The following is a 144,179-nucleotide window of genomic DNA, read 5'->3' on the forward strand; positions in this document are numbered from 1 at the left end:
AAAATCATTTTCCAAAATGTCCTTAGAATCGATTAGCATCTAAATAAAACTGAAACACATGCTGTATTAATGGGACAGAAGGCTAAATATGGAGATTACTCCAATTCCCAAATGAATCTCAAATTTAATGTGAGTCCTACTAAAATCTCAGCTGAATCTTTCACAGATTTGACAGCTGCTCATACACTGAGAGGTTAAGTATCAGTGATCCAAAGGCAGCCTAGAGGGTTTTCAATCTTGAATTATGAGAATGAAGAAACGAATAAATTATTTGGTAAATATTACTGTTAAAAATTTACTAATCAGATTTCCCAACCTGGATTACAAAATAATAATACAAAAGCAAGGCCAAGTGCACTTAACAGGCGACATTTATTATTTTCTGTGGTATCTCAAAAGGAGAATATATGACAATAGTCTTTTAGAAATGAACCTTCCTGCAGTATTGGATGTCTATTGCTTACCGGTCCTTACAAGTAACAGCAAAATGATTTTTTAAAATCAATGCATTGTCTTCATGGGGTTTATGGAAGCAAGTTGTGATTCAGTTTTAGTACCTGTAGCAATTGAGGCATTCTCAGGACCTGGAAAGCTGAGAAGCTGAGGTAACACACAAGCTGTAACTAGGTCACCAGTCATCCCCTCATGCCTCTATTGTATCAATCACATGACGGAGTGAGGAGTGAAAGAAAAATAATTTTATAGAAACCGTCCCTCCAAAACCAAACCAAACCAACAATAAAACAACAGGCTCTGAAATTACATTTACTTAGATATCTTCCAAGGCAGGTTGGTAAAGTTATTCAGTTTCTGAGGAGCAGAAGTCAATTACAGGAGTTAAGGCTCAAGAGCATGCATTCATTACAAAATATAATCTCCAAGACATAATGGTATCAAGTGTCACAAAACACACTTAAAGCTTGTTATTTAAGTCAACAGAATATATATATATATTTTTTTTTCTTTTTAATTCTGGAAGACTTCATAGGCACAGTAAAATTAGTTTTTATACAAGTGGAGAAAATATCAGATTATCAAACTATATCATAGGAAGTACACAATTTTATGAATGAATGAATCAAAATCAACTATTCATATTAATAAAAATAATACCAGTAGTGAAAACTAATGTCTGTTATTTTACAGATTCTCAAATATAAAACATTTAAGAGAGTACTTATATGTATGACAAAATATAAAACAAATAAGAAGGGAAAATATAAATTGTCACCTAAATTAATTTGTATACAATGATGTTATAAAATACCAACTTAATTTTTGTCTGTTAACTCACAGTCCTTATTGTTTGAAGAGTTGCTTTCCAGTTGAAGCTATGAGAAATACAAGGTGCGATGAAAAGAACTTTCAGCTGACCAGTTTCCTAAATAAGAGTTAGAACACTGAAAATCCCTATATATGCTGGTTGCCCTCAATTATTCTAATTTGTATGGTATCATGCATCTGCTATGGATAACTGTAAAAAATACATCAGTATTTACAATAAGGTAAAGTTTAGGCCATTAACATTTATATCTATTATACCCTTTTAGTAAATGTGTACTTTTGAAAAGGAATAAATGTGAAGAAAATACAAAACATGTACTTAGAGTGTATTTCTTTTGTGCTTCTTGCCCTGTAAACCTCATCTGTTGCTGAGGTGGAGCTCCTCTATTGCTTGCCAGAGCCACGAAACAACATCAGTAACCAATGTCCAAAATGAAAGAGTAGCAGCAGCAGCAGCAACAACAACAACAACAACCAGACAAAAAACAAGCAAACAGACAAAAAGTTAAGAAGAAAGAAAAGAAAAAGGGTGTTTAGCCAAACCTTTTAAGAAATATATGTCATAAATTAGCCAAAACTTCTTTATGACTGAACTGAAAGGCACTTTCTGAAGAACTGCACTTTCCCTTCCAGCGAGCAACATTTATTTATGAATGTTTGTGATTTAATTCAGTATTTCCCTATGTCTGAAGCACAATCTCACTTCAAGGAACTAAACACCAGGCAGGCCATGTAGAAAAAAAAAAAAATAGCCAAAACACAACAGTAACCTACATTAATCCTGAAGTGCTGCTGTCCTTCCTGATGCATCGGCAGACTGAATATAAAACTCAGTTTGCCATGAAGACATGCGGGCACAGAGGTGTGATCAGCATCTCTGCTCTCTGATTGGTGCTCGCGCTTAGTTAAGCTTTCCGTGTTTGGGGATATCTGAAGAAAGTAGAAGTGTGCAGTGCAACTAGATTGGGGTTTGAAAAGATGTTTTTCCCTCGACTTTGTCAGAGTGAGCCCCTTTGGAAGCAGAATTATCTCTGTCGTCATCTATTATAGGGATATCTGATACGTTTTTGTCATTTTGCCTCAAGCGGTAACTTTTATATGCTCGCTGGATGATGGTCGCTGAAACGGCCTCCTGTTTGCGTTTCAAAGTAGTTGTGATTGGTTCATATGTGATTTTGAAAGGGTTCGCTAACATAAAGCCAGCTTCTATCTCTGAAAGCATTTTCTCTACCCTCTCATCTTTTCCCATGACTCTATTTGTAAAGGCGAGTAAGATGTCCAGACAATGGATCCTGTCCCCTGCAGCCATGGGGAGATCCATAGCTACAAGCTGGCCCTTGTTCGGTTTTGCCATGAAAAGGGGAGGATCGAGAGCAGCTGCAAAATCCGAAAGCTTGCTGGAGTCTATGTACTGGGTCCTATCAGGGTCAAACCTGTTCCATACCTGGAAAAATTTCTTAAAGTCATCTTCGCTCAAGGTCCTGGCTTTTTTCTTATTAGGGATACTTAAAAACTCCATGATCAAAGCAATGTACATATTAACAATGACCAGCCATGCTATGAGGATGTAACTGACAAAATAAAAAATCCCAACAGAAGGGCTCCCACAGTCTCCTCTGACCTGAGTCCCAGGGTTAATTTTGTCAGGGTCACAGTCAGACCACTGGCTGTTGAAAATGGCACTCAGCATCCCATCCCAACCAGAAAATATTGTAACCTGAAAGACACAGAGCATACTGCTTCCAAAGGTCTCAAAGTTGGACACATCGTTGATTCCATCTTCTTTTTTAACATAGGCAAAACTGTACATTCCAAAGACGGCATAGATGAACATGACCAGGAAGATGAGCAGACTAATATTGAGCAATGCCGGGAGGGACAGCATCAAAGGAAGCATCAGGTCGTAGAAAACCTTTGGTCCTTCCCCAGGAAGCAGGATGTGGATGACCCGAGAGAGAAGTATCAGTTGTACAAGCGACGAAGGCACCAAGTGTTGTCCTATTGTCATAGGCAGCAGTAATCCTTAGTATGAGAAAAGATACAAGGAGGCAGCAAAATTATCCAAATGCAACTGAATATAGAAAATATTCTTTTTTGCAAGTAATCTAGTTTTTTTTTTCATTCACGAATCTACTATGACTCCATCATTTAACCTATCTCATGGAACAGCATATTGGACATTGGGTTAGGTAAATATTAATTTTATCAATGACCAAAATCTGTACCAAAATTTAGAGGAGAATTCCTCTGCGCTGTCATCTTAAGATGCTTTTGAATTCACAGATGACTAGATCCACACTCTAGGTCAATACTCAAAACTTTTCTAACATTGTTGGATTAAGAAAATTTGCCCAATCTCACTGATTCTAATGCCTTAAAAGGTATCAGGTCAATATGGAAAGATGAGTAACATAATTTCTCTTAAAGATGTACTTATTATTTACTTATAATCCATTAGTTTATGGCAGTTAATAAGAATGAATAGAACGCAAGGCAGGGAGACATTGCTCATAGCCATGACTATAGAAAATGTACAACATGCAGCGATTCATAGATTGCCTGATAATTTGTTTCTTTTATATGTAGTAGTTGCGCCCAAAGAACTTCAAAGATGAGTAGACTATGAGCCTCTCCTTACAACTTCATGTTGGTTTTGGGCTGAGAGGGTCCTTGGTGGACAGTGCCATGAGGATGTGGTATGTTTGCTGAGAGGAGGCATCACGTCTCACACTTTTTTTTTAACATGCCCACTCTCTAAGATGACACACCCATGGGGTTTTGTCATATCTATGTCCCCTCTAGTGCACGTTAGTGATGCTTCTGCACCACCAAGATTCCCATCTCTCTCTGCTCTTCCACTATTCACAAGGCATTCTTATTTAACTGTGTCCAAGTTTATCCACATCCTCACTACCAGGATATTAAATCCTTTATCTAAAATATGACTCTACTGGTGACATTATTTTCCATGAGACACTTTCAAGCTCAGAAGGCATATTGTCTTCACTCTATATTTCTTAGGCAAAGGGACAGAATATGAGTCTTTGTCCCTTTTGATTGAGATTCCCAGGCACATTTTGCCCAATAAATCTCAGTAAGAGATAAACTCTTTGTGGATTATGGTGTTCTACTCAATCCTCTCTTATCGTGTCCTCACTCTGTGAGCCACACAGCCCTCCTCACTTCCACTCAGCTGAACGCCTTAATATCTGGCAAACAGCATCCTTGTTCACCTCAACATCACCCTCGTTAAACCACCCAAGGGCTCTCCCCTCAGCATCTCAGTTTATTTATACCTAGTATTTTACTTCAGTTGGCCATGTCTGTGCCTCGGCCAGATGACTGACTGGCCTGAACATTGGAGACTCAAGTTTAAGCAGCTGTCTTTACGGCAGCCTTTCCTACTCCTGCTCACTCTTAAATGCTACTTCAGTCACTGTGCTTCTTGCATTTGCTCGTTTCCTAACTGTTGCCTCTCTTGATCACCATATCCTGTTCTATCATGCTGCTGAAATTTTTCTCTCAGTAGCCAATGTCATAAATTCACTATTATACTGAAAGTGTGAAATTTCTGAAGGCAAATTTGGCAGGCAATTTACATATGTTTTCTGTTATGAAAATTCCTAGTTGATATTACCATTAAAATGTTTTTCTTTTCTTTTTGGAGACTCTAATGTAATCACACCAGATTCCTTTCCCTTCATCTGAAACCTTCCCATATAGCCTTTTTCCTCTCCAAAATTCATGGCCCCTTTTTGCATTAATTGTTGTTACACACACACACACACTCACTCACTCACTCACTCACAGACTTGCACATGTACACACACATGCATACACACACACACACACATATATTCACACACACACATAAATACATTTATCATCCTAAATACATAAGTCCAACCTTCTAAGTCTATATAATGTTAATTGTACATATATTTTCAGGCTGACCTCCTTGTATTTGATAACCTGTTGGTATGCTCTTCCCTGAGAATACTGATCCTCTCACTGTCAGAATCCCTTGTTCCCTGTCATTCTTTGTATATGATAGAGATATCCTGGGCTCCGCCTTGTAGCATGACTTTCTTCCCTGTGCAGCTAATGTTTAGGCAGTCACATTGGTGAGATTTTACCAGTGTAGCTTCTCATGTTCTAAAGAGACACAATCTCCCCACAAACTCCCTGGTCCTCCAGCTATTACAAGCTTCCTACCCATCTTCTGCAATGATAATTGAGCCTTAGTGCAGGCCTTGACATCATTAATTCTGAAGTGCTACCTGCTCTCATGGAGATCACACACTGGTAATGGAGAAGCAAACACTAAAGAAACTTCTCTATTTCTGATATAAATTTGTCCTAAAATCCAATGCCTGGCTATGCCTTTACCCAGTAGGCTTTTGTTTAAATTTGCTTCTTAAGTGACATTTTCTGTGTTAACCAGTTACAGACGAGGTGCCCTTTCCTCTGCCATGGCAACTGTACCCTCTGCAAATGCCTGCTCTGATGGTCTGTAATCTGTGTGAATACAGAAATTATCCCTAACCTTGATATGCAGAGTCCCATCTATTTAGAAAGAGGATAATGAAGTGTATTTGTCAACAGAGTAAGAGTACACAAGTAATAGAAAACCAAAGACACATTCATTAAACCCTAAAACTTTGACACTAGGGAAAAATCTTTTAAATACTAACATTCTAATTGTGGGAAGGTTGGAAACATTTAAAAAATCTTAAAGTAAGGAATCTTAGTGAGATTAAAAGCCATTTCATTTTAACACACAGAGTTCCTTCTCCTGGCAGCCTAGAGTGATATAGATTACAGATAACTAAGCATGTACCACGTGTTTGTGACAGATACTTAAGGTTTTTGTTGTTGTTGTTGTTTTTCAAGAAAGGGTTTTTATGTGTAACCTTGCCTGTCCTAGAACTCATTCTGTAGACCAGGGTAGCCTCGAACTCATAGAGATCCACTTGCCTCTACCTCCCAATTGCTGGGATTAAAGGCGTGCGGCCACCATGCCCTGTTACGATATTTTTAACACATAAAAAATATTTTTTCTCACCAAGAAAATAGTGATTGTACATATATATTGCAAATAATGATCTATTCTTTTGGGGAAGTGAATGGTCTTATCGTTTTGCTTCTAAGAGGTCACTATCTCAGTAGACATTGCGATAGCCTGAACTAACACTGTAACGGAAAACTTGACAAGAGCAAACCTTACCTGTAATGGAGAAAATGACCACCATAAAATCATGAACATTCCATGCACTGGTGAAGTAGTGGCAGTGGAAGGCAGTGAGCTTCAGTATGCATTCCAGAGTGAACAGAATGACAAAAATGGAGTTCATCCAGTAGACGGCAGTTTCCATTTGTGGACTCTGCTCATCAGTCTGTATCATAATGGTTGTTGCTTGGAAACAGATAAGAAGTATGATGACAACATTAAAGACACGATGTGTTACTAGGTCAAAGATGAAGCCTTGGACCTTGTTCTGTAGGTGAAGAAAAGGGCAATTTCTATTAAAAAGCTACATACAAACTTGTATGCATAGTTTCTGGATCCTACAAGTTCCCTCCCAACATAATACAAAAAAACAACACTTGAATCTTTTGTCAAAGAATGTATTTTATAATTGTTTTCAAGAAGCATTTGATATATATATATATATATATATCATTATGTATACAATGATATAGAAATATAAATATAAATGCATATATATTGTTGCGTTGCATTTGACTTTGTTTTGAGACAGAATAATGTCACCCAAGCTGGTCTCAAACTTGCTGTGTTGATGAGACCAGCCCTGATCTCCTGCTAATCCTCCCTCTACCTCCCAAATTCTGGGAGTACAGGCATTATACCTAACACATTTGTTAATAATTTTTAGAAGCCATGTTTTAAACTTATAAGTGATAAATAAATATTTTTAAATTTTGGCAGAGAAGTTTAGGTACCTTTGATTCTAGTGATTGAAACCAGGATCTTGGATTTGTTACACAAGTACTCTGCCTCTAAGCTACGTTCCCAGCCTGAATGAAAATGAATATTTTTTTAAGACTCAAGATATTTTCTTACTATGGGACGGGGTGCTGGTCTCTGAAAGTCTTCATACAGGAGCTTCTTCAGTGCCCGGTACTGTTTTTTCTGTTTTACAGTTATAAAGATGTTTGATCCCCCCTGGTAAAAGATAAATAAAAAAATATGAAAATCGCATCTAAACTCTTCCCTTTACTGATGTGTACTTTAGAAAACTAGACTTCATTCTCTACACCATCACACTTTGGCATTTTTATATGAAAACCCATAGAAAATGCAAAGGGTATATGATGTCCAATGATCTTTACTGCACTTTTCTCCTTTTAGTTGGCGAGACAGGGAGATGCATAAAAGATCCAGAAAAGCCCACCATGAAATATTGAATTTAATAGATAACATCTGAGTCTTTTAACAAGCAAAAGTAATTAAACTTAGAATTGGATAAATTTCCATTTTTATAAATTCAAGTATGGCCATATTTTACAAATGCAACCAAAAGGGTTTTAAAAATAATTTTGAAAAGTGTAGAGGACTTACTGAACATTAGCTCCTATATATGATTCATTTTTGTGTTTCTTGTGCTAATTTCAAAATCTTATACAAAATATTTAAACTGAAGAGTGTCTTTAATCTGGGAACTAGTCATTGTTAATCTACCTAGTCATAATCTGGCCAGGACATGCATCATCATCAGAAGCCTGAAAACAAAGCCTAATTGTGCTATCACTTGGGAAGACAGTCCTAGGATGCTGCAGCATCAGATCAGATGAGACCTACTTGCTGAACTTTCTGCTCCCTCTAAGTAGCAGCTCTGCCCTGTTTAACATCCATATGGCTTAGGTTTTAGACCTAAGTCTTTCTCCACTTGAAAAAGAGCTCTCTAATACAGACCATGTCTATGCTGGTTATGACTCTGGAGCCTTAGAACACATTGACTGATGTAACAGAACTCTTATGGGACTAGGGAGCTGCCTGACGGTAACCTGCTTTCTTTGCAAGCAAGAGGACCTGAATTTGATCTTCAGGACCCAGGTTAAAAGTTTTGCATGATGACCTCACAGGCAATCCCCAGGCTGGGGAGGTAGAAACAGGCAGATCCCTGGTACGCACTGGCTCGCCAGGCTAGCTACTTAGTGAACTCTGGAATAAGAGAACCTGTCTCAAGCAGGCAAGGAAACAAACCAACTGTGGATGTCACACCTCTGGGATGGAACCTTAAGTAGATCTTTGATTCCTTTATGGATACCCACATATGTGCACATACATCTAAACACACACACACACAAACACACATACACACACGAGAGAGAGAGAGAGAGAGAGAGAGAGAGAGAGAGAGAGAGAGAGACAGACAGACAGACAGACAGACAGACAGACAGACAGACAGACAGAGACAGAGAGACAGAGAGACAGAGAGACAGAGACAGAGAGACAGAGACAGAGATACAGAGACAGAGAGAGATAGAGAGAAAGAGAGAGGGACAGGCAGAGAGCGAGGGGGAGGGAGAGACAGAGACAGAGAGGGAGGGAGGGAAGGAAGGAGGCGGGGAAGGAGGAAAGGAAATGTATTCTGTGGACAGGGCTGATGATGCCTATAGTTGGTGACAGAAGTTTCTGAAATTTGAGATCTCAACAATTTGATGTATTTCTGGAAATACTTGATTGTCTGTGCAATATTAACTCCAAAGTACACTTAATTTCTATATGTCATCATTTATGTCCTGTGCTTGAGAGCAAAAATTACTTTACTTGTTCTTTAATAATACCTTGAAATTACCATGTGCTTACTCCAAAGAATTATGGGACTCTATTTCAAAAACAAAACTTTTTTCTGTGTATATGCATTTATTTGTGTAAAGACACAGTAAGGTTTTGTTATTTGATTTTCATTACACTATTATTGACAAACACACACATAAACATGGGAACTTTTAAACTTTAACCCTTGTACGAATGTATTTTGGATAGTATAGATATAATAAAGCTGGGCATTTTGTAAAGTTTACAATTGATAGTAACACTAATTACTATTCTATTATATTTATACTATGTAAAAATGACACCAAACGAATAAGACAAATCTAGAATTTTTGGAAAGTTGTCTGATTTTAAGCATGTAACAAGAATATTTAAAGTTTACTGCCTATATTGTCCTTGGATGGTGCCTTAGTTTGAGCGGGACCCTGGGCCCAGTTGATACTCTTATTTTTTCCCCTTTATTAATTTATTCTTGTTACATCTCAATGGTTATCCCATCCCTTGTATCCTCCCCTTCTTCCCTCCCTCCCATTTTCCCCTTATTCCCCTCCCCTATGACTGTTCCTGAGGGGGATTACCTCCCCCTGTATATGTTCATAGGGTATCAAGTCTCTTCTTGGTAACCTGCTGTCCTTCCTCTGAGTGCCACCAGGTCTCGCCCTCCAAGGGACATGGTCAAAGGTGAGGCACCAGAGTATGTGAGAAAGTAATATCCCACTCTCCACTCTACTGTAGAGAGTGTTCTGTCCATTGTCTAGATCTGGGTAGGGGTTTACCAGATCTAGCCAATGGTCAGAACATTCTCCACAGTTGAATGGAGAGTGAGATAAGACTTTCGCACGTACTCTGGTGCCTCACATTTGACTATGTCCCCTGAAGGGGGAGACCAGGTGGCACTCAGAGGAAGGACAGCAGGTTACCAAGAAGAGACTTGATACCCTATGAGCATATACAGGGGGAGGAAATCCCCCTCAGGAACAGTCATAGGGGAGGGGAATAAGGGGAAAATGGGAGGATGGAAGAATGGGAAGATACAAGGGATGGGATAACCATTGAGATGTAACAAGAATAAATTAATAAAAATATGAAAAAAACAAGAATATTTATACTTATCTTAACTTTTTGCTTGTTGAAGTTACTAATAATAACACCGATCAGCATACACAGAGGAAGAAATAATCCAAAGACAATAAAGATGATAAAATAAATATACATGTAGAGGTTGTGTTCAAAACTAGGCTGCATATTTACCTGAAATCGAATGGGAAAAATTAGTACAATATGGATACTAACCCTTTAAAACAAGAAATTCATAAGACAAATTTATGACAAAAAAAAAAAAAAAAACCCAACCCTGACAAATAAAGCAAATGCTTTCCTGGCTTTGTTCATTTGGGATTTTAAATGTTTATTTGTTCTAGTTATTGTTTTAAAAAGTGATAACTCTTCAGGTGGGATAACTTGGCCACAATATTTTCACATGTTATTGTAATTATATTCAGTGCTCATAAAAAAATCTGAAATATATTTGAACTTTACAATTCACCATTGTTACCTGTGCTTAAGTCACTACCTTGACAATGATACTAGGAATGTCAGATACTTACGTCAACAGAATCAACTGCTGAATACATAATATCGATCCATCCATTAAAAGTTGCCTGTTGAAAGAAAGACATACATAAGTCTTATACAGAACTTTTCACAGTAGATAAAAAGCAAACCTTAATTCATTTTTTGCTTGGCTCTCTAACAGTAGATGGTGAGGCTTGCCACACTTCAATATACTGTGTAACTAAGACATTTAACAAGTTCGTTGTCACATTATGTCACTTTTACCTAATTCATTGGAAATGAATAAACTGTTTAACATTGTTTCAATAGGACAAGAGAAGCAAAAGGAGATGAATTCTAACTACATGATAATAAACATCTAAATTTTGTTTGTGGTCTCATGGGATATTTGAGTGGTGGACCCTACATGTTTGCTGCATATCAGACCACTAAGTAGCATCACTCAGCGTGTTAAGCAGTGTAAAGACTGCAGCAATCCAAGCTAGACTGAAGGGCTGTAGGCCTGTTACCAAGGAGCAATGGTGGAGATCATGACATCCTGCCATTTTCTCTCCTTGGTCTGTAATGTCATTCCCATTTGTTTCTCTCACAAGAGCAGGGACTATATTTTATTGGATCCTCAAAGAAGCCTAGAACAGCATGTATCTCATAATTGTTTTCTATGTCATAATAATTGCTCGCCATTTTATAACTAAGTCTGTTCATTACCCATACTCTGTTCAAAACGCAAGCTTGCTAAAACTTTAACATAAATTTGATTTTAAATAGATCAGAAAGTATACTCACCACTTGGAGCAGAGAAAGAAAACCATTTCCAACATTATCAAAGTTCAGTTTTGCATTCTCCCATGGCATTGATTCATTAAATACTAGGCTTTCACATTGATTCTTATCCATAACTTCAAATGCAGAGAATCTTTCTCCACTGGTTGGGTCAATGCATTCATAGAACTTGCCAGCAAATAAGTATACTCCAATAATACTGAAAAGTAGCCAAGTCATTAGACAGACCAGAAACACACTCAGGGTGGGTAAAGTTGTTTTTATCAGGGCTCTCAGAACCACCTGGAGTATAAGAAAATGAACATTTTAAGCAAAATGTGGGAAAACATTTAAATTCTGTTAAGATTAAAAGTACTTATTAATACAGGATCATATTGAGTCAGACGAACTGCATATTTAGAGTTTGAATACTTTTTCTGCAAATATTGGAATTAATTAAACAGCTATTCAGTTTTGATAAAATTATGTTAAAAGTCAATATACTTTCAAGATTTCGGCTCAACATTAACAGGCAACAGAACTGATTAGTTCAAATGTTAAACTAAATCTGCATTTGAGTGAATTCTACACTGCATTAGAATGGCTAAGATAATTTAAACTCAGTGCCTGAATTAGACTATCTATAAAATACATAGAAGAGGGTACAGAGTGGGCTGAGAACTAACTTGAGGCGTATGACCTTTAGAGGCATGGCTCTTCATTGCAAAAGAGCCAATGAAGGAAAGGCATAGAAGATATGAAGTATTAGTGTAGTCAGAGCAATCCGTTGGCTCAGGAGCACAGCAGCTCTAACGTAGACCCTACCCACCTCACTGAATATGCTACTGAAAAGCCCGCGGAGTGAGAGGCTGAAGAGTCCACACCTTCAAGGTGAACACTAGTCTGAAGTCACTGCCATCCTTTTCCTACCTCCCTCTCACAATCTGATAGAACCTACTTCTTGTGACTGCACCGAAACTGATGGCTCAAAATTGAACTGCTTGCAATATCCAACAGGATCCCTTCCAACCTTGGCAGTCTGTTTCACTTTCTTTAGGAATTTATATTTTTATTTCTTTTCCACTACAGAAGTACCATCAATTCTGTTTTCCATCATCAGTCTAAACATTTCATTTTTTCCTTCTTTAGCCATTAATATATTTAAATCTTTTCCTTATTCCTTTGCTTATATTCCATGTATTTATGTCCTAGGATTAATGTTTTTCATTAAGATATGTTTTCAACTGCTTTATTATAACTCTAACATGAAGCCATGGGACTTTTGTTGATATTGTAGATATTTTTGGCATTTATATAGTTGAATCCATTGGATTTGTTCATATTGTTCAAAGAAGCCTTTTAGTATCAGAATGAGGGAGAAAGGACTTTTATCTTGTTTTTACTTTTTTTTTTTTTTTTTTTTTTTTTTTTAGTTTTCATGTCTAATGAGCCAGGTTTCTAAAATCTTTAAAAGTGTGACTAACGGAGTTTTTCTATTTGTATGCAGTGGAAGATGTGCTATTTGTTTGTTAAAAGCATCAATAAAGCTTGGAATTCATGGAAATGTAGTGGTCCTAACTTAAAAACTCAGAGCTGAGTTTTCAACCTTCTCTCTTACCTTCATTCTTTCAAACTGAGAGAGAACCCTGAGCGCTCGCAGGAACTTTATGGAAGTAAGTGGGTTCAGGTCTTCTCGAGTTTTTCCTATTAAACTCAGACAAAACACCTGCATGTATGTAAAAATAAGAGTTAATATGATCACAAAAGTTTTGTTTATAATAGAAAGGCACAATGTTTAAACCCACCATTCAACCTTTAAAACACTTCAATATATAATTCATAATGTCTTAGTAATGCAAATTGTAAGGAAATGGCATTTGTTAAATTATTTCCTAAAAGATAAAACAGTAATCATTTCCAGAAATAAATAACATTATGTATAAATATTTATAAACCTGATGTTCTCTATGACCAAGACTAACAATTCCACTGTTTTAATTTGAAGTAAGATCATTTGCAATACAGCAGTGAAAGTGTATTCATTAAAACAAGGCACAGAATATAATTATATATCACCCCCATATAATTATAGGTAAGACAACATACAATAGAAGAATTTAATAGCCAGATATGAAGATATTAAATGAACTTTAAAAGCATAGATTATAAAAATAAAGTTTTGTACTTGTATGATTTGTAAAATAAATATATATTCATATAAATTCAGGGATTAATATGTTACTTAGAATTGAACAAAGTACATACAGATATGATTAAATCTTTATTATATCTTCTAATTGAGTTATTTTGTTTGTTGGTGTTTAATTTTTTTTGAGTTCTCTGTATACTTTGGATATTAGCCCATTGTTGGATGTAGGATTTTTGAAGATCTTTTCCCAATATGTAGACTGCCATTTTTTTCTATTGACAATTTCCTTTGCCATACAGAAACTTTTCAGTTTCTTAGGGACTGAGATGTTGATGCTTTGTTCAGGAAGTTATCTCCTGTGCCAATGAGTTCAAGGCTCTTCCTCAATTTCTCTTAGCATATCTGGCTTTATATTGAGGTATTTGATCAACTTGGACATGCATTTTGTGCTGGATGATAAAAATGTACCTATTTGCATTTTCTACATGTAGACATCTAATTAGACCACAACCATTTATTGAAGATGCGATCTTTTTTCCATTGTGTGGTTTTTGGCTCCTTTGTCAAAAAATCAAGTTTCTGTGGGTGTATGGATTCATTTCTGGGTCTTTGATTAGATTCCATTTATTAACCAGTCTATTTCTATGCCAGTACCGTGCAGTTTTATTACTATTGCTCTGTAGTATAGCCTGAAGTCAGGGATGGAAATACCTTCATAATTTCTAGTATTACATAGGATTGTCTTAGCTATTCTGGTTTTTGTTTTGTTTTGTTTTTCCATATAGTAGAATGATAAAAAAGACCTAGAGGTGACAAAGGGCTCCACAAACAGACCAATAGAGACAACTAACCAAGGGCCAGAGCGGCCTGTGGAATTTGAAGCACTAACAAAGGCCCATGCATGTACTAGACCTAGCTCCTCTACATAGGTGTAGCCATGGGCATCTCAGGCTTCGTGTAGGTCCACTAGGAATGGGAGTGAGGCTGTCTTTAAAATGGACTCTGTTGCCTGTTTTTTGATGACTTCCTCCTGACAAGACTCCTTTGCCAGACCACAGGAGAAGAGAACAAACTGAGTCCTGATGTGACTTGATGAGCCAGGATGAGTGGGTAGACAGGATCCCCTTTTCTGAGGAATAGGGGAGGATGGATGGGGAGGAAAAATGAGACTGGAGGAGAGGAGGGAGATGTTTATGACCAGGATATAAAGTTAATCAATTTAAAAACTTTTATTATATCTCTCTGCTTCGTATTTTTAACATAAACACAGAAAAACTATCTTTTTTCTTAATTCTCTACTTTAAAGATGGTGTTGAGGTAGCCTTGGAATCACAGGATTGTCTACATAAGCATACAGGGGTATAGATGCACAAAGCCTTGAGTAGAGGTGCAGTGTCCTCTTGGGAATCTTTATAGCATAGAATTCTAATGGTAAAAACTGAGTCATAAGACAGAGGTCAGCTATAGAAAGTCATTAGGTATATGCAGAAAAGACTCCATAGTTGCCCATAGCATAGTCAGTCATGCACTCTTTGGGTAAACGTTATTAGCTATATAATATGCCTAGAAGGCATAAAGCATAAAGGAGAGGAAAAGAATATTCAGAAAATTTCTGCCTTAATAGAACTTATCTTTAAGTATAGAGAGACAAATCAAAAAGAAACAAGTGAATAAATTATATAATATACATAGGCACTATGGAGGTGAAGAGAAATGACAAAGAAAATACTGTGGTGGTTGTCATTTTAATTAGGTAGCAAAAGATGATGGAACTTCAAAGGCTTCATTTCAGCTGTAACATAAACATTTGCAAAGTGTCAGAAGGAGGAATGATTACCAAGGCAACAAGATGGAAGTCATATTGGCTAATTTGAAGTGCATCAAAGCCAGTGCATCTCTACTGAGATGGCAGGTGTGGAGAATAGGGGTGGGTGGAAAGTTAGGGGAGCAGGCAATCTCCTCACATTATGTAGTGTCTTTTTTTTTATGAGACAGGATTTGTGTAGCCCTTGATGTCCCAGAACCAGCTCTGTAGACCAGTGTTTCCTTGAACTCACAGAGATTCTCCTGCTTCCATCTCCCAGAGGCTGAGACTAGAGGCTTGCACCACCACCACCCCACCAAGAAAGACTTTTAATTCTAAAGAGCTACCTTGTGGCCTGCGAAGGATAGACTGTTTTGTATAGGGTTTCACAAAGGGAAGTTCATTAGCTGACGTCCACTTTTTATTTTTTAACTTTGGTGTCTGTGCAGAAAATAACAGAATCTGCACCTTGGCCAGAGCTGGAATGTCAGCATGAAGTCTACCCAATGACCCATAGGAGAACTCTGATATTGTGAAGGCTGGTTATGATGACAATAAATATTCAAATTGTGTATGCATTGTTTAAATGTCAAGCAAATAGAAATTAATGTCTTTTTGTGATATTTTCATGATATGATTTAATAAACTGTTCTGTTATCAGTAATTTTGTTGGCAAATTATTGAAATAATCTAGGATTGTGATGTTGAATGTTTCAAGTTGTGGAGTGACAGAATATGAATAGACATTAAATGTTACAGATGTGGAACTATAAACAAATGAAATGTTGGTGTGGAGGTTGTATGGAGGGAAAAGGAAGGTAGGAGAAGGTGAAAGGGTGAGAGCAAAAAATAAAAAGTAAAAATAAAAAAGGTTCTCTTGAAAATACGTACGATAACAACCATGAAGTCCAGCTTGTACCAGTTGTTAGAGAAATAAGCTTTAAAGCCATAAGCCACCCACTTGAGAAGCATCTCCAGAATGAAGATGTAAGCAAATATCATGTCCGCATATTCCAGTAAGATTTTAATGGTTTTTCGCTGATCGATATATATATCTTCAAGAGCCTGAAATTAAAATTTTATATGGTAATATACCAAATATTCTAGGAATTATGATTTATATGGAATTAAATTCAACTTCAGATTTGATGAGACATAAAACTGAAAATAAAGAAGGACATTTCATAATGAAAAGTGAGTGAATTTCACAAGTCTCTAAGCTTAGGTAATAGCAGGATGTACAAACCTATTTTGAAAACAGGAACTGAAATACCTAGAAAAATGAATAGCAGCAGGGCAATTTTACACTTGGCTTTTATACTTGGTACTTCAAAAGAGTTGGATGTGCTCATCCGAGTACTAACCTGGACTGACTCTGCTTAGTGTCTGAGATCAATTAAGGTGGCTATGCTCAATTTGGCAAGGCCATGAGATTAAAAAAAAATCTACTTTTTTTCCCTCTGCAAGGATATAACAGATGGAGCCAAAAGAAGTAATGACTGAAATAATTGCACCCAACATACCATATGGCATCTATGTTTTAGGTACATGTTGAATTGTGAAGTTCATTTTACAATTATTATTGAAAAATCTAGATTGAAGCAATGAGTGTGGCTAGATAACATATGATTGAAATGTGCTGGTGAATAACTTAGCAAAACGGAAATCCCCTCATTTGAGAGACAGTTTTTTTTTTCTACCACAGGGATGTGTCTCAGTAAGATGCCACCAAGCATGCACATACAGAAAACAATCCCTTTTCCATTCTAGGTGGAATTCTGGGGTATTTTTAAATATTCCTGTAATATCCTCTACATTTGGTCTTGCTTAAGGACCATGACAAAATTTCCAGTAAGCAAGGCGTTTTGAAAACCATGTTTAAAAGATCTAATTTTACCTACTTCCCTAGCTCCCATCAATATAAGCAGAGTCAACTTTATGAAGTGTCTAGGGGCCTCCTAAAGAAAGGAACTTGTTACACTCTGAAAGCATGGGCCATATTTTAGATATTGTAAGATATATTGAGAGGAATAGAGATAACAGGATGGAGACCCGATTGCAAGGGTATATTTATTGCATGCACATAGTTTCTATAAAGATCACTGTAATTTGCTGTCTGAGAAGCAATAAATGTACATTGTTACAATTCTTGAAGTGTGACAGCCATAATTATTTTCACTGTGTGAAAATCAGTATCTGGAGAGTAAATTTTTTTTTATTTTTCTTTCTGGGCCTTGTGATATGGACACAATTAGGGGATGAGTGAAAGGACAGATGCTCTGCTGTAGAGTCACTTTCCAGTGATACAGAAATGCACACCAAGTTAATGTGCTACATTATGATGCCCTGTATATTGGACCTGAGAATAAACAAGGAATGTAAAGTTCACTAGATGTTCTGGGAAAAAAATGAACTTTCTACTACTAAGAAAGAAAGACAATGCTCAGTGGACCACATCAAGCCCAAAGACAAAAATTCCATGCTTGAGAACACTAGTCCAACCCTATTTATTTATTTAATTTTAATTCTAAAAAGAAATTTATTTTAATGATGCATTAAACACATAAAATTTGCACATGATTTTGTCACTTCATATGATGTTTGTATACCTGTATGTACTGTGAAGGTCTTACACCAAGCTCAGAACCTTAATTTCCTCAAATACTTACAATTCCTTTTCAGTCTGAATACAAAAGGTGACCCGGATTACATATTTATTTTCAGCTGGACCTAGTGAAAGAGAGATGCCCTGGCACTTTAGCTACATTCATTGTAGCCTGTCCACTTGAGCCATTACGAACATATGATTCAAGGGAAACTTGTGATGGAGAAAGATCTGGTACCATCCTTTTGATTGTATCCCAGACTATATTCCCTCACCTTGTAAGGTATGTGGCTGTGGAGGTGTTTGCTCCTGGGCAGAATAGAACACATAGAAGGTGTTCACCACAAGCTAAGATGTCATATGATCAATTTATGGAGTGCTTGTTCCATGAAATTATTTAAAATAAAAAAAAAATATTTATCAGGTGACCAGGGATGACTGACACCTATATCATCATGGCAAAGTGATATGCAATGCAACAAAAAGAATGGAGGAAGAAAAATATAATGCAATCCTACTGGAACAAACTTTTATGAAATTCAAAGATGTATAAGGTGAGCAACAAGGAGCAACATGGAAGACTAGCCATGAAGAGAGTTATGCGTGGAGTCAGAATATGGTTCTAGACTGTGCTAGTTCACTAGCAATCAAGTCACAGCTACCTAGAGTCATTCATGTATTTCTTCTCAGACAGCAATTTTAAGTAACCTTTACCCCAAATTTAGGAAACTACAATTTACCATTTAGGGGAGTTAATTTATTAAATTTATTAGTGAATAAGACTTCACTGAAACCAGTTACATCGAGTACTTACTTTTCCCTTTACAACGTGTACATTTTGAAATTATTGTTTATTTAACTTTGATACTTAAAATTAACATCTATCTATCTATAATTTATCACAGATACATCACCGTACAAATTCACATATCTTAAAATATTATTGATAATAAATTTAGTACGGAATCTGTCCACAGTGTTTCTAATAGAGTGTGACCCAGATTCTAATACTAACAGATTGCAGAAAATGAAACCTGGTGGTCTATTAAGTGTTGTGGGCAAGGTCCTCCAGCATAGAGATGCACAGAACTGCTGGTCCTACAGCGGATGTTCACATGACAGTTCCTGAGGCTGAGCTCTCACCAGAGTGCCGGTGCTGAGCAGAGTGACCAGGCCAATGAAACACTGGAACCAGCTGTTCTCCACTATCCTGCAGCAAGTCTTCCGTATGTTCTTCCAAATCTTTCCATTCCTAGATTCTCTACTGACTTGACCAGGTGAAGATTTTCGTTCATAACCTGCCAAGAATAAAAACTGTTAGAGGGAAACCATCTAGGAAACTCACAAAGGATAAACATCTCAGTTTTAGATGCTTTCCCTGATTCTGATACAGATGCTCTGTGATTTACACACATTTGACTTTTTTACCACTGTTCAGTGGTCCTGTGCTCAGTGAGAAGATGAGAAGAAACTGACCTTGTGGGTTTGGAAGAGGAAGACGTGAGCCACAGAAGGGAGTTATAACAGAATATCCTTCTACCCTAGAGAAATGATAACTAACAAGAATGAAACCAGAGGAAGGACAGCAGGTTACCAAGAAGAGACTTGATACCCTATGAGCATATATAGGGGGAGGAGGTCCCCCTCAGGAACAGTCATAGGGGAGGGGAATAAGGGGAAAATGGGAGGTAGGGAAGAATAGGAGAGATACAAGGGATAGGATAACCATTGAGATGTAACAAGAAGAAATTAATTTTAAAAAATGGAAAAAAACACAAAGCAAAAAAAAAAAAAAAAAAGAAACCAGTTCATCAGTGCTAGCCTCAAATGTGTACACAAATGTGATAGCTCGTGAATCACAATTTGAATAAATGGTATAACATTTTAAGACACAATTGCTTAGGTTAACACATACAATATTAAGTCAACTAAATTCCCTTGAACCTGATTCTTAGACAGCGGGGAAATAGGAAAATTGGGTGAGATGATTTAAAGGGATAATCAGGAATCCAAGTACTTCGTGGATTGAGTATATGCACCTGTAAAGCCTGCTTTCTTGTCAGGGAGAGTTAGCGCAAACATCTGTAGCTTGATAAGTGAATGATTGTTGGGATGTGTTAAAAAAAATGGATGTGAGTGTAGTATAATGTTAAAAATCCTTTTAATATTTTAGTGCAATAAATAGTATACATTTCTACCTTTGTCTTAGATGCTTAATACCCTTGAATTTTCCTTTTTGAAATATTCCCACCCCTCTGTATGTGTGTGTGTGTGTGTGTGCGCGCGCGCGCGTGAGTGTGTGGGTGTGCATGTGTGTGGGTGTGGGTGCACGCTTGTGAAGTTGATGTGGGCATGTCTTCCTCAATTGCTTCTACATCAATGTTTTGACGCAGGTCTCTCACTGAACTCGGAACTTACCATTTCAACTAGACTAGCTGGAAGGCTTCTGGATCCACCTGTATCTGCTTCACCAACATGAGGATTACAGACATGCACTGCCAGACCTGGCCTTTATGTGGATGCTTTGGATCCAAATTGTGATTTTCCTGGACTATATATAGCAAGTACTTTATCCTCTGAGCCACTTTTTCAGCCAAAAATATTCTTATTTTAAAACTATCAATTGAGCATTTTTGGTAGTTAATAATTTGATGACGTTTAATTGATTTCAAAAGTCCAAATATGTAGTGATAATTACTCTTTCTCGGAAATCAAACTGTATAAGGACAATACAGGCGGTAAACCTTAAACCCTTACCCAGATCTAGACAATGGACAGAACACTCTCCACAGTAGAGTGGAGAATGGGATATTACTTTCTCACATACTCTGGTGCCTCAACTTTGACCATGTCCCCTGGAGGGGGAGACCTGGTGGCACACAGAGGAAGGACAGTAGGTTACCAAGAAGAGACTTGATACCCTATGAACATATACAGGGGGAGGTAATCCCCCTCAGGAATAGTCATAGGGGAGGGGAATAAGGGGAAAATGGGAGGGAGGGAAGAATGGGAGGATACAAGGGATGGGATAACCATTGAGATGTAACAAGAATAAATTAATAAAGTAAAAAAAAAGAAACAAACTGTATTATAAATCAATGAGAAGTATAGGTTATATATTAAGTGTGCTAAACAGATCACTGATGCTGTATATTTACTGCTGTTTATATAAATATATAAACATATAAATAAGCTTTATTTTCCTATGAATTATATAGGGAATTAAATTGACTCAATTCTTGAAGTCAAAATTATTTTACTTGTAATATATATATACATACATATATACTACAAATATACTATTAAATAAGAACTTTAGATATGTTCTTAATATCATTGTTACCATGGAACGTGCATTGGAGTAGAGAGTATGAATATTACTCCACTAATCACAAGCTCTCAGAAAGCCTTTCTGTATCAACTATGTCAGTCCTCATAACCATTGGCTTAGCCAATGAGTTAGGGTGATGATGATGTTGATGACATTACTAAGTGTTGCTATTCTTAGGAAAATATTATGTTCTGGAATTGCACACACAAATGCATACTTGCTCACATAAACATATACTCTCATCTTTTAAACTAACTTATGATGTTTATCACTGTTTAGATTAGAAGGCAATGGGGGAATGAGTAAATGCACAATAGACGGAAAGAAGAAATCAATTTGTTGGTGCCAGAGACAGCTTTGTAACTACCTCATTAGACTGTTTCCCCATAGATGACTTTTCTCTTTGTTAAGTTATAGGTGAGTGGATGTGTATGCATTTCAACATGTTTACATCCTTGTTACAACTAAGGTTAAAAGTAAATACTGCATCATTATTTAGATTCAGAGAAATTTAATCTAACTTTGAATAAAATGACTGAAAAAATGTTTACTTACCATTCTTATGGGGCTTTGGCTTTTCATGTTCATAGACCATTTCTTCTTCTTCAGAGATAGCAATGTCAACCGTGCTGCATTCAGATGAGCTAGATTGCTTCATTTTCTAGAAAAGACACAGCCCCCTCCAAAGTCATAGCCAAAGTATAACTTAATTATTATAGTTTTGTTTCACTTTCATAAGTATATATGATATACATGAAGATTCTTATCAAAGTTAAATGACTTCAAGGTAGTTGGGGGCTGATACTGAAATGAAATGAATTGTGCATAGATTTGCTTTTTCTAATTAGTTTGAAATACTTAAATGAAAATAACATTAGATAAAAATCAAACTTTAGCTTAAAAGTATTTTACACATAGTTTATAAAATAACTGGGTTTAGAATTTTACGGCATCTCACAGGAGCCATATATGCGTTGTTTCAACTAGACAGAAACCACAATAATTCATTATAATGTTGAGTAGACAACAAATTTCCATATAATTGTTTAATCCAGTCCAGATTGTTTTGTGCTTTTCAGCTTTGGATGTGAGGTTATCAGGATGTGAAAAGAGACAAGCACACAGAAAAGTGCCCAAGAGAGAATGCGGCTAATGGACAAGCCATATAGGAAGGTGCTGGGCATAGAGTGGGTTCCTCCTTTCCATGTGCCCATGACTGAAGCTCAAGGCTGCTGAGTCGAGGTGTTGATTGCTTTACACATGTGGCAAATGCTTCAGTTTACTTTATTTTGAGATGGACAGAAACATACCATCCTTTAAATTTACCAGGATCCTTTAAGTCAGTAATACCAAAAATTTTCCTAAATAAAACGAGTATATAGAATTTTTAGTAATACAGGATCATTTAGGTAGAGCTTGGAAAAAGGATCTTATCAATATTTGGTCATTTCTTTTGATCTTGGTACAATCAGTACCAAAAGCTTCCTTTGATTTAGTTTTTACATGGCCAGTTGTCATTTCCGTAAAATGGTGTTGCTTGTGCAACGAAACAAAGTGAGCAGAAAAATATTATTTAGATAAACACTTGTGCATATGCTATAGATAAGATCTTTCAACAACTTTACTATATTACAACTAGCTCAAAATATAAATAACAATTTAATTTTATTTTGGTAGATTACTAAATGTCGTGAAAAACTGATTGTGATATTGTACTATATTTAAAGCAGTGTTTCACAATCTGATATGTAGTTTGCACAGTCTTATGCAAATACATAAATGCTTTAATGTAAGGATAAATGTGTGCAAATAAAAAATATATTTCTTAATTTAGTGTGTTTTCCATGCTTCTATGCTATTTTGGTATTAATTTTAGATCAATGTACATTAAATCTTCTTGAACTACATAATTGACAGAATGCCTCTTTAAATACGTAACTTAGCATATGTATAATGCAATAAATCCTTGAGAAGTTATTTACCCAAATAAAGACCTACATATGCACACAATATTACTGACAGATTCTGAAATTCAATGTTTACAGTTATTTTACAAGTGCTGTTTTATACCGTATTTTGTTTTCTAGACTTTCTAATGATATTATCAAGACTTTCCCAAGGAATACCTGGTTCAATTTAGTATTGTACACAGAAGATTCATTAAGAGATGCATGGAAGTGAAGTCTTCAGAGAAGAAAATGTGTGGACATGTGAGGAATAGGAATTTCCATTAGGTCGTCATTAACTAAGGGTAAATAGAGCCAAGAATATTATCAATACTGAGGGAGGCTGAGGGGCTACTGGTTACTGATCCTCCGCTTATGTCAGAAGATACATTTGAGACATTATAGTAGACAGCATGTGCCAAATCAGCAGAGGTGTGAGGAAAGGGATGTCAGGCACAATTGAAACATGGGAAAGGCCTAACTGTTCCTTCCCTGGGGCCTTTGAGTGATGTGAGATGATATCCAATTGCCCAATGAGACTAAGAGCAAAAAGCTGATATAGCATATGGTGCTCTCTGTGAGCATGGCTTTTACTCAATGGTACCTTCTGATAACTCATTAAATTGTTTGAAAATTGAAAGGATACAGCATTAAGAATTTCAGAAGCTAAGTGATCAGCAATATCTAGTCTATTTAATGTGTTTGTTATTTTTAAGTCAGAAGTGTATAAAGTTACCAACTATTCACAATTAAAACTATTGATTTTTTTCTTGGTTTTGTAAGTCTAAATTCATTATATTTTTATATATGGTCAACATTAATGGACTAGACTTTCAGTCTTAGCTATTCAGTCTGAGCTATTCCCACATTTTGAAGATGATAATGCACAAGGAATTTGAATCTACAAATTATACACATTTATTTTGTATACTTATGTGCCCTAAAATGTTTTTTTATCACTACAAGTTTTCTTGCTCATTCATTTATAGAATTTCACAATTATACCATCTAATATCTATAGAATATCACTTTATTTCTGGACAAATTCTCTGTGATATTAGGATAAATTTTCTTACTTCTCCCTCTAAAATAAATAATTCTTCATTTTCAGATGAGGAAACAGAAGCTTGGACATTTACGTAGTTTGGTCAAAAACAAGAAATCCTGTAGCAGTAACTTTTATTCACCTGATGTAATTGTTGTCTCTGAAGCTTGCCATTGAATATGCTCATCCTTTCTAGCTCTTTCTGAGTTCTGATTGCCTGGTTCAACTCAGCTCTTCTAGGTAAACCTCCTCTCCGAGCTGACTAATTCAAACTGGTTTCTTTCATCTCCTGACCATTTGCTCTGCTTGGTCTTAAACTAACCATTAATCTAGCAATATGTTCTAATCTTCTGGCTCCTTACTCTCTGGCCTCAGCTTCCTCTGATGACCTGCACTGGACTGCCTGAACTCTACTCCACTGCACTGACTCACTGAACTCAACTGCTTCAACTGACTGAACTGAACTCAGTTCCCCTGCCTGATCTCAACTGCCCTGACTCCCAACTGATACACTCTCTGTTTCTCCTTGTGCTGCTCGTAGATGGTTTCTCTTTCCTGTACTGCTCTCATGAGAGCTGGCTGCATCCTGTCTCTGACTTATTCTGTCAAATCTTTCTCTGATTCATCACTTTGTCTGCCCCCCTCAGTTAGACATCAGTTTCAAACATAGCTACTTCCTTCTACAAACTAATTTTACCTTAAAGATGTGTACTAAGGGTGTGTCTGTATACCAGCCAAAGGGATTAAAGGTGTGAGGCATGCTTGCATTCCAGCTGGATCACACAGACCTAGAAATTCTTGGGAATGTGATCCCTTGCAGAGCAGCTATGTTGCTGGATTAAAATTCTGCTACAAGGAAGGATAGCAGGCTACCAAGAAGAGACTTGATACCCTATGAACATATACAGGGGGAGGAGGTTCCCCTTAGTCACAGTAATGTGGGAGGGGAGTAAGGGGAACACGGGAGGGAGGGAGGAATGGGAGGATACAAGGGATGGGCTAACAATTGAGATGTAATATGAATAAAATATATTTTAAAAATTCCTCTACAAAATCGAGTAGTGAGGGGAGGTGGAACTAGGATCAAAATTACAGATTAGCTCTATAATGTCGATATGGATGTAATTTTGGGAACAACCCCCCAAATCCATACTGAATAATGACTATAATAGGACACCTTACCTCTTTACTGTCTCCATTCCTAGACTTGCACTGAGTCTCCTTGTTATCCAGATTTTCTATATCAGATTCTCCTGAAGCAATTGGCACAGTTCCTGAGACACTGGGACTGACATTCAGCGACTGGCTCTCAGATTCAGTCATTGGCGTTTTCTCTGTGCCACTGCTCTTTTCATTATATTTGAGGAATGTTGGGGTGTCACTCAGCTCAGAAAGAGTGTGTCCAGAAACATTCTCTTTAACACTGGGATCACATATTTGGCCCGCTGCTTCCGAAGGAACAGTTTCCTTTTTGCACAATATTTTAAGAAGCACACAGTTCATTCCTCTCTTTATCCTGGCCATGGCTAGCTGAAAGTTTTTTGCTTCTTTGCTCACTTCCGTTTTAGCATCATATGAACTGAATGAGCTCACCAGTGCCACAAAGAGGTAAAGTATCTTTTAAAAAGAAAAGAAAAAGAAAGAAAAGAAAAAATGGCACTTAGTGTATCTTGTTTGTTTCATTTTGTGTAAGAACAAACCTCTAAGACTGCCAGTCTGAGACATGGAAACTTAACAACTGCACCACAGTGCTCATTGTCAGGTGCCATGCTGGAAGATTTGTGAACAGACTTCTCTTCTGCTGTTTTGTAGGCTGCTGTTGGTGCTGTTGTAGTTGTAGTTGTTTTGTTTTGATGCTTAGAGATTGAACTTGAGGACTTGAGGACTTGTGACTCCTGGCAGGAATTTTTGCGACTTTACCAAACAACTAATTTCAAGTTCACAACACCCTCCTGTGCAGTTTGATTTGTTCCTGTATCCCAGGTGAAAAAGATAACAAGGCAACAGTAGCATATACTTTGACTTTTCTATCACTATATTATATAGTCATAATTTGGGGTGGTAGTAATGTTTGCCTTAGAGCAGCTAATGAATGATGAGGTGACGGAATCTAATAAGCCAACCGGCAAGGCCATGAATAGTGGTTGTGAGTTTTACCCAAGAGGAACAAATAGCCATCATTCTCCAAAGCATTCAAGCAGGGCATTATTCAATAACTTATATGCGGAGGCTAAGGTCTGAAATAAGTGATGGTGTGAGAGAGAGGTTGGACCACTATTGTCTAAGAGAGGTGAAGTTAGGAATGTAAGGACCTTTGAGGAACACTAGGTCACTTCCTTTACTGTGTCAATACCTGGGGGCTGAGAGAGTAAGGTGTCCCTGAGTAATTTGGAGAGAGTGTGTATTGAGCACAGGTGATATATTTGGTGGGATTCTGTAATTGAAAAATGAGAGGAGGATGGTGCTCGGCTATGGAAGGGTTTTGGGTGTCCCCACCTGGGATCTATCTAAGAATCTCGTAAAAGAAAAGATATGTCAGGTTGTTTGGTTTGGAGAAGAAGGAAAGAAATGGCTGGTGAGGCTGGAGCCAATCGGATGCAGGGAGCAAAGGAAATAATGACTCCTGTTTTGGCTAAAAGGTCCCTTCCCAAAAAGGGAAGAGCCAGGTTGACATAACTAGGAAGGGGTGAGTAAAATGAACACCCTTTTAAATGCATCCAAGTGGTGGGGTAATAAAAGTCAATAAGGCTGACCCCTTACTCTGACAATAGGGGAACAAGACAAGTATAGTAGTAATGCCAAAATATATGCTGACTTATTTTATTGATAGTAATAAGAAATATGATAAAGGCCTGTTTAATGTATAGAGAACTACTTTTAATTTTTGTATATGTATAATAGTTTTAGATTATTGTTTTTCCTTTTTAAAAAAATCTCTTTTGGGAAACAATTGATTTCCAAGACATATAAGGCAAAGAAAATGGCAAGTCCTTTTTTTGTTCTGTGACAAATTATATATATAATTTTAATGCCATATCACTAGACCACAAGAAGGTTCCTTATTCAATTCATTGATAGTAGTTCAGTGGTAAATAAATTGAAAAGTAAAAGCTTTCTTCCTTATACAATGCAAAATACTTATACACCCATTGGTATATAATCATTGCTGTGATGTTTGGTCAAGTGAGAATAAAAAAATTATTGTTTAATAACAAGTACATATATCAATAACATCAGAATTTCTGGGTTTGGATCCAAGGCATGAGTACACCATTAACAATTCCCCAGGCCCTAGCACAGGCCCCCTGGAGCTCCACCTAATGCTTGGCTGTGAGTCTCAGCATCTGATTTGATAAGCAGTTGGGTGGGCCTTCTCAGAGAACTGGTAAGTTATGCTCCTGTCTGTAAACATAACAAAGTATCATTAGTGGTGTCAGGGGTTTATTCTGTCCCATGGAATGGGTCTCAGGTTGGGCCAGGCATTGGTTGGACATTCCCTCAGCCTCTACTCTATCTTTACCTCTGCACATCTTGAAGGACCTGAAGGGGACAAGACTGCTGCCAGAAGACCATCAGAGTCAATCAACAGACACATAGGGGCTTACAGCGACAGAGGCACCAACCAAAGAACATGCATGGGCTGGACTTAGGCCACCTACACATATGTAACTGATGGGATGTTTGATCTTCACTTGGGTCCTCTAGAAAGTTGAGTGGGTACTGTCTATGACATGGACTCTATTGCCTGCTTTTGACCACTTCACCCTAACAGGGCTGCCTTGCTTGACCTCAATGGATGAGGATGAGCTCATTCCTGATGCGACTTGATGTGCTGGGCTTGGTTGGCTGGAGGGCTCCAATCTTCTAAGGAGAAGTAGAGGAGGAGTGTGGGAGGAAGGGGACTATGGTTGGAATGTAAAGTGAATGTAAAAATTAAAAAGAAAAATAAAACAAATCCCCCAAATAATGCCAATGTGCAGGTAGGTTGACAGCCAGTGTTGCATTTAAAATTTAATGGATAAACGAATCTTTTGGGAATAGATTTAAAAGGTGAATTATGCTTCCATATACCTTTATGGGATTGGAATCTGCAGGTCTAATGATTTCCACATGATGTCAAAACTACTTTGACTACAATATTATGACCTAGTGCTAGCCAAGAGAAATCTTATAGAAATCACACATAAAGAGAGGAAATATTACTGCATTTAATTAAACTATATGTACTTTAATATTATTGTAATATAATATAAATCTATTAATAACACACATTCTTTTAAGACTTCAAGTCCAGTACACATTTCTCAATTACCACATGGCCCAAATTGAACCAATTATATTTCAACTGATAATCACCAAGTACCCACTATTTTGGACAATTAAGCTATAGATGGCTGGATCCCACCAACAAACGAATATACACAGTATACCAGATGTTTTGTTAAGAAAAATATAAGGGCAATCAATACTTACCAATAAATTTCCAATTAAAATGACCACTATGTAAAAAGGAATACACCAAAACTGGCCAACAACCTCCATACAGTCCCATAATGTCTCTATCCACTCTCCACAGAGAATTCGGAACACAGTCATGTAGGCATGGAGGAAGTCACTCATGTGCCAGCGCGGGAGTACACAGTCTTGGTCTATGCGGCATACACAATCTTTGTAACTTTGACCGAAGAGCTTCATCCCAAACACAGTAGAGAAGTAAACAAATATGAACAGCAACAGGACCAAGTCTTTCAGGGCCACCAAAGTGTTGCCAAGGATATGCATCAAATTCTTAAATGGTGGCACATATTTCCCCAATTTAATAAATATCAACTAATAGACACATGTAAAATAAAAGGAAAGAAAACAACAAAGGATAAGTGTTGATTATAGTACATAGTTAAACGTTTCATCAATATTATGTAGTTATGTATTTATGGCCTTTAAAGTCATAGCAATCAACATTATTAATAAAACAAGTGACTATTTTACATTCATAATACATCCTACACACTTTATAGCTTTGTACACTATTTCTATAATATGATCTTAACATACTTGTTAATATTGTACTTTTGCTATTGTGATAAATTTGAATTTTAATATCTGGTGGGGCATAATATCCACTCTGTTTTTGTTTTTATTTGTAACATATTTGTTTTTTCATAATATTAAAATTCTCCCACATTTATATTCACAGAAAATGTTAAATACAATTAGATTGACTGAACGAATTTCACAGAGGATCCTAATATTTTCCTTATATGTTTCAATAGTGTTCTTTCATGTTCAAGAAAATAAAGATTAGGAAATAAAAATACTTACCGGGAATAACATAAAAATATCTATTCCTTCAATATTTATTAATAAAATTCCTGTTAATCCAACAAAGACAATTATAGTGTCAACAATATTCCAGCTTATTTGGAAATACACATATGGATGCACAGCGACTATCTTCAAAATCATTTCTATTATATAAATTCCAAGAAGAACCTAAAAGAAAATGAAGCAAATGGCTAAAAACGATTCTACAGTTGAACCTATTATACACTGACCAGTGACATGGTAGGACCTCCACACTCCTGCCTGCTACACAGCTTTTTTTCAGATCCTAATTGGTTTAGGGTATGTAATATGATAATTTCATACATTTTGTTTAATTTTCTATTTCAGGCCATAATGTGTAGAATATGATAATTTAAGAAAGCTATTATTGAAGTAAAGTTATATTTGGATAAACATTCTTATATTTTAAATACTTCTTATATATATATATATAACATATTAATACACTTAACAATTCAACTCATAAAAGAATAAGAGAAGTACATATATATGCATATACATATATACATGCAACGAAACTTAGTGAAAGAAGAAGCCATGAATTTGATGGACAATGAGGAGGGCACATGGGAGGGTGTGGAGGGGGGATAGGGGAAACGCTGTAATTATATTTATAATCTTTAAAAAGTATACACATGATCCAGAAAAATGCCAGAATAAACCTATGGAAACAGTATTTCAAAAGTTATAACGGCAGTCATTGCTACACTTTTGTTTTAACGATTTTATGTATTTACTAAAAATATGTGTGGCATGGAGGTGGCAGTGTATGGCTTTAATCCCAGCAGTTAGGAGGCAGAGGCAGGAGCATGTCTGAATTCCAGGCCAGCCTGGTCTACAGTGTGAGTTTCAGGACAGCCAAGGCTACATCAAGAAACCCTACACACAAAACAAAAGAAAACTAAAACAAAACAAAAAAAATAGCAAGGAAAGAAGAAGAAAGGAAGGAAGAAAAAGAAAGGCAGACAAGAAGGAAGGAAGGACGGAAGGAAGGAAGGAAGGAAGGAAGGAAGGAAGGAAGGAAGGAAGAAAAAGAAAGAAAAAGTCTCTATGTGTGGTTGGTGCAGGGAGGGTGAAGTGTGGTTACATTCAGAAGCCAGAAAGGTCAAACCCAGGCTCAAGCTGGAGTCACAGGCAGTTGAGAGCTGCCAGCTGTGGGTGCCTGGAGCTCCAGGAGCTAACTTAGGCACTCTACAAAAAGCAGTATGAACTTTAATTACTGAGCCATCTCTTCAGCATCCTGTTATTGTAGCATCAAGTAAAAATGTATATTTTGAATGCACTGCTATTTTCTTTTGTGTATAGTACTTAGCAACTACATAACAGAGTTAAGAAACTTAAGCAACATACATTTTCTTGAGTGTTAACATGTTCATAAATCCCTAGAAATCCATTTGACTTTTTGCCTTGCCACATGAAAACCTATACATGAATCTCAAAATACCTCGTTACAGTGTTAAACACCAATCTAACATAAAGAGAGACAATTGGAACAAATGGGTCCGGGTATGGCTGTAGTCAGGATTCAGAATTCCAAAAGGAGCTACCAGTGTTATTAGCACACTCCTGCTCTATGTTCATTATAGGACAGCCATACCTAGGATGTATGTTTGGGAAGGGTTAAACAGTAAATCATCTCCATCTGATTTCATTGCCAGGAGGCAGTATAGGATTCCAAATCTAAATGGTCGAATTTGAATTCCAATTGTAAAACTGCCCATGATGACACTATTTGAGCATAACGTCTTACTCAATGCAAATACAATCCAGGCCTACAGCAACATAGTGAGTTATAAGACAAAACAATAAAGACAGCAATTACAAAATAAAATATCTGAAACTGTGAATGAAAACAATGACTGATGCGCTCTTACCAAGTGTCCAATGGTGAGGAGATCCAGTAGCTCCTCACTCATTGGAAAATGATATAGGGCCAGGAAACATATGTTTAAAATGATGCATATGACAATGAAAAGATCAGCAAATGGGTGTGTTACAATTCTGTCAGCAAATTTGCTCAGTTTTACCCAACAGGGGCAGCATTTCCAGATGAAGCAGGTTTTAGTAAACTTATACCAACACAGTGGGCATTTCTTCCTAGATATTTCTGGTTCTGAAATAAAAGATGAGAAATGTTGGGTATTGAAGAATTGTTTAAATTCTTGACAGACAAATTTAACGTTTTCATGCAAAGGACACTACAGATGTTGATTTTGTATCTAGAGTTAGAAAATACAAATAGTCTATAGTAATACATAGCAAAGTGAAATCTTGGTCTCTCATTTTGTTTATGATTATTGATCTAGATAAATGTAATGTTAAGGAAGCAAACAATGTATTAACAGGAAAGCATACATTTATCATAAACCACATATGGGTGAGAATAACATGCTTTTCAATTTCTAGATTTAATGATATATCATCTAGAAATATATGCTCTTGAAGTCATCTATGATAAAGAAATGCTGGTTATATATAAAAACAAAAATGTAGGTGAATCTAAAGTACTTGAGATACTATGATTATACAGGCAATCTTTGAGCAACATGAGATTAGGGCAAAGACCTCTGCATCCAAAGGGGCAAATATAACCTCCCTCCAACAGCAAGGATAATACCCTGACGTTGTCCAGAAGACTTACTAATACATAATACAAGCAGTCACCTAACATGTTCTTCCTGTTTTATATGCTCTAATTGTGGTGGAAATCTGTGAACCATGGGAAACTGCAATGTACAATTAATTGAAAAGACAAGCTGCTCCTGTGGAGGGGACTAGCACTGTAAGGACTTTCAGAAGGTAATCGAACTAAGCCTATTGCAAAAGCCACAGGAGGCGGTTACAAAATGGTCATGGTTAAATACTGAAATTAATACCATACAGCTGTGATTTAATTCTACCTCTTTACATTCGTGCAAATTTCTCTCAACTGCAACTGCTACAATTTGTAGTCTGTGATTACTCCTTGATTACAGGTATGTGCCACCGTGCCCGGCATAGCGACACAGTCTAATGTTGAAGACACCTTATTCTTTAGTTTCATATATTGATCATCCTAATATACTCGTTTTGTTACTTACATTTTGCATGTTCTCATATTCTAAAGGAACTGCTTAATTATTTAAGAACGAGTTTTGTAGACAGTTCCTTCATTCCTGAATAGAGTACAAGTAGGTTTTTCACTTTACCTTCTTTGTGTCCAAGCGTAGTTTCTTCCAGTACATCCAATGTAGTGTTTATAGAAGTTGGTGATCTTTTCCTCATTTCTATTTGTGTAGTTTTTATCTAAAAGACATTTAATGGGCTTAGTAGTGGCTAGATCCAACCTCCACACCTTTACACCATGACTTTAACTAAATATGGGATTTGACCTTTCTGCAGCTTCTTGCTTCCAGGGCTTTTTCTGTTCTATCACTGCCCACTTCCTATGGTGCTGGCTGTACGCGAATTATTTAGAGTTAGCTTAAAAATAAGTGCTAAAACTTGAAGGCAATCAAAATTTCCACTCTGAGCTGAACAATAAATAGAGCAGAGTAGTAAATGCTATCAGTGCTATTTATAGCCCAAAGGCAATTGACAACGATTACGGGATTATTATGGGATATCTATTTGCCAAGTATGTTACCGAGCAATAAGAACATTTCCTGAAAACCACAGTGTTTTTGCCCAAGAATATACTAATGTTAAAACACAGTCAATTGGCTCAATAAAATTAAACTTATTGGGACAGATGATTAAATAGATCTAGAAGAATCTAAGGCAGTGGAATGGATTGAAAGGATTGTTTGGACAGAAAACATTAAGGCAGTTAATAAGTAGAAGTGCTCTAACTCCATAACGCATTCATTTTTTCCAGTGCCTCACGTCCCCTCAGCAAAGTTTTCATTATATGCTCTGCTTGGTTTGTTTTACAGTATGTGTGTGTGTCTATGTGTGTGTGCATGTCTGTGTATGTGTGTGTACCTTTTGACAATGATTTTTCTTTTAGGAAATCATCTTCATATAAGTCGCTACCTTTGGGTGTAGGTCATAATATGCCAAGTGACCCCTTCTACCAGAGGAGTTGGCCCTCCTGGGGCTGTTTCAGACAGCAACAGTTTGGTGGAGTCACATCAGTTATGATGATTACCTCTGTGGGAGAGGGAAGAGTCCTCAAACATGGCCTCAACAATTCCTAACCACAACAGATTCTGGTTTTCACTCTCTTTCAATTTTCCAAAGATATTTAAGTGAAACAAATATGAAATTATTTTTAGATATGTTTAAAGGATTATATCACAATTTCCAATGGTCACAGCCAGTATCAGTAATTTCTTACTATCATCCAACGCCATATCCAATTCTTATATTCAACTTTCAATTCTTATATTCAACTTATATTGAACTTTGTTCAATAACATTCTACTACAGTTGATATGGTACAAGCAAAATACAAATAAGTTTCACACATTGTACCTAACTGGTAAGTATTTTAATTATCTTATTATTTTAATTTATTTTTCACATGATTTATGTTTAAAATATTGGATCACTTATACTATAGAATTTTTCACAATTTTGATTTAGCTATTTTTGTTTTAATTTAATCTTTGTCTCTCTCTCTCATATGGTTATTTTATGATAGGTTATTAGATTACAGGCACATTAGATGTAGCTCAGTTTTCCACAAGAAGATAATGTGTGTAGCTCTATGGGGTTTCCTAGTAGTAATATCAGAAAATAATTTCATTTTGTTCTGGAGATAACTCTGGATTTCTGACAGTGTCATAGTTTTTCTCCTTATTAGACCTAGAGTTTTGTGCACATATTGTACTGTGGTTATCTTTATCACAGTATCCACAATATTTAGAAAACTGTCAATACTGTTTAGATACATGTTATAAGGATGTCAGCATAGAGGTAGCCTCCACGTTCAAATTACTTGCATTATTCTGGTTTTAAGTTTTTTAATTTTTGTGGATATAAATTCCTGTTCCCACTTTATTTGCTTTTTCTTTTTTATTATTTTAAATTATTTTTTTCTTTTTTACATGTACATTTATATTATTACACATATACACAATAAACTACATACAGCAAAAAGAACCGTGAAACAATCAGTAATTATATAAAAGTTACATTCATAGTGTTTTGGCTATTTGTACTTTGCAACCTTGAAGAAAACATCTTTCCTATCTTGGTGCATCTAAATTCTGAATGTAAATGCACATCTATCATATCTCATCTTTATTAACTTGAAACATCTCTGTAGACCTAAAAACATCTTAACCCCTAAACAACAAAGCTTAATTGAAAACCTAAACTATCTGTTCTGCAACCCCATCAGAGACTTGAGAAAAAAATACAATTAATTACTTGATTAGACAGGAAGTATCAGTTAGCAGCTTTCAAAATGAGAAAATGACAGAGACGCTTTGCTGCCTGAACAGTTACCCAAAACTCTCTATAACTTTGGAGCATCATCTTCAGCCTTCTGTCTCAGTGTGTGTGACAGCACATTTGTGAAGTGGCTAATGGTGTATAGGAAAATTACCAATGTAATCGGGTCACTTTACAATCATACTATTTTGGCGCTGGACCATAAGAAATGTTACTTAGTTAAAGAGAGTCCATGAGATTATAACCCACTTATGTATGATTAGCTACTTCATCGTGGTGAGCTTTGGACCACACCCCCATTTACTCTAGTAACATTAGAAAGGGAAGCCTCGCAAAGCTCCTGTAAGTATTTAAAATACCACATGCAAACATGGATCAGAGCTTCTTTGAGACCCATCAATGGAACCTACTTCCACCTGGTCAAAAGAATGGACTATGTGTTCTACCTCTGCCCCTAGATGGATAAACAACACTCTGATTGACCTCCAATATTAGAACATATCAAGCCATTGTCTTCTACCTTAAGAGTTAATCAATCTGGGTCTCTTAATAGCCAACCTTTAGAAAGGGCTGGTTCTTGGTAGCCTGCTATCCTTCCTCTGAGTGCCACTAGGTCTCCCCATCTAGGGGACGTGGTCAAATATGGGGCACCAGAGTACATGTGAAAGTCATTTCCTACTCTCCACTCAACTGTGGAGAATGCCCTGTCCATTGGCTAGATCTGGGTAGGAATTTGAAGTTTCCGGCCTGTATTGTCGAGACTTGATACCCTATGAGCATATAAAGGGGGAGGAAGTCCCCCTCAATCACAGTCATAGGGGACAGGAGTAAGGGGAAAATGGGAAGGAGGGAGGAATGGGAGGATATAAGGGATGGGATAACCATTAAGATGTAATAAGAAAAAAAAAAAAAAAGGGCTGGTTCATCTGAATAGTGACCAGCAGTAATTGTTCCCTTAAAGAGACAGTCTACTTGTACTTCTAAGAATCTCCAGTTCAAATGCAAATTTTCACTGTATATCCTTCCCACTTTTCTGAGTTTGAATTTAAAAAAATAATATTTCCCTTTCCTTTTTGTATCTAACTTTTGGAGCCCAGTCCTTGGCTAAAGTAAAAGGCATGACTCTTCGTCGATGCAAATGTCCTCTCCTTCCAGCAGGCAATGAGATTTACAGCTTGCCTTGCCTGTTAGCTTATTCTCAATAAAACTGGTCCAGAGCATCTTTGTGGATCTTTTTAAGGTTTCTGTTTTTATCAAAATAATATTGGTTTTGATTGTGTCTGTATATGTATGTGATGTGGTGTGTGTGTATGTGAATGTATATTTGTGTGACATGGTGTGTGTGTGTGATATATGTATGTGTGTATGTGTGTGAGTATGAATGTGCCATGGTGTGTTTTTATCTGTGTGCTTTGGTGTGTGTATATGTGTGTGATGTATTGTGTATGTATATGTGTGTATATGTATGTAAGTGTGTTATGTGATATGTGAGCATCATAGTGTGTGTTTATCTGTGTGATATGTTATGTGTATTGTCTGATGTGGTGTTTGTGTATGTGTGTGATATGATGTATGTATATGTATGTGATGGGTATGTGTGAGAGTGCATGTGTACGTGTGTGTTTGTATGCATCTATGTGTATGTATGTGATGTGGTGTGTGTGCATGTGTGTGTGTGTCTGATGTGTGTGTGTGTGCATAAGTATCTCTGAATGCAGAAGAGGACAGCTTTGAGAATTTGATTCTCTGTATCCACTTTTACAGGGTGTTATAAGGCTCAAACTTGGACCATCATCAGGTTTGTATGACAAGCATTGTTATGTGTTGAGTCATTTCATTGTCCTTATCTTTAAATATTTATTAATAAGATTAAGAACACATAAGGGAAAGTAGTGAACCAAGGCTTCTCCCAACTGGTAAAAAAAAAACAAAACTAGTACCAGTGTGTATTAATGAATGTTTGCAGCTGTCAGTCCTCAACAAGAAATACACAGTGGAATTCAACAGTAACTTTCAAGTGACGGGCATAGTGGAAACTGACTTTATATGTTGCCATTAATGTTTCTATTACTGTTTAAATTAATGCAAAAATACAGCCAAATACGTAAAACTTTTGCATTAATATACTTTCCTCCAATCAGAATACTCCATGTTATTATATATTCTTTCATTTGTTCTATAAAGTGCATCTTTATAGTCTCTGATCCTCTATAATCATTATTATATGTGAACCAAATTTAATTAGGAGCCACTGTGAACATTTATGACATCTGGTATTGGCACAAATATATGTGGCATAATATATGTTAAGCATTTTACAAAGAGGATGGCATAAACTAAATAATATATGTTTCATCAAAGTAATATTATATTCTTATGAACTAGTTTACATATAACATGAGGATTTTTCCATAAAAATGTCCTATGTTGTATCTGGGCATGGAGGTGCATGCCTATACTTCTTTCAGGATGCAGCCTGAGGAAAGGGGATGAGTTAAGCACCATCTTGGGCTACATGGTTGAATTCTAGGTCTGTCTCAACTGTATTATGAAACCATAAGTCAACAAGGAATCCAAAAACCAAAGTCCAAATATCCTTGGTCTGCATTGCTGCTGCTGATAAATCAAAGTTATCTTTTGTCTGCTCTGTGACACTGATGATGGCCTTAGTGACATTTCTTCTTTATCACTACACATTGTTCTGAGTGTGTTTCATTTAGACTTCACACCATCTTATGGCAGATAGTATAAATGGCACACATTTTATTGATAAAGAAGAAGCTGATGTCTCCCAAGACTGACAGTGTTGCTGAACATCATGCATCTATTATGTGGCTAAAGTGAACTAAAGTCCACATTTGTCTAATTGGATCACTCTGCTTTTAGCCCACAAAATTCTCAGATTCCCAACAGTATGATAATCTGTTAATAAGCCATCTCTTTGTAAGTCCATCTTTAGAATTTGGAACTTGACCCGATTTCAAAAGGACATTCAGTAATTGAATTCTTCTCTCCTGACATATATAAATACAGAAAGAAAAGAAAATAAATCTTATAAAAATGGATCTTATTCTCAATTTCCAGAAATCTCTACACGGGAAATGTTTAGGATTCTTCCAGGAAGCAAAGTATTCATGACTGAAAGATTTTAATAAATCAAGGAAACCATTATTAAATCCAAATTTTACCAAAGTGACAGAAGATATCAGGAAATGCCAAAGCTCTTTCATAATTAAAGCCAATAGAAAACACCATTTAGGAATAAGGGAAGTATTGTTAAGCTGTTGGGTACACTGAGATATAGGGACAAGCCCCTGAGACTCCAAAATGCCACTTTAAAACAAAGTCCACATCCAACATTTCCTTCAGACACTTCGAGTTCAGTCTGAAGGACTCAGGACTCCGAGACAGAAATCTTTTGTAATTTCCTTTCTTATGACTTAATTATGAGTGACAATGGCCTCTTTTGTACATGTTTTGTTCATACAGTCCACAATTGCTTCCTGTTCAAAGGCATGCATTTATGGACACAAGAATCTATGAAGTCATCGAGTATATATCGATATCCTGTTATTTAAGTTCCTCTTGGGGTACAGTTATTTTCCAGAACTTGTTCAGCAATGATTGCTACATGGATGGAGGGGCTAGGATTCATCTACTTGGAACTTAGAAGGAACTTCTTGTAATAATTAATCTCTCAGCCAGCCTTCCTCCAATTTTTAATTAGTGTCAGATTTCTTATTGCACTTTTATAATCCACCCACTTATATTACCATCTTTCCATAGAAGAATTCTCTAATGTACTACCTCTCTAACTTTTGTTTTCTGTATCAACTTTGACTATCTCCCAGACTTCCTGAAAAGTATTTCAAGGAAGATGTGCTATCACTTGCAATGCCCAATGCTACTCTGTGTTGCATTCCTGTTGTATTGGCATTTCAATTTAAAAATGTTTTGGCATGGTTACATAAAGCTGTTTAAAGTTAGAATTCATTACACTTCAATTTCTACAAAGTACATGCGTGTCTAAACATGTTATCTTATGGCTGCATTCTCCAGATTGCAATGGTGGGCTTTTGAGAACACCAGATATAAAGGCTGGAGAGGTGCCTCAGAGGTTAAGAGCTCTTGCTGCTCTTCCAAGGGCCTTGAGGTCAGTCACCAGCAACCACATGATGGCTCACAACCATCTATGAGATCTGGTCCTGTCTTCTGGTATACAGGCTTGCATGCAGGCAGAATACTGTATACATAATAAATTAAGTAGCACTTTAAAAATGATGTGATACAGTCTCCTGACCATCATTTCTGCTTATAATTTCAGATTCACAGACTGAATTCTTGTAGGAGGTTAACAATCTGGAAATTATTTATGTAGTGTAGGGGATTTAAAATCATAGTAAAATATTATTAGTTTTTATTATCATGGGCTTAATCATCCATGGATAAAATAACTACATATATTATAATGTCCATTGTTTCTTAAGCAGACCAGAAGATTTATTTATTTATGTTTGCTTTTCTATGTTTAGCATTGTACCTATAAACCTATAATCTTAGTAATTTATAGGAAAAATTGAGAAAGCCATAATTTACAACTGAGCACACTGTTCAAGGCTAATTCTGATATGTTCTATGAAGCACTTTGGAAGTAATAAACTAATTCTCTATTATAAAATGTCAAGTTAGAAGAACACAGCATATCAAGACTTTCTTAATAGTAGTAAGGCAAATTTGGGTCAACAATTATACATATGAAATATTTAAATACATTGGTATTTAAGAAGAGATAAATACAGGAGAGTAAAATAAGACAGCAAAAGGGAGTCCATTCTAGTGAAAACACATTATTTATTTTAATTATTTATTTTTTATTTTAATTATTTAATTTATTTTATTTTATTAAGTGTTTATCTCTTCTCTCTCTCTCTCTCTCTCTCTCTCTCTCTCTCTCTCTCTCTGTGTGTGTGTACATTATTTGTGTTTATTGTATGTGTGCTTGTAGAGTCTGAAGAGGATGTCAGAGTGCCTTGGAGCTGTAATTACAGGAGGCTGTGCTGACTGATATGAACACTGGGCATCATAGTCACATCTGCAAGAACATACTTTTAAATGAATAGCCATCTTATTAGCACCAAAGCACTTCTTTTTCGGTTAGTATACCATGCACAGGTATGACATCTATAAGAAGGACATATGTTCCAAGACTTTGAGAAGTTCTTCTATTTTTGTGGATCATAAAAGCACAAATGTATACCTCAATTGTTTCATTTTCTTCTTCTTGTTCTTTCACAGTTGATTGAAATTTAGGTTCTGTGTCTGTGGATTTCTCAGAAGCTCTCTGCTTTTCCTTTTCATAGGTCATAGTGAGTACGCCTAAGAACAAACTTGCCATATAAAAGGCAAACCAGAAACTGATCATAACAAAAAATATCATGTAGACCTTTCCTGAAGCATAAAGGATCTGCAGAAAGAGAAGGAGGGAGGCGCAAAGTACAAAGAGAAACATCATTACCTTCTTATGTTTTCCCCATTTAAAATAAAAAATAAAATTTTATAAATGTTATTCAGTCATAAATTTTATATAATCAAAGCACCATCTACATCTTTAGGCACTTCCCCAAGAAGTAAATAAAAAACTTCCTTCGATTTTCGATATATATGTGAGGTATAAAGTACATGATAGCAAAGGAAGAGATGAAATTAGGAATTCCTTTAACTTAGTGTGAGCATTTGAGTCACATCTTCATTACCAGAGTAAACATTCCAAGGGAAAACTCAATTCCATGCAGTAAAGAAGCTGGAAAATACCAATATAGAAAACACTTTCTTTCTTTTAAGTACAGGAAGACTTGAAAGTATGTTGGAAAAAATCTTTTTTCCCATGATTAATTTATGGAAAAGTCACAATGTTCAATGCCAGGCTGGAAATGACAAAGCTGAAGGTGTTTCTCAGCATCTAAGTGCACTTGCTCTGAAGTCTTTAGAGAAAACCAATTAGTGAGAATACATGAGATTTATATGACATAATTACTGAGAGAAATATTTAAGTGTGGCTGAATATAGAGTTTTTTTATTTCTGAACTGATCATGTCTAGCTTTGATTTCATAATAATTACATATGCTAAATCAACAAGACTCTAGAAAAATGTAAGTAGAAAATGTAATTGATTTATGGTCCACGTCTAAATGTATATGAGTAGGACTAAAGAAAACAAATTTTTAAACAAACATGAATAATAAAAAGGTTATCTACAGGAAATGTTTTATAGCTACAGACAATTAAAGATGGTTTTAGAATAGTAGGAAGAAGAAATAGCAACACTCTTCCATTACTGGTGAGAGTGCAAACATGTACAACCACTTTGGAAATCAATCTGGTGCTCTCTCAAAAAAAAAATTGGGAATAGCTCTACTTCAAGATCCAGCTATACCACTCCTGGGTATATACCCAAAAGATGCTCCACAAAACAACAAGGACACTTGCTCAACTATGTTCATAGCAGCCTTATTCATAATAACTAGATGGGAAACAACCTAGATATCACTCAACAGAAAAATGGATAAAGAAACTGGTACATTTACACAATGAAGTACTACTCAGCTATCAAAGACAAGGACATCTTGAAACTTACAGGCAAATGGATGGAACTAGAAATGATCATCCTGAGTGAGGTAACCCAGACCCAGAAAGACACCCATGACAGGACCCAAATTTATTCTCAAACAATGTCTTATTTACTTAGAGTATGTTAGCCTTCATGATTTTACTAACATGTTAGTGCATTCAGACAGCTATTCATAATTTGATTAAATGCTTTTGTCACTTAAGTAGTTGCTATTAACACTGACATATCCAGTGTCTAGGAATGAATAGTCCTGGATTTCCCACAAGAAATGTGCAATAGTAAGGATCATATGTATTTTATCTTATTCATTAACATATGTATGTGATACCCAATAATATTTTCAATAAGCATATAATATACTGTGGAAATATTACTCCCAATCTTAGATCTGGGATAGATTGGATTCTTAACATATGATTATAATATAGGCTAAAATAACTAGGAGATACCATCTTTTTAAGACAGGGTCTGTGATAAAACTCAGGTCAGCTAGCATCAAACATACAATCCCCTTGCCTCAGTGGCTGACATTACAGGTGTGCACCTTCCCAGATTAAAAAGTACATCCTTGTTAGCATATAATAATGTGGAAATTCTTGTTTTATTAGGTCTTAGTATAAAATTGGCTAATTCTAGAACCAATTTCATAGGGTCTGTATGAAGATAAAATGAAGCAATGCATAAAAAAAATTTTAGCACACGGCAGATCCAAAATAAAATTTAATTATACTGTTAAACTCAACTTTGCTTGTGAATTTTATTAGTGTGTCACAAGAAATATTGTAAATGGAAATGAATACATTATGAACTTTGTCTCTGCCAATTATATTATTTAATCACTTTTAAAATACTTATTTTAGTTCCCTCCCATGTGTGTGTGTGTGTGTGTGTGTGTGTGTGTGTGTGTGTGTGTCTTTGCACACATGCTTAGAGGTATGTACAGAGCTAAGACGAGGGCATCAACTCTCCTGAAGCTGAAAATACAGGCGCTTTTAGCTACTTGAAACTTGTGGTGGGAAGCAATTTGAAGCTATTTAGGATAGCCAGAAATGCTCTAAACCACCAAGCAATATCCAGTTTGTTTCCTACCATCTTCAAATGATCACAAACGCACACATACTCACATATCACATCTTGCTCATAATACAGGTAAATATATTAGGTATGTGACTTGCTATGGAATCCCATTCTCTACGCACAGCTATTGTCACTTTCACCAAAGCAGACGGAGGCAGTGCGAACTGCTGACATGCCCTTCTAAAAGCAACAGGTAAGAACGGCCATTAAAACCTCAGCTGAGACTGTAGCCGTTCTCTATTGTACTCTGTATATGCAAGCTGTGTGCAACTGTGCCGCGGTGGCATGTGGCCTAGTGTGTACCTGAAGTGTGGGGGATAAGTAGGTATGATGGTGTATGAAGTGTGGAGGATAAATACGGGTGATGGGGGACATCTGTGACACTACAAGGCTGTCATTGTCCATGTTGGGGTGAGACTTTTAGTGGCACAAATTCTTTAGGTCATTTATGCCCCAGTGGTTAACTTACAACCAGGCTGCATAAACACCCCGGTGGAGGATTTTTGGCCTCTCATTGGCACCTTATCTTAGGGGTATCAGACATGTATTTATATATTGATCCAGTGAAACAGGGCACTCAACACAACATATGTTTTCAAAAAGATTACTCTCAACTCTAGAAATTTTTAGAATTTAAAGCGGCAACCCTTTGCTCTAGTATCTTTTGATATTAACTATTCTTATTTGCTCATAACATTACATATTTCACGGTAATGGAGATGGTCTTTAACGGAACTCTAAGTCTCTATTGTAACCAGTACTGTCCCTTTTTGGGAGACCGCTATTCAAAAGTTGCTATGAAGGCAAATTCTCAAAATTTAGATATTGTGTTCATAAAAATAAGTCATCACTCATTACAACTGGAACATTATTTAATATTTAAGTAGAAAGCATAAAATATAATAAAAGGAGACAGAAAATTTCACTTAATAAAGTATTACTTATTGTGTACCAAACTTATAGGCTCAAAATATTTTTGCTCAGTAATTAAACACATTGTATGTGTCACACATATCAAACAGGTCATCATCACACTTGTTGGAGCAAGAAGGTGAGGTCCAGTGGGCATACTTGAAATTTGGGACATGTCATTCAACCCACTCAAATCTTATATAAAAGATAAGTAAACAAATGTTCTTCAACTTAATATGGTATTATGTCTCAATAAATTCCTGTGGCGCTGAAAGTGTGTAAGTTGCACATGCACTTAGTGTGGCTGACCTGGCAAATAGCATAGCTTAGCACGACTGCACACACCACAGTGCATGGCTGCTCCACTGGGACTGTGTGGCTGCTGGTGTTGGGGCTGCTGCCACTGTCCAGTGTGAAGAAAACATATTAGAATGCAATGGGTATGATCAGAATTAAAACCTGAGTGTCTCTATGACTGAGTGCTATTGCTTGGCACCATTGTAAACCGCAATGTCTTAAATGAAACCCTTGTAAACAAGGGTCTGTGCATTAACCACGGAGCACTGTTGTAAAGCTAAGATATCAGAGGCCAAACACTCATGGCACAGGAGTTGATAGAGTTTCACCCTCAACAGCTGTGAGTCTTTGCTTCTCTCCTTGAATTCTTCTTCACACAATCCCTCCCTTCAAACAAACTGTGAGTGTGTGTGTAGTCACAATATCATTTTAACATCTTAAGTTTTGGCCTGTGTTGTACAGCGGTGGGGAAAATACTTCTAACATATGCAGGGCAGATAATCTCAGATGATCTTTTTACCTGGTGATAAAGTAATTCAGGGTAATCCTGGGTCATCAGTCGAAACATAGCAAGTAAGGCCCAGCCAAAATTGTCAAAACTCGTGAAGCCATTATCAGGATTTGTGCCCTCTTTTACACACACATAACCTTCGGGACACTGGCTAAAGAAGACAAAGAAAGGAACGTGTGTGATATTAAGCATCTTTCTGGCAATGGACCAATTATAAATGCTACCCTCTGCCTAAGTGCATAGAGATAGCTCCTTGCATAAAGGTAATCAATTTTGCTTTTTACATAAAACACTAAAATTCACTTATATTTCAAGTTGATGCACATGAAAGTTGAAAGAGAATTATAAATACTCTCAAATTGGCTTTCAAAAAACGATTCTTTAAAGATTGATATAAATTGATGAAAATGTATATGTTCATCACATCTATTCCTTAAACATTTATATATCATTGAATGACTAAATTAGGCTAATATATGCATAGTTGAACATGACAAGAATACTTACCATTTTCAAGAATATAATGTAGTCTTATTATTCATATTTTTGCTGTTAAAATCAAATTAGAGCAGCTGAAAGTGTAATGCTGTGATAAACTATTACGTCTAGTTTTTTTTGAGTCCTCGTGTTCAAGCCATAACACACGAAAAATAAAAAAAAGAGAGAGTGAAGGGACAGGGAGGGGTACTGGAAAATCTCTCAATGTCATAGTGAAAGTATAAATGTTAGAAAATAGCCCTGATAAAAATAAACTACAGCATTTGAAGGCTTAATTCTTCAAGTGATCTCACCTCAGACTCTCAGTCCCTATTATTTAAGGGTGAGAAAACATTTGTCACATTAATAATTGAAAAGTAGGGCTAGCACTTGGGAAAAGAGCACATTAAATATTTATGTCCTTCCCTTTCAGGGAGTTCTCAAACTTTTATCTATGTAAGGTTGGAATAATGTGGCTCGTTATTATGGTGTTGGCTCAATAAATCCTATTTTCTTCTGTCCAGGGCTTTGTCTAGTCTCTCCCCTGGCATTATTTTCAGCTTGGCCAAGCCACACGCCTTGGACATATAATGGAAGAAGTGGTTTACAAAGTCCTGTGCATGGAGCCTTGCTCTACTACAATCCTAAGAGTCAGAGCAAAGGAATGCTGGTTGTTATGCTCATCTACTAATTTGGGATAGTTTATCCTGCTGATAACTACAGTGTTAGAGGTAAAATATCATATGCCTTTTTTTTTCTTGACTTGGAATATAACACCATGCTCTTAATATTCATATGCCACTGCCTTCGCGAGGCAAACAGGATATATTTTAAAGTGGAGGGCTACTGAATACAATATTATAAAGAGAATGGCCCAAAAGCTGCATTTGAAGATAGAATAGAAACTATGGTATCAAACTCTGGAATCACCCAAAGTTATATAAACTATGCAAGTATGCTTTCTCTTCTCTGGTCCTTTAATCATTTCCCAGAATGGAAGGGTTCAAAATGAAAAAGAAAGGACATTGTGAACAGATGGCACATTAACTCTACAGAAAGCAAAGCATCGAAGACCACTTCTAAGTCAATGTGGCTAGGTAGAAACTTGTTGCTATTTTCTTATTCGTTCCATTATGCTCTACAGGACACAACCAGTGGGATGGCTGCGAGGGTTGAATCAATCTGTCACCAGCCTGATCACCTAAGTTCAATTCTCTGGACTCACATGATGAGGAGAGCTTCAACTCCCATAAGTAGTCTTCTGATTTCCATGTGTGCAATGGCACATACCCGCATATATATGTAATAAAAACAGACTGTAGTAGTTACACATGAGAATGTTACCTTGTTGAATGATCATTTACAAATATTTTAAAATAAATTTATTAATGTAAAATACATATATATGATATATACATATATAGACACAAAATAAGTAAAATAACAGTATATTGTTAATATTTCTCTTTTTTAAAGCTCCCAACCAAAAATCTGATTTACATTCTCATTTATTAATTTCTGATCCACTAAAAATAAATCAGATCTCTGCTGGAATTCCAGCTATACAATTTTATAGCTTCTTAAACTAGAATAAGTCACTTTATTAATCTTCCTATTGCTTTTCTGGAAATAGGATAATGGTATTTCATACTGTTCATTTCTGCTTTTGCTCAAAGCTGATATTTTGGAATTCTACCTCAAGGTTACAGTAGTGGAAAGTGGGGCTCTTAATGACAGAGCAGATAGAAATGGGGTCTCACGTGTTTGGTTAATGCTTTTACAGAAGGAATCTGAAAGACTTTGTCTCACTTCTGCTATGAGGACACAGCAAATAGGCACCATCTATGAGCCAATAGAGCAAGCCTCATAGATAGCAAATATGGGGTACCTGGAGCTGAAGATTTAATGAAGGAATGCATGTCTGTTGTTTCTGAGATGTGAGATGTATGGAATTTTGTGAGAAACTTCTCACGAAGAAAAAAACAGCTCTTCTGCATAGCTTTTATCACAAAGTGAGAAAATGTAGGCAACTGAGAACAGCAGTAAAGCAAATACCCCTTCAGTGAGTACATGGTAATAGCGCGCTAAAAGAGAGCATTTACCCTACCTACCCAGCATCTGTCCTGTTGCCACAAAGGAGAGCATATTTCTCGCCTTGCAAATAGTAGAAGTTTTCTCTTTCTGAAAAAAAGAAAGAAAGAAATGAGGTTCTAATTGTGAATCAGCCACATGAAGACCATCTTGCTTTCCAAAGGAGACACATATCTTCATATGTCTGTCGATGCCGCTCCCGGCCAGCAAGAAAGACACCAACACTGAGAACTCTTCTTGCAGCAGTTTATTCATGAACTTTGACTACTGGAGTGACCTCCGGAAAAGCTCCCACAGAAACTTTATAGTGTGCCTGGTCCTATCAGAGACTGCCACGTTGTCGCTATTGGTACGTTCGGATCATGCCACCTCATGCTATGCCTTGTTCAGATCATGCCACCTCACGCTATGCCTTGTTCGGATCACGCCACCCTACGCTATGCCTTCAGGCATGCGCATAAGGGGCTCGCTCAAAGGCGCATTGCGCATGCGCATAGGGAGCTCACTCAAGGGCGCATTGCGCATGTGCATAAGGGGTGCATTGCTGCGGGGAAGCAGCAGGGGGTGCTGCTATCTGTGGCTCTCCACATATGTCCTTTAGAGAAAAGAGCAAGCCCTTGCCCTTTAATCTGTCATCTCATGCACATGCCAGGGGCCTTTGGGAATGCGGATGCTTTCCTGTTCTGGAACTGAAATGGTTGACCACAGAAGGAGGAGTACACATGTCAAAATTAGAGTTCAGGAAAAATGAATAAAACAGCCACATGTGACAGTTTCCCTGAAGGAAACTACCTAATATTGCATATCTAAGGGTTGTTCCTGATGATCTGACTGAACTGAGGTCTGAATCCTCTGCCTCTTCCTAACTAGGTTCTCTTCTGTACTGAGAACCTAGTGCCAGCAACATGCTAACTGCAACTGCAAACTTTGCTAATACACTTCATAGTCTACACAGTTTGTTAGCACATGTTAAACTGCTAGACACAAGACACTACAGCTAGGAATATACAGCTTTAGGAACATGGCATTGTCAGTTCCAAATTCAAATTACAGAATCCAAAATATGGAAAAGAAAAAAATGTGTGTGTGTGTGTGTGTGTGTGTGTGTGTTTGTGTATGTACTAAACAAACATGAATTTCTTTGGTTCAAACTAAAGTCAATTTAACTGGCCACCTGTGGGGACCCATGCCAAATTCTTCCATGTTAGAAATCCTGTGCTTAGGCTGTATGCTGTGACCTCCGAGTTGCTGACCTTTACCTCACCACGAGGTCTTGTGTTCTAGGCTATCCTTGGACTATTTACCTTTGAAAAAAGTAGAGAACTCTCAACTTGGAACCACCCAGAGGATCTAGGAAGTTCTTACAAGGAACTACTCAGAGAACTAGGAAGTTCTACAGGGAGCGATTTAGGCTATTGCATTCTTGTCTGGGGGCTAGGGTGAGTGAGATAAGAATAGATCCTATTGACCTTGCCCTATATATATTCCTGCTAGTCGGCAATAAAGTGAATCTTGATCAGAAATTTCCTGACTTGATTTGTTATTTCTCGTGTCTCTGTACCCTACTTTCAATCCCCACTCTCTCTTTCAGGTGAACCCTGATTCGATTTTTCCAGCATACTGGGACCTGACAGCCACCTACAATAATTGTAGAAAATTTTACATCATAAAAATTAGCTACTATTGGTTGTTTTTTTTGTTTGTTTGTTTTGTGTGTGTGTGTTTTTTAGCTACATTCAAAACACAGATGAAATTTGATATCAATAACAGTGGGTGATCCTAACAATTGTTTTACATGAATGAACTATGCATGGTAATTGAGTTAAAATATTTCATAAATACAGTATTTCCTGTAGTTCTTAATGTGTCATTGACAAAATGGAAAAGAATGACAGGCTTTATAATAGTGTTGCACTGAGAAAGGTTTTTAAAATTACAACATTGTGCTTAAAGAAAGATGGAAGGAACCAGAGTTCTGCTATGTTTGTTGGCTTGTTTATCTTTTTTCAATAACCAATAAAGTCATAATATTTATTTTAAATAATTAGCAGATTTTAGTTATTAAATAGAAAAATACTCCAGTCAGTGCTTCAGTGAGTATCAAGATTTAATGCCCACCTCCCTTGACCTTCAGCACTAGGCTTTGTATTGGATGGAAACAGGGAATGAAACATTTAGCATGCCATGTGCTTACAATTCTGGGTTGCATCATCATCATACTATGCAGCTGGCCATGGAGCTCAACTGTTAGGATGTCTTCTTGTGTTGGTGATGAACAAAATATACATGAAAGTAACAGAAAAGCTGCATAATATTAAAAAGATTAAATCTTTTTAATAGACAAATACAGCCACATTGCCAAAATATTGTCAACAGAGGCCTATTATGAAAGGAGAGTCCAATATGAATTTATTGCCTGGTGAAAAGGCATGAAGACATGGTTTTAAGGCAATCTTAGCCTGGCTTGACTACCAGCTGCCCTAGGTATAAAACACTGTAATATCATTTAATTCCTCTCTTTTCCTATTCTGTTGCTGTTGGTGGGGCCGCCACCCTTCTGAAAAATTATAAGAATGCATGTATTTACTGATGTCTAAAAATGAAGATGTTATATTAATTATTTTTCATTTCAAATGTTTGCCTTACCTTAAGAAGTAGAACTAAAAGTATTTTAAACTACACTTCTGACCAAAATGTAACCACTGTATTTCCAAACTAAGGTGACATTCGACTTTTAGAATAAGTAGAGTACTAACATTGTAACAGATAAACTAAAAACTTACACTTAAATAACCAATTCTTTAAATAATGGTTTAAAATGATGAACTTTCAGCTCCCTGGAATAAATATAAAAATAAAATTTACATGGTTTTACAAAATTTAGGTTCTCCTGATTAAGTATCTGAATTTTGGGGAATTTGTTATTTTGATTTAAAAGACAAAGAGAAACAGATTCAAATTGGTTCTTGAGTATAGTCACAAGGTGTATAATTTGCCCAGAAATGGAGTGTTCATTTCTCTAAAGACTTCTCTGTCATTAGAAGGAGTCACTCCTACCTGGCACATAGTGGTGGCTTCCTGTTCTGTTGTGCAGCGTATCATTTTCATTTTCCTGGGGCCATCGCAGGCATTTGTGCTTCAGGTTGCCCATGAAGAGACCCATTCCAAGTAGTGAAAACACAGTTAGGGAAAACAGGGTGAGGACAACAACACCAAGCAGTTTCCTCAGACACTGGGCCAGGGTCGCCACAACAGACTGCAGGCCTGAAAAGAAAGGCAGGTGTTTCCAGCGTAAGAAGAAAAATGTATAAGCAGGACCCTTGGGCCCAAATCTACCTGTCATAATGTTCTTCTTGTAGGTTTCTAGTACCCTCTGGATCCTTCTATTTCCCCATTTTCCCATGCTTCTCTCACCTAAAGTCCCAATAGGATGTCCTCCCCTCTGTCCCACTTTCCTGATTAGTGAAGACTTTCATGGGACGTGCCCCTTGGGCTAGTGTCCAGATATAAGTGAGTATATACCATTTGACTCTTTCTGCTTCTGAGTTAATTCACTCATTATGATCATTTCTAGGTCAATCGATTTGTCCAAAAATTTCGGGAATTCCTTGTTTTTAATAGCTGAGTAGTATTCCATAGTGTAAATGTACCACAGTTTCTTTATCCATTCTTCTACTGAAGGTCACTTAGGCTGTTTCCATGTTCTGGCTATTATGAATAAGGCTGCTATGAACATGAGTGAGCATATATGTTCCTGTTATGTGCTGGAGCTTCTTCTGGGTATATTCCAAGGAGTAGAATAGCTGGGTCTTGAGGAAGCCCTATTCCCAGTTTTCTGAGATAGCGCCAAATGGATTTCCAAAGTGGTTGTACTAGTTTGCATTCCCACCAGCAATGAAGGAGTGTTCCTTTTTCTCCACATCCTCGCCAGCATGTGGTGTCACTTGAATTTTTGATCTTAGCCATTCTAATGGGTGTAAGATGGAATCTCAGAGTTATTTTGATTTGCATTTCTCTGATTACTAAAGATGTTGAGCAATTATATGTACACAAAATCAGGTGACTGTTTCAATCTGGTGAATGTCTTGTGCTGTTAAGCATAGCTTCTGTAAGTGGACAGGTGCACAACATGCATGCTATGCCCCAATGAATGGCCGCACAACCATATATAAATGGGCAGATAAACAGGATTCAAGGGTTTATTAATAACACAAAAATATCGTGATGGAGATGGAGTGGAGCTCTAAGATGAGTTGCTGGGTGCTGGTATTGAACGGGTATGATCAATAATCAATAAAAGCAAAACAAAATTTAAAGACTAAAAATAGTCCCAAAAGTGAATAAATCCCAAATCCCAGATGCATTTTTTTTTCTTGTTTCTATTCAGTGCACAGATGGAATGCTTTCTTTGGCATGATATACTTCTCTTCCTGACTTACAGTATCGGTTCATGTAGTCTCTATTGCTGGCAGGTGCCCTACTCCGCTTTCCTTGGATGAGGAAAAGATCCCCACCACATATCCACTCCCAACTCTAATGGTGTTTCTTTCCTGAACTGATTTTAACTTCTTGATCTTTCTTAACAGTTCCTCTGGCAAAGAGGAAAAGGCTGCCATTTTATATTTTTATTGTTCTCAGGGTACAAAGAAATTTAAGGGTGTTCTGTTCCCACCAGGACAGAATGATGTAGTTTAGTCCCTGGCTTTGGTTGGGTTACCATGCCCCAAACTACTTTCGTTAAACACATTTATTGGGTTATAATTCATAAATCCTAAAATATCCCATCTTATTGTATAGAACTTGATGCTCTTAAATATTTACAGATTTTTTTAAAATCACATCACTCTGTAGTCTACTGGTCTTGTTGGTTCAGCCTGATTTTCAAGTTCATAATGTGGTCACATCGGTTCCTCATAGTGTTCTGATTAGAAAATCACCTCTTTGTCTCACTTTTGAAACATTACATGTACACTTGGGTGTTATCAGTTAGCTTGCTAGACTCTAATTTGTTCCTGTTTTGGTTTTTTGTTTTGTTTTTGTTTTTCTTTCTTTTTGTTTTTTGTTTTGTTTATAATGATACACTGCACCCACCTTTGGGCTTCCTTCCCTAATGGTTTTATGATAATGTATGATTTACAATAACCCTGTGAACTTGCTACACTGTGGGGTTTTTTGTTTGTTTGTTTGTTTGTTTGTTTGTTTTTTGTCTTTTGTTTCTAAGGATATATTAAAAGGTACAGGTGAGCAGAGCATCTCCCTTCACATTCAGAAATGGAAGCTGTAGTTAGTCCTTATCATCCTCCAGTGTCAGGACCACATCTCTCTACTTTATCTGTTGAGAACATCCCTGACCTGAACATTATGTTGTATCTACTTGGTACCACAATACGCACTGAGAACAAAGGGGATTGTGTTGAGACCAGGCTATGACTTTCTCTGTTCCAGACTATGTAAAAGAGTGGTTTCTCAAGGTGTGCCTTAATCTTGAAAGACTCCATTTCATGCAGTACAGTTTTGAACTACATTTTTAAGGTGGAGAAGATTGCAGTTCCAATAGGACCTTCAAACAATTTCATCTGACTGGCACTCACAGGATAAAAGATGGCTTATTCTGTGGAATATAAAGCATTCTGCTCTTTAAATTTGCCTGGCTAAATTGACTCTGTAGGTGTGCATAGGCGTATTAAAATTGTATCAGGATAGCCAGATCCAAGACTTTACCGACATGCTGGACTGAGGAAAGAGTGTAATTCCATCAACGGAACCCCATAAAGTGAAAAAAGTTAGCACTGCAATGGCCAGGCTACCAGGTCCTTTGTAAAGACCAACCCAGAGAGAATTCCTGATGATCCCTGATGCTTTAGCTGAGCCCAGTTCTTCCATTGCTGATGCAACACACACCACTGGCATCTGCCCCTCTTTGGGCTCACCTTCCGGCTCGGAACCCCCAGTTCCTAATATGACTCAGTCTTTGCCCTTTTACCTCACAGGTGGACTTAATTCTGCATCTTCACATTCTATCCTGACCCCTCCTGTGGCCTCAACAGCAGCTTCTTCCCTGAAGTTGTTTTAGGTTCATTATGTTATTGATACAGTCTCTCTATATATTTCTCTCACCTATTTCCAAAACTGTGTCTTCTCTAACTTGTGTGTATTCTGTGAACCACATAAATAAAAGATATAGATGTATTTGTTATGTTCTTCATGTTGTGTGATATGAGCATTAGTATGCACAATGACAGTTGGAATAAGTTTACATTCATCTTGGCCAGACTACCAAGAAGGACAAGATTCTCTGGCAAACATCTGAAATTGAAATCTTTCAACTTCTGATTTTATTGTACTTCACTCAATTCTGACACTTTAAAGTCACAAGCTTGTTCATCTGTGTTTCTGACATAGTGTGCTGATAGTCTACGCTCGCTCATTTTAACTGGTTTCTCTGTCAAATAAGGAAAAGAAGGAGGCATGAAAACATTACAGTCTACCTCTGCTTTCCTTGTAGTTTATAGAATCCTTTATAAATCCTCTTACAATTTGTCAGGATAACAGAAAATGAAGGCGTAGTTGATTTTAATCTATATTTTTGTATGACAAGTATTGAAGCCATGCCACATAAACAACAGTTAAATGCATTTTTTTCCTTGCTTTGCCCTGTTGACACACAGTTTTAAGATTTAGATCACTTTAGATCATTTGCAAAGTGGAAATATTGTGCAATTTCACATCTTCTCTAAGTAATAACAAGACAGTTCAAATGAATTCATGAACACACTAAAAACACAATGGAGAAAACATACCCAATAGCATTTCTTACCATGGCTCAATGGAATAATCTTCAAAATTCTCAAGGTTCTTACAGTTTTAAGCATTTGAAGTGTGTTTAGAGGTGAAAACCTTGTGATGAGTCTGTGGGAGTAAATGGGAGTTATTAGAAGTCATTGAACCTATGGATTTTGAAAGATACTATACAAATTGTATTTACAAGGATGCCCCTTGCTCCCATGATTCCATTCTAGAACATAGTTTTATGGTTGATTGGTAGACAAATTTGCTCTGGACAAGGTAGCCCTCTGTAGTAGTAGTTCACAAATTCAAACTCTAAGTTTATAACAATTTTACTCTATGTTAAATTCCGATGGAACAATGTGTTCATACAATGTTAATATCTTATTACAAAATTGACATTGAAAATAAGAAAACCTACTATTTGTTTTTCTTTAAATATGAATGACTCATCTTGAGTGTTTACACTCCAGATAATGAAGAACCTGAACAGTGATGAGAGTGTGTGCGCTCTGTGAGTGAGTCTACACTGCAGCCAGAACGCCAGGGCGGAAATAACACCCACTGTTTACAAGTCGTGTGGCAGAATATGTAGTTAATATCCTGTTCCATAATTACATCAGTTGTAAAGTGGGGGATATTTCCTTATTCAGAGGACTTTTGTAGGAATTTAATGGGTCAATGTATTCAAATTTTATAGATGTGTGCATGCACACAATACAGGCTCTCTGCTGTAAGGTTACACAAATATTAGCTGGCAGCAATGAGCATACAAATGATAATGGTAATGACAGCAATTATAATGATATCAGTCATTTCATTGGGATCTTACCATATGGTAGACACTGCTTTAATTTTTTATTAAAAATTTAAAGGAAATATTATTTTAACAGAAATTTGGTTCTATTGACTGTTTCCATACCCCCAGAAGGGAATACAATCAAAAGAAGCAATCAAATCTTAGATAAGAATCAGCATTAAACATAACACTCCAGAAAAGTCTGTAACTACTTACACACTTTACTCAGATAGTTAGCATATTTACTGGCCTCAAACGATGATCTAAATGACATGTTTGAATACTAAGCCTCATGTAAGCTAGAAACCTCCCCTACCTCTCCAAGCCATCCTGTACTCAGCAACAAAAATAAAAACCATTTACAACATGTACTGCTAACACATTTCCCAGATCTACAAGATAACAAACCATCTATTCTTTTAATTTGTAATGAGCATCCAGAGGAGGTTGTCTGAAGGACACGTGAGAACTGAAATCATTAAGATGTTTACATGCTGAAAGACTACTCACTCGAACAAAGTCACACTGAAATCCAGCCAGTTCCAGAGATCCCCGAGGAAGGAAAATGGGCCTGCCCAGATACCTCTTGCAATGATTTTTACAAATATTTCAAATGTGTAAATCCCAAGCAAAGAATTTCTGCAGAAAAACAAATCACACAAACATTAGCTGTTGAGAATAGTATATTGTCAACTTTGATATGTTATGTCTGTAAAAGCCATGCACTATGGAACATCAGTTAACCAGAAGGTGAACTTTTATCTGTTTGGTAGGGTAGAAACAATGAATCAGACAAGAATCATACAGCTTGGTCCTCTTGAAACTTAGCAAAGAGCTGTAGAGAGGCTGTCAGTGGTGCCTGTGTGTTAACATTGGCTACTGAATTTGATGACCTATTTCTCCCCAGAACTCTTGACTCAGATGTTATATTTAATTTTTATAGCACTTAGGTAAAATATTAAAATATCAAATATGCTCCAAATGGGAATTTTACCGTAACTAATTATGGCATTATTTAAACCCAAGTTTAATACAAATGCATACAAAAATAGACATTCAGATTGCATATGCATGCTCACACACATGCATGTGCACACACACGCACAACACACACACACACACACACACATACACACACACACACACAAACACCTTGTTTTTCTGGTCTTTGTTTTTTTGATGAGTCTGTATCATAGTAGTTTTCAGAATAATGTTAAAGTTCAAAGTTATTGTCAAGAAGCCTTATTTTCTAAAATATTTTCCATTATTCTACTGAAAACCAGACTATATTTCCAAGGACAATGAAAAGTATAAAACTGACAATCTATTAATGCATATGATACCATGGTATATACATATAGCAAAAGATATGAACATTTTAATTACTGTAAGTAAACACTCAGTATATTTAGCACTGTAGATATTTAAATTGGGAGTATGCAGTTTTAATTTGAGGATGCAGGAAGCTGAGAGAGTTGTCATTTATGCTAAATGCAAATAACTTTTACACAGCAGGACCATGACTCAAATAAAACAAGACTAACAAGAATTAAGTAAGAATAATGAAAGGGCAGAAAAATCCTAAACTTGGTGAATTATATATACATATATATAATTATTATTAAGTACATTTATGTTTGTTTTGAATTACAAAATTCAGCCATGGTATTCATATGTGTAATTCCTACAAATGTAACAGTGTAGAAAGAATAAAAATATTAAGTTGTGGATTGTCTTCCAAGGATCTATATATTGGGGTGCTGGTCCCTATTGTGATTATGTAAGAGGTAATGGAACACAAGAGGTGGGGCCTTTTTAAGGTCCGTCCGTGTGTTATGAAGGTACTTGTCCCCCTGATTCTACAGGACAGACAAGAGGAACAATAGAAAAGTTGAGGCTAGCTTCATACAATTCATAGGTTTACAGTATCCAAAGGTGAATGACTGCTTCTAAAAAAGCTCCTGAGGCCACAATTTAACATAGGCAAGAGGACCAAATTGGAACTGAAGTCAAACAGCAGAGGTACTCTGTGCTCTTGAACCTTCAAAGCTGTGAGTGAAATAAGCCTCTTGTCTTTGTAAACTTTTCAAAAAATTTAAAAAGTTAAATTGTAGTATGTTTTGATCAATAATGTATTTTATAATATAATGCAATAAAATAAAAAAATTTAAACGCCAAAATGTAAAATATAATCATAGACTATATTATACAGAATACAACTAAGTAACTTACTCTATTGCCACTGTCCATTCTGGTAGATTGTTCATGCTCATAAGTATGCTGTCAGTGATGACACTAATTAAAATGAGCAGGCGGAAAAGGGTAAGCCATGGTCAAGGAATAATGGACAAGGAATCACATTAGAAAAGACCTATTTATATAAATTGCATTATAGAGATGAGTGATACGATCCTTTTATAATAATTATTGAAAATGCATGTTATTCTTTTTTTTTTTTTTTTTTTTTTTTTTAATACATTTTTATTAATTTATACATATTACATCTCAGTTGTTAGCCCATCCCATGTATCCTCCCATCCCTCCCTTCCTCCCACTTCCCCCCCCTACTCCCCTCCCCTATTGAAAAACAAGGACTAGCATTTGTTAACTATTATTGCTATTTTATTAAACTGTATTTTCTATGTGTTTTCAAACATAGACAACTTAGCCCAGAGAAACCTAGTATTTACTGCAGTGACATAAAGTACCAATGGGAAGAAAGGGTTCTGCATCAGGGCCTGAGGAGCTAAACATCTGGGCTTGCTTCTAAAGGATATGGATGCACCAAGACCTTGACAGCTGCTCTTCTGAGGGAACTGAGTGGAGACAGCGTGCAGAAGATGGAGATGGCATTGAACCTGAAGATTACTCTGCTCCGGTTTAAGACCATGAACGTCTGTAAGAAACCATAGTCAGTACGGTTAACTAAGAATGTGGCTCTTAAGCAATACACTTATCAGTGCTCATCAGTCTGAAACTCGGACATATTTTTATTGGCTTTGATATTTAATTATAAAGTAAAAAAAAGTGGTTTTCACTGTTTTGTGTATTTGTGTGTGTGTGTGTGTGTGTGTATAGTGTGTACACACACACACACACTTACTTACTTACTTACTTACCTGAGAGCTCACCACTTTGCTTTGTTTCGCTGATTGTATACTTAAGAAAGTCAAATGTCATGGTAACATTCGTCTCCCAATTGAACTAATGTAACAGAAAGGACTATAGATGGTGTGTGGATTTTCACTTAAAAATAACAGAGGGGCTGTATCTCATAACTTAATGAATGTGAAAATTTTATTTTTATATCAGACAAATCAGTGTCATGTTATAAAAGCAAAGAAGATCAAATTTGTTGAAATATCACATCAATTATTTAAATTATTTATGAGGGAGAGACTGTAGTGGGGAAAAGAAATCTGATGTAATTCTATATTAATTAAAAATAAAACAATTAAAAGGAAAATGCTAAATTTAATGTTTAAGAACGCTAGTTGATTTCATGGTATTGACATCAAACTACCTAAAAAGTAATTTTTATAACATAAACACAAGGACTTTGGATATCAAAGCATTATATTTTAATAAATGTAGTAAAAGAACAGAAATATCCCCGAAATGAAAAACGATCCAAAGGTATGTATGGATCGATTTCCATACATAGGCCAACACTAAGCTTCATTCACCAGATAATGGAAACACAAGCAAAGACCACAGCCAAGCACTAGGCAGAATGCAGGAAGTCTTTGGGAATAGTCAGAGAAAGGACTGAGGGAGCAGGAGGGGTCAAGGACACAACAAGAAGACCTATATAGCCCAATGTCCTGGACCTATGGGAGCTGAAAGAGACTTAACTACCAACCAAAGAAGTGCATGGACTGGTCCTAGGCCCCCTACACATTTGAAGCTGATGAGATTATTGGTCCTCAAATGGGTCCCCTAACAATTGGAAGGAGGGATGTGTCTGACTTAGACTCTGTTGCCTCCCTCTGGATCCCATTTCTTTAGGAGGACTGACTGTCTTACCTCAGTGAAAGAGAAGGCACTTAGTCCTGACGTAACTTGATGTGCCAGGGTGGGCTGGTACAGGGAGATGGGGCAGGGCATATGGGGGAAGTGGGTGAGAGGGTGGGACTTACAGGAGAGGAGGGAGTGGAGTTGCAATTGGGATGTAAAGTGGACAAATAAATTAATAAAGAAAAAACATTTTAATAAAATAAAATATTCCAAAAATGAAATTGATCCATATGTGTAGGTGGATATTTTACGCATGCCTATATATGTGCATAAAACACACCTTTCCCTCACCCTCTGTCTCCCTCTCCCAAGGTGTAAATATTTCATGACTATTTTAAAATCGGTAATAAGAAGAAAGTATTCATTGTATTTCCACAAATACCATTTATTTTAATCAAATCAGCAATACACTAGGTTAACTGACCACAACATGCAACTCCCTCCCTCCCTTCTTTCTCTCCACTTCCCTCTGTCTCTCTTGTCCTTTCTCCTCCATCTCTTTCTCCTTCTTCTCGCCTTACTCCTTTCCTCCCTCTCTTCCATGTTCTCTAGTTCCTCTTTTGATCCTTTCTCTTCTAATTTAGAAAGATGCTAAATTAGTTTTATTGAGCTGCCACATTCACTGCATATGACCTTGACCACTACATCGAGTCTATGTTGAGATCTCCATTATCTCTGCCACAGTTGGCAACATAACAGAGTTTCCAGGAATAGCACTGTCCTTTCTATGCCTCCCTGCAGAATCTATCTACGCCATTGACTGTTCGTTTGTCCATAAAATGTTCTGCCTCGGCATTACTAAAACTCCATGTATTATGCAAGATGTAAGTAGAAATTTACATTATTTCACTTTATTATTTCATGTGTATAGCTGCTCTGGCTTCCTGTATATATCTATAAAGCAGGTGTGTACCTCATGCCCAAGATGAACAAAAGAGGGCTTCAAACTCCCTGGACCTATAGTTGTGCAGAGTTGTGAGCTGCATTTTTAATTCCTGGGAACCAAACTGGTGATCTCTGTAATAGCAGCCAGTGCCCTGAACCACAGAGACATTTTCCAGCCTCCAAATTGTGGTTTCTATATAGAAACTCTTCTATATTCATCAACCTATGTAAATTTCTGTATTTTCTAACAAAAAGCATTCTCATACTTAGTATTCTGTGTTTGTTCTGGGCGTGTGCATGCACGCGTGTGCACGTGTGTGCATGTGTGTGTGTGTGTGTGTGTGTGTGTGTGTGTGTGTGTGTGTACATAATTTGAAGTTCTCATATATTTCTCAGTATGAGATGGGTTTGAATTTGTGAATATATGAATGAGTAGAAATTAGAAAAATAGAGTTTGTAAGTAGTATTCTGACTAGTAAGTTATCAAGGCATTTGAAATTGCTGCTCATAGTCTACGTATTTCATGACTATGTTAAAATTTATATTCAGAGAAGAGTAATTAGCATATTTCCACAAAAGTGACTTATACTAAGGAATATCATAAGTATATTAAGTACATTTACTAGAACATATTACTCAGATATTGTATCACATCATTAAGATTCTTGAATATTTTGACCCCACATAAAATACATTATGATAGAAACTCTTTCTCTATTCATTTTATTTAGGTCTTATCTCAAATATATTTTAAGCGGCTTAAATAAGCTAATTAAAATATAATTTCGATAATAACAGTTAACCCTTACATTTCTCTTAACATAGTAGTATGGGTCCACATCTTCCAAAGGCTCTGACACAGTTCCGAGAGGAAGGGTTCCATAGGTAAATGGAAGTTCTTTGCCAGCTTCCAAATCCAGACTCGGTTTTAAGTCTTCTTCATCATGATTTTCATTGCAATTTTTAGCCATGTGATTCTCTATAAGTTCAAGTGACTCTGCCGTAAAGGGGACAAGACCCTTCAGCTCTGGTGAAGTCAACATTTTCAATTTGGTACCTACAAAACAAAAACATATAAAATTTTATCAGGTCTAAATTCATTATATCAGTAAATGGTCACCTGTTCTGGAAGTGGAGCGTCATGACGCCTGCCGTCTCAGACTCAATATCAGTTGTCTTAAAGTGTCCTCCAGGGTCCCTTGTCTGGAGGTGGGTTGCCTTGTTAACTCCATGACAAAGGAAGGGAACAACAAAACAACCCAGAAGTGAAAATGCTGGGACCTGCACCAACCAAAGGCAATACATGCAGTAAATATGGAACCCCTACTCAGATCTAGCCAAGGGACAGAACATTATCCAAAGTCATGTGGAGAGTGAGGACTGACTCTGACATGAACTCTGGTGCCCCATATTTGACCACTTCCCCTTGATGGGGAGACCTGGTGGCACTCAGAGAAAGGATAGGCAGGCTACCAAGATGAGACTTGACAGGCTGTAACCACATAGTAGGGGAGGAGGTCCCCCTCCGTCATAGACTTAGGGGAGGGGAATAGGGTGGAAGAGGGGGTGGGCAACAGGGAAGAACAGGAGGAGACAAGTAAGGGGATAAAAATTTAGATGTAATCTGAATAAATTAATTAAAAATGGAAACAACTAGAAGGCAAATTGTTTCCAACATAGGGTACTTTTAAAATCACATATTATGCAAATATTGGCAGAGGGGAAGAGAAGCCTCAAATTCAGCCATGGAGAGCTGGTCCCTGAAGAAGAAACTCAATGGAACACCCCAGACACACTGCCCCAATTCCCACTGTCAGTGTTTGATGTATATGATGTCTCTCGGTTGCTATTTTTTCTTTTAGACCACGAAACCAAATAACCAAGTTAAAAATGGGGTACAGAGCTAAACAGAGAATTCTCAACAGAAGAATACCGAATGGCTGAAAAACACCAAAGGAAATGTCCAAGTCCCTAATCATCATGGAAATTAAAATCAAAACGACTCTGAGATTCCATCTTACACTGGTCAGAATGGCTAAGATAGAAAACTCGGCTGAGGATGACGCTCCAGTGTTAAGGAGAGCTTTGGGTGACTGCTCAGGCAGCAAACTCTCTCTGTTGTTGTTGTTGTTGGGTTTTTGTTGTTGTTGTTGTTGTTTGTTTGTTTGTTTTTCATTTTAGAAGCTGCTAACCTGGACTTCCAGTTCACGCAGGTACTTAAGTTTTATTTCTTCTCAAGGCTCAGATGGGGCTGAAGACTAGATAGTTTAGTCTTACAATTATGCTTAATTGTTTGGGGGTTAAGATGATTTTAGGTCTAGATAGATGTTTTAAGTTAATAGAGATGAGATATGATACATATTTATTGGTTTTCATTCAGAATTTTATACTCACCAAGCTAGGAAAGATGTTTCTTTCTTTCTTTAAGTTTGCCAAATACAAATAGCCAAATCATTTATATAATATATATATATATATTGTTATTTAAATGTAACATTTATATAATTTCTGATTGTTTCATGGTTCTTCCTACTGTATGTAGTTTATTTTATTTATGTATAATAATATAAAAGTATATGTAAAAAAGAAATATAAAAAAAATAAAAAGAACTCAAGTGACAGTACATACTGGAGAAAATGTGGAGAAAGGGGAACACTCCTCCATTCCTGGTGGAAGTGCAAATTTGTACAACCACTTTGGAAATCAATTTGGTGCTTTCTCAGAATATTTGGAATAGTGCTACATCAAGACACAGGTATACCACTCCTGGGAATATACCCAAAAGATGCTCCACCATACAAGAAGGACATTTGCTCAACTATGCCCCTTGCAGCTTTATTTGTAATAACCAGAATCTGGAAACAACCTAGATGTCCCTCAGCTGAAGAATGAGTGAAGAAACTGTGGTACCTTTACACAATGGAATATTATTCAGCTATTAAAAACAAGGAGATCTTGAAGTTTGCAGGCAAATGGATGGAACAAGAAATTATCATCCTGAGTGAGGTGACCCAGACCCAGAAATACACGCAAGGTATAAACTCACTCATAAGTAGATATTAGCCCAACATAGATGTCCTCTGAGAGACTCCACCCGGCAAGGGATCACATTCCGGATGTAATCTGAATAAATTATAATAAATTAAAATTTTTAAAAGAGGAGATTTTACCTGAGAAACTGCTTCACTTGGAACCATCAATATGGTACTCCAGCTGGCAACCTCAATGGGGCTTCTCCAGTTGATTTCTGCCTCCCTCCCTCCCTTCCTCCCCTGCCCCCCCCCCCCCCCCGTCTCCTCATCTAACTATCCACCCATCCATCCCTTGGTAATATTTATTCGTTTATTTTGCCTCCTTATATACATACTAAACTCAACTTATTCAAAATAAAAAAGTAAGAATATTATGGATCATTATCTGGACCATAGAGAACTTTATGATCTCAAGATTTATATTTATAATTCAAGATATAAAAATTAAAGACCCCAAACTAAGAAGGTACATTTAAAGAGATCATTTTTATAGAGCTGTAAGCCATTCTGAATTTTATTATACTTAATATTATATCTTTAGTAATTTCATTTAGTCTTTCCTAGAATTTTTAAAAGTTGTATTTGTTTACTTTTGTTTCTCTAATATAATAGAACATTTTTAAGGTCATAAGAAATCTTTTAATGGTCAAATCGAATTATTTTCTATGTACTGCATATAGCTATCAACTGACTTTTATTCTCTAAATGGTCACCAATGATTCTGTGGCCCATTCTTCTTTGTTTAGAGTTGTATTACTTGCTTTACCTCAAATTCCAAATGACTTATTATCATCATTATTATCTTTTAGCTGTGCAGGGATAAAACCAGAGCCTTGCTCATATTTGGAATGTGTTTCAGTAATGAGGGATGTCTTCAGGAATACGGATAAGCTTTGAACAGACTTTAACTGCAATGCCCTTACAGTTCTGCCTTTCTCCTGTTATACAAGTATTCTTGGAAAATGCACATGAGTTGTGTTACTCCCTGAATGTGAATATCTACCAACTACTGTTCTAAAATATATTCTTCTCTTGGATGTTTGCGTGGAAATTTCACCAATAAAAGCAATACAGAAAAAGTTTGTATTTTAATTATTTTCTTTAAAAATTATGACAAATATCCTTTACTTTTTCATGTTTTTTTTTATTCTGGAAGTAAATATTTATTGGTGTATACATAAGGTCATAGTTTTGGGTAGCAAATACATTTTTAAATTTTAATCACTGAAAATTTTCTTTTATTGCTGTTTTCTGGATATAAAATGTATTTACTAGAGTCATAGGAACCCAGGAGGCAATAGATTTTACAGACTCTTCAATTAGCACACTTTACATGTTCTTAGATATATTTAAATATATGTAACCTTTTGGTAATTTTTTTTGTCTTAATACTTGAGAAGATTTTTATTCTGTTTTTCTTCAATTTCAAAGTCTCTTATTTTGACTGCTACTACTTATCTGGGACAGTCATTATTAGTCAAAAAAAAAAAAAAGAAAAGAAAGAAAGAAAGAAAGAAAGAAAGAAAGAAAGAAAGAAAAGAAAGCAGACACTTATGCTCTCCGGTATCGTCGGGAGTCCAGTTATGTCCGGGGCAATGAAGTAGGAATGCTAGTCAGCAGAAACGAAGCACAGAAGGAAATCATTACATTTCCTTTTCCATATAATTTGCAATAAGAAAAACCATTGACTGCTTAAGTCCAGACTAGCATCTGGTCCTGGTGACTGTGAGAGCCTCTTGCATGACATGCAGATTTTTCATGTTTTAAAAGATCAGGAAACAAAGGGTATACAGTTGGGGATGTAAGGAAATGGAGGGGATCTGAGAGGAGTTGGAAATGAAGAATCAGAATATTTATATGAAAAACTGTAATGAAGCCGGGCGTGGTGGCGCACGCCTTTAATCCCAGCACTCGGGAGGCAGAGGCGGGCGGATCACTGTGAGTTCGAGGCCAGCCTGGTCGACAAAGTGAGTCCAGGACAGCCAAGGCTACAGAGAGACCCTGTCTCGAAAAACCAAAAAAAAAAAAAAAAAAAAAAGAAAAGAAAAGAAAAAAAAAAAAAAGAAAAACTGTAATGAAAACTGCAGACAGGTTTCTGGAGACATGATTTGGTAGTTAAGAGCACTGGATGCTCTTCCGGAGGACTCGGGTTCAATGTCCAACATCCACATGGAAGCTCACAACTATTTGTGATTCTAGCTCCATGGGACCTAACACCCTCACACAGACATATATGCCAACAAAAGGAAATTCACATGGAATAAAAACTAAGAAGTAAATTACGAATTCAGATAAAATGCAAACTAAGCAAAATAAAACCAAACCCACAAAATCGTTACTAGAGAATTACTTGTGACATTTTCTTCTGTGCCATAAACACTCTTTGCATGACACAATCTTACTACATTTTTTTCCAATATAATCTTGAATGTTGTCCATTTCCCCAACTGCAGGAAAGCATCCCTCTTTGCAATGCTCTCCTTGGCATCCTTGGGTAATTGTCGGGTCTCAATTCTGCTGTTTCCCGTTTACGCACCCTGTTAGACATGGAAAGGCGTGTCCCTCAGCCTGCGCCGTCAGTTCACTGAAGCATGAATGTTGCACTCTTGAAAGCTTTCCTTTCTTGACACATACAAATGGGCTGTTTTATTTAGTTTTATTTTATGTGTATACATGTTTTGCCTTCATATATGTAGGTGCTACATAAAGTCTGAGACGGCCAGAAGAGTATTTTGGATCCCCTAGAACCAGAGTTATAGAGATGGCCGTGAGCCTCCACGTGGGTTAAAGAAAAACGAATCCGAGTCTTCTGAAAGAGCAATGGTGTTTTAACCGTGGATCTACCTCTCCAGCTCTCAAAGAGTTCACTTTATGCTTTTTGACAGTCAAGCTCTTATCAAAATCTTAGTATCAGAAGACTTATTCCCCGTTACTCATTTGCCCCATCCTTCTTTGTAAGTTTATTATGGCCATGAAGAGTAAATATTGTGTACGTAATAATGAAACATTTTCTAAGTCTTGATTTTTGCCTCCCACTGAACGAATTCAGATGCAGCCGACTGGCAGCTCAGTATCCAAAGGGGTCTTATATTAAGGGAAGCAGGCGCTGCCCCTGTCACGGACTCTTGATCCCTTCCCCGTGGTGGGGTGTCTTATGCCACAGAGGAAGAGGATGCCGGCAGTCCTGGTGAGACTTGATAGGCTGGGGTCAGTTGTAGAGGAGAAAGGCTCCTCGGTCTAGGAGGACTAGGGGAGGGGAAGGCGGGGGAGGAGGGAAGAGGGAGGGAAAGTGGGACTGGGGGTGAGTGAAAAAGGGGGCTACAATTGCGAGGTAAAGTGATTAAGTTGTTTAAAAATAGAGTAAAATAAAAGAATAATTTTAGAAAACATAAATAACAGATAACAGGTTCAATTCCAGAATTTTCTATTTTTGTATAACTTAAAATTTATTATTTTATTCAGATTACAACTCAATTGTTATCCCATCACTTTTTTCCTCCCGTTCCTCCCTCCCTCCCACTTTCACACTATTCCCATCCCCTAGGTCTAAGACCGAAGGGGACCTCCTCCCCCACTATATGGTCATAGGCTATCAAGTCTCATCTTGGTAGCCTGCTTATTCTTTCTTTCGTGAAGTAATAATGTAACACATTAACACATTACTAACCAACTAAGAATAAGGAAAATATGACATAATTAGCATTAGTGGGATAATACTCATTGTACTTCTACTTAAGTCTTCTAAGACTTCTGCTTAAGTCAATGGTTAATGTAAGATCATTTAAACAGACAACAGACAATCTCACAAGATTTCTAGGGAGAAGGCATAAGGTACATATCTGTGTTGTAAGTGTTCTATGAAAAATAGAGATGAAACAAATACTGGGTTGATTGCTTATGTCTTCCACAGAACCTGACATTTACTGGGCTTTGTCTTATATTCATTCTTCACCTTATTCTCTCTGAAAAATATCTCTATTGCTATGTCACTAATGTTCTTACATCAAAAATACAATTGCAGGCATAAGTGTATCTGTTATTCTCTGCATGTGAATTCAAAGTATTTCTTCCTTTTTAAAAATGATTTAAAATAATATTTAAAAATTAATATGATAGATATTGATTTACATTTAGAATTTTAGATGCATCAAAGATGTAAAGGTGTAAAGATGTTTTCTTCAGGGTTGTTAGATACAAATAAAAAACAATATGAATGTAACATTTATATACTTTCTGATTGTTTTGTGCTTCTTCTTGTTGTAGTTTATTGTATACATGTGTAAAAATATGAATGTATATTTTAAAGAAGAAAAGTAAATAAATAAATGAATTAAAACAAAACTACATCACTTCTTTTCATCTTCTCTTCCATTGAATGCCTTCTATATCCCCAGCCCTGGACTCTTTCTAATTCATCGCATCTTCTTTTTCAATAATCATTATTACTTACACAATTATATATTATAAATATTTACATACATATGTAAATATATAAATAAAACCTGTGAGACCAATATAGGTTTGCTTGTGTGTTATGTTTTATGGATGATCAATTGGTATTAGATAAGTAATTATTGACTTAATCCCTGAAGAAGACTAAGTTTTCTCTAGCTCTCAGTAGTTGTTACTTGCTTGTAGCTCTTCATCTACCACATAGGGCACCACAATATACCCTACCCACTTGAGGCTATGCCCTGGTACTGGGACTGTACAAATTTTTCTCTGGCAGCCAGGTTGTTGAAAGTCCACTGGGTGTATAGCTTCACTGTCATATCTAGAAATCTCATTCTCAAAGCAGACATCCTGCTTCTGGCTTTTATAATCTTGCTCTCTCCCCTCCTAGGATGTTCCCTGAGCCTTAGGCATAGAATTTGTGTTATCGATTGCCACCTCAGGCTCGGCACCTGGAAACCAGTTACTCTCTTCATTTTGACTAGTAGTGCCTTTTTGTAATGGCTCCTGTTGGAAAAAGAAGCTTTTTGAATGAAAGGTATGTAGACATATCTGTGAGTATTGGAATAAATATTTAGAATATAGTTAAATGTATACTACATTATAAAAGTGGCCGTAGTAGGTTCTCTTCTAAGATTCATGATCCATGGGTCATTGGATATGAATACAGCGCTAGGCTTGATAATTATCCTGTTAAAGGGGCCCAAGGAACAATTCAACAGCTGTTGGTTGCTGCTAATATATAAGTACAGATGCTATTATTGCACATTTAGGGATATCCTGTCATGCTGGTCATTGTTGTGGCTCACTCAAGTAACATAACTTCATATATATACATACATATATATAATTTATGTAATAATAAATATATACATCTATATTAATTTTAGGGAATTATTCCATGAATCAAACACTCTTAGTGATATTTATTCATTTTCTTTCCTTCTTCTTTTGTATCATCATCTCTATTTCCAATTAAGGCCACTCCTCCTTTTTTCAGCTTTTCCCATCCACCCTTCATATCTCCTGTACTCTTCTATTTCAACTCTACAACCCTGTCATCATGGTCTCCTCTTTATTTTATTGTTTTCTGTTGTTATCCCAGGTTATATACCAACATCTGAAGGTTTGGAGCTAAGGGCCAGAGGAGAGGAAAAAGAGCATGAAGAAGTTTTTCTTTCTAGGTCCAGGTGAAATCATTTAATATGTTTTTTAGTTCCATCCATGTACCTGAACATTTTCTTTTCCTTACAACCAAATAATATTTCATTGTATTTGTACCCCATTCTCATCCATTCATCAGCTGAAGGACATTTAGGTGGTTCTCCTTCCAAACTACTGTGAACATAACTTTCCAGTATTTATTTATAGTCTATAACTAAAAAACACATTAAATGTAAAAGTAGCTCTTTGTCATGTTAGAGCCATGGATTCATTTTGCCTTCAAGTAGCTACTTGTGACCACAGAGAGGTACAGTAATATTAGTGGCTGCTTCTGCCTAAGTCCTTAAGAAATCGTCTGGAGCCAGGTGCAGTGGCACATGCCTATAAGCGCAGCACTTAAGGGGCAGATGTCTGTGAGTTCGAGGCTAGTTTGCACTAAAAGTCAAGTCCAGTACAACCAAAGCCACACAGAGAAACCCTGTCTTGAAACCCTCTTCCCCCCCCCAAAAAAAAAGATAGAAAAAGAAAAAGAAATGGTCATAGCTTAGGTGTGGAGCAACACCAAAGAGAGAACCCTGGCAAGAAAGTGAGCACATGGCTGTGTGGAGCTCTCATCCCATACGCACATTATAAAATAAAATAACTGCTCACATTAATATTGTTATTTTCCAAATACCTTGATATATACATATATATGATACTCATTAAAAGGTTTCTAAAATTATCCGCGTGCACAACATGCATACACACCCAGACTCATGCTATACCAGTAGCAACACGACATAATAAGCTTTATTGTGGGCTGTCAAAGTGCTTTGGATAAGTGTGATTTGTGTTACAGGTAATAGTTTAATCTTGAAATTTGATTATAGAGTGTTTAATGAGTTTTACAAAATTATGCTTGGCACAGGCATCATCGTAGATAAACTATTAATGGCGGATGCTAATAGTAGTAAACATCAATTACTGTATCATGATATAGCACAGTATGACCCAAAAGGAATCACTCAATCATCTCTTTGTGATTGCAGTGTTCACGTGCTTCTTTCTGCAGTCAAGTGTTATCTGCGGTTGTCTCACTGTTTCTTAATCAGCCCCTTTTATTTATAAAATGAAGAAATAAATTTGAAGGGTGCATGCCTATATTTAGCTAAGTTCTTCCCAATAAATGAGCCACTACAAAGCATGTCAATGAACATTTTACATTCACACACACTGGGCCTGCTGTGCTTTACATTTTTACCATAAGCTTTTATTACTTAACAAAGTAAAATAAAATAAAATTATAGCATGGCTCAACATATCAAAACATACATACTAGGATAATATGGTAACATGATATGTTTATAAGTATTTCCCCAAAGCCACTCAACTCCTTATTGTCTTATGTCTTTTAGATTGAAAAGAGAACTTAGGTTCTGTTGGGAAATAGCCTAGTGGAGATAAATGAAACAAATAAAATCACAAAGCTTGACAGATACATATATATCCAATGGTTCCTAGTGTTTACAGAGATCTCAGTTAATTATATATTGAACTTGATTTTTTTCAGTCATACAGTAGGGATTCCTCCTTGAATCAAAATAAAATTATACATGTTGAGAAAAAATTGATTAAAGTAATAGGTGCATACCAGATAAGAAACCAATACGTCTTTCGGCAACTTATTATTTACTTTTATTTATGTGTATTAGTGCTTTTCCGAGATTCAGGCCTGTGCGCTGTGTATATGTGTAGTGCCTGTGGAGCTCAGAATATGCCACTGGATCCCTTCGGAACTTGAGTTATAGATGGTTTTTAGCCACCATGTGAGTTCTGGGAATCAAATTTGGGTCCTCTGGAAGAGCAGTTGGTAAACTTAAAAACTGAGTCATCTCTTCAGCTCCTTAAAAATAATTTTATTTGTAATGAAATTTGGTACATGGATCAAAGGTAGTAGAATTATATATAGTGGCAGTGCATACAAGACTCAGAAGTTGGTGCTAGATATACCCATGTGCTCAAGCATAACAGGGAAGAAATATGCATCGTAGCACAGAAAACTGCCAAAGTGTTTTATTTAATAGCAATCTGAATACAAGTCAATACCAATTTCTTTTCCCAAGAAAGATAATAGAACCTTAGCATGTGTTGACAGCAGATGGAGAGGAAATTCTCTTCTATTCAGTGTGGGTAAACTAGAACAAAACCTAATTAAATAAAATTTTTGCTTAAAATAAAATAACACTATGGAAAGTCTGGCTAAAAATTGAAAGTATGTCATAGTGACACAGAAAAAGTACAAAGTAGAATCTTGTTGCTTCCAAGTATCTGAAAGATGTTATATGGAAGGGATATTAAACTCCTGTATTATATAAAGGAAGAGCTAGAATCAATGAGTCAATAGCAGAGCAGATTTGCTTTTAAGATAAAGACTTTTGTAAAATTGAAGTTGATGTGGGCATCATGCCTCACCTTAAGTAGCAATAGGAAGCACACAATTACTGTAGTGGTGTGAGACATTTGCAACAAAGGCAAATATTGACTAGTAATGTCCAATATCATGTAATCTTAGAACAAGCAAATGTTAAGATGTTTTTATTGGAAATTTTGCACAGCATCACAAGGTATATAGGTTGGCCAAGATTGGAGGATTATGAATTCAGAATACCTGGACTTAGGGCACCATCACACTCAACCTAAAATAATTCTTATACTTACTGGTTTTAGAACCACTTAGATGGTTAGCCAACAATACTAAACTTGTGTATATTAAATTTATATTTATTAGTACTAGACTCAAAGGAGATGTTTCAAGCTCATGGTAAAATACTATCATTAGTATAAAGAGTCTAGGCACACTTCACTGACACCTCAAGAATCAGTTTTCAAGTCTGTTTTCTTGGTATACAGTCCCAATATAACTTCCCTTTTCTGTACCACTTCTTGGTAAAATAATCCAATGATCCTTTGTTTTATTAGCTACTATATTTGAAACTTCAGTAAAATTCTCAGTGTCTTTCCATATATGTCAAATTTGGGATCCCTCATATATATGCAATGTAAAATGCTATAAGATTAAATCAGATAACAGAGAAACCCTGAGCCACATTATAGCCTTTATTGGGACTTATTCTCTCACTCAGTGCAGCAACTTATTTCAGATGACACTTTTAGTAGTTACTCTGGCACTGAAAGAAATTTTACCCAATTGTAGACAAAAGGAATGAGTGGACAGCAGGCATTTGTCTTCTATGCACTACACTGCAACTCAAACATTCATCAGACGGAACTGGCAGGCCTCTGACTTTTAGAGCGTAGAGTGCAGACTGAATTATTAATCATTAAAACATAATTCAGTAAAAGCATTTCTGTGGTGAATTTATATAATATGGTCCAGGCACTATGCTTTCTGTTGAGCTATCTTAATACAGCATCAGTGCCTAAGAAAATAACGATTAATAGTTAATCTGTCCATTAGATGGCCTTTCTAAAAAAATTTGAACAGCTAGAGTAAGCTTTTTGCAATAATGATATCACACTCAACTCATACTTGCAGCCCTGGCAAGTCACAGTTGTGTAGTTGTTCATTAAAATGGAATTAATTTCTCTTGAAGAACGAGAAAATGTATAGAGTATACTCTTACAGAAAAGGTTATTTGATTTAAAAATTGTGGACAAATTTATCAAAATAATGTGGTAACTGTAATTATGACCACTCTGAATGACAGCCATTTCTGAGAAACTTGTTTGAAGTTATTTTTTTTCCTTCATGTTGTCCTTGTACATACTATTTTACAGAAGAAGAGGTATGTCTTGGTTTCTTGCATGACTGCTGGGTAATTGGAGGAGACCAACACTAACTCAATTGTGCTTAGATCTAAGTTTGGATGTGCTTAAATGAAAACCCCCACATAAGGTATAAATACTTTAGGAAAATGTAAACTACTGAATCCTAGTATGACTACTTTGGAAATATCCAAAACAAGGGAAAAGTTGAATCACTTTACGGTTGACAGGCTAATGGCAAATCAACATGCACAGGGAAAGATAAACCAGAAAAGTAGACATTAATCTGAAGAGAAGAGATTGCTAGCATGTAATCCACTCTCTGGATTTAGGGAATTTGTAAATCTATAAATCATGCTACTGAATAACAATGGAAAAGAAAGAGCTAGGTAATTGGGAGAACAATTTATTTTACTTCACATAGATCTAGGTAACTGTATCCTTGGAGAATCTAAGAAAAATCACAAGTTCAATATTCTAAACCTGGATCCAAAGATATAAAGTAGGAATGGTTATGAGTAATCTCATTTCTGAAGATGGCAGAGGTTTCGTTGCACCTTTTAGCACTTTAGGGCAGCAACAAAGCAAGGCTACCACTGTGTGTTTGACATCTTGGGGTTCAAGTATTATGAATGCTCATTGGATTTTTTTTTTTTGCCAAATGATATTGACCCTGGACTTAACAGGGTGTTATTCTCCTTATTGATGTAAGTAAGAATACTTAAAGGTGATTTTTAATCTATCATGTAATTTCATATTTCCCAGTGCCATTCTTTCTATGATCATTAACCGTAATATGAAGCATTGGCAGGTTGTAGACACATATAGTTATGGACAAGTGTCTTTCAAATTGAAGTGGAAATTTAAAGTTATTCAAGGAATAATAATATTCACATTGTTCATTCAGCATTATTTTTTCAGACAGGAGGCCCTCTCCCTGTCAGTAAACCTTACAGATTTACTCCTCCATGATCCATGTTTTCAATTTCCCTTGACATTCACAACTTTAATAGAGACTTGGAAATGTGAGATACAGTTCATGTGGCTCTGGATTTATTGTCTGTGTACAACATTGCGAAGTTTGAGTATTTGCTATAGTTTACTATGCCAATAGTGAGGGCCAACAGTGTGTAGTTTTGAGGGCTTTCTCTCTTCTTCACTGCATGCTTGGAGAAATACATATGGCTAGAAGTGGAATTGAGAAGTTTCTGTTAACCTTGGTTGAATCACTTTTATAATCAGATCCATTTCTAGATGGCTTAATTATTTAAATGTAAAAGCAAGGTATACATTAAAAAAACTGGAAAACATTCTGAACATAAGTGTGCATTCATTTATTTATTAAAATAGAGAGGCAGGAATGTCTCAGTATATAAAGTGCTTGTCAGTCGAGTGTAAAGACAGACATTCAGATCGCCACAGGAATGATGGCGCTCATATAATATCAGTGGTTAGGGAGCAGAGAAAGGATATTTGATGCACAGTATGGCTTACTGAGCCAGCTAAATAGATAAACTCCAGGTTCAATGAGAGTCCTCACATTGGTAAATAAAATGAAGAGCAATCTAGGAAGACACCAATGTCAACCTGTGGTACAGACACATGCATATGATTCATATACATGTGTACACATACACATGCAATAAGTAAGTAAATATAAATGAAATCCTGGTTTAGCAGTGTTGACAGACATGAAGGAAAGCATCCTAAGAAACACTTGGTATCATTAGTCATTGCAACATTTCTTTATCAGACTCTGGGTTGAGGTGTCTCAGATGCAGCCTCTAAAACCATATAGATAGGATAATATAAATTACTTAGGCTTTGCAAACTACAGTAGTTTTCTGGAATTAATTAAAAGTGGAAATAAGAAGCAACTAGATGATAATGTTCTCTAATATCTTTAAACTGCTAAATGCTAATAGTTGACATCTAGGTCCAGGCAGAGTCCTTGACAGAGGTTTATAAAATTTGGCTGGAAGTGAGTATTTGCTACTTCTAAAGATATTGTAGAACGTGGGAAATACTCCTGCAACTGTTAGGAAAAAGGAGATTTTTTTTTTTACTTTGAGATACAGCTATAAACTTCAAAAAGTGAAAATTCAGTGGGAAATTGTAAGTAGAGATCCAAAGGTTGATAAAGATAAGTAAGTTCTATTTGTGTGGATGTGGTATATATGCAAATATGCCTATGTATTCATTTAGCATGCATGAATTAGTATGCAATGATGCAAATCACAGAAACCAAGTTCTAATAAAGGAGTATGTGTGTTGGCAAAATATTTTATTTTATTTTTTTAAAGTGTGTGTATATGTATGTATGTGTGTGCACATGCATGGGTGTATGTAATGTGTGTGCATTGTACATGTGTAGTGTATTCTTATGTGTGCATGTGGGGGGGGGGGGTGCTAGTGAGTATGCGGATGTGTACAGAGGCCGGAAAGTAATGATAGGGTGTCTTTACTAAAAAGCTTTTACATCTTCATTTTAAAGACACAAACATCCTTATTTCAGCTATACTGAGTGGCCAGGGATCCTGAAATCTCCTTGTAGCCCCCATCCTATGTCCTGGCATCATAGGAATATTCCACAAAACCTGGCTTTTACAAACGCCCTTGTCCTGTGTGGCTTAGCAAGCATGACACCTGAGAAGCCATCATCTCTAACCCTGAAATTGTTGTAAAAATGATTTCAAATATAATCCACTGGAAAGCACCTTTAACAACAATTTTAGATTAATCTAGAAATAAAAGATCAGTTTTAAAGTTTACATTAAGTCACAGAAATTTAAAGCAGTTAAGAAAGAATGACATATGTACTAGAAGACAATCACAAGAACAATTATTGAATTCTTCTTAGATAAGTGGAAATAAAAACAAAATATACAAAGAAAAGAAGTTGTTAAATCTGCAATTCCACCTTCAGCAAAGATCTTCAACAATGAACATAGGGTAAAGACAATTTCAATTCTTTCAGGTAGATATTTAGATATTTAAGATGAATAAATGAAAAGCAAATGATGAAATTAGATATGGTACATAACTGTAAAAATTAAAAAAGAATCTTGCTTAATTTCCCAAACCTCGAAACAGTCTACCAAAATAGATTGAAATAAAAATATCTGTGCTATTTTTATAGTACAAAACTTACACAATAGAATGCATTTCAGCAATACAAAGGTTGAACTACCAATAGAAATAATGAGTCAAAAACTCACTTTGAGAAACAGATATACCAAAGATTATACATACACTGCATAACTCTATTCCTAAGAGAAGGGGAAGCACGTCTCATTATTGGACCAGTCATCATGGAGTCAGTACTGGTGGAAGTGTGCAAAGTCTGTCATGAGTTTGGAACACACAGGTAAATATCCTCATCAAAGTGACACTCAGACTCTTAGGACTTGTGTATTTTACTTTTAGGAAGCCATAAAAATTGTGATTTCCATTTAATGATTACACCAATAAAGAAATCTGAAGAGCCAGATATAAGGTCATTCACAAATTGTTTTGGAAGACATGGAATAAGAATTGAAACCTGATTTTAGAAATGTACAGATGGACAGATATGGGATGAAGTCAACACAAAATGGTCATTTGTGAGCTCCAGTCATTATGTACACAGTTACTGATAAAACATTTCTCACAGACCCTTTAAATGTTTGAAATAGCTTATCATCAATATGTGGAGGAGAGTTTAGTTGTAGGGATAGTTTCCTATATAGTCTCTATTTTTAAATTTTAATTAGTTAGTTACTTTTTAAAAATATATTTTATTAATTTATTCATATTATATCTCAGTTGTTATCCCATCCCTTGTATCCTCCCATTCTTCCCTCCCTCCCATTTTCCCCTTACTCCCCTCCCCTATGACTGTGACTGAGGGGGACCTCCTCCCCCGTATATGCTCATAGGGTATCAAGTCTCTTCTTGGTAGCCTGCTATCCTTCTTCTGAGTGCCGCCAGGCCTCCCCATCCAAGGAACGTGGTCAAATATGGGGCACCAAGTTCATGTGAAAGTCAGTCCCCACTCTCCACTCAACAGTGGAGAATGTCCTCTCCATTGGCTAGATCTGGGTAGGGGTTCAAAGTTTACTGTATGTACTGTCATTGGCTGGTGCCATAGTTTGAGCAGGACCCCTGGGCCCAGATCTTTTTATGTGTATGTATCTGAATATATGTCTGTGTACCACAGCTGTACAGTGCCCTCAGTGGACTGGAGTTACAGCCAGTTGTGTACTGCCATGTGGTGTTGGTTATCAAATCTGGATTTTCCACAAGAGTAGCCAGTGTTCTTAAACAATGAGCCATCTCTTCAGCTCAGTATTATTACTTTTAAAATAGTGCTTACTCATTGTAAATACTCATGCAATTTATAAAACTCACTTTTCTTTATCTTTGATCTTATACAAGTAACTTCACCTCTTGGGACCTTGGTTTTTTTCAATTACAAAGTGGAAATGATAAAAAAAAAAAATAAGAGTAATGCTAGCAATGTTAAGGAATGCAAGGCATTTAGATCAATGTCTTCCAGGTACTCTAAGTTTGCCTTAGTATTATGCGCTCTTAAAGTATACTATTTTTATACTTACTGGTCTTTTTCAATGAAAGTTATCTGATATATTGGAATGTATAAATAAAATATACAGAGTACAACATAATTCCTTCTTGGTAACCAATAATTAATAGTAAAATAATAAATTACAACAATCAACTGTAGTACAGTGACATTTTGTGTATTTTATAGTTTCCAAAGCTCAGTGAGCTTTTTTCTTCTTTATTTATATTTCTTTATCATTAGATTTTTCAGCTTGTTACTATTTTCATACTGTTTGCTTCTGTTTCCTCTTCTAACAATTGTCTCTAACTCATTACAACTGAACACAATCATGGAAATAACAGGATATAAAAAGCAGCCTAAGAGAGCCAATGAAACAGTCAACTATACTATCAAGATTTTGGCTCTTTAGATTTCCTTCCCTCCTTTGTCTAGCCACACCCAATGTTCTATTATTTTTCTGAACTGAGCTGAGCTTTAAGGGCCAAGGTTGATGGAGAATGAGCTGCGTCAATATGCCATCTCACATATCTCTCTAGGTTTGAGGTTCCTAGTCTGATTTAGAAAGAGCAGATGAAATTGCAAGTATAATCTAAATTTGTCACAATTATTCCTTAATGTCTTGAGTCTCAAGGGTACAAATACTTTTATGTGGGATACAAAAAGGATCGAGGTTCTCAGACCTTTGTCTCTAGGGAAATAGTCATGTCCATTTGCAGGGAAAGACTCTAGGGCTTCCACAATTGGCTGGAGTTTGCTCCATCAATGCACACTTAGTTGGCCCTTTGTAGTCCTGTATTTTCATCTCATTAATGCAACTGAACTTTCTTTATTCCAGTTCTTCTACTTGCTCTTGAGAGCAAACATTTTTTCTTGTTATGGTTTATTCTGTTTTAATGTAAGCCACTGCTAATTTATTTATGGCTCTTATTTTAGGGGCTCTTTGAAACTGTGTTTCTTTTATAGTTCAACAGAATTTGGCTAATGCTCCCAATATATAACTTCTTGGAGAATAATTAACCTAATCACAATGGGACCAAGTGTAGTTCATATTTGCTGGTTTCATATTTCTAAGTTGCTTAAATCTACTATTCTTCATTTCTCTTACCTTATCCTACTCTAACTCTTTGGAACACAGTACTGAAATAGGATATCTTAAACAGAAACATTGAAAGAAAAGAAGGTCTCTCCAACACAGTCTTACTTACTCTAAAGAACAGATAATTTTTGCACAGCTTGTCATGATGTAGCCCATGTTCGCACTGAACTTACAATATTTCTATTTTAGGTTTCATACGTCAACTGCATGTGTTTACCACCATGCTCAGCCATTATCTTTTATTATTATACTATAACCTTTTCACTTTGAATACATTAAAGTGCTTTCTAGACTTTAATAATCTTGTGACACTAAAATTAACCATAGTGTTATGTCTTTTATATATTTTATTTTTTAATTATACCTAATGTTTGCACACACAAAGAATCTATAATGGTGTTTTGATTTGCATACCTTAGGTGCTTTGCTTTGGCTCTTCATTCATGGAATATGTAATTATAGTGTGATAAACATGCTACCACACACCAATGTTGCAATTATAGAACAAAGTGCCAATTTTGGGTCAATGGGATACAAAGTCTTAAACAAATTTGATCAAACCTTTCCCTTGTTCTTTCTTGAAAATGATTAAGCTGAGAAGAGACCAAAATTATTCTAAAAGCTGGTGAACCTGGATTGTATAGGTTGCAAAACAGGATTGTACCCTTGAACAATAAATTAATCAATATATTCCTGACATGCAACATGACACAGTCAGTAAACAGCATCCGCTTAGAAGCATACAGAGTCAGATAGCAAAAACCAAAATCTAACCCTCCCTGCTTGCAAAGTGGAAGAGCCCTGAAATTAAGAACCTAGTAGGAGCCAACAGCAGGAAGAGATGCAGGTTGGAGGGCAGTGATATCCTCTCAAGTCTCTCACAAGATATGCCATTATGACCTGTGACTGTGATAAAACAACAGACAGAGGTGTTTATCTATCAAATCTATCAAGTTTACAATGTAAAGCTGGTTCTGCCCTAAATTTTCATAGCTAATATCTTCCAAGGTATACCAACATTCTTTCATTCCCTGCCAGGGATCCCAGAAAATAGTACAACCCAGCACTTTACATAGCTTAATTAACCTTATTTCTCCAGATGTTCTAAATACTTCCAATACATTGTTAAATCATTAGGATTACAGAGTCATGCCTTGTTACCTCAGCAAATAATCAAGGTGTAATAGAGTTAGGGCTGTCTTAGAATTCTGTACACTAGACACATTCCATTATATTCTTGACCCAAAATTCCTGGATGATGCTCACATAAGAGATTTTTTTTTAAGTTACAGAAAAGTACCCTGACACTCACCACAGGGAAACAAATATGTCTTTCTAATTTGGCTTTTGTAATCGTTGATACAACTGACTACTCTTGAGATGGATGAACTGACTGATGCCTATAGAGAAACAAACTCGGAAACTAGGAATACCTCTAGAGTACTCAAGAAGCTTTCACAGCCAGCTGGGCTCATGTATCTTTCTGGGTCTTTATTCTGCTAGATTTCCTTGGCTTAGCTTCTCAACAGAGGAAGTAAACACAGAGACTATAAAGCATTCTTCTGAATCTATGAAAGAGAGATGAGTTTGGAATCGTTTTCTTATATGTTCAGCAATAAACCTCTAACATCTGCTCTGCCTATATTAGCTTGACGTGGAAACAAAGTCATCAACAATGTGCTAGGTTCTGGAAGGATGAGTTGATGCAATGGTGTCCAATTTACACTTCAGGAAGCCTATAGTCAGTCCCTGAGAGGACAAACTATGAGGTTCACCAGATGATTTGAGGACTGTGGAGTGACACAATCCTATCAGTGCGTTGAAGAGAATCGGATTAGCTCTTGCCTGTACAACAGAATTCTCCACAGCTTACCTATCAAAAAATGAGGAAACCGTGGTCCAAGCCAGGCAACTTTAGAATATCTGCGATGCAGCTGCATGAGATGAATGTCATGCATACTGAGGACAGAAAGGTTCCTGAACACCACACTCTACTCAAACATCTTTATACATCTCTATAGCACAGGCATCAGTAGATTTCATTTTTCTTCTGTTTTAATCTCAATAAACATACTAGGAAGGATCAAGCATAAACTAATATCAGGGGAAATATAGCTGCCTAGGACATCTGCTTACTGAAAAGATTCACATTATTTTCACTTCTCTAGGCATCCCCTTTCCCTCTGCTGCACAATTTGGCCTGATTCTCTGAGTACCTGTTTGATGGTGGTCTTGTCAAGGTGGTATCCAGGTAACAGATGACATCAGACACCTGGACACCAAAGCCCTAGGGTTTGAGATTAAACCATGGGGACTTCCATCTTATCCCATGCCTAGTTGGTAACTACTTTCTCTTTTATTTCTTCCCCTTATATATTTCTCCTTCGATTCTTTTCTCTTATTCCCATGATGGTCTGCCTTATCTTGAAATGCTACAGCCAAAAGTCTTCAGAAGCTGGAGACAATTTGAGTGCACACTAGTTATAGAAGAAAACTACCAACATCCTCTTTCATTTCCGAAAGAATCCTGAATTAGATGCTGAATTACATGGTCACTTTATCAATGCACTACTTTACAACTAGGCTTATCTGAACTCAGCTCAATAGGTTAAACCAGCTTCATTAGCATTCCCTGCCCACAAGTGATGCTTAATCTTAGAAATAATGAAGGGAAAAAAAAGAAAAAGAAAGAATGAAGAGCACAAAAACAAACAAGCAAGCAAACAAACAAAACAACAACGAAAAATCTAGAAAGTCTGGTCGATGTTTTCTTATTTTCAGCCTCAATTCCATCCCCTTCCCTCCCCCCCCCACATCATTTCTCAGTTTGATATCAAGATAAGAGTTTGCAATGATGCAGCCAAGAAGAGCAACCAAATACTCCAGAGATCTTTGGTGTCTACCCAGGGCCTCTGTATGTCTATTGCGATTTTCAAGAATTTAATCTACTGAAGGTAAAAAATTAACCAGCATGCTTTCTGGGAACAGGAGGAATTTTTTGGGAAGCAAATGTTTTGATTAGTCTTCACAGAGAATTGTAATAGATATGACAGGTACACATCTGCTTATGGATATACATATGCACATTTCTGATGAACCTCCAAAACTCTTTAGGTTAGAAAATAAGGCATACTTATGAAAAAGAGGAGAAAAAGATCATATAAATAAAGAGTAAGAAAAAAGAGAACCAAAAATTTAGTACAGTGAACACATCAAGTATAGGTGGCAGCCCAGATGCAAGTTTCATGCCGACATAATAGTATGAAACTATTTCTTATTAAATACCTGTCAAACTCTTTTGAACAAATAGCGTTCAACACCAAACACAGACAATTCATGAAGCTAGTACATCAGTGCCGTTCAAATAATTGTCTTTAAAACAACAATATTTATAAGTCCACCTTAATATGTTACATTAGATTGCTTCAGACTAGAAGGTTCCATCAGCATAGGTGAAAGATGGAGAAATGTAAGCATTGACAGGATTGAGAATATAGGAAGCTAACTGCTAATCAATTTGGTCAATGTAGACTGACATCTTGTTTGGTTGTGGCTGCTTCACTGCACTTAGTAGATGTACTGTAGCTTTTATTTAATCTTTTTGCCTTCTAGAATGACTCACAGCCAGATCATCTGATACTTTCTTTCACTCAAATGTCTCTGGCTAGAATTTATTGTCTCTATGGAGTACTGCACACAAATCTTATTCGATGCATTGTTCTTTTCTCTTTTTTTAATGGGAGTCTACAAAATATATATTCATTGATTTTTGAAAGCAGAAGCTTACAAGGAAAGATGATTGAAGCTAATAAAATTCTGAGAAGCCTGAATAAAACTAACATAATCAATAACTTTAATGGTGAAACTCTATAGAGACATAATGGAGACATAGCTCAGTGGAACAGCCTTTGGTTGGCTGGCATATGGAGGCAGGCAATGGGCACTCTGATACACTTTAGATCAGAGTATAAATTTCTGTATTTTTTTTCTTTGGGGTAACACAATTTGCAGTCTGTATGGAATATGAAAATCCAGAAATCAAAATATCATACAGTGAAATTTTGAGAATAAAGGGTATCTTGACTGAGATAACACTAGTGTACCTAGATTTTGGCAGCCATCTAGGATGCTTCCCTTCCTTATTCTCCTTGATGCTCTCCTTTCACTGATTCTTGATTGGTCATTGCTGGTACCTGATGCCCAGTCTGTAACGTTGTCAATGGACAATCGATCTGCCTCGACTTTTGTCACATTGTCTTTGGACCTAAGCTTTTTGCACCCATGTTATCTAACAAGGTCAACACAGGACAGCATTAAATCGTACGCTGTAAGTGATCAAGGGATGACTTGATGGAGGTGAGGAGACATGCAGAGTTACACGAAAACACTACATGACTTTGTATGAGAAACCCAAATTCTACAGGTTTTGGTATCCACAAAGGGGGGGGGTTTCCTGGGACCAATCTATGATTACCATGGTGACTTCATTTGTTTAGTATTAATGATAAGTTAAAAGTTGCATAATGTATTCTAGATTCATTTACAGTGTAAAGTGTGCATGTGTGTGTGTGTGTGTGTGTGTGTGTGTGTGTGTGTGTGTGTAGGAACTAAAGTCAGAATTTTAATGGGATTGTCAGCATGATCCTATTAATTATATCATTATTTATCACAGGAATGATACAGAAGCCAACTCAGTATCTATCAACAGAAGAATGGAAAAAGCAAATATATAAATATCACTCATAAAGAAGGAAGTTCATAAAGAACCTAACTTTTTTGTTTGATTATACTTCTTAAAATTTTAGTTCATATTTTTCTATAAATTATAGACTACAAACAATGTTCTAATAAGTAGAGGAATGTCAGCAAAATCTCAAGTACAGACTTCCTCATTGTTTTAAGGGACACATTTCACCTGGCGTCTAACAAACCTAGATTTTTATAATGGCTAGATTTTAAAACCAGGATTGGTGGTCTTTGAAAATTTCTTGTACTGAGGGAAGGGGTATTAATGTCACCCACATTCTGAGTGGCAGAGTTAATTTAATTATAAGAGCAGAGTCACGGGACAAACACTTTAGATCGATACTAGTGCCTGGTGTTTATTGTTCAGAATTAATGTTCAGAAAGGCTTAGGGCCTCCCAAAACAACACAGACTGTAGCCATTCCTCATGTGTGCCCACTAAAACTACAGCATAGGACACTATTGTAAAATAACACACACACACTGGGTGTAGGACACAGAGCTCAAAACGAACTGGAAGCTTCTTCCCTGCTAAGTAGATTTCATATTTCTAGAAGATATATATGCAGCCGGGAGGGGGAAGTCATGAGGTACTTCTCAATGGTAGACTTTGAGCACTGAAATACTGACCTGACAGGCAAGATCTGCCTACTGGTGCAATTATGGGTCTATTACAGAGCAACCATCACTTTATGATTAGATAGGAGGCTTGTCCCACAGGACGGAATTCATACCTCATACTAGAAATGCATATGGCTGCCCTAGAAGGAGACTCATTAATATTGTTTTTCTAAATAGGCATGATGTAAACCTAACTTCAAAATATCGTTCCTTGTTAAGGATACGTAATACTCTTATCCTTGATCAGAGAAGTGGCTTGCTGTTTAGGCAAACAGCAATGAGTGCAGAACAGCTGCTCAGGGAGCAGAGAATAAGCAAATAAATAATGGCTATCTATGGAAGTGATTCTAAGCCTGCCTAATGCCGTGACCTTTTAATGCAGTTTCCTCAGGTTGTGGTGACCCCAACCATACCGTTATTCTTGTTGCTACGTCATAACTGATATTTTCTACTGTTATGAATCATAATGTAAGTATTTTTTTTTTGGAGAAGTTTGCCAAGGAGTCGTGACCTACCGTTTGAGAACCACTGTTCTATGATCATACCACCCCGAATACTTTCTGTGTCACTTGAACATAAGTGACTGAACAAAACATTTGTATCCTCCCTTCCAAAGCTCAGGGGATAGTGTGAAAAGAAGGGGCAGAAAGAGTGGGAGAACCGGATGGCGTAGATTAGGACTATAAGAAACCATATGTTTATTAGAGGTCACTGGAATCCTGAACTCAGCTCATATGGTTTCCTGCCCTGGGAGTCACGAGGCAGGGCCCGTCAACATCCACATCAGGTGGAAATTTAATCCACCTGACAAAACCATCCTCCTCAGCATCGAAGACTCCATTACTCACTGTCCTAGATGTGAGAGTTTTCTTAGTTGATATTTTAACACCCAAGAGATGCAGAAGAGAATTGAGACAGAAAAAAAAAAGAGAGAGAGAGATTTATTTCGGCAAGTTAACTCCGCATAAGGAAAGATACCATGAAAGCTGGGAAACTATTGGATGTTGAAAGATGCTGGGGAAGGGGAAAGTCTTTTCTACCCGAGTGGTGTAGCTACATGCTCCAGTGGATTACCTCACAACCTGCCGTTTATACACAGCCTTGGGTAAATTTTGTGAGTCACAACACAAACTAAAGGCCCAAACTAAAGAAGTAAAATGACATGAGATGGCGAAGGTGACTTGCAGGAAGGAGGGAAGAACTGATGGGGGAAGGAGAATAATAAGAAAAAATCCAATTAAAGTTCAATATGAATTTGGATACCTACAACGGCACATGGGGTATCAAGACTGTAGAAGGTGGGCTTGACCATGGTGAATCTTTATAGCTAGCCAGACAATGTAAGTAGGAGAGGATTCTGGGCACCAGAATGTAAGCTTTGTTATTGGGCCAATGTCCACTTGAGCTTTCCTATGCCAATTTCTCTGTTCCCTAGGAATGTCTCCGATTGAGATGGTAAAAACTATCAAGCTATGTTTGTCTGGTCTACAAAACAAGTCTGCTAGAGGAATGCCAAAAGCTTTCAAAATTAAATATTCTACAAGCTTCTTCTGTCAGACCCTTGACCAGAAGAAACTGGCCAGGGGCCATTTACGACCTCAGAGGGGAGGAATGCATTTCTATTAAAGAAATACAAAGGAGATGCAGTAAGGAATGTAGCTTGCACAGTCCCCAGCAACCCTAAGACCTTTTGGACAACAGTAGTAGATGCCAATGGATCTATGAAATGCTGTTCTTAAATCCAGAACTGGCACATTTCCTGGAGTCTTGACAGCCTCTTAGAACTGCCTCTTTACTTCTCTTCACAGCCTTGAGTCTGTCAGACTTTCCAGGATCCCTGAGAGCCCCAAAACTCAAAGGTTTTCACATGTGAAAACACTAAACATAATAGATTCCCACCCATTCTCAAACTGCAGAACAACAACAACAAAGAAACTTTGAAATCAATTGTGGTGAGTGACAATTAATCAATTTTTAATTTTACTTTCCACTGGGCAAAACCATGACAACCATGGCTATATGGTCTAGGGAAGACAGAAGCTGCAGACCAGAGTCAACATTGTAACCCATAATCAGTGGTTCAGGCCATGTGGACTCAGCTGAGCTAAAAAGCTTCACTCTTTGAGTACAAGGAATGGAATATTCCACTGGACACAGATTATTCATCTGGGGAGTATGGTCTCCAAAGAATCAGCATCTGGTGTCCTAGTCTAAAACCACATGTTCTAATTATAGACATTTCAAGTTTGAATTCTAATGAGCACGACCCCAACTTTAGCACTTCTTTCAATCGAGATATTTGGTAGCTACACCATGAGGTTGGTACCTGACTCTGTTGCGGAGCTATTCCTAGTTACTCTCAGCTATCTTTAGCAGACTGAGCTCGGTCAGAAGAGCTACACAACAAAAGAGAGACCCTGCTGCTTGGTAGAGTAGGAAAGAGAACAGTAAGATGGACCCTGGTTTATAAGAAGAAAAAAAAAGGCATTGGCCCCATGAATGTTTGCAAAGCAGAATCTTAACTGGATCAGGAGATGTGGCACAGCTGAGATGTATCTATAGCAACATCATTTGAAAGCACTCTCTTCCATGCCATAGGCTCAATTTTTCAGTGTTTGGGAGGTGGGAATTTGCTTAGTTGGTGTGTGTCACTCAGGAAATACAGGGGAGAAAAGGACTAAGGCAAGAGACATGATGTCTGTTTTTACAAATTAATCTCATGTAAGGAAAGATGGTATCTTTGCGGAGAGCCAGTAGAGGCAGGTAGGAGTTGTGGACAGTCTCACACTGATCAATATTGATATTAGCTAGTAGGGAAAAAAAAAGATCAGGCTCCCTGAAAATTAATAATGATTAAAGAAATGGAGGTCATGGATTTGTGAGAGAGCAGTGGGGTGGAAAGGGAGGAAAAAGAAAAAAAAAATGGTTACACCAAAGGTAATGGGGTAAGCAAAGGGGGTAAAATGATATAATTATATTACAGTATCAAAAATCAAAAATATATTTAAAATAATATCTCTTGTGCACTAACAATTCTACAATAAGCTTTTTTTTTTCTTTTAGACAGCCCTGACTGTCCTGGACTCACTTTATAGACCAGGCTGGCCTTGAACTCACAGCGATCTGCCTTCCTCTGCCTCCCCAGTGCTGGGACTAAAGGCGTGTGCCACAACCACCCAGCTGCAATAAGCTTTAAAGACCAAGTTTAAGTAATCACTAGAGAGTTATGGGTGAATTTCTGAGTAGTACTCTGCCGTGAAGAGCTTATTGCAGTGAGGTCCAGAATTGGGAGAATTAGCATAATCCTTATCTGAGGAAGGGGTTGGGCAAAAACATTGACTCTACATTTCTAGTCGGCTAAAACATGACTACGTCTCATTCAGGCAAATTCATCCACAGCACAGATCAGTTGCCTTTCCTTTGTTTACCACATAAGAGTCAGGAGACAGAATGTCCTGGTGTCTGGGTCTTACTCCAGTTCTCCAGGTGAGACTGAGGAGCAGCAATGGTGCCCACGTCCCCACAGCATCACTGGAGGCAGGACAGTCTCTTTTCCAGAGCCTTATGACCAACTTTAGTTAATTCTGTAATTTTAAAAACACCCATGAGGGTGAGTGGGGGAACAGGCATTCACAGTATCCCTTGCTGAACTGCAAGACTTAATGGACTTCTGCAGCCAAGGGTTTTCAATGCCTAAGCTTGATTGCACCTATCATAATAATAGCAAATAAACTCATGACTGTCTACTTACTCTGCCTAATGGTTTTAAACCAGAAACTGAGGCCATACAACAAAAGCACCATTATAAACTGAAAAGAGAAAGGGGGTAAATCATACTTAAAGAATACTCAAAGGCATTACAATACGACTGGCACACCTCCTAGAGCTCGTACAGGTTCGAACGCACTTTTAAGGGTACACATGATGAGAAATACATTTGACTTTCTCTTGCTCTCATAATTCTAGAATGGGTTGTCCAAAGACGCTTTCTTCCCATATCATACTACACTGGTGAGGTAGAGAAAAAGAAACAGTTAGACAAACTATTGCTCTCACAAAACAATTCATATAGTCCCTGTTAGTCTTTAGCGGGAATTTGTGATATACCTACCGTTTACAAGTCAGGAGAAACAAATTGCAAGTTAAATAGTAACAGTTTATTTTGTTATGCCAAATGCAAACAGGGTTTTATACATTCCAAATCTCCTAACTTTTATGACTGGGATTCTAGCTCAATTATTGGGTAGCCCAATAACTCATAAAATAATTACTTGAGGGTACAGAAGCAGGAGTGCAGCTGTAAACTGAGTATTAGAAGCCCACAGAAGAGGAAGGGGGCCACTGTGCCTTGTGGATCTTGGCTGTTACCTCTAAAAGTAGCCACTGGGGATAGCACGTATAGGACTAGCCATGGCAGGCAAGGTGCCAGGATGCTGATCACTCTGCAGAAGGTCCCTTCCACTGTGCTCTAAGTTCTCCCCACCAAGATACTTCCACGCTTCTATTTCAGATTTCCCTGGCCAATATCAACACGGCACATTGAACGGGTCCGTCAGCTGAGAAATCTGCACAGATTCTGCATTAGCTCTGATCTGACACTTCTGTACAGGCTGGAGGGAACACAACCACAAGAGCATCACCCTTTCCGAAAGGAAACAGACCCGTAGAAAAACTGTGTTTGGGATTTCACACAGTACAATAAACAAAACATACAACCCTGTTAAACCAAATGTTGCCAAATTCCAAGCTGTTCAGAATAAACACACACATTTCCAGTAGCAGTCTTCCTCTGCTCTAACACTGAGATCGTCACGTCAAAAGTTCCACTCTGGAATGCACAAAATTACCCAAAATACAGAGACCAAATCCCTTCATCGCATATTCCAACTCTCTTATCCCCCGGCTCCATCTGTAACCATCACCATCTGGGGAGTTCTAGTTATTTTAACAGTGACAGAGCATCTCTTGGTTTCAGCTCCACCTGGTTGGGTGGTACACTAATCACATATGCAAAACACACACCCACCTTGCAGCTGCTAGTTTAGGTCTACTTATTAATGTGTTTTCTGGCTTTCAAACATTTCCCAAAGATCGTGCATGGGGTGGGGCGGGTGGAGTGGGAAGGAAAAGCCGGGCAGCCACAAGCTATCCCCATCCTGGGCTTGCCACTACAAGAAAAAAAAAAACAAACTGCACTTACTTGCTGCCAAATGACAGTCTTCACTAAAACTCCACCAAGAAGCCCAGAAGCAAGGCTCCTGAGAGCCCTTTGCTCTCCTGGGCCTCCCTTTCTTCTCAGATCTCTGCTTGGGAGGTTCTTGCTGAGCTGTACTCTCTCTCCACCGCTCCTGCGGGCTAGATAATCAGCCACCTGGGACTCCCGACAGTCAAGGACCCAGAGACCACCTACAGACAGATGGCCAGCAAGCCTTGTAGCTGTTTTTGTTTCCTTTGCCTTCCTGCCTCCCTTCTCTTGGCCACTCCCCCACCCACATCTCCAGGCCAGCCTGTGACTCTAGAAACTAGATAAGCGTGGGCGGGTGAAATTGACAGAGACCCAGCTGCAGAGGCAATAACAGCTTCAGCTGTGGCTTTGCATCCTCCTCCTGCTGCCCAGGAAAGAGCCAGTCAGACAAGAAGGGTTAGGATGGAGTGAAGGGGGAAGGAGAGACCTGGGCAAAGGACGTGAAGGGTCCAAAGCCTAGGAGAAGAGCAAAAGCAGGGTCCAGCTAAATTGTGTGTCAGTGTGCCACTGGGCTGTGTAGAAAAGGGGGAGGGGAGTGTGTAAGGAGGAGGACAGCGAGCTCAGGGTCCTGAGTTGCAGGGGGCGTTCCCTGCCTTGGTCTGGTTGCCCAGTAGAATACATGTCAGCCTGGCCTGTCAGACGAAAGCTGGGCTTTGCTGTGGATGCTCTTTGTGCAGGTGCACAACTGCCTAGGAAAGCAGTTACACATTTGTGTCCTGCTCTGGCTACTGGAATATGGGTGAGGTACAAAGGAGACTGCTATTATTTATATATATATATATATATATATATATATATATATATATATATATATATATATATATAAACAATCTGGCATGCTCTATGTCTAAAGTGTGTTTTGAGGGGTATACGAAAGATGTACCAGCCTTTTAAAAAACTGAGATGGAACTAGGAAGATTTTTACACAACCCAGACCATTCATTGTATAATCCTATTTTGTCCAGATAGCACAGCATTTTATTTTTAAAAATTTATCAGCATATACCGGTGGATACAAAATATTTTACAGTATTTAACCCGGTACTATTGCCATACCTAAAAATAAAGGTAACTGTTTTAGCAATGCCAAACATTCATTTGGTTTCTTTCTCAAGGCGGATACATGGATTTCCAATGTCACTTGCCCAAGTTTGGATGTGTCAATGCAAATACACTCCCTAGTGCAGACAACTCTCCCTCAGGGAAATCTGCTATGCACACCAACACAATCCTATGTATTTTTTAGTGTATTCTATCATAAAATAAACTCAACAAACAAAATGTAAAACATTCTCAAAGCTAGGCAAATGCCATATGGAAAATTACTCTAGGAGCGTGCGTTGTGTGTGTGTGTGTGTGTGTGTGTGTGTGTGTGTGTGTGTGTGTGTGTTTAAAAGTTATTTGGAGAGAATTATCCTAAAATGAGGGAAATTGCCTTCCTCCGGCACCATAGGCTTCTATAATGCAAAATGCCAGCTATTGGTTACCAATGTTTAAGCTGCCCATTGGGTCTCACAGACACTACTTCCAACATTAAACACTATTGCTGTTCTTCTTGGCTCCCCTTCAGAAACTGACTGTACACCCTGTTGCTGAAGGCACCACATACTGGAGTCTTAGGACATGGGGAAAGAAATCTATATTAATCTGGAAGTTCTGTCCCTATTGGTTAGCTTTCACAGTGCTAGAGGGCCCCATAAAAGCCCTCCTAGTTACAGTAGTAACTGGCCTGACATGATTATACCCACTTTTGCACTGTAACCCAAATGTTATTGGAATATCCAACCACTTACTTATTGGACTTAAAGTCCACTCTTCAAGACATCACTTACACTTGGCATTGTTAACTGGGCCCCCAAACCAGTGCCCAGCTAGATCGTAGACCTTAGGAGAGAACCTAATGCTTTATTATGATAATTGGTAAATAGTAATTGCACCCTAAGTTCTTTTAAAACACAAATTAGTGCATGTCTCACCCCTCATCACGAACACTTCTTTATGCATTAAATAGATGTATACAGTGACTTACAATCTGTCAATGCACAGAGGATGCAATGCTTAGTTCTAAAAGGGCTATCACATTTCCTCCCACCAAGGCTCAGGAATCATTATGGAAGACGGGGAAGAAATATCTGCAGTTAAACAATTTTTTTTTTCGGTTTTTTGAGACAAGGTTTCTCTGTGTAGCTGGACTCACTCTGTAGACCAGGCTGGCTTTGAACTCACAGCAATACACCTGCCTCTGCCTCCCGAGTGCTGGACTTAAAGGCGTGCACCACCACTAGACACCACAGGACTGTGGCACACAGGAATGCCCAGCACTGCAACTGTGTGTACAAGATTTGTATAAGATAAAGACAACCAAAATCCAAGCACAGATAAGGTAGAAAATCCTGCTTCTATATGAGCAGCTGTTGGTGACTGAGAGAAATTGGGGAAAGACCTCTGAATGATTACCTTGTGGCTATACACACATAAGCAATGCTAAATGTACCTTGCAGATTAACAATAAACAAAGACCATATGAAACTTGGAGGGAAAATTGTTACGGGGGGAAACTGAGGAATTAGTGGGGAAGTAAAAAGAAGTGAACTTGGTCAAATCAAGATTTATATGATATTCTTAAATAATGCCCCTTTATATATCAAACATTAAGTAAGTTATTTGAAAGGAGCATAAAAAGACAATGTTACATATTGTGTGGAAAATAGGCTGCGGCAAACTCATCATATAAAAAAATCAAATAGAATGGAAATAATTTGTACTGGATTTATATTGCAAGATAGATCTTTTATTTTGAAATAGTACGTTTACACTGTTCTGAAACAAATATCTTTCTAACACTGTTAGACAATGGAATTGAACAAAATATTCTTACCATTATGTTTCTTGACGTACACTAAACCATCTTTCCTTTTCTCTCAGCAGAAAGATGTTTGTGGAAGGTGGTTCCTGCTTTACACATACTATTTTAATCCACACTGTGATCTGGGAGCCGTATTTTTCTTACTGCCTCTGTAAACAAAGGATTTTTTTCTCTAGTGTAAACAGATCACTATCAGAATGCAGATGGATCCGGACATGTTTTTTTTTTTTATCTATATTACATCCCAGAATTTTCATAGCCCCATGTAAATATTAACACGATAAAATATCAAACAATTCTACAAAACAAAAGTATATTCTTCTTTTGAAACTACACCTTGAGCTTCATCAAATCTTGTGTCCTTTTAACCTCATCTGAATGTATGTCTCCTAATTCTTAAGAACTATTTTGTATGTATTTAAAAAATAATAAGGAATCACATTATTATCTATATCTCTAAATTTACATATAACACACTTAGATGTGTAGCCATATATACCATAAATGTAAATATCCCAAGTGTGCTAGCATCCTCACCACGAGAGGCATAGAAAATCTAATAAGAACCCCAATACCGGGCATGAGAAACCCCCCTTCGAGTAGTTCAGGATTTTCAAGGAACTCCCCAAATAATATAGGCGATTGTTGTTGACGTTTGTTATCTCCCAGCAGAGAAGGTTGGCCATATCATTCCTGAAGACATCATGAACTTCAAGCACAGGACCTGGAGGCTCCATGCTGGATTTGACCTGAAGTCTTGTTGCAGGACTATCTTTCACTGTACCAGAAGGTGCCATAGAAGCTTCCAACTGAGGGAAGCACTCAATTGTCTTATGCAGCTATGCACTGCGCGATATCCCTAAGAGTGCATAGTTTAGTGATGGTAAACAGCTATCTCATTGGACTTAAGACCCAATCAACAAGAAGGAAATCATGCCTGGTATTCGGAGCACAGAGAGAGACACAGGCCTAGAGCAGTACGAATTCTGGAGGAAAGTCTACAGGTACCACTTTAGTAAACCAGCACAAAGTCATAACTCGATGGTAGATTCATGCCGTTATACCCATAGGTAAATGCAGGTCTCATCTGTTATTAAAGAAATGCCTCTTTGCAACAGACAGAGACCATTAGAGAGAGTAATAACCAATCAAAATAAAAAGAAAGAGTAACTGTGTGGAGCCGAACCCCAACTTATAAAGCTATAGCACAGCTCCTGAACATCAATCTCAGCAGTGAAAGCAGAAGATGGGGTGGAAATATTGTAAGAGCCAGAAGAACAAAACATTTCCTCTGAGATGTTTGTCTCCTAGACGTTCCAGGGGAGGTGCTCCCATGAAGTCCCCTCCATTGGACTGCCTAAACAAGACAGGAATTCTGTCCACATCAATAGACATGTAATAAGGAAAATGGAACTTGTATGGAGCTCTCACCTGTGACAAGGGACCACAGGCAACTAAAAAAAGTTGAGAGTGGGAGAAAATTAGGAATACTTCCCAAGTTGGTAATTCAATGTCAAATGGTCAGCCTTGAAATTGCATATAAACAACTTTATACTGAATAAGTTGTATTATATATATAATTGATTAATATTATATTAATTTTATTAATTAACAACATACAAATAAAAATATATAAAAACAAGTGTTTATATATTCACAATTTATATATAAATATAAAATGTACATATATATTACACTATTGCTTTTGTAGAGACCATGAATTTGAGAGAAAACATGGGGGATGTACATGGGAAGGGTTGGTGGAAGGAAAAGGGGAATATGATGTAATTATGTGTTAATTAAAAATATATTGAAAAATAATTTATATTGTGACTGCCAGGCCCTGCTCCATCCAAAGTCTTGCTGCTACATGTAACAAACTTCACATCCATGTTGAGAAATGATCCAACAGAAGAACTCTGAGTTTTGTCTCTAATAGAGGTGTTTTTTTTCTCCATACCACCTCAAATACTGAATCTCAAAGCCATTCTTTTGCTTGTGCTCTTGGTTGCTTCTCAGAGACTGAAGACAGCATGCCTTTTGGATAAAGGACTTGGAGGATCTGAGCTGGATCTCACCTGAAAGCTCCCTCCTTGAAGATTAGTTTTAATACTTAGTATAAGATCCTATGCACGCTGCCAAGGGAGGGAATTACCAGTATGCCTACACAGCTGTGGTGCCTATGAATCATGACAATGACCAATATTTTGTAATATCATAGGTATAATGGTGTCACTCATAGCTGGGTGGTAACCAACAGCTGTCTAATTATACTTAAAGCCCTATCCCTAGGAGAGACACTCTATCTGGTTTGGGAAACAGAGGCAACTACTCGGGGCTAGTGAGGTAATTGATGATAAAGAAGAACCTGTTCCACACTTCACTAAACCAGCATAATTCCTAACTGACCTCTCAGTATGTATCCTTATACCCAGGGATAAGTGTAGCTCTCAATTCTCATCAAACAAACTTCCTCTTTGCAACAGACAGAATCTATTACTGAAATAAAAAACTCATTAAAATACAGAGAACAACCGATTGTGGACCTCTAAACCCCAGTGGATACAGCCACAATACAAGCGTGGTACCTAAGACTCAGAGAATATCCTAAAAGGGATTTAAGAAGGATTGTAATATCCAGTGGGGAAGCTACATCTACGATACCTAACAACATGGATGCTTAAACAGATCCTGAACAATGGCAACTCCAATGGAAAGTCTACTGTGGAGGAGGAAATTTTCCTTGGCTCAACCCTTTGACAAAGAACTGCCCAAAATCATGAACTTCTCACAGCAGGGAAATTAGTCTTTCAGAGGACTTAACCTCCTAATTGGTTGTCCAATAAGAAATGGTCAGCTCTATATATAATTATACACACACTAGTAAGGAGATATGGTCATAAGGTTGCATGTGTGTGTATATTTATGCATTTATACATATATGTAGCAATAACAAAGAAAAAGAAGACATGAATCTGAAAGAAAGTAAGTTAGGGTATACACATGGAAGGGGTTGGAGAGGGGAATAAGACAGGGTAAATGGTATAATCATATATTTATTAAATATAAGTATATAGTTTTGCATATAATTATTTAAAATATAATGATGACAAATATTGACAGGGATGCAGAAAATAGAACAGCTCTATACAGTTGATGGGAATGTAGTGCAGTTTTTGTGTAAAGGAGTATGGAAGCTCTCATAAAACTAAAAACAATGTTGTAATAGTATCTAACATTATTTCTGGGTAAAAATCCAAAGGAATTGAAATTGATGCATCAAAAAGATCACTATATTCTCATGTATGGCTGCTCACAGGTTGTTTTCACTTCTTAACTACAGGGGTCCAGCAACATACTAGTGGATAAAGAAATGGGATATGTACACCCAGGGATATACAAGAGCATAAGCGAAGGGAAGTCTGTGGTTTGCAAAAGCGTGAAAGGTTACTTGTAATACTATAGGAACTAAACCACACCCAGAAAGACAAATATTCTAATGATCTCATCCAAATGCGGAAACATCAACATGGACATTAAAAAGGTGAATTGCAGAGGCTGTAGTGGGGGAGGAGGCCGAATGAAGATCCCAATTAAAATGTACAGCTACTTCAATTATCCTGAAGGGATGCACTTTTGTGACACCCTTTACTTCATGCTATCAAAGTAAAGGAAATATTGTTACATATTTCAAAATTACCTATAACATATATTTTTTAAAAATTCTTGCCACACACACAATAACATGTTGGTGAGGTGCTATCAGAATATAGTAATTAGTCTGACTATTTTCACAATGCATTCCAATGTCAAAACACAGTGTACCTCACAAACAAAACCAACTGGGTTTTGTTGTCAATTAACAATACAAGAAAGAGCTGTTTCCTCAACATGAATTCACAGGGTGGATGGTCTGCCTATCCAGCATCCTTTCCTTATCCTTGTTGAGGGATGATAAGGAATACATACTGCTTTTGGACTCTTGTCAAAACCAGGACAATTGCTTTTAAGGAAGAATAAACTATAAATCATACTGTAGAAACATGTCTTCCTGAGTGCTGGTATCTTGTGTCTCTTTTTATTTTGGAATGGAAGGTTGGATCTAAGTCCTCAGTTGGATCTTACTATGGCAAGAGCTGTACCACTGAGATACACTGCCTACAGCCTCCCCCCCCCCCGAATTTATAATCCTTCAAAATTCAAATGATTTGTTTGAAAATGCTAATTGATTTTTCAGGTGCAATCTGAAATATCAGTAGAAAAATTTCAATAGTTGAAGTCAACAAAGCAAGTGTTGGCTTCTTACCATGCTTTTTATATGGATAAAATTCTATAAACAACACTATTTGTAAACTTGAGTCCCTTGGCATTGATTCAAGAAAACCTTATCACTGTTTTCAGTCCTGTCCTTTGTTCCATAATTGCTGGAATGTGGGCCTGATTGTTAAATAAATCTATAAAAAGCTGTATGATGCTCAGAGAGAACAAAGCAAACAGCCAGTATCTCAGATTCTCAGGTAGAAAAGACAGCCCACAGCTAATTCCAGCCCCCTGAATATCCTTATAATAATTAGGCAGAAAGTGTTTGGAACATAAAATATAAGTTGAAAAAGATTTTTAAACTAATTCCAATTTCCCAGAACCCTTGAGATATATAAACAATAAACAAATTATCTCAGATTTAATTTCCAAAAGTCTTCTAAATGTAAACATTATCACTAAAGGAAATCATAAGAAATTTAAATTAACTAGTAAGTATAGAAAATATATCAAGCATTTCAAGGGGAAAATTTCTACTCATATAGATTTTTTTATAGCTGTTTCATGCTTTCCTTGACTTTATAATACTGTCTCATTCCTAGGAATTGAACTGTCTGAAACTCCTGTTCAAAATGTTCCTAACTACTGTGATTCCAGTTTCAACAGCACCCTGCAAGTGCTTTCCAGCACTGGAAGAGGCCCAGAGGACTCCAAGTGATAAAAAATAAAATAGAAAACATAGCTGATAAGTTGCAGCTGGTTGTCACTTAGTGGGCGTTCTCTTTTCATTGCCTGTGTATATGTGAAAGAGAGAGAGACAGATAATTGATATATATATATATATATATATATACATACATACTTTGGAGATTATGGTTATGCAGTCTAACTTGACATGGCATCACCATAATCTCCTAACACAGCAGCAACTTAGAAACAGCATACTCTGAGTCTCTCCTCCAGTTAGAGTTTCAGGAAGGACACAACATTCCAAAGAATTGGGCTTACTCAACCTTGTTGACTCTCTATCCTTAGGGAACTATCTCTGATTCCAGGATGACTAATGCACTTGCAAATATAACACCCAAATGTGATAAAACATTTCTCTCACATAACTTGGAATTACCATGTGATGAATTTAGATAGGTCAGTAGAGTGATAGATTTTCATTTGTTTTGTAAAAATGATTAGTTTTCCAAATTATCTTTTTTCAATTCTCTGTGTCTGTCTGTCTGTCTCTGTCTCTGTCTCTGTCTCTGTCTCTGTCTCTGTCTCTGTCTCTCTCTGTCTCTGTCTCTCTCTCTCTCTGTCTCTCTCTGTCTCTCTCTCTGTCTCTCTCTCTCTCTCTCTCTCTCTCTGTCTCTCTCTCTCTCTCACACACACACACACACACACACACACACACACACAACTTGCACAACATGGCAGAGCCAGAAAAAACTGGAATCCGTTTTCTCTTTTTCACATCTGGCTTCTGGGAACAAAATCCTTGTTATAAAGTCTGACCCCAAGTGTGTTTTCACGCCAAGTCATCTCACTGGATCTATTTCTTTCTTTTTTACCACTTTATCTTTGGTTAGATAAAATATCAGTGGAAAACTATTTCTCTATTAAATTTCTCAAGGCAAAGAATATAAACCTCTTAACTCCTATGCACATTTTCAGAGAAACTATGAAACAGCTAAAACATCCATGTTGGCCAGACAGAGTGGAGCACACTGGACAAATGATAAATGCTTCAGTAAAAGGAAGCAAGGCAACTCCACATTCATTATCCAAAGAAAGTGGTACCAGTGAGAAGCACGTGAGTTTTGTTTGCTCGGATATTAAGACCATCCCCCATGCAGAACCACCAGGAATCGAATCTAATGTAAACTGCACAGAGTTGCTTTATTCAGCAAGCTCAAAGCTGGGACTCTCAGTTCTCCTGCAGTTGGAGAAGATGGCGGCCCCTGGCTGCTCAGGGTCCCCTCAGGGTCCAGGGTTTTAAAGGGAAAAACCACAAGCTGTAGTTTCCAAGCCTTGGCTTTACATGATTGGTTAAGGGGTGCATAGGAATGTTGACCTTTAAGCTGATTGGAGGGGGGCTTGGGCTAAACCACAAGGGGGAATTTTTATTGAGACTAAGTGTCCTAACCTATTGACCTGCATTCTGATTGGTTGGCAGCTGTAACTTGTGTAAGCTGGTTGTTTTTCTCAGGATCTAAGGGAACATAGGTCACATGGGGGCAAATTCTCAAGAACATGTTCAGTCCTCTCAGTTTTCTCTTTTGACAGCTACATATCTCTCTGAAAAACTTGGTCCCAGTGCAGCTGGTCAAGCCAGGATGCTAGAAACAGAACATTCTGTGAGAATCTTAGGTCACCAAAAGTTCAATTCCAACCCATTCTTCCAGTTCTTCTCACATTCAATATAAAATGACAAGTAGACTCTCTTGAGATTTTGCATCATAGAGTTTCTGAGCCTGGTATAATAAACACAGTCAAAAAAATAAAGGTTGACTGAAAACACCATGTGGGTAATGACATTGGAAATTTTAAAAAGAAATCAATCTTCTCACTTAGGCCTGAGAGTTCTGGTTGTCATGTCCTGAATTTTACAAGGGCATTTCTAAGGTTTTACTCTGATGGATATGACCTGTACCACAATATAAGCCCGACAATATTAGCATTTGATGACTTTAGTAAGGAAGTTAAAACATCTAAATACACTGTATGCAGTTCACAAAGAATTATTACACACATTGTAGGAACCAGGCCCAACTGGGCTGCCTGCCTGTCTTGCTGTTTCATGCCCTGTTTCTAGCAGCTTCCGTGTCTGTGTTTACATTGGTCAGCTAGTCATGTTTACTGCTCTGAGAACTCACTCCTCTCGCTTCGGGGCTTTTCCTCCTGTGTGCAATCACCTCTTGAGGGATTTCACCTGCGAGTGGCATTCCTGTTTTGAGGCCTATAAGAAGGCTCTTTGAAAACTGAATAAAAGCTGCCGCTGCCGCTGCTGCCACCACCGCTGCTGCTCTCTTAGCACAAAGGACCCGCTGTTTTAGTGTGTGTGTATGTGTGTGTGTGTGAGCTAAATCCGCAGTCCCTTGCCCTTGACTGGGTACCTCGGTGGAGCGGGCACCACACACATAAGCAAATGAATGTCACGTGACTACCAGATCAACAGAGATCAAAGCTTCCGATTCACAAGGTTGGCTCCTTCAACCCCCACACAAATGCAGAGCGCACAGAACATACAACTTCTATTCACTCATCACCAAAACAGAGTTACTGCTGATTTGAAAAATGTCTTCAGGGTGGCAGAAAAAAAATTGTGTAAGCCAATATACTAAAAGAAGTAACTCAGTGAGGGTAAAATGTAAAGTTCATAAGCAAATGTAAATGACACATGTCCTCATTATAGTTCAGGAGTCCTAAAGAGATCAACTTATACCGTCTAGCTCCTTACTCTACGCCTACCCACTGTTGTTTTACGAATTGTAGCTAGATTCTTCATCCACTAAATTCTAGACTCACAACCAAAGTGGCAAAATTTTTAAAAGAAAAAAAGAAAAGAGAAAGTGGCATTTATTATTGTAATCTTTCTCCCTAAATTCAGATCCCAGGCTTAATCTAAGAAAAATATTAGAAAAATTCCAACACAAGAATAGCTTTTAGTGTACCTGGTCAGTTCTCTTAAGCATTTTTTTTATTGCTTTAGTCTTATTTTTTATTATTTTTTTCATATATTTTGATTATATTTTCTCCCTTCTCCAACTCTTCTTAGACCTTTCCCATTTCCTGAGCCACCTAATTCCATGTTCTGTGTCACTTCCCTTCTTCTTCTTCTTCTTCTTCTTCTTCTTCTTCTTCTTCTTCTTCTTCTTCTTCTTGTTCCTCCCCTTCCTCCTCCTCTTCTTCTTCCTCTTCTTCTTCCTCTCTCTCTCTCTCTCTCTCTCTCTCTCTCTCTCTCTCTCTCTCCTCTCTCTCTCTTTCTCAAAACAAAACAACAACCACCACAACAATAATAATAAAAAAGAACGTCAAAACAAAAAATTTGTCCATTAAGTTCATTTCGTGTTGACTAACTATTTCTGGGCACAGGGCCTGCCCTGGAGTGAAACTGATTTCCCCTTTCTCAGCACGCATAAATTGCAAACAACTTCTTGTTTAGGGGAGTGGCCTTATGTTTACTCATCTCTTCTTCATCACACACACTTCTGCCTCTGCATCCTGAGATGCTGTCTGGCTTGAACTGTGCAGGTTTTCCGTGTACAGGCTGTGGTATCTCTTAAGAATTTCTAAGAGCATCATCAAACTCAAAAATGTCTTAGAAACAGACAGCTAAATGCTTTCTTACCTGGGTAAGGATATGAGATGAATCCTAACCAACCACATTAAAATATAGGAGTATGGCTCTTGTCATCCCACCCCCAGTCTCTCCTGGGGCACCCCTCCCCCTTTCTTGACATCCCAGACTTCTATGATAAACTTCTCCATATCATTAAAAAAATATATATAGGAGCATACTGCTAGGGAACTGAACACAAGAGGTTCCTGAAGCTTTCTGGCCACCCAGAAAGCCAAAATCAAGGAGTTCAGGATCAGTGATGGTCTCTGTATTAAATAATGTGGATTGTCCAGAGAGTTCAGTAGGTAAAAACAAGATATTGTGTCCAAGCCTGGTCACCTGAGTGAGAGCACTGGAGCAAACACAGTGAGAGAAAACCTACTTCTACCAAAATTTCTCTGACCTCTACACATGTACCTTGTCCAGTGTACATGTGTACATCAGTGCCCACCCATACATACACTAAATAAACAAATAAATTTAGTAAAATAGTTTCAGAAACAAAATGCTTGAGAATAATTAAAGATGATGACCAATGTTGTCCTATGGTGTCTACATATTTGTAGGCACATACACAGGAGCACACACAGACAAAATGTCACCCGAGTCATTACTCTGTAAAGGTGCTGAAGTCATAAAAGGCTAGAACACATCAGAATATAAAAAATGGGGTCTGGAGAGACATCGCGGGGTTTTTAGAACATTTGTTGCTCATACAGAAGACAGATGCTCAATTTTCAGCAGTCACTTGGTGGCTCACAATCATCCAAAACTCCAATTCCAGCTCATCCATCACTCTCTTTTGGCTTCTGCAAGCACTAAGTACACACATGTCATATACACATACATGCAGATAAAAGTCATGAATATAAAGAAAAATAAAATAAATATATAGGAGGAAAGAAACTATATATAATATGGACCTTTGAAGTAAAGCTAAATATAATGGAAATGAACCATTTTATTATTCTAATAAAAACTATAGCCCAGGAGCTTGAGCTATGAACAGTACAAAATTTATCAGTATCAACATGGAAACCCACAGGAATATAAATATGTATATGCTAATTTCTAAAGAAAATTATTTCTCGTCTGGCATTTATAAAGAATCAGGACACAATATACAGATCATTTTCAGACATAGAAGTTCCCACAAATCCAGTTTGTATGCATTTAAAATATCTCCTGCCCATTCTTGCTGAAAAAGCTACTAGAAAATAGGCTATGCAGAAGCAAGCACATGAGTTCCTGGGCTGAAGGTGATGCTTAGGGCAAAAAAATTTTCTTTTTTTTCTTCTCTTTTTTTTTCTTTTTTTTCTTTCTTTCTTTCTTTCTTTCTTTTTTTTTTTTACTTAAAACATGATTCTTCTTTTATTAGGTTGAAACAGTTCAATAATAAAATATGATGAAAATTAATACCAAACTGAGTACATGGAACTCTTCGGTGAGAAATAGAGGAATATACCTAAAAATAATGCAAATTTAAATCATTAAAACTGATGTCCAAATTAAAAATAAACAGAGAAGGGAAAGAAGAAATGCATTTTGAGGTTAAAAAAATGATGACAGAATAGAAACCAGATATACATCACTTGGTTATGTGTGTCTAGTCTCTAAAATGACTTTGTTCACCAGAAGAAAAATTACCGAGGGAAGAAGAGATGGATGAGACAGAGGCTATTGATGATAAAAATAAATAAACAAACAAACAAACATGTGTCTATCAAGGAAGGTCTAAAAATTTTCTAACAAGTAAGTATAAGGTACCACAAAAAGCAAGTTCCCATGATTCAATAGGCTTATCACAAACCGGAAATGCTAGGATTACTTCCTAATGATTAGAACGGTTCTGCCGGATGCATCATCTATTCTGAGGGTACACAGCTCTGGCAGCAAGAACAGAATATCCCTCAGAACAATTCAAAGCAAGAAAAAAATGAGTTAAATTTAAAAAAAGAAGCCCTTCTAATATTAACTCAGACATATAAAAGGAGATTTGTTTAAACCATGTGTGCTTTTCAATTTAGAATAATCGTAATAGTGAATCTAGCCACTGTGGATCTAACCAGTGTCCTGTAACCACACTGACACCATGGAGAAAAGAAGAGGGTTATGGCAGTGCTTAGTTTTCACCTTAGAAACGACAGAGAGATTGTCAGAAACTGATGGGTCATCACAGGTCAGCATCAAACGTCACCTGTAAATTGATAGGATGAGATAGAGCTAAATTAATTTAAAGCTAAATGACAGCTGGAATAATTGAAAAGTTCTCTATTTTGAAAACGAAATCAGGAAGATGAATGGTTTAATGAAGTTCTGTTTTTAAGTGGTGCTCATGTTTTGCCTTAATAAAACAAACGAAGATAACCAATGTGCAATCTTAAGGAAAGTGATGAACAAGTATTAGGTTACACTAAGGTCCTACCTCATATTCAAGAAAAGACTCTGATGACATGGCATTCCCTGCCTTTTGACCTGATCAGGATGAGGGGAATGTCTGCCTTCTGGCTTGTTATATCATGTTTATAAATGTAGCCTGGGAAATTCTCCCTGGCTTTCCATCCACACCCCAGCTGGTCTTTAGGAAGCCCTCTGGACAGACTATTTCTGTTAGCCAACTGTCACAGATGTGACTATTTTCCTTTCAAAAACAATGAGAAGGTTCCTCAAGACTCATTCGTCAGCACGTCAGCTGGAGCAGGGAACACACCTTCCAAGATTCTACAGTGAACCCAGGGTGGAATGGCCCAGGGTGCATGGTGCACAGTGGCCCCACACACAGCAAATTTTATCTGGAGTGAAAAGATAATTGATATGCAACATGGGGGCCTGGAGAAGAGGATAATGGTAGACAGAGGCATGGGACTCTGGGTTTGCCTCAGGAATTAACACTTATTTTTTTCCAATGTAGTTTAGACATCACTTAGCTAGCTACTAAAGATAGCATTGCAAGCAGAGCTTGAGCGGACTGTCTCTTGGGCACCATCCACACTCTCCGCCCTTCTGCTCTAGTTTCGCCCCCCGAGGATGCTCTTCCTAGCCTTTATCTGGGATCTACAGTTTTCCTAAGTCGTGTCTCCGTCACATAGCTACAATTCAGTCAGGGCTTGTGCCTGGGAAAGGAGCTGCAAACCAGCTGGATCCCAACAGCTAGTTGCTAAACGTTATCATGTTGGCATGTTTACAACAGAGCAAAAATAAACCTTTCTCTTCGGCATATGAGTAAATCTGGAAGAATTAGCCATCACCAGTGAGGGAGCTACTTCTGTAACATCTGGCTAGAATGTCCTCCTTAGTCTGCCTTCAGTCTTTCTCAGGCATATTTAAGAGTAAACAGGACACCATTATTGCTAAAGAGCAGTTACAGGCAGTTTCATAGCCTATTGAAATTACCAAGTATGGTGTCTCAATTTGCTTAAGTGAGATCTTCTTCTGAGAACATAATCCCCTAAGAATAAGAGACCATGTCTGTTTCTTTCCATGTGTGCCAGCTTCTTAGACACCTGTGCTTTTGTCTGCCTTGGTTGATAAGCGATAGCAGCAAATAGGAAAAATGGTGACCTTCAGAGACCCAAGAATTACTGCATTTATTAAGTTACCTGGAGTGTATGATAGGCACCTACATCCAAAGTTACTGGAAATTAAATGATAGCACCAACACGAGGCTTTCAAATGATAAGTAGAGAATTACCTTTTAAATGCTACAGCTCCAGGGTTGATTAGCGAACAGTTAGAGCAAAAATACAATCAGGGACTGACTTGTGTACATCTGTTTTAGACTAAAATCAAGATGAAACAGGCTAAAAGGAACAATAGTACCACGTTATAAATAAGTGAGCTTCTTTGGAACTGTGACTGCTTATTGCAAAGTCCGGTGAGCACTCTGGATATGCTGGGGAAAGGGGATGAAATAAATTATGTATCATGAAGAGCAAAGATAAAGAAGATTCCCAGATGTACTAAATATTTAAAAATCACTCAAGTAGTGCTGCACCTCAGATTTTCTGTATAATTCTGGTCTTGGTACAAACAATCACACGCAGTAGTTTGAAAAGTACTGAACACTATCAGCTCATAGGATGCCAATTAATACTTGTTAATAAGTTAGTTTCAAATCTGGGGTTTGGTTGTTTGTTTGGCTGGTTAGTATTTCGAGACAGGGTTTCTCTGTGTAGACTTGGCTGTCATGGACTCACTTTGTAGACCAGGCTGGCCTTCAACTCACAGAGATCCACCTGCCTCTGCCTCCCCGAGTGCTGGGATTACAGGTGTGTGCCCCAGTGCCTGTCTTAAAATCTAGGTTTAAAGAGACACAAATGTCTTCACCGAGATTATCTTTACAATAGTGTGTGGAGAAACTCTGGTGCCTGTAATTTAATCACTGACCCTTGGGGATGGGGCTGTGGCCTTGTGGGCACATGGGAAGGGGATGCCGATTACCGTGATGTGATCTGATAGGCTATAGTCAGACAGTAGGGGAGGGGGCTCCCTCCTGTCAGATGTCTAGGGGAGAAGAATAGGGCAGAAGAGGGAGGGAGTGTGGGGAATAGGAAGATAAGAGCTAGGAAATAAAATTTTTTTTTAAAGAATTAATATCTGATGAAGACAATTTCCTAATATCTCTCTTTGTGTGTAAAATAAAGTTATGACCTACAATTTCTAAAACAAAACAAAAAAGCCAATGGTGTATGGAAAAGAAATACATAACCCTGAGAACAAAGTTGCAGATTTTCTTGGACAGATCATTCAGTTTTCTCCCAACCCAACACCTGCTTTCCCTTTCATGAGCAGGACAGAGGATGCTGTGGTCCTCCACAGATTTTCGCTTTTCTTCAGGATTCCTCCTTTTATGTGTTTTCTGTGGCATTCTTTTAAATCACCTCTCACTTCTTATTCTTCCTATTCTAGATTTTGAAGTTCTTCCATTCAAATACATTATGTACTGTTTTCTACCCAAAAAAGGACACAGGTACACAAACCCAGGAAGCTTTCTGTTTTGTTTCATAAGGTTTGTGAACCAGCTCGTCCATTCTTAGAGGAGGTAAGACAGTGAAGTCAGCCCTGATCTCTGTGGCTTCCTACCTTTCCCATCTTTTTTCTATCACCTTCTTAAAAAAATTTCTTGCCATGTTTTTCATCCTATTCATTCTTTCATATTCCTGCAAAATTTAACCTTAGATCCCTTGGCCCTGAGGCATCTTAAAAGTCAGTACTCTATTTACTTGAAATATTGGTCCCTCTGATCATTTATGGCATCCTGTTATAATAGTGGGAGGTTGGGAACTTTTTAAAAAAATGTGCCAAAGACGATCCCCTCAGTGACAGAACACAGTGCTGTTGAATCATTCCTTCCTTGAAACCTTTTGTTTGCTGACACCACACTTTTTTGGCTCCATTTCCCTGGCACATCTTCTCAGAAGATATGGTTTTATATTACCTTTGGCTGTGCTATCCAAAAGAACATTCTGCAATGACGGAAATGTCTGACTAACAAGGTAATTAGCAACCATGTGTAGCTATGAATCATTTGCATTATAGAGAGTGAACTCAAATTTAATGCATTTCAAATGCATCCGATTTATATGCATTAATTAGTAATGAGTTTCCTCAACATAGTCTCCAAGGATCTGCATACAGTGGCATTTACTAAATGTGGGTGATTGAAATTTTCAAATTAAAAATTCATAGAGGTGGTTATTTTAAACAATAAAATACTTTACTGCCCCCTGGTGTTTAAATATAGCCTTGCATACCACCCAGACCAACTACTCCCAGATAATTTGGGCATAGAAGTCAGATCTATTTGAACTGTAGCTGTAAATCTTAGGAAGTTGATAATAATGTCCAACATATTTCACATTTTTTATTTATGTATTTGAAATTGTTTTGATCTAAATTTAATAGGGTGGAGCTATAGGTTCAGGTTGGTGGAAGAAATGTGTCTAGTATACAAAAGGGCCTCAGTTCAATACCCAACTTTGAAAGAAAAGTAACATTTCACATTAAAGTCTGATATTGTGCACACTCCTTGAACCCCAGAATTAAAAAGGTTGATGTAGAAAAATAATGATTTAGGGCTAGTCTGGGTTATGTAGCAAGAATATATTTTTAACATTAAAATTAATTTTTAAAATATGTCTGGTAGTGACCCTATGTTCATAGCCTATTATAGTGATTTTAACATTCTTTTATTATTTTTTTAATTTGTTCAGATTACATCTCAATTGTTTTTGCATCACTTGTATCCTCCTGTTCCTCCCTACCTTCACCCTATTCACCTCCTCTAAGTCTATGACCAAGAGGGACCTCCTCCCCCACTATATGGTCATAGGCTATCAAGTCTTATCTTGGTAGGCTGCTTATTCTTTCTTTGAGTACCACCAGGCCTCCCCACCAAGGGGAGGTGGTCAAATATGGGGCCCCAGAGTTCATGTCAGAGTTAGTTCCCACTCTCCACATAACTGTGGAGAATGTCCTTTCCATTGGCTAGATCTGAGTAGGATGTATTTTAAAACCAACCAACAAACAAGTAAAGTCACCTTACTTGTGATCAGGAGGCTGATAGGGCTTGTGATCTCTGGTAGGTAAGGTAGAGAGGTCCAGGAGAATAGATGGTGTTTTTCAGTTTGTATCCAACCCTAAAGGTAGAGAAGACATGAGTATCAGCTAGAGGACATTAATCCTTTCAATCTATTCTAAGATAGAAGGCAAACATTTTTTTTCTTGTTCTTCCTCCAACACTGTAGATGAGGGCTTTCTAGACTAGGGTGGGTAATTTTCTTTGTTAATCCATTGATTTAAAATGTGACATTCAGAAACAACACTATACACATAGCAAAACTACCCCTGCCCCCAAGTATCAAGTTCCCCCTGATCCTACTCCACTTAATGTAGAATTATCTCCATGTTTAGTTTATATAAACGTCTAAGAAATTTCTGCAGGACGTGGCTTTTTTCCCCCTCTTTCCAAGATATACCAGAGAGTACAGAAGAGGATGATGCTAGATTTTCAAAGCCAGCAATGACTGGTGATGTCAAGGAAGACATTTTTGTTGTTGTTTCCATAAACAAGTATTTGTGACTTGCCTACAGCGTGCCATACATTGTGGTAGAGAAACAGCAAGCATTTTCTAGAGTCAACTAGAAGATATAGATGAATATGACCCTACATTGAGAGGACAAGTAGAAAATAAAATGGAGATTTAAAAAGGACAACTCTGGCCTGACAGGTCTCTCAGTGGTTAGGGGTGTACACTGGTCTCCAACAAGATTCTGGTTTGGCTCTAAGCACCCATGTTGGGTAGCTCAAAATCCTCTGTAATTCAAGCTCCAGGGGAACACTCTTCTGGATTCTGACTATATCTGCACACACATTTGTGTATTCTCACACTTGGACACATACATGTACATAAAAATTTTTTAAATAAAAATAACACAAACAATTTCAGAAGTGATCATGAAGCTTTGACCAATGTAGAAATTTAAATAATGAACCTATATCTGTAGAGATTTATCATGAAGCATAAAATAAAGAGAATCCATATTTGTTTAGCAATAGAGGATATACCTTAGAGAATAATACAAAAGAAATAACACAGAGTCCTGATAATGAGCCTATTCTCTTAGCACAGTTGTAAAAATAGATAAAGAGAAATAAATAGGTTGAAAAGAAATAGATTCATAGACATTAGAGTGTTTTAAACCACTTCAATAGAAAATAATACCATTAAATGCTTCAAGAAATGAATCACATTTTGAAATTCAGGTAAATTAAAAGAAACAACTATATAAATGTCAAACTTTATTTTTATTAAGATAATTTATTTTTAATAAGGTAATTTGTTTGGAGAAGTCAGAATAGAAGAAAATGTTTGCTATACTTTGGGGTGAATCTTTAAAAGCAAAATAATTTTTATGTTGCATCCTAAGGGAAGAAAAAGAGAATGGAATATTTGAGACGTTTCTTATTAAGAAACGTACGTTTTAAAATTGTACTTTGGATTGTACTAGTAATTGAGAAATTACCTTCAAAGATGAGTACAACTTCAGATCTTAAAACTTCTGCAAATGCTATAATTGTAACAAAAAGAACTCTCTACATATAATCGATTGTAATTGCTTTTTGGCTTCCACACAGAGTCATTAAGAATAAATGTCAGTATTTATAATGGTACAAAATGAGTGTTGCTGCAGAGGTAATGATTTTCAATATTGTAAGAGCAAAGAAGAAAGACTGAAAATGCACTTAGAGGATGAAGAGAAATGTGAAACACCGGTTCCCATCCTACCCTTTGGGACCTTGGGACAAGAGGGACTGCTTGTCTGAGGACCCAACAGTTGTGTCTGGAGCACAGTTCAATCGTTTGTTTAGACTCAATTGTTTAAAAACTATTCTTTATAGCTTTAAAGCTTTATATTTATTATTATATTAATATTATACGCATTAATATTATATGCGTAGAGCTCATATTCAAAGTCGTGTTATTTGCTAAATTCAGAGGCACTCTGGAGCAGGTGAGTAATGCAGTGTGTGTTTGCTTAGTTTTATTAGCCACATTGTTTCTTAGGTCCTTCTCGATCCTTCCTTCATTCCTTTGTCCTTTGATAGCCAAGATCTCATTACGCTAGTTATTTTGAAACCTCAGCAAAACCAGAATTACTTACCTAGATGTTGGTTATTTGACAGTGTTCTAATTAACTTCAGTTGTCAGTCTGACATGGAGTAATCTGAGAGAATCTCAACTGAAAGGTTGCCCACGTCAGATTGGCATGTGGCTATGTCTGTGTGAGGTTGCCATAAGCGATGACTGAAGTGGGAGTGTCCAGACCACTGTGTGTGACACTATGCCTAGGCAAGCGTTTCTAGGCTGTACTAAAAGGCTAGCTGAGCACAAGCCATTAGGGAAACAAGAAAGGAAGTTGTTAAGCAGTGTTCCTCCATGGTTCCGACTTCACATCCCTGCCTTGAGTTCCTGCCTTGGCCTCTTTTGATGGTGCCTGGAATAGGCAAGATGGAATAAAGCTTTTTCTGGCTAAGTTGCCATTAGTCAGAATGCTTTATTGCAGCAAGAAAAAGTCACTAGGACAGATGAAAATGCAGATTGACTCTCAGACATTTATCACAATTGAACAGAGATTCTCCTTAAAATATATACTTTCTCATTCTTTGGAAAACATTAGATCATAATAAGTAGATCTCAGCCTCTTGGAAAAAACACAAAACGTTTCATTTCTTTTCAACTAATGAATCTCCAGTTCAGTAGATTTCCAATCCAGCTAACACAACCATTCAGAGAAATAATACAAGAGATGTGGATTGTTTTCTTTTTCTTTTCTCTTGTCTTCTTTCTCTTTCGTGTCATCGTCTTCCTCCTCCTCCTTCTCCTCCTCCTTCTCCTCCTCCTCCTTCTCTTCCTCCTCCTCCTCCTCTTCTTCCTCCTCCTCCTCCTCCTCCTTCTCCTTCTTCTTCTTCTTCTTCGTCTTCTTCTTCTTCTTCTTCTTCTTCTTCTTCTTCTTCTTCTTCTTCTTCTTCTTCTTCTTCTTCTTCTTCTTCTCTCTCTCTCTCTCTCTCTCTCTCTCTCTCTCTCTCTCTCTCATTTTTTTTTAACAAGGTTTCTCTGTATAACCTTGGCTGTCCTGGACTTGCTCTGTAGATCAGACTGGCCTCACAGAGATCTGCCTGCTTCGGCCTCCCCAGTGCTGGGAGTACAGGCATTTGCCACTGTTCAAGAAGTTGTCTCCTGTGCCAATAAGTTCAAGGCTCTTTTCCACTTTTTCTTCTCACAGAATTAGTGTTTCTAGTTTTATGTTGAGATCTTTAATCCACTTCTTTAGTTTTGTGAAAGGTGATAAATATGTATCTATTTGCATTTTCACAAGTAGACATCTAGTTAGTCAGCACTATTTTTGAAGATTCTATCTTTTATCTATTGTATGGATTTGGCTTTTTTGTCAGAAATCAAGAGTACATAGGTGTGTGGGTTTATTTCTGGGTCTTTAATTCAATTCCATTGATCAACCAGCCTGTTTCTATGCCAATATAGTGCCATTTTTATTACTGTTGTTTTAAAGTACAGCTTGAGATCAAGAATGGAGATTCCTTTAGAAGATCTTTTATTGTACAGGACTGTTTTTGCTATTGTTTTTCCATAAGAATTTTACACTCGATCTTTAAAGGTCTGTAAAGAATTATGTAGATATTTTGATAAGGATTGCATTGAGTCTGCAGATTCCTTTTGGTAAGATGGCCATATTTTACTATGTTTATTCTCCTGAGATATTTGCATCTTCTGCTATCTTCTTCAACACTTTCTTCAAATATTTCTTTAGAGACTTGGAGTTTTTTTCATACAAGTCTTTCACTTGATTGTTTAGAGTTCCATCAAGATACTTTATGTTTTCTGTGGCTATTGTGAAAGGCAGGCTTAGTTTATCTAACTTCTTCTCAGCCCACTTTTCATTTATATATAGAAGGGCTACTGTTTTTTTTTTTTTAGTTGATTGTGTATGCATCCACATTGTGGAAAGGTGCTTATCACTTGTAGGTGTTCCTTGGTAGATTTTTTTGGGTCATTTATGTATAATATCATATCAGATTCTACTTTACACCTATCAAAATGGCTAGTATAAAAAACCCAAGAGACAGTACATTCTGGCAAGGATGTCGAGGAAGGCGAACACTCCTCCATTGCTGGTGGGAGTGCGAACTTGTACAGCTCCTTTGGGAATCAATCTGCCACTTTGTCAGAAAACTGGCAATAGTACTACCTCAGGACCCAGCTATACTACTCCTGAGCATCTACCCGAAAGATTCTCCGTCATACAACAAGTACATATTCTCAACTGTGTTCCTAGCAGCTGTATTCATAATAGCCAAAATCTGGAAATAACCTAGATGTTCATCAACTGAAGAATGGATAAAGAAACAGTGGTACATTTACTCAATGGAAAACTATTTAGCTATTGTAAACAAGGATATTTTGACATTTGCAGGCACATGAATGGAACTAGAAAAAAGCATCCTGCCTGAGGTAACCCAGACCCAGAAAGACACACATGGGATCTACTCACTTATAAGTGGGTATTGGCCCAACAAAGAATACCTCTGAGAAACTCCATCTCTCCATCTAGCAGGGTTTGGGCCAGATACTGGGACTTGCAGCTGGACCTTGGGAAGAGAGCTGAGAGTTGCATGGAAAAATGGGGGCGTGGAATGACCCAGAGAGGCCAGAAGCTCCACAGGGAAACCAACAGGGCCAGAGGACATGGACCTAAGGGAGCTGCACAAACTGATGCACCAAGAACAAAGAATACTGGGTACCTGAACCCCCTGTTCAGATGTAGCTGAAGTACAGCTCATGCTCCATGAAGGGAGGGGGAAAAGAGAGGACAGCCTCTGACGTGAACTCTGGTGCTTGCTATTTGATTACTGCCCTTGCCTGGGCAGCCTTGGGGACAGATGGAGGAAGGAAATGCAAGATACCCTGATGGGACTTGATAGACTATTACCCGTCAAGGGCCTGGGCAGGGAATGGGGCAGAAAAGGGAGAGAGGGTGGGAACTGGAGGATAAGAGCAAGTGGATAACATTTAAGATATAATGTGAATAAATTATAATAAAAAAACCTAAAAAAAAAAAAGAATATCTATAGTACATATGGAGTAGGGTCCAGGGATTTTTACATTTAACCACAAGGTAAGAGCTGAAGCTTGTGTACACAAATTATGCTACTTAACCGATTTAAAATACAGTAGATTAAGAATGGAGTCATGTGTCCAGAGGGGCCCAAATTATTTGTCTGCTAGCATTTGGAGAAAACAGTTCTTCATTCTTTACTTTCTGTTCCCCAGTAGGTGCCTTTTGCATCACAGTCCACCACCAGCCAGGCCAAGCATCTCCCACGAGCATCTCTTTACCAAGGAGAACGGCCATGGGCCTCTTCCAAACGCTGTCCTAGTGTACCTGTCTTGGCCAAGAATGGACATCTTAGAATTTTAGAAGCTGGAAGAACACAATAGCCCTCTTGGCCCTTTGGACTGATAGTGCAGAGATGAAAAGCAACCCGCTTCTAAGCTTTACTAAGAGCCAGGAGCACAAGTCAGATTTGTATCCATTTTCTCAATATCACTAAATAGAGACAATAAAAGGAAATAGCTATTCCTTGTGGCAGTAACACTTTCTAGCATTGTTGGAACTTAGATATAAAAAGACAAATGTTGAAACAATGTGTAAAAACAATTATGGTGTTGCTCCCTTTTTACTGAGTTATTTATATCAACTCAGCATGCAACTTTGGCTGATTTAAAATTTTATTTCACAACATTTAAAAGAAATCATGCTTGATTTTACCACCCCAAGTTTTATAATGTATGAAAAGAGCCCAACACACTAAAATATTAATGAATGTATGCAAAGGCTATAAAAACAAGAAACAAAGGCTTATGTCAGTAAAATTGTTGATTTTAGTAAAGATTACCATCAACATGACCCATCGGAAATTCTATTTATGATTTATCTTCTGAAAACTTAATTACTAAATATATTGAGTAGGCATGCTAGACATCGATCAGTGCTAGATTGCCCAAATACTAAAGGTGTAGTGGAATGAAATTATTGTAAAAATGAAGGCAGGGACCATTTTATAACTGCTTTTAAGCACTAAATTAAAAATCATCAAATAAGTTCACTTTGTTTATTAATAAGGCAATAGTAGAAATACTCGATGTATTTCTAGGGCTTCCCAGGCAAACACAGACTATTTTAATATATCTGCAATAAAATATTGCTATGGTTATTATTATTTTTTACTGTACAGGGTTTCACTATGTATCCCAAGGTGGTCTCAAACATGAGCTATTTTTTTCCTCAATTGTATATATTCTGGGATTGCATATGTGGGAAACGTGCCCCATCTTTTGACACCTATTGCCAGCTCACATTTTCTAACTCCTCTGTCTTTTCTAACCAAATTTCGGTCCCAGATTTTCCTTTACCCACATTATATATCTTTGACACCCACTGCTGCAGCATGAGGAAATGCTACCTTCATTCCTCTGCATCCAGAGAATGTCCTCTGTAGCACTTGAAAGGGCTGAATCTCACTGTCTATAACTGAACCAGTTAGATGAGACACCTGCAAATGAATGACAGCTCACCTTCCATGCGAAACAAACAAACAAACAACAGCAACGATTTTGATCAGTGAAGCCCAGGAGTCTAGCCATAACTGGAATGAAACCTCTCCGTGCAACCTTGGTTTAACTCTTTGCAGTGTCCCCTCCACAGCTTTCCCGGGAACACAGAGAGACAAGCAATAGCTGCCCTGGCTACCCAGGTGCAGCCTCGTTAGTTTTGAACTTTCTGTATCTTAAGCAAACATTTATTTCTTGTGCTTTGCTGATTTTTAAGCCCTCAGAATTGCTCCTATGGGGTTGCAATAAACAATAAAACCAGGCACATTAAGCTTTAACTTCAAATTTGTTTTCTATTATTCTTGCCTGAGTCAGTGTGAGTAGATGGGTAGTGTTTAATATTTAATATAATTTCAGTCCTAATGTAATTTTCAGTGATGTAGGAGTCTGTCCATTTTCCATTAGAGCAACCATGAAAAGCCACACAAAAGTAACTTTACCAAGGATCTTGAGTTTAAAAATTCAGAATCTAATCCCGTAGGGAACATGAGGTGCCTAGAGCAGTTTCTTCAACATTGCCTAAGTGTTACAGAAGTCCTGGGAATCATGGCTCACAGATATCTTTATTCTGCAGTTAGGACTCCTTATGAAGACAAAGGAAGGAAAAATTTGATAAGATGCAATGAAGTTGAAAAAAATCAGGAAGCAAATTTTGAGAATTGTTCATGATTCAGTTGAGTGAAGGTTTTGTCCAAGGGATAGGCTAGTCCACACTGCTTTAATAAGAATGTACCAACTATAAATATTGCAAATGTAACCACAGTTATCATTATGTGCTCCCCCTATTACATATTGAGTCTGATTTTCCAAAATTTTTCTGTTGTTATACACATATATAATCATGAGACACTGGCACACCATTTGTATTTTTAGCAATATTTGACTAGATAGGCCTTGAACTCTAGGGAAGAAGGCAATAATACATTTTTTTAATAAATGGGCATAGTATCAGAGTGACTTCTAATGACTTACTATGGTGCTAAAAAAATCAAAGCATCTCTCAAATATCATCAGAGAAGCTGTTGCTAACAGTAAATGGAGATAACACAGACACTCCACCAAGTGGTCAGCATGCAGAAAACGAGACTGCAGAGTACTCAGTCCTCAATCAGAAGTTCATATCTCACCCCAAGTCTCAGGGATAGAAGGATCGACCATAAGAGCCAAAGGTGGCATGCAGCTTAAAGGAAACTGTTTTCCAGACACAAGAGGAAAGATGAACATGAGAACTCCCAGCAATTGTGACACCAGGCACAAGACCTCTTCAAGCTCCAGCTAGAAAAATAATCTCATCAAGAGGGTAGGGTGGTGTGTACATTAGTCCACCATTAACTTAGGAGCTGAAATAGCTTGACAGCTGCTGACAGAGGAGGAGTCAGGACTGTAATCATGGGACAGCAGACAGGCTGGCAACACACCAAGACCAAACCCCAAGACTGACTGGGCAACACAAACTAGACTCCTAAGTTAAAGAAGCAAAGGAAAAAAGAAATAGCTCTACTGCCAGCAATTTGAGGGAGACTAACATACTTGTAGAGAAAATTATTCTTCTACCATGTAGAATGAAAACCATTAAAAACAATGCACATTTTATTATATGATGAACATGTTAAAGTGTGTGTGTGTGTGTGTGTGTGTGTGTGTGTGTGTGTGTGTGTGTGTGTATGTGTCTGGTGTTTATTACAGGAAAGCAACATGGGTTAACAAGAAAATATGAATGAAGGGTTTTTTTCCAAATTCAGAACAAAAATGACTATTTATTTGCCAAATAATAAAATTTGAATTCTATTCTGTTTAACTCAAAGCTGAAAGATATTATGATATTGCTGTTTTCTTTAGCCATAGCTTATGTCTACTGTGCTGAAGATGTATTTTAGTTAAACAGAAGTCATGGATATACCACTGGGCACTAGAATTTAACGATGTTCCAATTCATAAATTTGAAAAGGAAATAAAATCATTTTAATGTGGGTTTGTTTTAGAAATACTAAGTAGGATACACTGAAGCACTTTCTGTAAAGCATAAGATGACAGAGTGGAGTAACCGGGATGTCCATTAACACAGAGAGATAGTATTGCTTCCATATACAACAGAAATAAAAGGAAATAGTAAATTATAACATCTGCAAAAATAAGAAAAAGTCCAAAATCCTGTGAAAGCGAAAATGGTAATTTTGTGGGTAGAAAGTTATAATAGTACAAATACTATGCTAGTAGAGGCTATTAATAATTCTAAGAAGAATAGCATGCCAAAAGATAAACTTACTACAACTTCAAGATCAATTTACAAATACAACAATACTTCAGGGAAATGCTAAACTTTTTGTTGTTGCTATTTGTTTGTTTGTTTTGGAGATTTCCAACTAACTTTTAAATGTTTACATTCAAAATGAATGAGCAGACAGAGAAGACTAATGAAATAGTGTCCAAGGCTAAATACATTTTAAACTTAAAGCCATGTGTGGTGGTACACGCCTTTAATCCCAGCAGTCTGGAGGGTAATAAAGTACCCCCAATTGTACAGTCATGTAGGTATTCAAGAATTTAGATTAGTCTAGTCAATAAGTGTTGATTTATTGGATAGTCATATGGGAATGTAAATACACACACAAAGATACACATTTAGACACTATTGTATTCATACACAAATGTAAAATTATCACAAAATACTGATATGTGCTAAAATGATTTTTTAGGAAACTATAGAATTTTTCTTTTTCAATTGTTCATCTATGTGTTCTCATTTTAAAATAATACTTTAAAATTTATTCTTTAAGAGTTTTATACTTAAACACAGTATAATAACACTCATTTTAAGCAGGAAGATATGTACGTTAAACTTTATAAAACTCTACCACAGATTCTTTTAGCCAAAAACTTCCACAAAGTGAGTAAAAGTCCATGTCCATAGATTGATAAGAGACTTAGCTAAAAATACCATGAGAATTCAAATTTAGAACTGTTGTGTGACACTATTATTAAGGAGATATGAACAAATTTCTGTTCACCTCAGATAAGCACCTGACCTCAGACCAAAGGAAGGATATCACCAAAATCCAACATGATGGACAAATGGATTGTGTGGGGTTATTTACAGGGAAGTAGGTAAGGTTTTATTTTATGCACAACTGTATTACTAACCTGACTGCAGCATAGGTAGCAGCTTACAAAAAGCTGGAAAATAGGAACGCACTGTACAACATGTTGGCTTCTTGACAGAATGGTAGGTGTCACTTTCTGGCAGCCTGGCTGGTCTGACACTCTTCTAGGCAGCTCATCAGGTCTCTGCATCCACCAGGCAGCTCAGTTAGTCTCTTCGTCGATGAAGTTTTAAGTCTGTCTTTTCTAGCATATACCTTACCAAGTCTGAATATCTCTTAGGTAGCTCAACTTGTCTGAGAATGTCTTTCAGTAGTCCTTACAGCTTAAATATGCTCAGGGAGAGAGAGAGTATTGGTGAGTCTCGTCAGTTTCAGGGACTTCCTGAAGCTCTTGAATGGTTTACTTTCTGAGGTTAATGAAAACGGAGGGCATGAATTTGAAGGAGAGGAAAGTGTGTGTGTGTGTGTGTGTGTGTGTGTGTGTGTCTGTGTGTGTGTGTGTGTGTGTGTGTGTGTGTGTGTGTGTGTGTGTGTGTGTCTGTGTGTGCCTGTGTCATATGAGAGGTTTGGAGTGAGGCAAAGAAAAAATGATGTAATTATATTGAAGTATCAAAATATAGAATAATTAAATAAAAAAGAACCACACACTAGTGGTTTCTTTGGGAGTAGATGCTGAAGAGATTGTTATGTACTGGCTTGATCTGCAAGTTGGTTGTCTTGTTATACTATATCCAGACTATGACTGAATTATGTACTTGCATACATTGATTTCTACAGATATGATGTATATTTTATTGATATGTATCAAACTTTAATATTTTAAAGGAAAACACAATTTTAACAATCTTTCAAGTGGGCAAACTTCTATGCCACTTAGATAGTATGAATCAATCTCAGTGATTAAAACCTCACTGCTTACATTTTTATGACTTTTAAGGTACACGGCAGCATGCCAACTCACACAAAAGCTTTGCCATCACATTGTCCATTCTTCACAGAAGGTTCTATAAAGGACAAGGGCTTGTGTTCCCCATTGATCATATTCATCATTGGCAATCATCCTTGGTATCATGGGAAATTGGCAATAATGCACTAGTCCTTTCTGTCCCAGCCTTGTTGTGGTGGTACCAGAGGTGGTGTTAGCTAACTTCACAAACTTAACAAGTCTTTTGTCAAGAAAACAAGGCTGATGTCCTGCTTTTTAGCTCTTTTCGTGGAGACATGTTATTTCTATCAGTCCTAACATGTTGTATTTTTATCTTTTTTACTTCATTACTCATGATAGTTACGGTGACGGCTATTCTTGGCTGTCAACTTGACATATCCAGAATGAACTATAGTCCATAAAGGGAGGGCACACCTATGGCTAAGATCTTGAAGCAGGAAGACAAGATTCCTATGATCTTGAAGCTGGAAAACGCAGGCTTTTGATCCAGATCTTGAGGTGGGATGGCGCACTTTTAATCTGGATCAACACATGCCTTTAATCTGTACCTTGAGGTACATCTTTAATCGGGACCATACCTTCTGATGGACGCCTAGATAAGAACAGTAGAAGAAGACAGGGTTTATTCATTCCTTGCCTGCTTGCACTTACTTTACCAGCATGTCCAATGGAGTCTACCTCTTCAAGATTCTAGCTTATACAGAATACCAGGGGAAACACCCAGCCTTGTAGGACTGAGCAATTATTAGACTCTTGGGATTTTCCACTCACAGCTGCCCAGTATTGGGTCAGTTGGACTACAGCCTGTACGTCATTCCAATAAATTTCATATATAATACATTCATTCCATAAGTTCTGTGACTCTAGAGAACCCTGACTAATATTGTTACTAAGTGACTAGGGCATGTAAAGTGTGATTGATCAAGCCAGACTATGTTTTCTACGTGGCAATGAATATTTCTTGCTGCCATAGCTCAATATGTATGGGTTTCCTTAAAATAGTTAGCTTCTGAATTTAAAACTCAGAGTAAAAGTTTTTTCTCTCAGTACTCTCATGTAGACTATTTTCAACACACACACACACACACACACACACACACACACACACACACACAAACACACACTCCTCCCTCCTAAATCTACTCCTCCTTCTCCAATTCTCTTTTAAAAAAATTGTTTTAAATTTGCATGTTAACCTAAGTTCCCAGCTTCCATTTAATATTCTGAGAGTCTTGTCTGCTATGTCACTGGTCTGCCCATGCCTGGAGTTGTCATCCTTTACATGAGAAGTCAGACTTTGGTGATTCTTCTCTTTCTATATAGGAACAGTCTGCAACTTATATTGGAAATTCCTTTTCCCTTTGCTTTGCACAGAATAGTTTCTGAGAAAAAGCACCTTTCACTGTATTCAAATTTCATGTCACCAGCTAAGTCTCTGAGGGTTCAGCTTCAGGCAGCAAGGCATCAAAATGGCATTAAGTCCATCCAGGCTTGTCCAACACTGACTTCTTTCAAAGAACAGTTTGCACTGCTTGAAAAATTGTAACTAAAAAGGTCGCATTAAAAATTGTTGTTTTTCTACAGTTTTAAAGAGAAGATCCCTCTGTTTTCTTTGTTTAGTGAAAATAAACAAAAAGGAAAGAGACAATTACCCATCAGGTTTTTATGTCGTCTCTTTTGATAAATAGCCCCCCCCAAATGAAAAGCAAATAATGCTACTTTGTATCATCAGCTACAAATTTCACTATCACATGCTTCTCTTTTGTGTAGTTTGTACTCACGGAAACCTCGTTTCAGACCTTAAAACTTATATAAGCCTATTTATCATACACTTAAAGATCCCAATCTTGAAATTCATTATATGGCTCCTCACGGTGTGTACCATCCCCAAACCCCTTCCATTCTAACCCCTACATCAGTGAATGTACTCCAATCTCTGTCTTCATGCTCTTCTTAGAACAGGCTATGTCACCTCCAAGAATTATTCTTCCCATCCCAGAGACATAGCTGCTGACTATCCTGAGCTCAAACTCACTTTATCCTCCCTTAGAGCTGCTTCAGCAGTCATTTAACAAGCACAGGCCACTTTTTCACTTATGTGACTTTTGTTACTCTCCTGAGTGTTGGGGGTTGGTCTGGTGCTATGCATTCAAATGCTAAACTACTGGACCCCAAGATCTAGTTGCCCTTGAGATAAAAACATCCTCATAGACACTGGTCTTTGCTGTGTAAATTTTGCTCTACCTACTTAATAAAGTTCCTGAAACCTGTAGGCGGGCAGAAGAGAAGTAGGTGGAGCTTAGGTTTGGAGGAGGAGGAGAGGGGGAAAGGAGGAAGGGGGGAGGAGGAGGAGGAAGAAGAAGAGGAGGAAGAAGAGGAGGAGGAGGAAGAGGAGGAGCCAGGAGAAGGAAATAACCATAGGCCAGTAAGGACCTAAATTAGCACGAGGCCAAGATGGCTGTCCTGATGGAAGGAAGCAGCCCAGCCAGGAACAATTATGGTGAGTAAATTGGAGTACATAAATGGGAAATCGCAAAATAACTTTGATGGTTGATATCTGCCCAGTTATGGTGTCTTAAACCATTTATTAATATAAAAGGCCTCTGTCTCATATACTTGGGAACTAGCTGGGGTAGAGAAGCCCTCTAGAGTATACTAGCCCTTCCACAACATGCACATGCATATTACATGCAGATAAGAACCAGGTTGACTTTTAAAAAAAATCTCAATACCCCATTGTTTTAGCTTATTAGTAATTTGGTGGGTGAGTGACTGAAAACTTACTTATGTGACAACTTTAAAATTAAGACTGATCACCCAAGTTTAATTCCTAAAATCCACATGATGGAAGGAGAGAAACACTTTCCTAAAGCTGTCTTTAACAGTCACACATAATCAACAACATGCCTCCCTGACCTCCCCGCAACACACAAATAAATAAACAAATGTGGTACAAACTAAGAAAAATAAAAAGATGTAGGAAAGGCTATGAGCCAAAGACAAATCCTAGCTGGTAAAAACAAGGAAATGGGTTCTTCATAAGAGATTTAAAAAGGATGCTGAGGGTAGGGAGCACTGATTTTTGGGAATTCTAACAACCATGAACTTCTTTGTGAAAAGCCACTGTATTTGTGGAAATTTCCCATAGCAGCAGCAGGAATTTAATGCCTCTATCATATAGACAGAGATATTTTTTTTCAAGATGGGGGTTTGGAATGCAGCCAAGAATCAGCATTAGCTCCTTTGAAAGACTATTTTTCAGCTGCTGAGGCAGTGGCTGACTAAAGCACTTCTTGCAACCTTGGAAAATCAAAGAAACTCAGCTTTGCTTTGTTCTTCGCCAGTATTTCAGGAGATTTTTTTTTTCAAAACAGTATTACATCCTGGGAAAGAGCACAATACTGGGAGGAAAAAGAGGTGGTTCACGCAGATGCACGTATATCATGACTTATTGATTCTGAAATTTGTTTAATTTTAGCAGTAGCAATTTATAAGCTACTTTTTGTATCATGTGAAATTGTCAGAAGAAAGATAAGAGCACCAGAAATTCAACAATCCACACAATTCTGATATACAAACTTCACAACCTCAGAAGAAACGATGTGGAATCCTGTCATTCACACTGAATGCTTCTGGTAAATCAGATGCAAGGCCAGCCTGACACCAATGTTCATATCTGTAATTTCAGAACTTAGTAGGTTTAAGCAGGAAGACCATGACTTCTAAGAAAAGAAATAATAAACAAAACAAAAATAGCAAGGTTTACCTTTTCATATCTATTGTTCTCTCATGCATACATTAAGATTTGCACCTCAATTTATTCATTTCCCACCAATGTGTACGTGTGTATGCATAAGCTAAATATTTATACAGTTCAGAGATATTTTTATCTTCTCATATTGTTCTACACATAATCTACCTATCATCTCTTGGCCAGGACCTTTGCAAAGATCACTGAAGACATATTTATGTATTAGTGATTTAATCTTATACTTTTATATCTAAAAGCAACAGATTATATGTTAGAACTGATGATGCCACCCACACTCACAAACAGGGAAGAACTCCATAATGACAGCTGACCATATTTGTTAAAAGTTGTATCATTAGCAAGTTTTACTCTTCAGAGTAATTGAAGAAAGAATTTGTTACCTTCCCAGATGTCAGTCTCACAATAGCTAAACTTAGGGAAAATCCTCACAGGCTAGTGGTTTTTTTTTTTTTTCTTTCAGCTGTGGCTTGTAAACTGACAGACAGTCTGTGATCTCACTAGATGGTGAAAAGAGAAACTATTCCTGTCTGATTGCACAAACACTTAGGTTGTTTAAGGGTCTCAATTCACTCATTTAGGCAATATCCATGGAGTTTAGAATCAAAAAGGAGAAGATAACCATTTAAATTGTCATTGTGAAGTGGAGAGTTAATTCTTCCTCCTCTTGGTGGTTACTCATTGGCCAAACACATCTATCACTTAAAGAATGGAAGTGTGTGCTTGACTTAAATGCTTCTTCCAAAGAGATTTGCAGCAGACAGAAAAAGAATGGGCAGTTCTTCTTCTTCTATGTGGCTGTCCAACATCAATCATCATCCTGTAGCTGAGCTTCATTATGTCAAGCCATTCACTGCGGTGATGACTACCATTGACCCTGGTAATTCATTCTACTGTACTTTGCAATTTTACATTGTCTCATTAGGTTCAGTTCTAGGTCATTTCATGGGCAGACTGCAACTTTTCAGCCTTTTATTAACTTCATCATGGTCAAGCATTAGGACCCCCACGGGCTTATCGACTGGGGGTGGGCAGCAAATCTAGTATATTTCAGACTTACTTTGCCTTTGGGTATACTCTAGGTAGATGGTGATAATTTTTTTTTAAAAAGCAACCTAGACTTGCTGTCAATCAGACTCAGCAATATACTGTAATTTCTATCATTATTGGCTATCCGGGCCTTTAAATGAATTTAATTAGTAACTCTTTTCATCTTTGAGAACTTAACAAGAGAAGTCTAGAAAAGAGGCCAGTAAGTATAAAAAATAGACTCGGAGTTTTATTTTATTTATTTTATTTGTTATTTTTAGTTTATTCACTTTACATTCTGACTATAGCCCCCTCCCTCATCTCTTCCTGGTCCCACCCTCCCTCCCTCATCTCCCCATGCTGTTCCCCTAGTCCTCAGAAAGGGGGAGCCCTCCTCCCCTATCATCTGACCCCAACCTATCAAGTCTCATCTGGACTGCCTGCATCCTCTTCCTCTGTGGCCTGGCAAGGCTGTCCCATCAGTTAGAAGTGATCAAAAGCGTAGGCACCAGAGCCCATGTCAGAGGTAGCCCCGACTCCCCATATTATGGAGCCCACAGGGAGACAGGGCTGCCTATCCATTACATCTAGATTCGGAATTTTTACCAGTAAAGCAGAATTGAAGATTACAGTAAGATCTGGTTCTTTTCTTCATTTTCTCAAATCGGTGCTTAACTCTAACTACGCTTTACAAACAAGTTCCGTGAAATGCACATTCCAACTTGTCAGTGAGTTTATAAGGAATTGACAGGTATTGGCAGTGCTACATAGCTGGCATAGACAGGTAATATGTGACTCTCCAAGCCTATTTTTACTTGTGTAGCATTAGACAAAACAAGCTTGGATCTTGGTCTAACATCTGTGCAGACACAGACATGGAACATCACAAAGTTCCGGCTTCCAGTCAGTCAACAGTAGATAAGAGAGACAAACACTCTGGCCAATGTAATGGTAAAAATACGAGTGTATCTTTAATGTGGGTGTAAGGAGCATCCATGCTTTGGAGCTGGCTGGAGTGACTGAGACTCTCCTGTGTTTAGACACTCCAACCAGACCTGAATGGTTAGGATACTGTTTGAAGCTACTATTTTTTCCTGAAATAGTCATTAGTTTAAAACAAAACAAAACATTTTTTTTATTTCAGTAATTTTTTCTCATACTCCTTTGCATTTTATAGTACTTTATGTTATTCCTTCTTTTTACTAATCATGAGGTCAACAGTATTCTTTTTGCCCCAATAAACATATTTTTGTATTCTACTCTATAAGGTATAAATTCTTTCTTTTTTATTTGTAATTTCATCTTTGCTTTCTTTAATTTGATACGTATTTGACTGTACTCTTTTATTATTTCTAAATAACTATGAAAAATTTAAATACCTTTTCTAGTTATTTTATCTTTTGAGAATTTGATGAGGTGCTACCTTACTCTCTGGATTTAGGATAATCATCTTAGTCAGGTAATGTATCCAGGATGGGGTACTTACTTAGCATGTCCAAGCACCTGGCTAGATCCCCGACATTTTATCCCCCACACGAAGATATTCATTTTAGCTAAGTGCATGACTAATGTCCTACAAAAACACAATACAGCTTATTCTCTGTTTAATTCAATTAAGATTCTTTCTCAATATATCATCATAGATATGCAATCAAATTCACCGACTGCATTATTCATAACTTCCACGTCCTTTTTGCGTAGTTTATTTACCATGTCAATCAATTCCACAGTGGGTGTATTGAGACATACTCGAGTTTAGTAAATAAAAGCAGCGATATGACCCCATTCATGCATATGCATGACTATTCTTGAACATGTGCAGCATCTCTAGACAAAGTCTTTCGCTGAACCCAGAGCTCACCCATTCAGCTAGACTTGCTGGCCCACAACCCGTCAGTATCCGCCTGTGTTTCCTTCTCCAAGACTCAAAGTATAGGCTCATGCTACTATTTCTAGCCTTTTTATGTGATTTCAGGGGATCAAACTTATGTCTTCAGCCTTGCCCTGCAAATTCTTTATTGATGGATCTATTTCCCTAGGTCCAAGGCTTCTTGTTTTTAAAGCTGGTACATGACGGACTACCCCCATTCAGTGTCATTGTAACTATTTTTCTATTTCTTTGTTCTGAAGGAGGCTTCTCTTGTATGGGCATGTCTCGGATCAGTTACTTAGAAACAGAGCCAACGCGTCTGACCCGACTTGCTATGGATCACTATCTAACCTAATGCTAGACACATTACCTCTGCTCTACCCATCGTGGATTTTCTTGTCTCAGATGTGATTCCAGAGCTGGACACTAGGTGTCGCTAAGATCTCACCATTACCTATGTAGTAGTTGGTGTATTTAAATGTATACTTAAGCAAATCAAACTCAAAAGCTAAGATGCCTTCCTCCCCTGCCCCACCCACTCCCCATCATTCTCTTGAGCCTTTTATGAAGACCAAATCCCACAGGGTGATTTTTAAAGTCGATTGTAGGTTTTTTGTTGCAAAAATCTATGTACTGAGGAACAGAGAGAGGTGGCAGAGATAGACAATCAAGCTTCTTGGCCCAAGCTGCAAAAGTGTGACTGAGGCCAGCCGCCAAGCCTCTGTGGAGAGTAAGAATTAACTTCCAATGGAGCTCAGATTATGTGTAACATAGCATATAGCTTACATTTGCTAAAGTAAAACAAGATTTTTGCTCTGGATAAAACGCCACTGGACTTAGAATTTGAATGAGTTCAAATTCCAGGACAGTGAACCAGCTAATTTGCTTGTTCATTCATTATCTGTCAAACATAGTACACATTAAATATTAATTACAGTTTTTCAAGGGAATCTGGTTTAAGAATATTTTACTTTATTAAATTTTACATTTCTTAAAGTTTTAAATTGTATCATGTCATAAATATATTTTTATTTAACTTGCATGTCAATTTATTTGCAGTGTTCTAGGGAAAAAAGTGTGTGCAAAGGAAAAGGCAGCAAAGGCATTTGGTCACCATGGGGAGACAAAATGTCTTAACTTGTCTATTTTGTATTGTGGGAAGGTAAAAACACTTGGAAATTAAAACAAAAAAACCCCACACAAATATTAATGAATTGAAGGAATACATAATAACCCTGAAAGAGAAATACAATGAATAATACTATAAAACAAAATGTGCGTGTCAAAACAGGACAAGAAAGGAAAAAAGAACATGAAAAATATTACAAACCAAACTTACAAAGTAACTTGGAGAAGCATAAGCATTAATCACCTTTAAAAAAAAAAAAACAAAAACTAAAATGCCAGAGCAGAATTAGAGGTGGCTTTAAACAAATTTATTTCTCTGAATTCAGGATCCTGAAAGTACCAATCAAATCCAAGTAGTGTCAATTCGGTGCCCCTAGTGAGGTCAGCCTTCTTTCTGTGATCTTACATGACAGAGATAAAGGAGCAAGACGAGGCTCTTTTTCTAGACATGCCAAACTCAACGTGGCAGAGAGAAAGAAGTAAAAGCTTCTGCTAACCAGGGGAAGGAGAAGAAGTGCCGTGGGAGGGTCAAAAAAGCAACGAAAGACACAAACCTGTCATGCTGCTCCCTTGGCTGAGCAGTGTTGTACAATGCTGCCCAGAATCACTGAAATGCAAATAAAGACAGTCAGGAATTGCTTTTGTCAGAAAGATAATTAAACATGGTAAAAAAAAATATCAAGTGTGTATGTGTGTGTGCATGACTGTGTAGGCATGTGTGTGTACACGGCTGTGTATGTGCATGAGTGTGTTCATGTGTGTGCATGCATGTGTGCATAGTGCTGATAGCATTTGCAGAGGAGTGTGTTATCTTCCGAACCCACACTAACATGTATACCAGTTTACATGGTTAAATATATGAACGCATCTCATAGAGAACCTCGGAAATATCTGCAGATCAGTGAAGACAACACATTCTTTTTCTTTGCTTTAAAATAGAGTGGTGACAAAGAGTGAATCCAAGCCCTTGTGTTTTACTATAGAATAAGAATATTGACTACAGTGATTTTTCTGCGGTGTACTAAAAATACACATCCACAAAATGCACTGTATATTTTATAAAGATAAACATAAGGTCATAGACCAAGCATGTTAACTCAGATGAGAGGATGTAAAATTCACCATAAAAGAAGAGTAAAAATAAAGGTAAGGCTGTCAGAATTAGAGGATGATATAGTGCTTCTAAATTTAAAACCCAACCAACAGGTACTGGGATAATGGGATAGGAGAAGGCGGCTCTGTGTGCTGTGGGGGATGAGATGAAGTGCTCCCTACCACTGTTCTAGGAGGTGGGATCTATGCCTAACACTGCTCTGTTGTTGAGAACCTGAGACTAGATAAGCCAGGGACCTAGGGGAAAACTAAATCCTACTGGTCCTGCCAAAGGACCATAGCAATACACTCACTCCTAAGGACATTTTGCTATACTCACAGATCAATGTCTTCTTCACCCATATCCAGAGAAACTTCCTTCTCCAGGAGGCTGAAATAAATGCAGAGACCTTACACGTGGGCATTGTGCAGAGAATGAGAAACCTCTGTAGACTCAGTCCTAAATGCGATGTCGCCATCAACTCCCTCTCACTGGAGATCAGAGAACTCTGTGGAAGAGAAGGCAGAAAGATGGAGGACACCAAGGAAACAAGGCCTTCTAAACACAGCAGGAGACATGCACACATAAACTTACAGAGCCAGTCACCACCATGCACAGTGCTACCCAGGTCTGGACTTGATGGGGTCCCAGGGCTGACAGTGGAAGTGAACACAAGACCACATCTCTAATGCAGATCCCTCTCCAATTCTAACTGCTCACAAAGAGAAAACTAGTTTCACTGGGAATACAAGACAATTTTAAGGCCAAGTCCCATGCTCAGTAGTAGATGACCAACAAAAATAGACTCAACAGCCCTTATGGAGGTTCCTTAGCTCATAACATTTTGTCTGGACATTTTTCTTTACTCTACACGTCTTTGGCTTATATATTATGACTTCTGATTTTTTTTAAATGGGATTTCTGTGTCTGCCAGTGTGTTTGTGTGTGTGTGTGTGTGTGTTTGTGTGTGTGTGTGTGTGTGTGTGTATACTTGTTTCTTGTGCTGTTTTTTGGCTCCTTTTTTTCTGCTTGTTTGCTTTGTCCTACTCATGTTTGTTTGTTTCTATTTTATCTTATCATTACTTCTTATTTTTATTGTTTTTGATGCCTGTTTGTATTCTAATCAGAGTTAGAAAGAGAGGATGTAGACTTCCGTGAGTGGAAATGTGGGGATGATCTGGCAGGCGTTGGAAGAGGTGAAGTCATTAGAATATATATTGTATGAAAAAAGGGTTTCTGTTCAATAGAGCACATAAAATTAGGAACAAAGGACTTTGACATGAGGGGATGATGTGTAATTGGTTTTTCAAAATTCATTATCTGCAGGTTTAATATTCTCAAAAATAAACATTAAATTAAAACTCCTAACATGGATTGGAGAGGGGATTTCAAGTCTGCACCCCAAGCCAAAGAACCACTGGCAGTTGATGGCCATAGGGAGATGTGGCCACTGGAAGGTTCCTATGCCCCAGACTGCATGCCTATATGCATATGGATGTCACTAATTGTCTTCTGTAAAGGAAATAAATAAATAAATAAATAAATAAATAAATAAAACATGAAAGATAGATGTGATGTGAGTCCTGGAGGAAATCAGAGGAGGATAAATGAGAGAAGAATATGATAAAGTTATATTGTATACATGCGTGTATCTTCAAAGAATAAGGACAATTAGGACATCATAAAAAGGATGAACTTGAATCTTCACTGTTTTTCAATTAAAAAAAAAACAAAAAGTATTAGCTATAAGGCTTAAGGGAGATTTAGAGTCATTTTAAAATAAATCATTTTTTCAAACAATGTCCTAAGTACATAACTATATTGCAGTCGTCAAGTAGTATTTCAAAAGTATTCCTCTAGACTCATGCGGATTATTTTTAATCTGTTAGTTAAGAATTTTAAAGTTCAAAATGGAATGATTATGGTTTTTAGAAGAATTAAGTCAATTTTGCCAAGCATAATTGCAAACAGTATTTCTTAGTAGACAGATTCATTTTAAAAGACTTAGTCAAATTTCTTTAAAAACATCTATATTGTCCAGTGAGAAATGATTATATGTGGCTTTTTTTTTGTTGGTGGTTGGTTGGGCTTTTTGTTTTCTTCTTTGCTTATTTTGTTTTTCCAGACAGGGTTTCATTATGTAACCATGGCTTTCCTGAAACTCACTCTGTAGACCAGACTGGCCTTGAACTCAGAGATCCACCTTCTTCTGCCTCCCAAATTCTGGGATGAAAGACATGTACCACCATACCTGGTATGTGTGTGTGTTTTATGAGTCATTAATTTAGGAGATTCTCTTTAGGTGAAAGTTCAAGTAAAGATATATAAATTTGAAATGAAATAGAAAAAACATAGGATTTATCATAGAAAAATAAGTCTAGTTTCATAATAAGAAAAATTTACTCAAATTTGCCAAAAACATTCAGTGTATATTTTGTATATTATATATAAAAATAGTCATTTCTGTGGGTAATCTTTTTTACATATTTATGACAAATGTATCCATACCTTTACGAATACATTTGGTAATAATGTAACTTAGCAATACTAAGTATATATTTTTTATATTGTTTCCATATTAGATATGGATAATACAACAGTCATTATAAATAAAAATAATAATGAACAAAATTTTAAAAATTAAAGGCATTCAGCTTTATTTTTTGTATTTATAATTGTATTTCTTTTTTACATATACATTTATATTATTATACATAAATAAAATAAACTACATACAGCAGGAAGAATCACAAAACAATCAGGAATTATATAAATGTTACATTCATAATGATTTGGCTATTCATATTTGGCAAATTTGAAGAAGAGAACTTTCCTATTTTGGTGACTCTAAAATGAAGATCAATATCTATCATATCTCATCTCTGTTAACTTAAAACATTTACATAGACCTAAAAACCATCTTAACCCATAAACAACTAAGCTTAATTATAAAACTAAATGATCTGGTGTTCAGCTCCATCACAGACTTGGGAAAGAGTAAAGCTTATTACCTGAGTGAACCAGAAGTGCAGGCTAGAGGCTTCCAAAGTGAAAAAATGACAGAGACAGTTTGCTGCCTGAATATCACCTGACATTCTAATTTCTATAACACATAATTAAAAGCAATTAGTATATTAAAATAAATTGCATTTGAGAGTTATTAGTTATGTATTAGGCTTTGAAAACTAGTGAAATCAAATTTTATGTCATTAAAATTCAAGTTTGTTTACTTAGCAATTTGTAGTGTATGAATTTTGGTCTATTGAATTTTTATGGTTTTGTTTATTTTTAAGTTTATTATTGTACTAGAGTAAACATCTAGCCATAAATTGAGTCTATGAAAAACAAATCTCATCAATCTTCTAAAACTTACATATGAAAAGAGCATGATTTCTGATGCTACTAGAGGTGAAAAATAACCACCAACATAGCTACAAACCCTGAGATCTACAAAGGTGACCAGCTTGTATGAATGCTGCTCAGAAGGACCTGAATATGTCTTCTGACTACCCCAGCTACTGCTGCTATGCCATTAAAAATGTTTTTTCAATCTCGATTTCTTCACCTATAAGGTAACTAAGTCCCCTTTTTGCCTAAAAATGAAACGAGATAATGTGACCACTGGTTCCGCATTTATCCTGTGTCTTGGATGCTCTGTGTGTGATGATCCTAAGAGACATGAAAGTTCCACACAATTCATTTGATTCCTTGGAGTGAAAGCATCGAAGGCAGAGTACAGTCTTTTGAAAGATACACACCACACTCTGCTTCTGCTCCTTTAACACAGATGAACATCAGTGATGATGTGTTTCACAGCAAGGCATGGAATAAATGGAGGGCATGCCAGGGGTGTGATGAGAAGACTGAGGGCAAACCCTGGCCCCATCTCATCCTTTCTCCGTCCACTTGGACAATCACTGTATTTCTGCAAGAGGAAAGATGAAAGTCAACACTTTCTTTAAACTTTCTATTTATTTTTTTACTATTATAGTGGGATATTAATGTCCTGTCTTCAGGAATAAATCACTATTGACCAGAAAACAAATAGACACATACTTTAATCAATAATCATTTTGAATTATTTATGTGGTATCATTTAGTCTTAATTGCTAAAAGTGCAAACATAATTGTTAACTCCACACGGGTGGGGACAAACATTTATAATACAAACTTTTCCTAATTTCACATAAAAGGGAACAGAATCTTGCCATAAGAGGATGAAAAATACCTATTATCTCTCTTTTTGTTCTCTGTCAGAATCTACAGTTTCTCACCTCTGCTTGCACCAGTGGCTCAGCCTCTTTTGTATTCCACCATGTACAACATATGTTTTTGTCTAAGTAAGTTCATGCCAGGCAAGTGCCTTGATGTTTGAGGCTGTACCTCCTAATCTCTCAGGGTAACTACTCCGTGTGCCTTAGAGGAAGATTCTAGCTGGCCCAGCTTGGGTTTAGTGTCTTTCCATTTCAATCAAGGTCATAGAATAGGCACTTACACAGAACTTATGACAGGACTTGAGCATCAAAGGATGTTATCTGCATAGGTCACGAGGATTTTTACTATTGAGGATTCTTTAAAATAGGAAAATGTATGATTCATAGAAAGAAATTTAAAAATTAACATAGCTGAATTAAAATATATCATAGCATATCTGCTTTATTTAAAATTTCCCACACTGGATATTTTATTACAACACTACAGCAATAGAGGGATGTGATTATCAGAGTTCAAGACACCAGCATGCAAAGGCATGAGTTCTCTAGCAAAGGCTCTTGGAATCCTGAAAAATAATTTCAAAAAAGCCTTTGGAGTAATCAGGGAGGATGATTAAATCTCAGAAGGGGAAATAAAGTAAACAGTGGAAGTGGTTGAAGAGAGGAAACAAGGTAGGAGAGGGAATTCAGAGAGAGAAATGAGGGAGGAAACCAGATCTGGGGAGAGCAGAGGCAGGAGGACAGAGAGCCTGCAGAGAAAAGAGAAACTCTGGGCAGAGGCATCTCTGTGATTTCTCAGAGGATATTTGGGTAACTCTAGCTAAGACTCCTAGTAGCAGGAGTCACGGAGACTGAAGAGAGCACCCTTTAATTAGACAGGACTCTTAGGGGAGGGAGGGGAACACCAAATCACTCACAAAAACTTTGACCCGAAATATACACTGCCTACAAGATGTGCAGGGATAAAGACAGAACAAGAGATTGAGGGAATGTCCAACCAATGCTTGGCCCAACGTGAGACTCATCCAACGGGTAAGAGACAACTCTTGACACTGTTAAAGATACTCTGCTAGCTCGCAGACATGAGCATAGCATCATGACTGTCCTCTGAGAGGCTCCACCCAACATTCAATCCAAACAGATGCTGAGACTCATAGCTAGATATTGGGTGATGCATAGGGAGTCTTGTGGGAAAGTGTGTGTATTAGGGGGATAGGGGTGTAAATAGAAGGATCTGGAGATGAAAAGAACTCCATAAGAAGATCGAGAGAGACAGCTAAGCAGGGCCCAGAGGCAGTTGCTGAGGCTGAAGCATCAACCAAGGGCCATGGATAGACTGAAACTAGGCCCCTTACACAGAGGTAGCAGATGAGCAGATCAGGCTTCATTTGGGTCCCTTAAGGAGAGCAGGAGCTGTCTCTGTCATGGACTAGGTTTTAGGTGTTTTGATTACTCCTCCTTGGCAGTGCTCTCTTTCTAGGCTACAGGGGAAAAGACATGCTCAGTCCTGATGCAACTTGATGAGTTGGGTGGGTGGGAGGAGGTCTTCCCTTTTCCAAGGATTAAGGAAGAAGGAATGGGAAAGAGGGAATGAAAGTGGGACCATGGGACCAGGAGGAAAAGAGGGAGGGGCTAAATAGAGATGTAAAGTGACTAAATAAATAAATACATTTTAATATTAAAAACCCTTTAGATAGCTTTAACACTACACTTATTTGCTCATATACTTCACTCACTCCATTTAGATGAACAAGGACACATAACATTTGTCTCTACCCTAATTAAAAATATAATCCACTCTTCAAATCTCGGACAAGTGGGACCTAGTGGCTTTTATGATCATGTCAAAATCTGCACATATATATTTTGATGTCTGTATATAAAATAGTATTTGAGAAAGTTTGTATATAAAATAATATTTGAGAAAGGACTTAGTTTTGCAAGCTAAATATCACATCAAAGTATAATCCAATACTGATGGTGAACCAAGGGCCCCCACTTTATTGTGCAACGAATCAGTGGCTTCTCTGGAATTTAGGTGGAGGTCAAAATAGAAAGATGTGACATTTAAAGACAAAGATTAAGTAAGAGAAAGAAAGGTAGTTTGGATTCTTAATACCAAGCAATTCCCTGGTGAGTATGATAAAATTTAAAGTGTAGTAGCCAGTGTATAAACCATTTCTAAATGAGAGCTTTTTGGGTTATACTTGGTTTTAAAAAAATTTTTAGGGAAAAAAGATTTTTCCATACATTATTCTTCTAATGGTTTCTCTTCCCCCAGCCACATTCAGATTGTACTTACCTGCCCACACACCCATAGCCACACATTTTTCTCTCTCATTACAGTACAAACATGTAAAATAATAATTAATAGTACTTATAAAATAAAAATAAACAAACCAGAATAGCAAAAACAAACAAAACAAAACAAAAAGCAGAAGAAACAAGCCAAAGAAAAAAACACAAGAAATACATATTCTTACAGAGACACTTGTTTGCACAAGCAGGAATTCCATAAAAAGAACACAAAAAAACTCCAGAAACTGTAATGTATATGCAAAAGACTTGTAAGGGAAAAAATCTAGACAAAGCATTATGAGATGAAGAACCTCCAAATATGCCACTGAGTTTCTGTGTGTGTTTGTGTGTGTGTGTGTGTGTGTGTGTGTGTGTGTGTGTGTGTGTGTGTGTGTGTGTGTGTGTTGGCCTTCTACCCCTAGTCATAAAGCCTGGCCTTAAAAGTGTGTTGTTTCTTCAGTGAGAATAACTTTTTCTTCATGGAGATAGGTTCTGGGTTAGGGATGATGGCTTTTGTCCGTGTTTACTCTCAGGCCTGAGCCCCCTTCTTTCATAGACCTGGGCAGGGGCTGTGCATGCTGTCATGGTCGGTCTCTTGAGCTCAGGTTCTCATCAGTACTACTGTATTTAGAAGGCCTTGTTTTCTTGGTGTTCTCCATCCCCTCTGGCTCTTAAAACCTTTGGGTGCCCAGTCCTGCCGGGTTCCCTGAACTCTAATGGAAAAGATTTGATGGCTCCATTGCATGAAGGACTAAATGTACAGAGGTCCATCTCTCTCTCTCTCTCTCTCTCTCTCTCTCTCTCTCTCTCCATATTCTCCAGCTGTGAGTTTCTGTATTTACTCCTGTATGTTGCAAGAAGAAGCTACTCTGAGGATGGCTGAGCAAGGCACTGATCTATGCCATTCTATAGCAGAATGCCCTTGGGAGTCATTATACTGTTGTGTACCTTTAGCAGAATAGTAGTATTTTGTTCTGTCCTAGGCCTGTGGTCTGTTTAGTCTCAGGTTCAAGGCCATTAGAGCAGTGTTGGGAATGGGTTTCATACCATAAAGTGGTCTTAAATTTATTTATTTTTTAAGTTTCGGTTTTAAAATATTTTTTTAATTTTTAATTTTAATTTTATTAATTTATTCAGATTACAACTAAATTGTTATCCCATTACTTGTATCCTCCTATTCCTTCCTCCCTCCCTCCCGCTTTCACCCTATTCCCCTACCCTAGGTTGATACCGAGGGGGACCTCTTCCCCCACTATATGGTCATAGATATCAAGTCTCAACTTGATAGCCTACTTATTCTTTCTTTGAGTGCCCGCCGCTCTCCTAACTGTGGAGAATGCCCTGTCCATTGGGTAGATCAGAGTAGGGGTTCGAAGTTTACTATTGTATTGTCCTTGGTTAGTGCAATAGTTTGAGCAGAACCCCCTGGGCCCCAATCCACCCATCACAATGTTCTTGTAGGTTTCTAGGACTCTCTGTGTCCTTCTATTTCCCCATCTTCTATAGTTTTCTTACCTAGAGTCTCAGTAGGATGTCCTCACATCTATCCCAATCTCCTGGTAAGTGAAGACTTTTGTGGGATGTGCCTTTTGGGCTAGTGCCCAATTATAAGTGAGTATATACCATGTGAGTCTTTCTGCTTCTGGATTAACTCACTCAGTATGGTCACTTCTAGCCCCATCCATTTGTCCACAAATTTTAGGATTTCCTTGTTTTTAATAGTTGAATAGTATTCTATAGTGTAAACATACCACAGTTTCTTTACCTATTCTTCAAATGAGTGGCATTTAAGCTATTTCCTGGTTCTGGCTATTATGAATAAGGCTGGTATGAACATGGTTGAGCATATGTCCTTGTTGTGTGGTGGAGCATTTTCTGGGTATATTCCAAGGAGTGGAATAGTTGGGTCTTGAGGAAGCCCTATTGCCAGTTTTCTGAGAAATTGCCAGATAGATTTCCAAAGTGGATTTACAAGTTTGCATTCCCATTAGCAATGAAGGAGTGTTCCTCTTTCTCCACATCCTCGCCAGCATGTGGTGTCACTTGAATTTTTTATCTTAGCCATTCTAATGGGTGTAAGATGGAATCTCAAGTCATTTTGATTTGCATTTCTCTGATGACTAAAGATGTTGAGCATTTCTTTAGGTGTTTCTCAATCATTTGATATTCCTCTGTTGAGATTTCTCTGTTTAGTTCTGAGCCCCATTTCTCAACTGGGTTATTTGGTTTGGTGGTGTTTAATTTCTTGAGTTCTTTATATATTTTCGATATTAGACCTTTGTCAGATGTAGGGTTGGTGAAGATCTTTTCCCAGTCTGTACGTTGTTGCTTTGTTCTGTTGACAGTGTCCCTTGCCTTACAGAAGCTTGCCAGCCTTATGAGGTCCCATTTATGAATTGTTGACCTTATTTATTTGTAAAAGTATAGTTTTCAGGCTATCTGATTAAATAAAATTTAATAACATGTTTTTTCTATGGTTGGAACTTACTGCTTTTATGAAAGCAAGTTATCTAACTAGTTTATTAGCCCATCCAATTTTTCCTGAATTCCCATAGTATACAATTATACTAAATTTTGAGGCTAAAGAACTAATAAGCATTACTGTTATCCTTTAAAAATTTGAATGAACAATATATAAAGAAGATAAAAATACACCAAAGCAGTAATTCAGTACTAGTTACTGAATGTAACTAGTGATAGATCATGCCAGTGGTACAAATATAAGTAAATAAAGTTGTCTTAGCACCACAGGTTATTAGCAGATAGCTACTAACCCTTGGAAACTGACCATCTTTGGTAGCATTACCTTACTGATGATTTCTTCTGAATGGCATGTCATGATTTTCTGTAGAAGGATCCAGAGGGTCCTAGAAAACTACAAGTAGAACAGAATGATAGGCAGATTTGGGTCTAAGGGGCCCAGTCTCAAACTATGGCACCAGCCAAGGATAATACGTGCAGTAAACTTCAAACCCCTACCCAGATCTAGCCAATGGTCAGGACAGGCTCCACAGTTGAGTGGAGAGTGGGGTCTGACTTTCACACGAACTCTGATGCCCCATATTTGACTACGTCCCCTGGATGGGGAGACCTGGTGGCACTCAGAGGAAAGATAGCAGGTTACCAAGAAGAGACTTGATACCCTATGAGTATATACAGGGAGAGTAGGTCCTCCACAGTCACAGTCACAGGGGAGGGGAGTAAGGGGAAAATGGGAGGGAGGGAGGAATGGGAGGATACAAGGAATGGGATAACCATTGAGATGTAATATGAATAAATTAATAAAATATATTTAAAAAAGATTTCCTGTCAAATGCCTGATGTCAATTATTAAACTAACAATTGGCCAGTGGACTAAAGGGTCTACATTTTGCTTCTTACAAACCCTCTTAAATGCTGTTATCTTAGTAGATGTGTTGGTTTAAATGAGAACTTTCCTTGAAAGGCTTGGGTGTGGGAACTCTTGTTCCTCAGTTGGTGCCTCTCCCTTTTGAAGGTGTGACTTTGCTAGAGGAGATAAGTAACTGAGGGCAGCTATGAGAGTTTATAGCCTTGCCTTACTTCCAGTTCCTTCTGTGCTTCATACTTCTAGTTCAAGATGAGCTCTCTCAGCTTCCTTTTCTGGTTGCTGGCTGCCGTGTATCTCCTAACATCATCCACACTCTCCCTCCAGTCATGAGTAACATAACTTCTTCCATGAGAACTTTTGGTCATACTGCTTTACCATAGTAAGAGAAACCAAATGAGATCAGTAGAAAGTAAGTATTTTCTGCCTGATATTTGGAATGTCATCATGACCTAGAGAGGCGAATTGTGCTTGTGTTAGACCTTGACCAGTGATCCTGATGTAAAAGTCAAATGCAGCAAGGTCCAGTACTTTTAAATTCAACCCTATTCAAATTCTGAGGACATGGACAAAATGCAAATAAATCATTTCCTAGAATAGAATAGGAATAGAATAGAGCTTTTATTTAAATTATCAAAGCCTTATCATAAGTTTCAAATATATTAGATGATAGTTTATCAAAAATAAAATATTTTACTCTAAAATCATACTAAATTGTAGGTAATGTATTGGTTATAATTAGATACAAGGTAAAGCACACAAAATTTTATAAACACTTTAAGGGTGGTGTGTTACTTATATTTAAATATTTTTATTATGAGATATTAGTTATTAAAACACAGTACAAAAGTATAGAATTGCTAAAATACATCAGTGAGTTTGTCAAAACCTTCAGTTCTTTCATTTTCTATTCCATCCTTTCTTAGAGATCTCTTCTTTTCAAATATTTTGTTATTCCATATTTTATACCCTTAAATGCATACTCAAATTGTCATTCATGTATCATTTGAACCTGCTATTTTCATCATGCTTACAAAAGCTTTTAAAAATATAATACACCAAAATGTACAGAATTCAGTAAGTATATTAAACAAGTGAATTTTGTACTTAAATGATGTGATTTATTCTTTGCCATTGGGGAGGGAAGAAACATTACTTGAAGTCCAGAGGGCTACAATGTATTGCTCTGCTGAGCTTACAGATGTGCCCTTCTTCTAGGTCTAAAAGTAGATTATTACAACTTTAAAAATCACCTTAAGAAAGTAAGTCTGAGTAGTTTTTCTCAAATGTTATAATCAATGCCTGGAAGGTAATAGAGAATAATAGAGCAATGTCTCTTGATTATTTTCAATATCACTGTAGATTTATTGGTATTGGTTTCTAAAGCTGAAAAGAATCCATGTTTATGTGAATACTGGGCTTTACTATTTAATTAATACTATTGCACTATGAATATTTATCCTTTTATATCCTGTATTGGTCCTGTATATTGTTTTTATTATATTTTATCCACATTACATCCCTATCCCCATTGTAATCCCTTCATTCCTGTTCCCATCCTCCTTCCCTCTTCTGCCCTATTCCCCTCCCCTAGATCTCTGAGAGGCCCTGTGGGAACACTGAGGAAGGGGATGCAGGCTATGCAGATGGACCTGATAGGCTGTGGTCAGAAGGTGGAGGAGGAGGACCCCATCTGTCAGATGTCTTGTATACCTTAAGAACATAACACCACAAGATAACAGTTTTCAAATTAGAGAACTGTGAGAGCATGTAGAGAACTTGATTTAGTTTACCTTTGTGTTATATTATCTTGCAAAAAGTGACAAAGGAGAAAAACCTAAGAAGTCAATTATGTTGGAAATTGGATGAGATGAAGGCTGTGATGTTAGAATATTATATTTTAAAAATAAAATAAATAACTTTTAAAAAGAACATAAAGGAGCCTTACTTTGAGCGGGACCCCTGGGCCCAAATCTGCCTATCATAATGTTCTACTTGTAGGTTTTTAGGACCCTCTGGATCCTTCTACTTTGCCATTCTCCCATGCTTGTCTCATCTAGAGTCCCAATAGGATGTCCTCCCCACTGTTCCAGTTTCCTGGTAATTGAAGGCTTTCATGTGACATGCCCCTTGGGCTAATATGCAGATATAAGTGAGTATATACCATTTGAGTCTTTATGCTTCTGGGTTAACTCACTCATTATGATCATTTCTAGCTCAATCGATTTATCCACCAATTTCGGGATTTCCTTGTTTTTAATAGTTGAATAGTATTCCATAGTGTATATGTTTCTTTATCCATTTTTCTATTGATGGACACTTCAGCCAAGGACAGTACAGGCTGTAAACTTTAAACCCCTACCCAGATCTAGCCAATGGTCAGAACATTCTCCACAGTAGAGTGGAGAGTTGGATATGACTTTCTCACGTACTCTGGTGCCTCGTATTTGACCATTTTCCCTGAAGGGGGAGACCTGGTGGCACTCAGAGGAAGGACAGCAGGTTACCAAGAAGAGACTTGATATCCTATGAGCATATACAGGGGGAGGTAATCCCCTTCAGGAACTGTCATAGGGGAGGGGAATAAGGGGAAAATGGGAGGGAGGGAAGAATGGGAGGATACAAGGGATGGAATAACCATTGAGATGTAACAAGAACAGATTAATAAAATAATATATATCTTGGAAAAAAAGAATTAATAATTGGGGATAGAAAAAAAACATGAAGGAATTGGGTAATAAGGAATCTTGCTGTAAACAAACATGATGGTATCTGTTATCATATCCCTTAGAACAAATTATTTCTTCTTGAGAACAGCATCTGAAAACTCAAATGTATCAAAAGCTTTGTTCTATTTTCCTAAGAATTTAAACAAATTGAAATCTTAATATTTAAAAGAACTCATCACTTAACAGGGCCAAGCTGTTTTATTTTGTTCTAGGATCAAAGTCCACGAATTCTCTTTATGAAATTGTTACCAGAGCCACAAGCCAAACCAGTCAAGGACAGAAAACAAATAACTCATTAATGAAGAAAATAATATCTTATCACATTAAATCCAATACTGATTCAAACTAGTACATCATAAACAAGAAAATTTATGTTACCTTAGAGAAATATTAGAGAAAGATTTTCCTGGACTGTTCAAAGTCATTAATGGTGAGAGAAAAATATAGCATCATTCTTTTATTAATTTTTGAGAATTTTATATATGAATGCTATATTTATAGCATTTCACTTCTCCTTTTCATCTCCCGACTCTCCTACTCCAACTCTTCCTGTATGCTCCATACTACCTCTCAAATTCATAATTTCTTTATATATAAATGTACACACACACACACACACACAGAGAGAGAGAGAGAGAGAGAGAGAGAGAGAGAGAGAGAGAGAGAGAGATGGAGAGAGAGATGGAGAGAGAGAGAGAGAGAGAGAGAGAGAGAGAGAGAGAGAGAGAGAGAAGACTGAATTATGCGGTATATGTCCTGCTGAGTCCACTTAGTATAGCTTCTATGTATGTTTGTTTAGATTTGAAGCTTTGGATCAGATAAATTATGATTTATCATGGAGACATCTCTGGAGAACAGGCCTCTCAGTTCCACAGCGGCCATAAGTTGCCTATCATCCTTCATCCAGGAGTAGAGCCCTATGAGGTTCCTGCCATCCATGATGGCATGTCAGCTGGTGCTATTGTTACTCAGGTCTTCCACTGCCCATTTGTCAGTAGAAATACAGTTAGGGTATTTCCACTTCCTATCTATTGTAAATGGGATGACAGTGAGCATGGAAAGCTGTACAGCGACAACAAAATGATCTGTGGCATAGGATGTCCACTTCTTTGGGCATATGCCATGGAGTGGCTTGACTAGGACATACCATAGACCTAGTTTCATCATTTTGAAAATGCAAAAATGCTCCACAGTGATTTTAATATTGACACACAGAATGCTTTCAATGTTTACCGAAGACTGCCTAGCAAATTAAGAGCAAAGATGAAAATTATTTAAAACAAAGAACCTAAGATCTGTGAGAAAATGTGTGTGTGTGTGTGTGTGTGTGTGTGTGTGTGTGTGTGTGTGTGTGTGTATGCATGCGTGAGAGAGACAGGTACATTTGCGTCTCTTTTTTCTCTTTGCATGGTCTCTTATCTTTTCTTCTGCCTCTAATTGGACACTACCCAGAAAAATAGAATAAGGAGATCAATCGTCATCTCAGTCACCAGCCCAGCTTGAAAGAGTTAAGTCAGCAAATGGTGCTATAGGCCATTGTTCTTTCTTTGCCAATCTCAACAAGTGTCTGCTTTACTAATTAAGAGTGTAGTTTCTCTTAACTTGAATTGTCCCCTAAGATTTCCTGCATCCGGGCCAATAGCAAAAACATCTTTACCTTACTTTGCTAAACAATCTACTCTTCCCTAAGACTTTCTATGTCAGAGCCACTAGCAAAATCATCTTTACCTAACCTTGTTGAACAATCTATTTTTCCAAATTCTTTCTAAGGGTAGTAATCATTGTTAGCAATCTACATCTGTAGGTTGTTTTCAGAGATGGTGGTTGAATCATTTAATCTGCTCCAGCAGCAATGCCTGAAAGAGATCAAGCATTGTTATTGTTTATGCAATAATCATATATACCTCTCTCTCACACATGCATACACACACACACACACACACACACACACACACACACACACATTTTCTCACAGATCTTAGGTTCTTTGTTTTAAATAATTTTCATCTTTGCTCTTAATTTGCTATACGGCCTTACTTAATTATTGAAAGCACTCTGTGTGTCAATATTGAAGTCAGTGTGGAGAATTTTCTGCTGGGGTCCATGCAAGAGGAACAGCAAAACAGCTCTAGAACTCATGGAATGCGGCCCACTGGTTAGCAAACCCACAATGGGTGTGTCTCGGGTAGGCATAACCCTGAGAACTACATGTTACCTTTGTGGTCCTTATAATCCCCTTAATATGTGAATTGTGTGAGTACTGGAAAGGGGGCTCCCAGTCCCTCACTGGACATCATCATTGGCATAAGCATAAGTATATTTTTTTCCTCTTTGCATTGATAGTAATGAAATCCTGTTTTTTTTATGGTATACAAGAAATCTACCAAGAACTAACACATAATAGAACCCATAGACAAGGATGCTTAATATTATCATGATTGTATTCTACATGTCAATACGCTGGACCTAAATTCTTGGCAAGTTAAATAAAATTGATACCTAATTTTAAAATATCTATTTGTAATATGGTTGTATCTCAAGAGAAGGATGTCATTAATGGGTGAAGCGTTTGCCAATTATGATGAAAATTTAAAGCAAGTGGACTGGAGAAGGTCAGTGGGAGGTAATTAACATGAACAACAAGGAAAATGGCAGGAGAATCCATTTTAATAAAATTGCTTGAAACAAATGATCTGTACTGTGTACAGAACATCTTATTAGAAATAATCCAAGTCAGAAAATAGTCAGCCACATCTTTAAACTTCTGAAAAGAATAAAAACATCAACCTAGAATAGTATAACTAATTGAAACATCTTTTAAGTTGAACGCTAGTGGCTGGCGTGGTGGCTCAGCAGCATGAGCACTTGCTGCTTTTCCAGATGATCCAGCTTCAGTTCCTGGTTCCCACAGCACGCAGCTTGCAGCCTTCAGCTACTTACTTCAGCTCCATGTGATATGACACATACACACATAGAAAAGCCATATCACATGCAGAAAAACAAAGTTAAATACAGTGTTTTAGCTTTTGTTGTGGAGAGGTTATGACAATAAATGGTAACATGTTATGTGGTTACAAAACCAAAAGTCTTTTTAAAAATTATTTGATTATAATTTATTCATATTATATCCCAATTGTTATCCCCTCACTTGTATATTATATTTCCATTCCCACTCTTCCTCCCCTTTTTGTCCTAGTCCCCTCCCGTAGACCTCTGACAGAAGGAGACTGCCTCCCCCCAATGACCACAGCTTATCAGGTCTCATCCAGATAGCCTGCTTCCCACTTCTCCTTCCTCTGTGTCTGCCGGGATCCTCACCAAGGGGAAATGACCAAGTTGGGGTCACCAGAATTCATGTCAGAGGCAGTCCCTGCTGTCCCCACAAACATGGAGAATGAGCTGTCCATTGGCTAGATCTGAACACTGGGACTAGGCTTACGGCATGAGTTGTCCTTAAAGCCCAAACACAATAACTCATAGCGCTACCAACAGCAGCCAAGCAACTATAAACCTAGAATTCCATACCCACGCATAATCCTGCAGTAGAATTAAAGAGGAAAAGATTTCTACAGGTAAATGAAAGTCAACAGAATGTGTGGTAAACATTTACATAATCGTATGTCATAAGTAGTTGGGGAGCATCCCACCATGGGAAGATGAAACATATGGAAGAGAACACATGTACAAGTTCTGATAACCCACTATATACAACTCGCATATTATAGGTATAGTCGACACTTGGTTCCTTGCTCCCTCTCTTTCCTTTCAATGCAAACCGACTTTGTGCATTTTAGAAGTCACCTTCTTTATCATATCTTAATGTCTTCATAATTGTTTCAGAAGTTAAGCTGTTTTGCAGAATTTAAGCAAAAATCTTTGTAACCAGAAACCAAAGACATAAGAATGTCTCCTAAAAACTGAAATTTCAGCAAAAGCTTTAAGCTTCATTACACTTATTTATGCCTCATTAGATAATGGTTAGTGTCTTTAGCACTCTTAAGCCATGCTGAGAAGAATCATACTTTAAAATATTCTTGTTATGCTTTTAGGCTCAAAAGTGGTTAAGCACCGAAAGCCAATTAACCTAGGATCATTTAGCATCCTTTCTTTATGGATGATAGAACACTTACATTGTTAAATCAATATGGAGACTTTTAAATAGTTTTAAATATTGTTAGACTTTTTTCAGCTTCATTAACTCAGTTAGTCATCATAAAGACAGTAAACACAGCTGTACCTTTATTCAGGTTTAAGGAAATAGTTGTACAAAATTTATTAAGTTTATAGGTAACTAACACTAATTTCTATTGATTTAAACTAAATCACATAACTATCCCAGTTTAGATATGAAGATGCTGAGCAGTGAATGCAGAAGCATTTTCTGTGTCAACTTATGGTCAATGTCAAGCACATTTGGGTTGGAGGTATGGCTTGGAAGTGGAGCGCTTCGCACAGGCCTGGGTTCTATTTTAAATTAATTTTAATGTTAATTTTAATTTATTTTTCCCTCATATTACATCCCAACTGCAGTTTCCCCCTCTCCCATCTTCTCCTAGCCTCACTCCCAGCCCCTGCAATCCACTCCTCCTACACTTTGCCTCAGAAAAAGGTAGACCTCCCAGGGGTTATCAACCAAATATGACATCTCTGAGTTCTAACCCCACAATACTGGGGGAGGGGGGGCAAGAATGAAAGAAATGAAATAGCTACCACACAGTTCGGTTCACATTATATACCTATAAATAAATGAAAATGTGTTTGTCCAAGCATATCAGATCAGCTACTTCTGTATATGTTAATTACCTGCCAGTGAAGAAACTAAATGACAAAGGTTCTGATATGCAGTGATGAAGTGTGTCCAAGGAGTGACTTATGTATCTTGGTAACATGTGAACTAATGCATAATAAATCCTACACACGTTTCAGAAAACTATTCCCTCTGAGAGTTATACTTCCTTTTAGTCAACAAATATATTAGTCAGAAAACAGTGTTGTAACTGGAAAAATGGTTTTAAAAGTCCCATTTCAGAGCTAGAAAGACAGCACAGTAGTTAGGAGTACTTGCTGCTCTTGCAGAAGATCAGGGTTTGTTTCTTAGCCTGTATATGGTCAGTCACAGGCATCAGTTCCTGGGAGTTTCAATGTCTTCTTCTGAAGGCCATGGGCACCAGGTATGCATGTGATCCACACCCATATCTGTAGACAAAACACTCAAGCATATACAATAAGAATAAATAAATAAAACATTAAGCATTACATTTATTGGCCTTTTTAACAAGTATTTTTCAAATGTCTAACTTTATCATTCAGTGATCATATATGCAATCATGAAAGACTATAATTGTCCCTTACTATCCATAACCAGCCCCTACCATGAAAGGACCCATTATATTGGGACAAATCCTGCCTCTGACTCTAATAGCACTCCCACTTTCACTACTGAGCCCAGTAAATAATGAGATCTAAATGGCAGACCTACTGGTCTCTTGTCTGTAATGAAGTTCTTTCTCCAACTAAACTGGCTGTTAGCCAGGCCATAATAGTGTTCTGAAATACAGGATGTGTTTCTTTGAATTAGCCTAAGAATGCAACAAATGATTCCTTTCTTTATTCATATGAGATGATGTAAATTGTTTGTTACCTGAGGCAGCATATCCATTATAAGCCTTGTTCTTTTTTTTTCTTTTCAATTTATTCTTGTTACATCTCAATGGTTATCCCATCCCTTGTATCCTCCCATTCTTCCCTCCCTCCCATTTTCCCCTTATTCCCCTCCCCTATGACTGTTCCTGAGGGGGATTACCTCCC

At 37.3% G+C, this 144,179-nt stretch overlaps 1 protein-coding gene across 2 annotated transcripts; it reads right to left on the reverse strand.

The window, feature by feature from the left end:
- Window positions 1-353: 353 nt before the first annotated feature.
- SCN7A (sodium voltage-gated channel alpha subunit 7) lies at window positions 354-88,444 on the reverse strand. 2 transcript variants are annotated; one of them, XM_084798175.1, is made up of 26 exons: window positions 88,155-88,444; window positions 62,559-62,635; window positions 60,321-60,568; window positions 57,387-57,505; window positions 56,842-56,931; window positions 55,120-55,248; window positions 53,842-53,933; window positions 50,082-50,288; window positions 47,045-47,114; window positions 44,466-44,607; window positions 40,288-40,494; window positions 32,840-32,936; window positions 31,526-31,764; window positions 29,628-29,798; window positions 28,779-29,135; window positions 25,488-25,922; window positions 21,870-21,975; window positions 19,127-19,281; window positions 16,270-16,443; window positions 13,044-13,151; window positions 11,450-11,728; window positions 10,696-10,749; window positions 10,202-10,339; window positions 7,370-7,474; window positions 6,512-6,782; window positions 354-3,306 (listed from the first exon to the last, which is right to left on the reverse strand). In XM_084798175.1, exons 2-26 carry the CDS (start codon window positions 62,560-62,562, stop codon window positions 2,243-2,245), a joined length of 5,061 nt encoding a protein of 1,686 aa, XP_084654301.1. In that variant the 5' UTR covers window positions 62,563-62,635; window positions 88,155-88,444; the 3' UTR covers window positions 354-2,242. The 2 variants fall into 2 exon arrangements, with proteins under 2 accessions (XP_084654301.1, XP_084654300.1); XM_084798174.1 differs by lacking the exons at window positions 57,387-57,505; window positions 60,321-60,568; window positions 62,559-62,635; window positions 88,155-88,444 and having other exon boundaries at window positions 354-3,282; window positions 56,842-56,956.
- Window positions 88,445-144,179: the final 55,735 nt, after the last annotated feature.

This window comes from Acomys minous (assembly GCF_964271855.1).
Source record: "Acomys minous genome assembly, chromosome: 10".
NCBI classification, from domain to species: Eukaryota; Metazoa; Chordata; class Mammalia; order Rodentia; family Muridae; genus Acomys; species Acomys minous.

Coding starts and splice junctions, on each gene's coding strand:
- SCN7A (XM_084798175.1), bottom strand. Junction 56,932..57,386: donor GTCAAGGTCTTGGTGCATCC/ATATCCTTTAGA, acceptor ACCATGGCTTAC/CCTTTTCCGCCTGCTCATTT. Junction 29,799..31,525: donor TCCTCACCATTGGACACTTG/GTAAGAGCGCAT, acceptor ATTTTCTTTTAG/GTTCTTCTTGGAATTTATAT.